Source organism: Labrus mixtus, chromosome 1 (genome assembly GCF_963584025.1).
Source record: "Labrus mixtus chromosome 1, fLabMix1.1, whole genome shotgun sequence".
NCBI classification, from domain to species: domain Eukaryota; kingdom Metazoa; phylum Chordata; class Actinopteri; order Labriformes; family Labridae; genus Labrus; species Labrus mixtus.
Window position 1 is genome coordinate 6,083,919 of NC_083612.1, and position 111,183 is coordinate 6,195,101.

Below are 111,183 nucleotides of genomic sequence, written 5' to 3' on the forward strand. Positions count from 1 at the left end.
GCTGTTCGGCTGTGCTGCGCTCTTAAAACACAGCCTCTTGAGCCGTCCCAGAGCGGAGCCGACTCCCGCTGCACACGTATCTGGTAGAAGTTCTGCGTTAGAATCTCTTTGCGATGAGACCATTTGGCATAGAAAGGGAAAAATGTTTCCCCGATTAACTGCGCAATCGCTCATTTACAGTAAGTTAGTGTAAAGGGGAGCTGATGGCCTGGCAGTTAGGCCGACCCCCATGTGCAGAGGCTAAGGTCCTCCAAGCAGGTGGACTGGGTTCAGGTCTGACCTGCAGCTCATGCTGATCCTCCCTCTCTCTCTCTCCCTCTCTCCCTGGTTTCTTAGTCCATCCACTGTCCTGTCAGATAAAGACATTAGCCCCATGCAGCTGCACTGGTGCAGAGTGGAGTTATGGAGAATTTAACCCTCTGCGTGCCTGTTAGGTGAACTGGATGGTGCAAACTTTGCACAATCCTTTTTAGAATCATTTTTCCCTCACATGGGAGAGAAAATGAAATCGTTCTGAGCCTTATAAACAAACTCCCAATGAGCCAAAAGGTATTTTCAATACGAAATAAAATGTGACATCCCGCTCTCCTTTTCTGGCATTACAGCAAAAACAATCAGAGCTTAGTTTAGATTCTTCATCAGACACTTGCATAATTCCTTTTTTTTTTTTGGTGCCCAGAACCAATTTTTCTTCTGCAAACATCGCCTGACGTGCTCCAGGCTGTCGTGTGTTTTTTTCCCCTCTCCTCCAAAACGAGCGTGAACATGAAAAGAGTTTTGAAAACAGAAATAGGAATGGAAATGAAAAGTCTCTCGTGTGACGTGTTGGAGGAATAACAAACAGCAAGCGAGAGAAACATCATTGAATTTCAGGGACCAAACGCTCCGACGTGGTCTGAAAAGAGCCTCGAGGAGGAGCGCACGGCTCGCTCAGATATCCCCGCTGTATTCTTCTTTATAAAATCAGGTGTTTGACGTCGCTCAGTGGCTGCGACAGGCAACAGGCTGTTTGCTTTGTATGCATGGCGGGGCAGCTGGCCTGGGGGGAACGCGCCTTCCCCTCTACAGCCGGTTATTCTTTAAACACTGATTGGAGTTATGTTTACCATTAACAGGCTGCAGAACGAGAGCAGGAGTGTGGAGGGAACACTGATTAGGATGTGGCCCACACGTGTTGTCACACCGGCTTCAGGGTAAATGGTCATTTAATTTCTCCCGTCTTCTGCAGCCACACATAATTAGCTGCGGCTGCTTTAATCATAATGAATTCATGTTTGATTTCTTCCTCCAGCAAACCTCGGCATATTTGGATTTTTAGTATTCATTTCGCCTCAAGACACATCTAAAGGAATTCAGCTCCACTTTATTAACTCAACTGAATGATTTCCGGTACAGAGGCGGCACGGTGCTGCAGTGGTTAGCGCTGTCCCCTCACAGCGTGGAGGTTCCTGGTTTGAATCCCCGTCTGACAGGAGCCTCTCTGTGTGGAGTCTGCATGTTTTCCCCGTGCATGTGTGGGTTCTCTCCGGCTTCCTCCCACAGTCCAAAGACATGCTCGTTAGGTTAACTGGAGACTCTAAATTGTCTGTAGGTGTGAATGTGAGTGTTGCTGGTCGTCTGTCTCTATATGTCAGCTCTGTGATTGGCTGGTGAACAGTCCAGGGTGTAACCCCGCCTCTCGCCCGATGACAGCTGGGATCAGCTCCAGCACACGGCGACCCCCGAACGGGTAGAAGCAGTATAGATAATGGATGGATGGTTTCAGGTACCACACAAACTAAACAGGACTTCCTGTATGTTACGACCATGCGGCTGTGATGTCATGTTTGCAAAGTCCTCCGTGCAGATCAAAGTGAAGTCCACTAAACGTTGTTGTTTTTGTCCCTTACAGGCTCCCGTTGTCGTTCTAAATGTGTGACAACATTTACAAAAAGGGAGCCTGCAGAGAGAGAGAGAGAGAGAGAGAGAGAGAGAGACCTTTATGTTGCAGAGGAAGATGACACATCACTCTCTACAAACACGCCGCACTGCATTCATAAAAACAGAGATTTCACCTCACAGGACGTCACACACCGAGGGCAGAAGAGCTTCAGCTCCAGAAGCTACAGAAGACGTTATCCGTCTCAGTTGTCCCCTACCCCTTGGAGTTGTAAACTAAAGACAGCTGGTGTTGTTGAATGTGACGCTCACACCGACGAGGAGACGAGCACCGGGTTCTTCTTCTTCTACAGAATGTAATAATAATAATAATAATAATAATAATAATAATAATGATATATTGGTTTTTTATAGCGCTTTTCTAGGAACCCAAAGACGCTTTGACAAAATATAAAACCATAAAAACAGGGGGGGGGGAGTTAGTGGTTGTAGGCAATGTTTTGAGGGATTTCTTGATGGAGGTGAGTGTGGGGGAGTCTCTGATGTTTTTTGGGAGAGAGTTCCAGAGGGTGGGAGCAGCAACAGAGAAAGCCCTGTCCCCCCAGGACCGAAGGTTTGTCCTGCAGGGGGGGGGCAGGAGGTTTGCATCTGCAGACCTGAGAGTGCAGGTGGGAGTGTGTTTTTTGAGTAATATCGTAGAGAAACCCCAGAGAGCTCCGCTGTCCCTGTGAGGGAACTAAAGAACAGACTTCTCCTCATCCTCACCTCTAAATATTCCCCGCCGTTAAAGAGCATTACTGTGTTGTAGTTTGAACGGTTGAAGCATAACAGAAACACACAATCTGGACAGCAACAGGCACAAACCAATGAGAATCTAACCTCTGAATTTGGTCATAAGATCATGTTCTGATACACGTACACACACTCTTTCCTGGTAAGAGACCAGGTGTCCATCCAAGAAACTTCTAGGAAATGGTCTTCATATAGCACACATGTTGTGATTGCCCAGTGTGATGATTGCCCATAACGGGATGATTGGGATGCTATAAAAGAACTGCTCCGAGAGAAATAAACAGATCCTCGATTCACAAGACAAACGCCTCTGTCTGATTGTTCAAGAGCATTTACTCTTCTACATAACGGCGCTGCGAGCACACTAGGAAGAATGACCGGACACCTGCGGCATCCAGGGCCGGAGTGACACTGCGCAGTGGCCACAACAAAAGGTAGGAGCTTTATCTTGCCAAAATGTATATGTGCAGTCTGATTCCATGCCAGGGATGAAGTAATGTCTAAACATTGGCTTTGAATCTGAGGTCCTCTCACACACCCAATCTCTCTCCTCGCTGGGGCAGCTTGACCCCGGAGTCAGAAGGGAGGAGAGGACGCTGTGTGTTTCAGTGACCCTGACACAGCAGCGTTATTGACCGAGACATTTAAAAAAAATACATAAAGCTGTCTGCACGTCTGTAGACTGTCATCAAGGGTGGCGGTGTAAGAGGAAGGATCCTCCTCTAGATATCTGTAAACATCGCCGAGGGGAAGCTCTGCTTGCTGTGTTTACAGATTGACATGTTGTCCCGTGTTCTGAATGAGCCCGAAACTCTCCGTTCATCTTCATATCTCTGTTTCCGGGGCGGCAGTAGCTCAGTCTGTAGGGACTTGGGCGAGGTGCCAGGGCACTTTCAGAGCCCTATACCGAGGCGCCCTTGAGCAAGGCACTGAATCCCCGACCACTCTGGTGCACTCTCTGTGTAGCAGCGCCACATCTCTCCACTAATGCATGTCCTCAGGCCGTGTGTGTGTGTGTGTGTGTGTGTGTGTGTGTGTGTGTGTGTGTGTGTGTGTGTGTGTGTGTGTGAGAATCACAGAGAGTAAACCAGAATTTCAAAAAATTCTCTGAGGTAGTCAGGTGATGTAAACATGAACATGAGTGTGGTGGACGCCGCTTTTCTGGACTCTTCTCACCCCCTTCAGGCCTCCATTACACTGAGAACTATGAATCTGTAAATTGCACAAATACTTAAAACATTGCAGATGTTTTTATACAATTCAGACAGTGTGCAGGATGTGCAGGTTTGCCAGCAGGTTTTTTTATGGATGTATTCCTCTCCTGTCTCGTTTGGTTTTTTAAAAGCTTTTTGATGCGGTCTATCACTAAAATAAAGGAGGGTGTATCTTTTTTTTTTAAACGTGGCATGGAAAAGAATGAGGCCGTATTGGCCGTACTGAACGTTTTAAAACAACCTGAACCGTCCCTCTGTCTTCCTTTCTTACAACCTTTAGTGACTGATGCAGAGTCAGGGAGTGCAGCCCTCTCCTGCACGCACTGCTGGCAAACTTCTGCTCCTTCAACCAAACCGTTGACCCACAGCTGCACACACACACACACACACACACACACACACACACACACACACACACACACACACACACACACACACACACACACACACACACAGCATCCTCTTAAAAAGTGAAGCGCATTTAATTAGAGTAAGAGCTCGAGAGTCGTCAAAAGCTGCATTACTATTATTGCCAGGGCACATTTGTGACAAATGCCTCAGTGGCACATTTTCTCACCACAGCAGGAGGGAACACAAAACGGAAATCAAATAACACTGCCAGCTCATTCTCTTCTGCCCCCCTTTTTTTTCTCGCTCTACAGCCTCACATATGTGAGTTCAAGTATTCTGACTATTCATCTATTCAGCTTCTAAATACAATGTTAGAGGACACTTATCCCGGAATTTATGAGAAAACAGCAGCTCTGCACTCACATCTGCCCTGCTCAACATCGCCATCTAGTGCCGACAGGGTGTAACTCCCTGTGTGAACGCAGCCTGCTGTGATGCCTCAGGGGAATCGATGGAAATACTACAACTGCAACGATCACCCAGACCCGTCTAATTAACACCGAAACCCTGTGATCCCTGCAGGCTCCGGACTTGCAGACTCACTCTGCACTGACACTTCAGCTCTCCGCAGGTTTGAGTTCAGGTACAGCAGCTCACTTTCTGCCGTCCTACCCGCTGTTTGATTACAGTTACAGACGACTTGAATACAAAGCAGAAGAGCTCTGGGACCTGAGGGCTGCTGCACAACAAAGTGGAGACATTAAGACCAAGTCAGCCTGCAGTGAAGACGAGTAAACCCCGAAGTGACTGCGCGTCACAAAGGCATAAAAGAACATTTATGAGACAAACTTTTTAGGTATGGATTCTCATGCTGATGTCCCAAACACAGGCTGTAAGCCAGTGTTTATCCTTCTCATTAAAAAATGCAAAAAATGTTACTTTCATTGAGTAAAACTTTGGTAATAATTTAGTTCCAGTTTGTTCCAGCAACATGCAGCTGCTCTTTAAAGACATGCAGGTTATTTAAGGGTGAACATATCATGGCACTATAAACACGATTGATCCGTCTGCTGCAAACAGATACACAGTCAATGCACATCAACTTCAGCAGGATGTCCTCCAATAAAGCGAAAAATAAACACAGTAGGCTACAGGATACGTGTTCAAAATGATTTAAGGGAAGAAATATATGAAGAAAAATATAATAAATTTACCCACTCAGTTTCCATCAGACAGGTTACAACCAACGCAAACAGATGAGCATTAAAAAAAAATAACTTTTCATATGTTTGTGCAAAATAAGTGATTAAAAATCGGCTTACCTGCAGGGGTTGATGCGTCCTAAATAGGGTTCATTCTTGCAAACTGTGCATGCAAATAAACATGATCTTGGAAGACGAGATCCGAGAAATGACACACGTTAAATCTGTGCATCTAGAAACGCGAGTAAAGTCCTCAGCATCCGCGTCGGTGTAGTTGCCAACTTGCCTTCACTGTGAGCTCTCCGCTGCTGCTGCTCTGCTGCAGCTTCGCCTCAGAGCAGCCAAAGAGTATACAGCGGCAGCAAGAGGAGTCACCCCCACCTCACCGCCGCGGTCGCTTCAGGAAAGATAACGGTGCTTTTTGGGGTTTGAAAGTGTTTCAGTTTGACTTCTAAATTGTTTGAAAACAACCAAAATGACCATGTTACTAATTTTGTATCAATATTCACGTTAGTAAAGCCGGAAAAAGACTAGGCTACTTACACTTCCAAAAAAGTAGCATTATTGTCCCTTTCTTCTAGGCCATGTGTTAAGATTAATTTAAAGTTTCACAGGCATTTAAATTGTTGTATGGTCTAATAATTTTGGTTGGTTGTGTTTTAAATCACAAACATTTTAAGCCGTTTTTTATGGGTTAAATAGGAACCTTTGGCTTGAACTCTGTGTGGTGTTTAGTTTAAACAAAGTGGAAATTGTAGCCTTTTTAAAAATAAAATATATATTTTTTATTTTTCCTGACATTTCACCTTTCTTTCTCGACATTACAACTTTCATCTTGACATATTTAATTTTTGTTTTGATATTTCGACTTTCTTCTGTCAACATTTAAACGTTTTTTCCAAATATTTCTACCTTACATAGAAAGTACCGTATTTCTCTACATTTCCACTTTTTTCTAAAAGTTAAAATAAAATAAAATAATTTAAAACATTTTTTTAAATAAAATTATATATATATATATATATATATATATATATATATATATATATATATATATATATATATATATATATATAATTATTATACAATTTTCCTCCTATTATTATTTGTTTCTCATGACTGGCCCTACTCCTATTCTGTACAAATAAGGGTAAGAATCCTGACGTTTTCTGATCATTAGCATACCACTTGTAAAGGCTGCTGTTTCCCGATTAAGGGCTACGTATAGATTGTATATGGACTTCGTAATTCCAGTAGACCTATTTTTTTATCTTAAATACAATTTTTTGTAAAGTTTTCGTTCTCTAAAATCCAAAATAATAAATGTCATTTAAATCTTCGTAGATTTTCCTGTATTCTGTCTGAGCGTTCCTCCGCGTTTCTTCGCCCACAGCACTTGAACGCATCAGTAGTATTGCGTCATGACGTCAGCGTGCTTGCCAGGCGCGCACTTCCCTGAACTGTAGGGTGAATGTTTACAAGTTTCGCTTCCCGCGTTATGCTAAATAAAAGAGCTGGCTGATTAAATTCGCTCATTCCTGAGTGATGAAGATGATAAAGACGGAGAAGATTCTTCACCTGAAGAGCTGCCGGGGCCGGAAGGTCCGTGTGGTCCGGGAACACTACCTGAGAGAAAAGGTTCCGTGCTACAGCTCTCTGTGTCAGGCGGACTGTGAGAACGGTAACCTCAAAACAAAGACTCACCTGACCACACAAACACACACAGAGCAGACAATAGACTCCTTTACAACAACTCATGACTGAATACACACTGTATGCAATAATATGAAAGCTTTCTCGACAATAGACCAGAATGACTTTGACGATACGAATCCAAACAAACTTCCACTATTAATGAAGACCCGACCGATACCTGATATTTCAGGCCGATACCGATATGAGGGAGAGAAAAATGATACCATACCAATACATTTGAGATCTTTAGAGATAGATAGAAAGCTAAAGACCCAGCTCTTTCATGAATACCTACTAACTTAATGATGCTGGTCTCCATATTATTGATGATGATGATGGTAATGACGATGATTTTTGTTTGATAATGACGACTTATAAGATGGTTTCTATACTGATTAGAGCTCTCAAGAACTGCCCTCAATGTTGTGCTTTGCCTCTGGTCACTTCCTGTCAGCACCTGTGTGTCCAATCGGACTCAAAGCTGATCGTTTGCTCTTACTGACATTGTTCCCTTTTTTCTAGATCCTTGCTTGTGTTGTTCTTACTCTCTGATGTACGTCGCTTTGGATAAAAGAGTCTGCTAAGTGAATTGTAGATGTTCCTTCACTAAACATTATTGATCAAAGCGATACTGCTTATCAACCTGTTACAGTTTGTTCTTAAAGGTAGCCAAGCTTTTATCTTTTATCTAGAGTTTCAGTCACTAACAAAGAGCATTTTTTAACTCTAAGAGTTGTGTATAGAGTCTTGCAACATAATAATAGTAATAATAGTTTGACGTGCAATCAGGAACAGGGAAACCTCCCGTGAAGTTTCCAGATCGAGATGTTTGCTCAGAATAAAGTTAACAGTAAAGTTATTTTCATTGTGCCACAGAGTTTTGACATCTTATTTATAGAACTTTTAAAAACACACGTTGGCAAATTGCTTTGGCACACAGTAAATACATAAATCAAAACACAGAATAACTCCGATGATTTACATTTTTTATTGTGATAAATCACATTTTTAAACACATTTGAAATTCCATTTCAGAATAAACATTGTTAGGCTTTTATTTTGAATTCCTGTACTGTCATAAGCTGAGAGATCTTTACTTGCTGTTTCATTTAAACCCTGCTTTTATTTTGAAATAAAATCTCTCGCTTCATGTCTTATTGTTTACTGTGAGAAGGCAGACTCAGAGGGCAGAACAAACACCTAGCTGTGGGAGTGTCACCCACCTGGGGGAGGGGTTACTGCCCTTTGTGATGTCATGAAGGGAAAATCTCCAAACGGCCTGTTTGAGCACACATTTTCTGAACAGTGGAGCAGGCAGAAGACGGAGAGGATGGACTTTTCTCATCGTTGGGGGGTTTGTAGACAGACTAGAGACACATGTTGAAGTGGATTTTACAGAATATGTGACCTTTAAAGCTGGGCTAGTTGTTGATACATGTTAAAGTATTGTTTAGTAATGAATCCCGCCTGGTGTAAATAACACAAGGTGTCAACACAGCGCTAGTTTTCTCCTTAACAAAGGACATGTGTCGGTGGTAATAAAACTGTCCCCGTGGTCTCTTCCAGGCGGTAAGGTGCTTCCAGGAGACGTGACTCACTACGTGGTTCCTGACGTCGGCGTGGTGCTCGATTATCTGGAGATTTTGGAGTTCAGAGAGCTGCAGGGCATCGTGTTCACGCAGACCACCTGTCAGGCCGTGCAGCACCACAAAGGACGCAGGTACAACAACATGATAACAACGTGCACCAACGACTGCTCCTACGACGGGGCGAGGAGCAGCTGCAGAAGCTGCATGATCCGATTAGTGATCCAGTCTTAATCGCAAACCAATACTGATCCTGTGTGGAAAGAATACATTTGAAAGCTTCCTGCTGCTGCTGAAGGCACAGTGACCGCTCCTGTGGGGGTCCGGACACTCTTTGATTTGAATAACGCCTCTAATGACGGCCTACCTGAAGTGTGTGAAGAGTGTGCAGGGGTCAGCCTCATTATATCAAAGATCTGCTGACGAGGCTGAACGAGAGCCAGCCTGTGACTTTAAATATCTATAACTCACACACACACACACACACACACACACACAGGAGAGCTTTGACAAACTTGATGAACTCTGTAAATAAAGAGTCCCGCACGTCCTCAGGTTTCCTTTTTGATTTCTGCCGACACTGCTGTTCTGAAATGTTGCATCTCTAATACGATGAAGCTTCACTTTTCATTATATTTAAGGAGACGCACGCTGAGACCAAAATGCATCAATAACGACACTTTTTTTTTTTTTTAATCCCACTTTAACGCATATGACGCACACAGAATCCGCTTTATTGGCGAGGTATGTGTGCACATATAAGCGTTCAGTTTTACACCGTGGGTGGGGGGCGTGATGTCTGTCCCAGCTCATCATGCAGAGGGGGAGAGGAAGTCCAGGGTGGCTGTGATCTTGTCCCTCGTCCTCCTCTCGGTCTCCGTTTACAAGCTGGTATCGATAAAAAGAGGATTTTTTTTTACAGTATTTACATTGAAGCAGGGAGCGTAGATTAATGTCGGATGAGGGGAAGGTTCCTCACATGTTGCCATTTTCATCCTCAGCGTCGGCTGTTTTTTGTCACTGCGCTCTCAGTTGGAAAAAGTTTAGTTTTTGTCTCCCTCACCGACCAATCAAAATCAATAATGGGTGGGACTTCTGATATCAGCGTTGTCAACAACTTCAATGGGAAGTAAAAATCCGGTTCATTTTCTCCACAGAGGATCTGATGATAAGCCATGATGTCATAACCATCACGGGTAGACTGACCACGATCTAAGTAAGTGTGAAACGATGGTTTAGGCCACGCGTTCCCCTGGCATTTTTTTCCGCGCAGAAAATTGCAGACTGTGCGCTCGGGAGCGTTTGTGCGCTGAGAAGAAAAGCGCTGCAAGTCCGTCCTGTCTCTATGACAACGGCCGCTGTATGACCGACACTGCTCCGTTACTTTTTACTGCATGTTTTATATTTCAAGCCTTGTTTCTCCTCTGGCTCTGTTCTTACAGTATTCTTCATTATCTTCTGTTGTGCAGGCAGTACAACCGTCTGAGGAACCTGATCAAAGACCCTCGACATGACTGCGTCCTGTTTGCCAACGAATTTCAAGAGTATTCGTACTGTGAGCGGGACAAGGGGGAGAGCCAGGAGAGGTGGCACACCAGGTCAGTGCTCATAACCTACAACTCTTCAATTCTCTTAGCGGACGCTTTTATCCAGCGACCAACATCAGAGAGTAAGTACAACACGAGCGAGGATGTAGAGAGGAAGAGACAACGTCAGAGAGTGTTAGAACAACTTTAAGTCTGATCGGACAAAGAGGTGCTGACAGGAAGTGACCAGAGGTGCTGACAGGAAGTGACCAGAGGTGCTGACAGGAAGTGACCAGAGGCAGAGCACAGGTGCTAACAGGAAGTGACCAGAGGTGCTGACAGGAAGTGACCAGAGGCAGAGCACATTGACAGCTGTTCTAGAGAGTTCTAATCCTCAACGAAACTATCCTAAAATCGTCATTATCAAACAAAACCAATGACATCATCATCATCATCATCAATAGGTCGTAGGTGTTCATAAAGAGCTGGGCCTTTTTCTTAAAGGTGCAGAGGGAGTCTGCAAATTAAATAAGGTTTGTTAGTTCGTTTGACCACCAGGGGGCGACAGAGGAGAAGAGTCTAGTTAGAGACTTAGGACCCTGTTGTGAAGGTTGGATCAGACGCCTTTCATTGGCAGAGCGTAGTGGGCGGGAGGGAGTGTAGACCTGGATGAGAGAGTTTAGGTAAGGAGGAACTGTTTTTTTTTTTTATTCACTCCATTGTGCAGCTTTCACAGGAAAGTTTTAGTGATGTATCAGCGCCTCTGGGTCCTGCAGCAGATTGAAGATGAAAGTTTAAAAATTCACTTTAGTAATGTATCAATCCAGAATCACATTAAACTCTGGATCAACTTGTACACCAGAGGCTGAAGGTGCACAACCATACGGCACTGAAGGCCCCGCCTTATGGCTCGGCTGTCAATCAAACATTTAAAACAGCCCGTCCCCATATGGGTGCAGGGGGTGACGGGACATTCAGTGTTTAGCAGCAATAATGAGCCTCAAACCAAACGGCCTGTTGACAATCCAAAAGAACCGTCTTATTTTTTCTGTTACCGTGATCAGAACCGAGTGCAGCTCTCTATTTATACACAATATTACCTGCTGACGAGAACACCCATTCAAAGCGCACAGATGTTCCTAGCACATACAAATATTTGCGAGCCAGTTTGGAGAGTTGCAGGTTTGTAGTGACTCTGTCTCTCCACCAAAGCAGTGTGCTGCTGTCTGCAGAGAGAGAGGAGGTTTGCATCTCCTGAATCGCTCCCTGGTTGAACATCATCAGGATGTGCAGTGGTCAAGTTACTCTGAGAGCACTACCTCCTACAGCCTGATGCACTGATAGACCGTATACACAAAGGCAGATCTAATGATAACAAACACACACTTTAATTCACTCGTTTGACTCATCATTTTATAAACGAGGTGACCATTCTTTAAAAAGATAAAAAAGCTTTAAAAGTCTCCAGCTGCCAGTCTTTTCCTTTCCCTCAAACACAGGAAGAAGCGAGATTATAACGTGCTGTTAAAGTTCTGCTTGCAGATAATAAAAGATTTGGTCGTAACGTTGCGGCTCTTAATGATCCGGTCCACATTATGTTCACGCTGTCGTTTCAGTGCAGGCTTTTAAAAGGTGTGACATGCTGTAATGAAACGGGCTTATGACACAAACGAGGCGGTAAGCAGAGCTGCAAACGAAGTCTGTATTCTTTAATGTTCAACCTGTGTGTGTGTGTGTGTGTGTGTGTGTGTGTGTGTGTGTGTGTGTGTGTGTGTGTTTTATAGGTGTGTGTACGCTGCAGCAGTGTGGTACCATGACCACCTGGCAGGCATGATGGATGTGGTGATGATCACAGAGGATCAGGAAGCCATCGCTCGGTACAGCAGCCTCAACTGTGGAGTGTACGTCATCTCGACCCAGGTACCCGACACACACCTTTACAAACGTCCCGCCAAAGACGATGGTTTTAGTCGAGTCAGAAAGAAAGAAAGCCTGCTTGGTGGTTTGATGCCCTGCAGGGATTTGATGAGAACAGAGGTGTCCAAATGTAGTCTTTTATTCAGAGTTTAAATTCTGGGTCTAAAGGTACTTTAGACGCCCTCATATCAAATCCTTCATGATAATCTGCTCGTAGTAGAATGCCCTCATGTTTAAGATCTAACATCTCCGGCTCGTACCTCCTGCCTCTTTCTAAACTCCTCTCCACATTTCATCTTTTACATTTTTTGCAGGATTTTTTGCAGAACTTCTGGCCCGACCTGCAGGCAGCTCACGATCTGTACAGCTCGATCTCTCAGGCGCTGCAGGAGAAGGAGAGCGAGAGCTCGCAGAAAGAGTTCAGCGAACATCTGCCCGCTGAGGTCCTGGAGGCCGGAATCAAGTCCGGGCGTTACGTCAAGGTAACGCACGAGTACGCGTAGGTGTGCGTGTGTCAACAGCTTCATATCTGTTCAAATAGAAGAGGAAAGAAGAAGACTAAAAAACAGAAACATCAAGCACATTGGTCAGCTTGTGCGGAGCTTATTTAATGCTGCAAGGAGTGAAGATTCTGTTTCTGGTGCAATGGATTACCTTTGATTAAAGGGGAAATACATCTGTCGAGCCACTAGGGGTCAACGAGGAGAGAATTAGGAGAAGACAAACGGAGAAAAAATAACTCAGAGGAACGTCGAGTTAATATTTTAACCTCCCAAATGGTGGATTTTTTGCAGCCAAAAGTTGAACAAGAGTTTAAATGTAAACGCAGCTCGTTGACTAATTGTTCAGTTTCTTTTAAATGTGAAAGGTTGGAAACAAAGCTCATCACAGCGTCTAAACTTCAAGGTCTCATGTTTTCAAACTTGCAGAAAACTCCTTAAAAACATGTGATATGTTCAGTCTGAGTGTCATGTGTGAACACAAACAGCTGAATGTTTCTCTCTTCACCCGGAGTTTCTCCTCCAGCCTCCTCGTATTTATTCTGCAGAAAGTCAGAGTGAGCTGATGTGAGAACGCAGCAGGATATAATCAGGAGAATTCACCTGGAGCGAGTGGGAGGGGGTGGTGATAGTTTATTCCCTGTGATCGCTGCACGACCATAGACTGTCTGCACACCACCTCTACCATCTCCGTGCTCTAATGAACCTGCTGCATTATGGGCATGGATAGTTACAAGGCGCACATTCTGAAGCGCAGGATGCAAAGAGGTGGAATTAAGTCGCTAAATTGAACATAGATTAGTCTTTGAATAATCACAACAAACATACTTTGAATATAGAAATATTTGGGGATTCATTTATTGTTGAATTGATAAATACTTGCAGCTGTGAATTAAATCTTTCCTTCTTTTTTCAGGGATCTCTGAATGTCAGTAAGCACCGCGCTCAGAACGAAGCTTCGCTCCTGACCGACGGTTTGTCCGATAAGAACAAAGGTACAGAAACTGCAGAAAAGATTATTTTAAAACAAACGCCTCCTGTCCTCTCCGCCTCACCTCTTCTCGTCTCTCTTCCTCTCAGATCTGAGTTGGGGCGTGATGGTGTTCGGTGTGAAGAATCGCAACCGGGCGGTGCACGGCGACGTGGTTGTGGTCGAGTTGTTGCCGAAGAGCGAGTGGAGAGGGAAGGTCACGGCTCTGAGTGAAGGTCAGGGCGAGGAGAAGAGCGCAGAGGAGAACGAGAGTAAACCAATGCCCACAGGTGAGTCCTTCGCAGACTCAGCGTTAAGTGAGGAGTAAACAGCTCGTCAATACAAAGCACCACACTTCAGTTTATACACCTTCAAAATAAAAGCATCACACTTCTGTTTGTCCACCTTCAAAATAAAAGCACCACACTTCAGTTTATACACCTTCAAAATAAAAGCACCACACTTCAGTTAGTCCACCTTTAAAGTAAAAGCACTCCACTTCAGTTAGTCCACCTTCAAAGTAAAAGCACCACATTTCTGTTTGTCCACCTTCAAAGTAAAAGCACCACACTTCTGTTTGTCCACCTTCAAAGTAAAAGCACCACACCTCTGTTTGCCCACCTTCAAAATAAAAGCACCCCATTTCAGTTAGTCCACCTTCAAAATAAAAGCACCACACCTCTGTTTGTCCACCTTCAAAATAAAAGCACCACACTTCTGTTTGTCCACCTTAAAAATAAAAGCACCACACTTGTTTGTCCACTTTCAAAATAAAAGCACCACACTTCAGTTTGTCCACCTTCAAAATAAAAGCACCCCACTTCAGTTAGTCCACCTTCAAAATAAAAGCACCACACTTGCTGTAGTACTGAAACAGGTGTTGACATTGTTTGATTTTTACGAGTATGATATGGAAATTTAAATTCTGCTATTATTGCAGCCCTGAAACATTTATCACCTGCTGCTATATGACTTCAGAACAAACCCTCAATAATAATGCTCTGATTTTAAAAACCTGCAGGTCGCGTTGTGGGGATCCTGCAGAGGAACTGGAGGGACTACGTGGTAACTTTTCCTGCTAGAGACGGGACTCAGTCTCAGAGCAGGAACTCTCAGAGAATCCTGGTTGTACCCTGGGACCATCGAATCCCCAAGATCCGCATCAGTACTCAGCAGGCTGACGCCCTGCAGGTCTGCTCAAACTCACTTAGGCTCATGTCTCACAAAAGTCACTTGTGGTGCTGCATGTTTATTTCAACCTTAAAATCCAAGAAATAAATGATAGAACTTTGGTAAGAGGATACATTTAGCCTGGCGGGTTGGAATGGTACAGAAGCCCTAAGCGGACATGTCGACGTGCATCCATACATTTTGTTTGACTCCGTTTCCCGTCATTTCAAGTATATTTTGGATTTTTTCATGAGAAATTAGCTTCTTTATTTTGTTATCTAAAGATATCAATGCTGGTTTTTGGTAGAGAGAAAATAGAGACAGGACAGTAGATAGAGTCGGAAATCAGGGACAGAGCGACAAGCAGGAAGGAGACACAGAATTTGAACCCAGGCCGCCTGCCGGAGGACCACAGTCTCCGCACATTAACCACTAGGCTACCGGCGTCCTGATAAAGAGTTGATTTCACTTGTTTTCTCAAGGTCTTGTAAAATGAACTTGCTTTTATCCCGGGTTAACGAGATCAATCTGTTGAGATCCTGAGAGAATAACTTAAACGTTCTGGTCATCGTGGTAAAATACCGTTGTCCTCTCCGTGCTTCTGTGAAAGTTAGATTATTTATTTTCTCTAAACTCTAAATAGAGAAAGTGTAGATCCTCAAGTTGTTCGGTTTCATGAGAGCAGAAGATAAAAGAAGCAAAACTCGACCTTTCTCTGTCGTCTTCTGTCAGGATCACAGAGTGGTGGTGAGGATTGACTCGTGGGAAAGCACGTCTCTCTATCCTAACGGCCACACCGTGCGGGTGCTGGGTCGAGCCGGGGAGCTGGAATCGGAGATCCAGACGATCCTCATAGAGAACTGCATCCACGTGCCTCCTTTCTCAGACGCACAGGTAAGAACTCTGATTCCACGATGGTGTAATATTGGTGTCTCAGTCTGGGAAGTCACAGTGTTGCAGAAGCAGGGCATAGCAGAAGTTCCAAATAGACACACAGACATGCACACATTTATTTTTTTGTCCCAATTTTTCCACCTCTTCCATTAAAGTTTCAGCCACCCCCCTAGTGCCCCATCCACCCATCTATTATCTATACTGCTTGGTGTCCTGTGTGGGGGCTGGAGCCGATCCCAGTTGTCATTGGGCGAGAGGCGGGGTTACACCCTGGACTGGTCGCCTGTCAATCACAGGGCTGACATATAGAGACTCCACACAGAGAGGCTCCTGTCAGATGGGGATTCAAACCAGGAACCTCCTCGCTGTGAGGAAACAGCCCTAACCACTGCACCACCGTGCTGCCCCCCTGAGGACCCCACACTGTTCTTCAGGTCTGAAGTGTCTCTGTGGAGTTCATGAGAGTGTAGCGAGGGCTGCTGTTCTTTTTGAAGGCCATTTACCCGATGAGGATATTTGAATAAATAGTTTCAATGAATGGAATTTAGTGAATAGGCTCGTTGAAACTTCATGTGCTTTCCTTTTCTTCTATCCTTAATGATGTTATTCTTTTTAATATTGCAATCCAAGGACTTGATGGAATCAGACATCCTATTTTTTCCTTTCTGCTCAGATTCAGCGTATTTTATTTTCGAAAGCATGTCCTCTGGTGAAGAAGTGTCTCAGCACAGCACACATGCTCTCACCTCAGCCTGGAGCAGGATAAATAATTCATACACTCACTTTGTTCCTAAACCTTAAAGACCTTGTGTTTTCTCTTTGCGTCTTTACATCGGCCCTCAGCTGAGAGAGATGCCGGTGAACTCTCTGGAGAAGCCGTGGAGGATGGATCCAGCCCAGGTGGCGGAGAGGCGTGACCTCAGGGGGACTCACCTGGTGTTCAGCATCGACCCGCGGGGCTGCGAGGACGTGGACGACACGCTGTCCATACGCAGGATCGCCGGAGGGAAGCTGCTGGAGCTCGGCGTCCACATTGCAGATGTCACTCACTTTGTCACAGAGGGCTCACTCACGGACCTGGAAGCCCGGACAAGGTATTGAATTATTTAATTACCAGACCCGCAGATTTTTTTACCTGAGGGGTTAGGAAAGGATTCTATCACAGGTCCATACTCGGGTTGAAGCAGCCTCCATCGGGTCCAAAAATAATGACCTCTGTCTTGCTCTCATCAAGCTTGAGAAGATTCAACGCCATCCAAGCTTTGATGTCTTTGAGACAGCCCACCGGATTAGTGGCTTTGATTTCCAAGGGCTTGTACAGCTGCATGTGTTCGGCGTAGGAATGGAAAAAGATAACTTTTTTTTTTTTTTTTAAATGGACCCCAGGGGAAGCATATTCAGGGAGAATACGATAGGACCAAGTATGGAGCCTTGGGGGACTCCACAGGATGGAAGGATGTACCATCACCAAGGCAGACTGAGAAACCTCTGTCAGCCAGATCAGCCACTCCAAAGCGTTTTCTTTAATTTCAACCCAGAGCTTCTGATGAGCGCTGAAAGCATATGTGAGATCTAAAAGCATAAGAACGGCCAAATCCCCATAATCAGCCATCTTTTTTAGCACAATTCAATATTTTATTCAATAATACGCATAGATGACAGAAATACCCAGATCATTCTTTGCAGTACCTTCTGATATCTGTTAAATAATTCTGTGTGCATTATTTGTATTGGTTTAGAACAGGGCCCCCACAGGTCTGGGGCTTTGTTAGTGGCTTTCATTTTCAAGGGCTAGTACAGCTTTGTGTCCTCAGCGTAGAAATGGGAAAATATTCCATATCTTTTAAGAATGGACCCCAGGGGAAGCATAATGCGGGGAAAATACGATAGGACCAAGTATGGAGCCTTGCGGGACTCCACAGGATGGAAGGACGTACAGTCATCAAGGCAGACTGAGAAACTTCTGTCAGCCTCGTAGGATCTAAGACACTCCAAAGCTGTACCTTTAATACAAACCCAGAGCTTCTGTCGAGAAATTTAAATTTTGAGGTCCAAAGTGTGGAAAGCAGATGTGAGATCTAAAAGCAAAAAAACAGGTGAATCCCCAGAATCGGCAATTTGGTATTTGATTCGATAATATGCATAGATGACAGAAATACCCAGATCATTCATTACATTATCTTTGATATCTGTGGTTTTATTTCTTTCTCAGAGCTACCACCTACTACCTGGCGGACCGCAGGTACGACATGTTACCTGCTGTCCTCAGTGCAGACCTCTGCTCTCTGCTGGGAGGAGTCGACAGGTGAGAATCTACTCATCTCTGTGTTATTTGTGTTTTTAATGTTTAGAGGAAATCAGGAAATCTATAAATGTTTGTGTATGTTTCAGGTATGCCATGAGCGTGCTGTGGGAGCTCGATGCAGAAACCCTCGCCGTCACTAAGGTGTGGTACGGTCGCACAATCATCCGCTCCTCCTACCAGCTCCACTACGAGCTCGCTCAGGCGCTCCTCAACGGAGAGGAGGCCGAGGTACCCGAGCTGACCGAGCTGACGTCTGAGGAGAGGGATGCTAAGCTAGCTCAGCTCACTAAGGCTCTGGAGATGCTAACACATGTAGCCAGACACCTGCGGGCTCAGAGGGACAAAGGGGGCGCTCTCGAGCTGGAAGGGGTGGAGGTATGATGCGTTGGTTTGGTAGATGTTTCCTTTCCTGTCTTTCACTTCTTATCTGATTTTTAAACCATGAAAGTCCTTTGAGTCCACGCGTAATGAATCAAACTCCTCCCCCTCTCAGGTTCGAGCCCAGCTGGACGAGGAGAAGAACATCACGGCGCTAGTCCCTCGGCAGCCCCTGGAGGTCCATGAGACGGTGGCAGAGTGCATGATCTACGCCAACCACTGGGTGGCGCGCAAGATCCAGGAGACGTTCCCCCATCAGGCCCTGCTCAGGTGTCACCCCCAACCACGGGATGATTTCTTCAACCAGCTGCTGGAGAGCGCCTCGGCCGGGGGGTTCACCATCGACACCAGGTGACTGGACGGCGTCCTCTACGGGAGCTGATGGGGAACACGTTGTGTGATGTCACTAATTTTGCATGCGTCCCTTTACGCCTAGTCACACGATCATTAAAAGACAGGCATGACTTGGTTTCCTATTGTGTGATTAAAGGTAGACACATTCCTGAACAGGTGATTCTGTTCCTCCAGGACCAACAAGGCCTTAGCGGACTCTCTGGACCGGGCTGTGGACCCTCAGGACCCGCTAGTGAACAGGCTGCTGAGGATGATGGCCACCACAGCCATGTCCCAGGCTCTGTACTTCTCCACTGGTCTGCTGTCCCAGGACAAGTTCTACCATTACGGTAAAAGACCAAACAACAGTCGCCCCCTGCTGGCCAGTAAAATAATCCAGGTTAAAGGCGTTGTTGCGTTGACTGGCCACGCCCACTTTTTACACAGTCTTAATTTTTTAAAAACGTTTTTTGTTTCTTAGGTTTGGCTCTGGACCGGTACACACACTTCACCTCACCCATCCGTCGCTATGCTGACATCGTGGTGCACCGTCTCCTCAGTGCCGCCATCGCCATGGACACGACGACGGCGGAGCCTGGTAACCCGATGGCAGGTCACAAAGAGCTGGATGAAACCGCTCAGCACATCAACAACAAGAACCGGGTCAGAGCTGTTTAATGATCCAATGCTCTTCTCACTCTGTCTGTGTGAACTACAATATTCTGACCTTTGACCTCTGATTCATCCATCCAGGCAGCCAAGCGGGCTCAGAAACTGTCCACCGAGCTGTTCCAGTGTCTCTTCTTCAAAGAGAGAGACCCTCAGACTGACCCGCACTGTGTGGCCAACGCCGTCATCTACGCCATCCGAGACAACGGCGTGCTGGTGTTTGTCCCAGAGTAAGAAACTGAGTGCTAACATTAGCATGCTAACTGCAGCTTGAGCAGAGGATATTTGTCCTCCGCCTTTGTGTAAACTCGAGGCGAGGGGGGTTGGAGGTGTGTCGCTGTAGGTGGGCGGCGGCTTCAGTATGGAGGAGGTGTGGCCAAACAGAAGTTTGTTTTGGTTTCATGCTGGAGCTCAAGGGCGACATCTACTGGATCGAAAGGTTGAGTTAGTCTCAAAGCTGTGATTGGTTGTCGAGAATGAATGAAATCTGTATCCTCTCTCGCTCAGAGTTTGTGTGAAAGTATTTCTTTCTTTCAGCGATCATCCAACCGGTGAGATTGGATTACAAGTCTTTCTTATCGTTGGTAAAGTATTTCAGTCGAGCAGGCCTGACTCCACCTGTACCTCTCTGCAGGTACGCCGTTAAAGCTCCCGTCTATTTGAAGAACCGGGAGGGTCAGGTGGTCTCTGCAGGAAAGGACGGCGGCTGTGATTGGCAGAGTGGCTCCGTGAGACGATCCTCAGACCACATCAGCACCACCTCCATCGGCGGCACCTCCGCCTTCAGGCTGTTCGACCACATCACAGTGAGTCGCTAAATGATCAGCTCATATTATCGTCTTTTGACTTTAAACGTTTAAATGATCCTTCTAATCCTCTGCTCTCCACAGGTCCGTATCTCTGTCCGCTCCACAAACTTCCACGCAGACAGCTTAAACCTCGAGGTCATCAGCAACAAACCCCACAGCAGCGACGAGCCCGAGAAGCCCCGCCCACAGGGTCGCAGCAACCTGGTGCAGGCGGTGGTGCGTCTGGCCGAGGAGGCTAGCCAGCAGGCGCAGGAGAAGGAGGCGAGGAGGCCCAAACTGTCCAAGGAGGAGAGGGAGTACCGGCAGAGCAAAACCCCCAACCTGTACTCTCTGCTGGAGGAGGTGAGGGAGCTCGCTCTGACGGACCTGGAGACGGCTGCACAGGTGTGTACAACGACTGCTTAGAGCTGCGGGGAACAGGAAGTGACGGACGCTGTAGAAGAGCTGTCTCAGATTCTTCAAGCAGGAGACTCTTTGTGTTTTTGCTGATGTGGATTGTTTCTTTTTTCTATCGTCATGACAGATTTGTAGTTATTTTTTTAAAATATATTTTTGGGGCTTTTTGTGCCTTCATTGTAGAGACAGGACAGTGAGAGAGCAGGGAAAGACGTGAGAAAAGAGCCACAGGTTGGATTTGAACCCGGGCCGTCCGCTTGTAGGACTACAGCCTAAGTGCATGGAGCGCCCCACAGATTTGTAGTTATTTATGAAACTTTTTTGTAATCTGAAACCTTTACAAGCCATTATCTATGCTGCTTTTCTTTGGGGTCAGGGGGGCTGGAGCTGATCCCAGCTGTGATAGGGTGAGAGGCGGGGTTACACCCTGGACTGTTCACCAGCCAATCACAGAGCTGACATATAAAGACAGACAACCAGCCACACTCACATTCACACCTACAGACAATTTAGAGTCAGCAGGTAACCTAACGAGCATGTCTTTGGACTGTGGGAGGAAGACGGAGAACCCGGAGAGAACCCACACATGCACGAGGAGAACATGCAGACTCCACACAGAGAGACTCCTGTCAGACGCGGATTCAAACCAGGAACCTCCTCGCTGTGAGGCGATGGCGCTAACCACTCCTTTCGACCATGGAGGGGGCGCTCCTCTTTACTCCATGTAAAAATGTGTAATAAATTGCAGTCTAAATGTTTCCTTTGATATTAAATGAGAGAACAGATATTTTATGGACATTTTCATGTTTTTTTTTTTTACAGACGTTATGATAGTTCATGTTTCATAGCGGTAATATTAACCCAATGATTTGAAGTCACACCCACGGAAACAGGAACTTTTTATCACCATGATTTTATGTCACTCAAATAATAAGCAAATAAATAACGTGAGGTAGACTCACTCAAATCACTCCACAACATGAGGAAAACACCCTGACAAATTTGGCGAAATTTATTTTTTTTCATTTCAAGCTGATGTTTATAAGATGATTCTTTCTTTTTTGTTTTTAAGAACTTTTTAGGCTTTTCAAGCCTTTATTGTTGAGATAGGACAGTCAGGAATCAGGGAATGTGGAACGACGTGCAGGAAAGGAGCCACAGGTCGGATTCGAACCCGGGCCCCCCATGTATGTAGGATCACAGCCACCGCAGCACCCTGATGATTCTTTTTTAAGGTTTATTTTGGGGTTTCTTGGGCCTTGATTTGAGAGATATGACAGTAGGTAGTCTGTGAGAGAGAGAGTGGGGAACGCCATGCGGGAAAGGAGCCACAGTAGATTTGAACATGGGGCGCACAAACTAACCACCGTCACCTGGAGATGGTGCGTTTTTGAAAGTCCTTGTAAATATAAATCAAATATACACACATACCTTTTTCAAGATTTAAATAAAACATTCAACTAGTTTCTGAGTAAAATATCTGCATTTAGATTTTTACGTCTGCACGATCCTTTTTAGAAGCACGCTCCATAATTGGGCTACATAAAGATATGCATGTGTTATATTACGATGTTGTGTAAAAGAGGTAAACGTGCTCAGGCCCGGTTAGTCCTGGAGCAGTGTGAGTGCAGGCCAGCGGGGGAATGGGGAGGGGGGGGGGCAATCATGCTGGAGAACGGTATGGGACAACTTCGCCTAGTGTGAGTGCGCCCTTACACTTCATGCACAGACGAGATCACTGAGGTGTTGTTGGAAAACAAAATCTTTATTGTCCCTTATTTAGCATTTTATAAAAACCAGAAAAACACACGATGTGATTTAAGGATGGACTCACAGCAGAGGAACACAATTCAGGTTTCAGCACCGATCAGCTGACGGCTTTAACGAGAACAAGACGTAAAGTTTTCGAGATCAAACGAAACAAAGAAATTAAGTTTGAACAAAGTTTGTTTTGCAGAGAACATAGACGATGACTTCAGCTCTTTGAATCTCCGTCCTCCTGCTCGATGTCGTGTTCAGGCCCAGCGCTCGGGCTGCTTTCTTCTCCCTCGCACTGAGCCGATTCTGCAGACGCCTCAGAGTCTCTGTGCGCCGACTCCTTCGGTTGTTGTGTGCTGCTGCTGTCTGGCTCCGGGTGTAAATCCTCCTCCGCCTCTTCCTTCTTTTCCTCCTCCGCCTCTTCCTTCTTTTCCTCCTCCGCCTCTTCCTTCTTTTCCTCCTCCGCCTCAGCTTTACACGCGTGGAGGTCGTTTACAGAGGAGACAGGTGCAGGCTCATCTGACCGTGCTGAAGAGTCAACAGTCTGAGAGTCTGCAGGATCAGACGACATCAGGAGATCAGAAGAGTCACATCAGGAATTCAACGAACAAACACAGACTCACAGCAGATAACTTTAACTTCTTCACATGCAGGACAACTTTTTTTAAATTTCTACACATCATGAAAGGTGTGCAGCATTAAGGCCCCGTGTTCCTGAGTCATAACGACTAATCCAGGAGACTGGCCCAGGTCTAAAGGAGTCTGGACTCGTCTTAATAAACCTCTCACCTGTTTGCTGCCGCGCGAGCTTCCTCTCCAGGGCTCGCTGTCTGTTCAGCTCTATGCGTCTACGCTGCTCCTCGGTGAGGGAGGGGGCAGCTGGGGAGGGAAAGGAGGAGGATGGTGGGGAAGCTGGAGCAGGAGTAGAGTGGAGTGCCCTCTGCAGGTCATCAGGGAAAACTGCACTGTCAAACGGATCTGGATCCGCAAAGACATGCTGTTCAGGAGCCGGCTCGTCTTCACCTGAAACAGAGAAATAAGAGTGTGGGAGTCTGAACCTCTGCTCTCAAACTCATTCAATGTCTGTGTGTTAAGAGCATATCTGCGTCGAGCTGAAGGTTGCACTTGCTGTCCGTGCCTGCTGAGCGCATTTACACATTTTTTAAGAGGACATCTCAGCACTAGTAGGGAAGATCAGATCAAAGCAAACGATATGTCACTTTCCTGAGATCTAGTTTGTAAAGACATGTCCGACAGTTTGGGCACACCAGGGGCCCGTTTCAGAAAGAAGGTTCAACAAACCCTCAGTCTAACTCTGAGCTCTGAGTAGATTTACCCTCATGTGAGAAACTCTGAGTTTTTGGTTCCAGTTCAGCTGACTTTGACTTTTTTTTAAATCAACTCTGAGCCGGTTCACTCTGTTCAGCACGTGCACCACGACGATTAAAAGCCAACATTAATGGAGCCCCGATACTACGATTCACCATGGCAACAGGAGACAAAAAAAAGAAAAAGAGTACTTTAACCCTCTTGAAAATATAGCCACATAAAAGACTTCTGGAACGGGCTTGAGTTACCCCTCTTTCTGAAAAAGAAAACACAGTTTCCCTAAATTCAGGGTTAACAGACTCAGTGTTGCCTGCTTACTGAAACGGGCCCAGGGTGTGTTTCAAACAGCAGCAGAAATGTTTGTTGTGTTCATGAAGCGTCGTTATAGAGCTGCATCTCCTGGACGAGACTAATCTCTCCAACATCCTGTCGTGCCCCGAGGATTTCATGAAGCCACACCCTCTTTTTCTTCGCTGCTCGTCTCCTCCTCAGAAGGAGAAACGTACAAACATACTGTGCATCCAAAAAGTAGATATTTTTTCCCGACTCTCGCTTGGGGCACCTAGCGACTTGCACCGAGGCTTTGTGCATGTGCGCGCTCCTCTCTTGGGTTGCACCCTAACCCCGCGGCGAGCACAGCGCACACTGCATCCTATCTGAAAGACCCTTTAATCTCCAGCTCTCTAAAACTGGAGCCCTGGTATACAAACTACTCTTTCAAACAATTTATCTCTTCAACTATTTACCCATGAAGTCTTGGTGTGTCAGCGGCATGTCCAGTCGTATCCGTTTGAGACAGGTCTGCACCTCCTTCTTGTTGCCGAGCTTCTCTACTCTGTCGATAAAATCGTCAAACTGCAGTTTGGGGTACAGCCTGTGAGCCCAGTTCTCCATCTTGTGCATCAGCAGCCGCAGGTCCTCGGCCTGGACGGACAATACACACAAACACCATCAAACTATGACTACAGCATGAGTATGATGTCATAATGTGGAGCCGGTATGAACGAGTCAACACAGCTGGAAGTCAGCTTCAGCGATAAGATTTTACAGGGTGCTGCAGCTCCCTCAGCACCCCTACTTCCTGCGTCGCTGTGACTCAGTGACACGTCATCTGTTAGGTTTGGTTGTGTAAACGTGTCGGCCGTCATCTCTCACCTCGCGTCCTTTGCCTTTAAACTGAACTTCTTCAAACAGCGTTCGCAGAGCAGGAAGTCCTCTGTCTGAGATCAGCCTGAAACAAAACATTTAAAATGTTTTTAAACTCCTGTTAGGTTAAAGTTCCAATCAGTGAGATGTGTAGTGAGTGAAATTATAAAGTAAAGCCCCCACACGGCCGTTTTGGACGCCCCTCGGTTTGCCAGATATGAGAGCAGTTATCAGGTCAAACCAACAGGTGTTGCGGCGATGGAAGCGGGCAAGAGAAGTGGTTCAGATAGAAGTGATTGTACCCGACCTAAAAAGCCTCTGCATGTTTCTAATAAGCTCCACGAGCAGAAACGTGCTCAAACTAGGATCAATATTGGAGATGCTTTTGAAAAATGGAGAGAGGTTAGAACACAGAAAGGTTTACAGACCCATGCAGAGCTGGATAAACACTGAAGCTTCAGAGTCCACCACATGGTGACCTGAGTGAGCATCGACTCTAGAGAGGAGGGGGGGAGACAGCTCTCTACAATGTTTAGAATTTGGACTGCAGTACCCATTCTAAACACTAGGGGTCAGAGTTACACATTGCTCTAAAAGCACCATTAGAGACGTCTGAGATACCTCTGAGAGTCCAGTTTGGGTTGTGGCCTCTTCACTCCTTTTCTTTTAGCAGCGGGAACATCAGCGAGTTTTGACACGTCCCCGTTCTCGTCCTCTGCGTGAGACAAAAAACAAATGATTGATTACCACCTCTATCATATCATTACTCACTCTCCTACCATGAATCATATCGTATTTATTTTCTAAATTGCCTTGAATAGCTGGAAAGTCTCTTGAGAGCATCCTACAGCAGCTTCTCACCATTTCCAAAAGGGTCTCCGTCCTCTCGCCCCCCCTGGCCCGGAGAGTGTGGAGGAGGAAGAGGAGGGAAAGCTTCATCCTCTAAGCCGTCATAGTCAGGGATGTTGAAGCGGCCGTTTCTCTGTGGGCTGGACATGGTGTGTAACTCCTGGACCAAAAGTCAGATCTGTTACAGCAGTTTGAAATTCCTTTGATTGAAACAAATACGACATTCAAACAAAAAGAAACCCGTCCCTGTTTCACTAATTATCCTCTTGCTGCTTCTACTTCTGCTTTTAATCTTGTTTTATCACTTTACCTTTTTATTGCTGTTATTGTGTCTAATTATATCTTACATATTGGTCCTTTAAAATAACAAAGATTATATCGTTATATGAAAATATTTTACATTTTAACAACCTTACCTGCTCTAAAATGCTCCTTTTCAATTATGTTTAGTTTTTAATTTAGTTTAGTTTGGAGCTGGTGACACTAAGAGACTGGACAAACTCATTAGGAAGGCCTGCTCTGTGATAGGCTGCGAACTGGACTCTTAGGAGGACTCTTAACAAACTGTTATCCATTATGGATAATCCTGATCACCCTCTGCACACCCTACTGGACAAACAGCGGAGCAGCTTCTCCAACAGACTAATTCAACTCCGCTGTCACAAGGACAGATACAAGAAACCTTTCTTACCGAAGGCCTAACTCTGTACAACAGCTCACCTCATGCGAGCAGAGAACTGTCATTATGATAATATCTGTCTCTCCATACTGTAATCTGTTCTGCACATGTTAAATTTACAAATGATCCCTGCACTCAAGTTCACTTCATTTGTCTGTCTACTCGCCGTTATATTGTTTAGTTTCTGCTTATTATATGTCTACACTCATGCACTTTAACTTATGTCAATACTGTCCATTTACTACTCTGTTTTTGCACATTTACATTTAATCTTCCATATTTAATCTACAACCGTTTTTGCACATTTACATTTAATCTTCCATATTTAATCTACAACCATTTTTGCACATTTACATTTAATCTTTCATATTTAATCTTCCTATTTAAGACTAGTAATGTTAAATTAAATCCTGGTTGTATATATTCACATTCTTAGTTTTGATATTTTTAGTACTTATTTACTTTGTATTTAATATTATATTGTGTTTAAATTTGCTAATATTGTGTTTTTTACTCATATTGTGTGTTTGGATAACCTGCTGCTGTAACGCCACAATTTCCCAGTTTGGGATCAATAAAGTAATTCTATTATATTATATTCTATTAATCTGTCGTGCCGCTGCTGTAAATAAAGAATAACACTCACTTTGATGGATTATCTCAGTTATTTAGCCTGTTTTGAGATGTTTTCTGTCAGTTTCTGTTGAAGAATCGGCGCCTGATGTTTAACTCTCTCTCCCGGACAGCTCGTTCAGATATCGGCCGTGAAGAAGCAGATATCGGTCGACCGGAGCGTCATCCACGGGAAGGCGGGAAACTCAACCATAGCCCAAAACACAAACAGTAAATCCTGTCCTTCGTGTTTATATCGCCGTTTATAAAGTTTTAAAGTGGACGTGATGGGCAGCAGAAAACGCTCCTCTATCTAAACGTCGGCTGAACCTGACTTCCGGTCTGAGTAACGTTTGAAGTTGTATTAAAGTGTAAATACTGAAGCGAACTACAAGCTGGTGAGATAAAGTTACTTTAGCTGCTGTCAGCGGGTCATGTCAAGTTAAAACACGATAATAAATTAAAATGAATTGTTTAAATAAGATACCAGTAGCTTATATTCTTTTACCTGTCACGAGCTCTCCCAGCGTAGTAATCACCCGCAAGAGTTGTTGCAAAGTTGGCGAAGTGAACTTCCGGTATGACGCGTTACTTTTTCAAAATAAAATCCAGCACGCTTCCGCTAAACCACGGAGCCACGAAAAAAGTCATGATAGGAACAAGATTAATGTATTTATGTTTGCAAATGAGATAATTATTTGTGCGCACACTATTATATCTTAAGCACGCAAGTATGGAAGCCCATTTCTGCCAGTTAAAAAAATGAAAATGAAAATAATAAAGTCATAATAATGAGATAAAAGTCGAAATTATGAGATAAAAAGTAAAAATTATGAGATAAAAAGTCAAAATAATTAGATAAAAAGTTGAAATTATGAGACTTCATTATTTTCATTTTTATTTTTTTTTACTGGCGGAAATAGGCTTCCATACACAAGACATATACTTATATATTTTTTTATATTTTTGGGGGCTCGAGTTCAGCGTAAGAGGACTAAGCTGCTAATGAACACACTAGTTCGAGCTTAAACATTACTGTTGATGCAAAGAGCAGCCATGTTGGATTTTAATGTGGACGCCTGAAGTTGCTCTTAAGTTTCTGTACAGAATGTAACCATATTTTGTATTTGTTTTTTTACATTTGTACATTTGCAAGAAATGTTTAATAAAAATAAAATAAAATAAAGTTTCCGACTGCAGGGAGGTTTTCCTGATGACGTGTTAGACGAGATCCAAGATCAAAAACGCAACATTAAAACCCGCCTCATCTCAGCCTGTCGTTAGGTCGACCGACATTTCCAGCGTAGAGACCTATTGGTGGGACATCACTCAGGCATCGCACCCGTTATTCATGTCCCATTGCGGTATGTTTCTTCCTTCATATCTTGTCAGACTTGATGTAGACCTTCATAAATCAGTTCAAGTTTCTCTCTCAATAATCAGCACCATATAAATGTTATAAATGTATTTTATTGTGAGTTTATAATCCACAGAGTACAACACTTGATCTCCAGCACTCTTATTTCTTAACTGTACAAACTTTTTTTTTTTTAGAATAAACCATCTTCTCTTTACAGTTACAGGCAGCTTCCCTAAAAAACCACACAAGACCAGTTTTTATAAAATAAATACCAATTAAGGTCATTATTGTTTTAATAATCGTAATAAAGCAAGCATGAAGTGAATGGATATTATCTATTTTGACTCAGAGGTGACGACCTGATTGTTGAAACAGAGCAGCAGGACAGTTAAATGAACACAACGCTGGACGATGATGAAGTTTAACAGCTTTAAAGTCACTCTCTGAGTAGTTTATTCATCTGACAGGGTGTGTGTGCGTGTGTGTATTTGTGCATGCATGTGTGTGTGTCCGCTCAGAGGCGTCCCCGCAGCAGGAACATGAGAAAGACTGCACTGAGGAGGATGCAAAGCGTGCATACTGTAGGAACGACGATCTCTGTCACCATCTCCATGTGGCCGATCAGCGGGTCTGAAACACACACACGAATGTAAGTTAATGTGTTTGAACGTCTCTGTTCGTTTACACTTATTTTCAAGTACTTTCAAGTATCCCGAGTCTCCACAAATATCTATAGAACACCAATATGTCCCGGTTTTAACTGTCTGTGAAGTTTCTTGTTCTAAATCCACTCTGATCCTGTATTTGATCATGCCTATAAACCCCTCTATTTCAGCCCTGCTCAGAACAGGCGGTTTCTGTGTCTGTACCTTTAAATATGTAAATGAGCTGTGTCTGACCACGCCCCCTCTCTGGAAGGGCTTTGGGTGTACTCTGGCTTTCTCACTCCATGTCCTATTGTTTACGGTGAGAAGGCAGATTCAGAGGGCAGAACAAACACCTAGCTGTGGGAGTGTCACCCACCTGGGGGAGGGGCTACTGCCCTTTGTGATGTCATGAAGGGAAAATCTCCAAACGGCCTGTTTGAGCACACATTTTCTGAAAAGTGGAGCAGGCAAAAGACGGAGAAGATGGACTTTTCTCATAATTGGGGGGGTTTGTAGACGGACCAGAGACACATATTAGTGTCAGAGAAACATGGAGAAGTGGATTTTGCATAATATGTGACCTTTAAGAGCCATAAAGTAAATGTGCAAAACATTATTGGATCAATTTATAACCGTATCAATAACTTATGACGAGTCGACTCGACTCTTAAAACTGACATAGGGAGCATGTACAGTGAAAAAAAGCACTGGTGCAAAGACCGAACCCTGAGGGACTCCGCACAGCAGAGGAGCTGAAGTGGACGCATGATAGCTAGTACAGACTTAACTTAAACACAAATCAAATCGGCCAATGATCACTCTTAGAAATTACATGTCAGTGCTGTGCTGGTTCCGAAGCTAACTCTTTCAGATGTTATGACCCTCCAGCAGCAATAGGTATCAAGGGCCGGTATTCTTTTGGTACCTGTGCGTGATCGGTGATGCTCCTATCGGTATATACGTTAACAGTCCCTCTTATTTGCCTCTAACAGGAAGTACGATGTAGGATAAACATCAGAAACTTTAGTACCTAAACTTCATCATGCACTGGCCAAGACTTTTGCATTCCTGCATGTTCCTGATTTCCCTGGGACTGTCTTCTAGCTGGAGGGGCAAAACAAAGAAAAACCCTGTTAGATAACGGCATGTAACGTGTTGCCCTGGAATAACCCCAAATTCGCCCAAACCCCCTTTCCTGTTTGCTGATGTGAAAACACAATTCATTGATTAACTGTTTGAAAGAGACTTTGCATTGGAATGTAGAGACAGGACGTCATAAAACACTTTGGATAACTTTCTAATTTACACCGGTAAAACAGACCACTTGGCTATGTGTGAACGACCTCGGAATTAGCACACTCACCCCAGATTTGGACCGCCGGCATCCTCGATCCGAAATAACTCGACGAGGGCTAAGTGGTACCATTCGGCGGAGTTCTCCCGAACGCAACTCATAGTAAGGATGCGTTCTGATTAAGTAGTGGGTGTGTAGTAGCAAAGCTTGTCGTATCCGAATCAAAGCCTCTAAATCAACTTTTACATCAAACTCATTAAGTCCCCTTTCTTTCTTCTAAATCCTTACCTAGTTAAATTACTCAAACGATATTGCGTTTTACCTCGTTACTCTAACATAAGAACTTCACCATTCCAACTTAGAAACCAATACATAACATTGTCATTATTTACGTTGTCACGTCAGTATCACTGTTGTAATTATATCCTTTGCATATTTACTCCCTTTATATATCTTTTGTGAACACATAAAATGTCAGTACTTTGTCTGTGTATTTTTATGGTTTTAACTGCTTGAGAATTGACTCCGATGATATAAGATAGATTTATAGATTAATTAATTACTACAACTAAGGTTAGTTATCTTATGCTTATACTTTAAGCTGGTGCCCCGAATTAGAATACGCTACAGGCAAAACAAGCTGGAGACAGACTTTTCCTTTGTTTGGCCCCACCTAGCTTAGCTTAGCCTACGCTGGTATGATTTATCGTACCAACCTGCTGCCAGGAGCTGGTTACTGGAGGAGCAAGTCTCGATGGATTTCCTCTTCCAACTCTCCACCTGCAAAGAAATGACAAAGTCTCAACAACTCGATAACATATTACGATCCAAGGAGCGTGCCGTTCATGATGTGACAGTTTTACCTCTCTCTGATTGGGGAAGCCGTTAGAGCTGATGATGCGTTTGTAGAACTGGACAGAGGCCTTCGGGTAGCGTGGTTTATTCTTGTTCCTGAAGTCCACGTAGTAGAGTCCGAACCTCTCGGAGTACCCCTCGTCCCACTCGAAGTTGTCCAGTAGAGACCAGGCTGTGTAACCCTTCACGTTCACGCCGTCTTTCATCGCTGTGAGGAAACAAAGAACGTAAAGTTAAAACACAGAAAAACACTCGCACAGACTCTAATAAAAGTGACAGCGTTTTCACCTTTGAGCATTTCGTTAATGTAATCTTTGAAGTACTGCATCCTCCAGTCGTCACACAGGTCGGTGCAGAGCATTTTCTCTGACACGCCGTTTTCTGTCACGTAAATCATCGGGTTCCCGTACTGAGTCTGTTCAAAAGACATCAAATAACAAACAGGATGAATGGATAGAAACTGAAGAAAGGAGCGCTGCCACACACGTCCTCATAGAAATGAGGAGTCCCACTTTTAAAGGGCCGTCTGTTTTCTTAGCATCTCTTTGTTTGACTTCCTGATGAAGGCTTGATGCTGAAACTCATCGAAAGTGTGTTTTTAAAGTCCACACCATTGGTTCCCAACCTTTTGTACTTTGCAGCACCCCCACCAAAAAAGGGGTTCTTGTAAGCGGAGCCCCCGAAAAGACCCACACGAAAAGTTACACATCACTATCCTATGATTTTATTTGGTATGTGCAAATCCTATTTAGACAACTTCAGAGCAGACAGAGCCTCACAGCCCCATCCTGTAAGAATTCAGACGTTGTAATGGATGAAAGAGCGTGCTTTGGACAGTTTTTTTATAGGGTTGTGATCGAACTCAAATCTTAAACTTCTATATGATAAAACTAAAAATATATTGAGACCTGTTTTGATACCACAACTGTCATAATTTGTACTTTTTTTATTTATTTCATTGCTCAGATTTCATTAGATCAGAAAATTCATATCTGGAGGAAGTAGGTTAGCTCAGCTTAGCATAAAGCCTCAAAGCTAGGGGAAACAGCTAGCCTTCTCTGCAACATAAAAAAGACTGACCTATGGACAAAGCAAAACTAGCTGTTTCCCCCTGCTTCCAGTCTTTATGCTAAGCTAAGCTAATCAACTCCCGACTCTCACTTCCAGACTATAAGAAACACGAGCAGTGTCTATCGCCTCGTCTCACTTTTCCCAAAGAAATTCAAGCACAATACAAATATCCCTGTTTCCAAAGATCAAACTAAAACCTATAACCTCGTCTACAGCAATATATCTGGATTTGATTGTGTTTAATTTGTGTTGTGTGTACCTTGACAAAGTTAAGCAAGCGTCTGAAGCCCCAGGGGACAGAGTAGAGCCACTCAGAGCCGGGATCGGGCCACTGCGGGTCGACCAGCTCGGCGAGGTCACGATCAGCGAAGTAGCTGTCTCCGAGGCTTGATGGGTAATTCTTCAGGGTGACGTAGCGGGTGGTGAAGTGTCCGAGTCCGAGGAAGTCGCAAGTCCCCTTAATGTAACTCTTCTCCTGAGGCGAGAAGACGGGAAGTCGAGACACTCCGAGGCCCTGCTGACCGCTCTTCCTGCCTAAACGTAAAGTTTAATGAAACCAGTGAGTCTGCAGAGTCATGGCACTAACAGCCCAAAACGATGCAAACATTTGACCTGGACGTACCGATGTAATCTTTCATAACCTGGGGGTAGTCTCCGTTGAAGATGGGCGTGGCGAACCATCCCATGTAGAACTGGATGTACCTCTCTGCTGCTTCGATGTCCCTCTGGTTGGTGATGTCCACTGGTTCCCCCCAATCAGCTGTGAGCGAGATCCCCACCAGCCCTGCACACATACAAACACCGATCAAGGTTATTAACCAAAATTTGACATTTGTCACCAAAGAACTACATAAACCAAACGGCACCATGAGCTTCTCTTTGTACCTTTTTGTCTGCTCCTCCACTGCATGTCATATGTGTGCCAAACTTTGGCGTGGGCCTGTTTCAGAGACAGAGACAGATCACCTTAGTGTCTGATTTAAAACAAAAGATGGAAAATCAAGAGTGACACTATGAATCCAAGACTTTACTTTTAACAATATCACTTGTATGCAAGAGTTCAGACCAGCTGCTGACAAAGATTAATTTCCTTGTATTCTAGTCTGAATCAGCCCTCTGCTGGGATTAGGACTCAAAAGTTTTGAACAAAACAAACTGGAGGTTTTCTCCGGATTAAAGCCAGGACTGGATCACCTGAGCCTATCTGGTAACAACCGAATGTCCACATGTAATCCTTTATTTGTGGGTTGCTCCTTTCCCGCAGTGTTACCTTGATGATGTGGTGAGCAGCTTTGTACGCTCCTGTTCCCTTCAGCTTCAGTCCAGGTGCATGTTCTCCTGTTTCATATCCCTCCACAGCGATGGACTGAAGACACAAGACAACGGACAGTCTCTTAAAGAATATCTAAAACGATCCAAACATCTCCTCAGAAAACAGAGGAAGCTCCATCAAGGAGTGGAGCTGCACTTATTTCACACTTGACGTGTCATTCTCCACCAATGTTAAATGGACTTCAGCTTGTTTATTTCTTTTCTAGTCTTCTGACTACTCAAAGCGCTTTTACACCGCAGGTCACACCAACGTTTCGATCCAAAGGAACGCCAACACTTGTAAATGGTTCCAGGTCTACCTGTCTCATAGATTATAGTGTGTAAAGGCTGGAACTATTCAGTCTAAGATTCTGTCATTCACAAAAGGCGTTCCACAGGGGTCAGTTCTGGGCCCTATCTTATTTACAATCTATATTAACAATGCTGTTTCGTCTATCACGGACTGTAACATTCATCTTTATGCACACGATATTGTACTACATTGTTCTGCTGTATCCACACTCAATGGCAGCAGTATTGAAAGGGTCAGAGTATATAAATATCTTGGCGTTTGCCTGGAAGAATCATTTACTTTTAAGCATCATGAGGGAAAGGAGTGGAGTGATGAGGTCGGAGTTGAGTTGCCAAACACAGACTGTGATCTGCTGCTGCTGCGATAAATTTTTTTTAAATACAGACGTGAGTTGTCTGAGTGTACCTTTGTAGCTGTACATACCCAGGGATTATTGAACGTGATCCAGTACTTCACTCTGTTTCCAAACCTGTCAAAGCAAAGGTTCGCAAAGTCGTTGAAGTAGTTGACCATGGTGACATTCTGCCAGCCGCCGTACTTCTCCTGCAACACCTGAGGTGGAAAACTGCGTTAGTGTCCATGCTGAGATTTTAAATCTGTCCCTGTGAATTCAAAAACGAAAAGGTTCTCACCTGAGGTAAATCCCAGTGGTACAAAGTAACGATAGGTGTGATCTTGTTGTCCAGCAGCATGTTAATCAGATCATCGTAGTATTTGATTCCTCTCTCGTTGATTTGTTCACCTGGGAAAATTGCAAGTTAATTATTAATTCATAAGAGTGCTGGTTTCTCTAACAACAATGCAGCAGCCAGTATGTCGTCCGTAACACAAAACTCTTTTATGCATTAAATCTCATATTGATTGAGTTATTTCCTCTTGATTGTCTTCAATAGTAAGCCCAGTAAAAACAAAAATTGTAAAGCTGGACATTTCCCAACAGTCAAAACATGTTCTTAAAGTCAGGTTGATATTTACTTTTCAGTCCGGTTGGTAGAATCCTCGGCCAGGAGATGGAGAAACGATAATGATTCAACTTCATGTCCTTCATTAAGTTGATGTCATCCTTCAAAACAAACAACAGAAAACATTCAGACAATCCACACAGCGATCACAAACCAAACACACACTGCAGCTTGAGTTAGCTTTTTTGGGTCGTACAACTGCACACACTCTCACAGTGAGAGCAGAGCTACGAGCCGATTCCCCAGCACAAACTGACCGACAACATCCAAAATCACCATGGCAACAGGAGGCATGTCTGTGTAATCTGTCTTCCCCCCTCTGAACATGACTTAAAAATCAGACCTTGGCCCTTTACTGCAAGTCATCCCGCCACTCTCTCTCCGCCCAGCATAGAGGCAAAAATGCCCCCAAAAACAATCTTTAAAAGGGGGCTGCTGATGGTCTAGCATTTAGGTCGCTCCCCACGTACGGACGCTTTAGTCGTCCAAGCGAGAGGCCGGGTTTCAAGTCTGACATGCGACTCCTTTCCTGCATGTCATTCCCCACTTTCTCTCCTGATTTCATACTCTATCCACTGTCCTATCTAAACAAAGGCAAAAAGCCCCAAAATGAAGACATTCATTGGCTGTTGATGTTTAGAAAATGAATTTGCGCCGCCCAGGATAGGCTAGCGGCGATGTTGCACGTCCCATGTACAGAGGCTATAGTCCTCGTCGCAGCAGCCGCGTATTGGAATCTGACCCCTGCCCTTTACTGCATGTCGTCCCTGACTCTATCCTCTTTACATTTCCTGTCTCTCCTCAACTATCCTATCCGACTTTGCTCTCTGAGGGAATGATCTTTATCTGTTTGGATCATTTCTGTAAATCTGTTGTGACGTCAGAGAGTTATGACCCTGTTGTCTGCGGGTCACCTTGAATTTGTAGTAGCCCTCACACGACGAGTCCCCCGTGTCATTCAGGAAGATTTTCCCCTTTTTGCGTGCAAAAGCGTCCCAGATGCTCATTCCTTTCCCGTCTATGTTCCAGGCTCCTTCGGTCTGATACGCAGAGCTGCCGGCCCCCCAGGAGAAACCTGCAGACCAACCAGTGACTGTGAGTGCTTTGCAGATCATCATAGTGTCAGTAACTGTTTTATGTTTAATGGTGTGACATCATACCAGTGGGGAAGGTGCCGTAGTAGAAAGACGTCTTCTCATTCTTCGTCCAGTCAAAGTCTTCACTGGCTGTTACACACAGAAGCAGCGAACTCAGGAGGAAACGCTGCAGCAGATTCATCTTCGGAGAGGAGTTCAATGACTTCAGTTACACCTGAAAGACAAGAAGGAAAACTTTACTAATCCCTCCTGGGGGCAACTGGTTTGGAGCATAAATCATAAATGAAGGCAGGCCCGGTTCTAGAACTAAAATACTAAAGGCTCTGACACACCAAGCAGACGGCAAAGAAGTAGAGGCGACCTCGCCTTTTGTTTTGTCCAAAAAGTTGCACTTGAACACACCACAAAGACTAAAGCCGACGGCCAACCACCACGTAGGTTCTGCTCATGAGGAGAGGAAGTAACTCTCCATGCCAGCAGGGGGCGGTAGTACATTGTTGTGATACGAGAAGACCATTTTCACACCTCTGTCGGTCACCACTCGTATTATAAGTAGCCTACTAATGGAGAATAATGTCTGATAAAAAGTTGAAAATGGCGCTGGCGTTGTCAGCTCTTTGTCTTTTAGTGGAAAAAGAAAAGAAGAGGAGGAGGAGACAAATAAGGAGAAACCGCACTAATGGGTGAAAGCATGGATACTACAGCAGCATGCTCAAGGGGCTTTCCTGAACCTGTGTCGAGAACTGGAGAGAAATGAAACCTCAGGACAGCCAATTAGAGAGACTCCTCTCACCGACCGTCAACATCGATTCAACATGTTGGACACACCGCAAAAACTAGGGCGACGATTGCTCACCCAATGACATCAGTCATCTGTTTGCAGAGAGATTTATACTGCTTTCACACTTTCACAAAACTCCTGAAAAACCTCCTGATATGTTCAGTCTGAGCGTCATGTGTGAACACAAACAGCTGAATGTTTCTCTCTTCACCCGGAGTTTCTCCTCCAGCCTCCTCGTATTTATTCTGCAGAAAGTCAGAGTGAGCTGATGTGAGAACGCAGCAGGATATAATCAGGAGAATTCACCTGGAGCGAGTGGGAGGGGGGGGTGACGTTTATTCCCTGTGATCGCTGCACGACCATAGACTGTCTGCACGCCACCTCTACCATCTCTGTGCTCTAATGAACTTGCTGCATTATGTTTCCTGTTCTCCAGGATGTTCTTCTCCACTCTTTAGTTCAGATTGAGATTCTGATGAACTACACGTAGCACTGATAGAAAGACAAATATTCTCATTATAGAGTCGTATAGAGGACTCTGATGCTTCCATGTCGTCTTCGACTCCCCCCCCCCCCCCCCCCCCCCGTCTGACAGGGATAGTCTCCCGCTGTGAGGTGCATGTGTGAACAACCAGATCAGGGGAATATCAGGAGCAGTCCTCCTGAAATTATCTCGATATCTTCAGGGGTGCAGATGTGAAAGCGGTAAACATAACGACGTCGTCATGGCAACAGAGAGAATTAACTTTAAAAAGCACATGTTCAGAAGCAAATCAAATACTTCCAGCCTTCCTGAAGATCTGCCGTTTACAAAATTGAACTCAAATCTCTTTATTTTAAAGCCAATAATTCTGATTTTAACGACACTGTTCACTGAGAGGCTGAGAATCCAGCAGATCCAAGACAAACGAACGAGACGCTCCAGAGAAGACTGATCATAAAAACCACAGAGGACCCACTGAGCAGGAAGTCTCTGTTTCCTCTTCTTTACATTGGACTCAGTGGACACAAACCTGTCAGAAGGTATTATCTCACCCTGAGCTCAACCGTCAATCCAACTTTCAGAACAAGTCACTCGAAGGTGTCCACAGGTTGAGAGTAAAAAAACATCCTACCTCAAACCCCAAACCTCAGGGTCATCTGTTAAACATCCAGTGAGCAATCGCCTGTCATCGAGGATATCAAAGAATCATCTAGTTTCATTTCAGCCAGCTGTACGACACGCTGACGCAAAACGCTATGAGAGACAGAAAGTAGGCCAGTTTGTCCAGCGCCGTCAGGATGAGAGACATTTCAAGCTGCGTTAAGAGGAGTCAAAGCCTGAGCTGCGTCCCTGCCTACATCTGTGTCTTTGCCCCGTGTCCGTCTCAGACTCACATCCACATATAGATGTCTGACCTGCTGCCCGGCCGGCATTTGTCCCCCGCTGGAAACCGCTCCAAAGTGCAAGAAACGTCCCCGAGCTTCTGGACCCGGTTAATGCTCCCCGCTGTCACCGCCAGTGTTCAGAGTCCGAGTCGTGAAAACAAAACCGAGTGAAGCATCCAGGACATTTTCTGCTATTCATCAGGCCCCCACCACCCCCCCGCCCTCGCCCCGTCCCCTGCCTCCACACACACACACACACATGCTGAATACCGCTCCATTGGGAGGCAGTGAAGTGTGAGCGTGAATCTGCTGCGGCTAACAGATCTTTTGGAAAAAGGAGAGATTTTGACACTGTAAGCAAAGTTAATGTTAGTGAGCCTGATGCATGTGCAGCTCTAATGGAACGTATGCACGGCTCTGTCCTGTTTCCACACTCAAAGAAATACTCATTTTTAAACGTGGATTTCACTTATTCTACTTTACACACCTCTTTACTGGAGGGGGGGACATGAATGGATGAAGATGAAGCAATACATGTATTATATGATCCGTTCTTTTTAAACCGTGATGTGTTGAGGAGAAACTCCCAGATTACAGATATCAACTGGATTATTTTATTTGACTTTGCAGGTCCGTACTTTGACTTTCTTCGCCCCCCAGCGCTGATGCTCCAGGGCGTTGATAGTCTCGTAGCACAAGACAAAAACGTCTCTTAAATCTCCAAAAGTAACCACTGTGATGGAATTCTGTATCTTTTTAGATGTACGGACATTATTTCGTTCAAGGCCTGCTCCTGATGTCGTATCTGTGATGTTTGGGGGGTGCTGGTGGCCCAGTGGTTAGCGAGTCCTCCAAGCGGGCGGCCTGCTGACATCACATCCTGGTTTAGACGGGGTTTTATGACCCTGACATTAGTATCGTCTTTTAGATATATAGAGAGCCTCCAGGGTTTGGAGAGACACATGTTCCCATGTGTGCTCTGTTAATTCATATCTCCTCATGAGTATTCATCTTCTATATAAACTTTCTTCAACTTAAGCCACCTGAGTCTCCCTGAATCATTTCTTGTGTGAAGTCAAGTTCTTAAATATTTCCTCAACAACCACGAGTCGTGCAGTTTATCAATCATATATGTTCATGCTGCACAAAATCCAAACTCTAACAGGAAGTGTTTTTCAGACTGACGATCTTTGTATGAACATCTGTGTGTGTGTGTGTGTGTGTGTGTGTGTGTGTGTGTGTGTGTGTGTGTGTGTGTGTGTGTGTGTCCTCTTTCCACTTCTTTAATAGTGACCTCCTGGTCTGGACTGTTTTTGTCCATCTTTATTCAGTATTTTTAAAACATCATTTCTTTGTCATCCCCGAGCTCGTTGCTCGCAGCATAACCGAGCGTGCTCTGGACTCGCCAGGGGTGATGGCGCCGACATCGAAGGGATTATGGGAATTGGTGTTTGATGTCTGGACTCTAGGCAGACGGGGACTACAACTACCATTAGTGATGTACCACTGATTGACACCTCTCTCTCTCTCTCTCTCTCTCTCTCTATCTCTCTCAGTCAGGTGTTCTTGAATGTCGCAGGATGCAGCATTGCTTTCTTCAAACCGATGACTCATGGGTAAATTTATTTTGCAGTGAGTGAGTCGGCTTTCTTTTACACAAACAAACAGCACGAGACGAGAAAGACAAATCCCCGGTTTCCTCCAAGCGGTCCAGTTCAGTTCAGCTCAGTACCGTTTCCACTGTCAGACGTTGGAATGGTACCAAACCGACCTGTATCGTCCTGCTGTTTGCTACCCTTCTGTTGGGATACCAAACGTATCGATCCGACCCTAAGGGGCGGAGCTAGACACACTGCTGTCCGTCGATTGGTCAAAGGAATCGTCGCTTCCCGAGCGACAGCGGTTACACTCCTCAATTTCGAGAGAGTCTTTTGTCAGCCATAGCTCCGCCCACATGGACAACCTCGGAGGGGCAGACCTCTGCTCAACGTCCTCATTGTTTTTGTTTTTTTTAAAGATTTATTTTTGGGCTTTTTGTGCCTTTAATGGAGAGATAGGACAGAGGACAGAGTCGGAAATCAGGGAGAGAGAGAGAGGGAAATGACATGCAGGAAAGGAGTCACAGGCTGGACTTGTACCTGGGCCGCCCGCTTGGAGGACCATGGCCTCCATACATGGGGCGCGCGCACTAACCACTGAGCCACCAGCACCCCGACGTCCTCCATTGTTGCCCTTCGTTTACTGTGTCGCGTTCTTCGTCTTCAGTGATCCTATTGGCTCTGCTATGATGTCATGCTATTAAGAAGCTGACACGGGTATGTCCCTCCAGTTTACACTCCGCTTTCCAGGGAAGGGTACGATCGGCTGCGGAAGCAAGAAAGCTCAGGGTTTACCGTACGACTGCTTGGTGGAAAACGGGGCTTAATTAACAACAGTGCTCAAGTCTCAAACGGTGCATGTGTGAACAACCAGATCAGGAGGATTTCAGGCGCAGTCCTCCTGAAATTCTCTAGAAATCACCAGGAGTGCGTGTGTGAAAACTCCCTCCCAGCATCTAATGACTAATGACCTCTCCTCGGTCCAAAGTTGAAGTGTTACTTTTGTTCCGACTGTGAATCGTCCTGCATCAACCAGCGTTTGGTTTCGGGCTGTTCAAAGAAAACTGAGTTCAACTTGAGTCTCAAAGAACATTTAATAACGTGTGATGTGTGAATAATGTCGACATAACATCTGTTAGAGGTTTAACACAGACGGGTGATAACACAAACATAGTACCTGCACTCACAGCCCCCCCCACACACACACACACACACACACTCAGGATCATGACCTGTGCAGTGAATACAGTGTGCTGGAGCGTCCCTGCACAAAGCATGAATACGACCATTATCACGCCGAGCATTGTTTACGGAGCATTGTTGTCAGAAAATGCTGACCTGTTCAAATCTAAAACTGTTGGCACTGCACTCTCACGTTTACATGTTAGTGTGTGACGCTCTCCGTGCACACACACCTCCACTTCTAGTGCATGTATGTGCTTTGTCTTTGCACTGTGTGTGCGCGCGTTCACACAGAAAACATGTTTGCGTTTAGCATATGAATGGCGTCGCGGGGCCCGGGGCGACTGCTGCAGAAGCTCTGTGAGCTTTCTGGTACCTGCAGGCTCACCTCGCCTCGCTGTATTTAAGGGGCTTTCTTTTAGGATCCCCGAGCTGACATGAACATCTTTACTAAAGTCCCAGGATTAGCCCAACAAACCAGGTACGTAGAGAGCGCCGTGCACCAGCCGGGGGGAGGGAGGCCAGAGTCAGACCACCCCCCTGCCCCCTCCCCCCCCCCCCCGCCCCGGGTCAGAGGTGTCACCTCCCGCTGTGCTCTCTGTGACACCAGTTTCCCAAAATCACCTAAAGAGTGAGAGGAGACAAAAAAAAAAACCTGTCGTAATGAAATGACAAATACACAATCTGTGGATCAAAATATCAGAATGATCTTCAGCAGCTCAGGACTTTAAACACATCATCATTTGTCTCTGAAGTGTCTTAACTTTATGTCTCATTCTCTGCTCTGACCACTGATCGGTGTATTTAAGTCAAAGTGTTCACCACTGATGTTTCTGTCTCTGCAGCAAGCTGGGGTCTGTGCTCCAACGTGCCTTCTACGGGTCCAGTGGGAGGGTGAGTCAAACGAATGTACAGAGTTACTTCAGCATGAAAATGTTCTTCACTGGTGTGTGATTTCTATAAGCGGGGAACTGTGGATCCTCTGAGGGGCGTTCACGTTCTCCTTGGTGGTCTTGGAGTCTCAGATTAGGGGAGGTCATTTCAAAGCCGTCATGTGTTCACGGTCAGGAAAGCTGAAATATTGTGGACGCTTCACAGATGATGTGCAGCGTCAGGACTAACTCAGGTCACTCTGAAATGATAGAAACTGTTCAAACCTTCAACCTCCTAACGAAGTACGAGGGAGCTAATCGATAGGTTGAAGGTTTGCCGTGATCTTCTGTAAAACGTGGCGGCAACTCGGCATCAGCATGAGCTCAGAATTCGATGTCTTTGTGAGGTTTTTCCTGCTTGATGTTGCTTTTATTGTAAATTTTTCCAGTCAGAAAATCGTTTTTTTTCCCTATTATTCTGACACCACGCCTTTTGGACGCATGCACTCCGAAATAGTCTCCAGGAGATCACAAGGCTGGATGTGAAGGAAGAAAAATTGTATAAAAGTATGTCAAAGATGGCGGTCAAAACAACAAAGTCAGAAACTGAAACTCTGTGTAACTGGACGTATTCACAGTGAAACATTTGGTGCTCGCCCCGAAAATCAAGGGAGTTTTGTGCAAGTGTGAAAACACAAATGTATTGCTTCACACTTGCACAAAACTGAAATTTCACGTCTTCTACAGTCTCCCACTGCGAGGAGCATGTGTGAACAACCAGATCAGGAGGATTTCAGGGGCAGTCCTCCTGACCTGAGATTATATATTTTCAGGAGTTTTGTACATGTGTGAAAATGGCTTTAGTTTGCGGGCAGACTCCGCCCCCTTTAAACATGAAATCATAGCGAGCTGTCACATAATGAAGAAATAAACACTCCTCTGTGCTCAATAAGAAGCAGGAGCAGAGAGGGGGTTAGTTTGGATTAGCTTAGAGTATCGTTTTCTGCAAGTGGAAGTTTAAAACACAAGAAAATAAAGAGGCTTTCACGTCATATTTATATAATTTATAAAATATGAGAATAACAGCGAGTTTTCCTGATTCAGCACTAAAATCCCAGCATGCTCTGTCTGTGTGTGTGTGTGTGTGTGTGTGTGTGTAATGTTTCCGGTGGTTTCTGCGCCCTCAGGTGACCCTTTTCGAGCAGAGGAACTTCGCAGGAAGGCGGCTCGACCTGAGCTCTGACTGCACCAGGCTCAGTGACAAGAACTTCCCAGAGAGATGCAACTCCGTGCAGGTGGAGAGTGGAGCGTAAGTGAACAGCACCACCTGCGGGAGAGATCAGGACACTGCATCAACAACACACGCACAGAGGTCACACCAAGCTGTACAGAGAATTAAAGGAGGCCAAGTTTACAGCAAAATAATACACAGTTATTGTTTAGAAAACCTTAATTCAATAGGTAAAGATGAGACTTTCTCTCTCTCTCTCTTTCTATGTTGATCAGCTGTTTTTAAGAGGAGTTAAACCTTAACACATTTCCATGAGCTTTGGTGGACATGGAGCCTTAAAGGTGGAGTCAGTAGCATTTTTCATTGCAGTTTGTTTATATTTACTCTTCTTAGCTGCTATGTCCATGACTCCACGTCCGCCATATTAGCTGGTTTTTAATTGTATCCACTCCTAAACTCACCTGCTGCGCTGTCATTGGCTGGAGGAAACACACCAGCTCCCAAATCAGCTGATGTCCCGAGTCAACCAGAACAAACCAGAACAGTAAAATCCAGTCAGAGGACAGAGTCTCTGCAGACACAGACACCACCACACATGTATGGAGGACCAGATGGGACGATGGAGCAGCTTCACTTTAGGAGAAGTCTGTATTTTATTTTGAAGGAACAAGCTACTGGCTCTACCATTTAACCTCGGAGGGTTAAGGATTTAAAGACAATCACAGGATAGATTCTCATCCTTTAAATACTTTCAGGTCAAACCTGTGGATCTGACAGCAGAGTTTTGTTCATCTTTATCTCCTCCCTGCTGTGTGTGCGTCTGACTTCGACGGTTTCCTCTGTGCTCTGTTGCAGGTGGGTGGGCTACGAGCATGAGAACTTCCGGGGCCGTCAGTACCTGTGGGACATGTCCGAGCGCGGAGAGTACAACTGCTACGACAAGTGGTGCGCTCAGGCCGACCACGTCTCCTCCGTCCGTGCCGTCAAACAGGTGAAACTGGACATCCTTCTCAAAAATACACACATGATGATGATGATGATGAGGTGAATGAAGTTGATCCAGGATTTAAATCTGTCGGTTATGAAGAAGTAATTCAGCACATGTGATGAGTATTAAAACAATAATACTGGTGCCAAGCCAAAGGAACATATATAACATATATACATATAATTTAGAGGCAGGCGAGAAATGACAAGAAAGCATCACTTTAAAGGAGCAGTATGTAACATGTATGGGGAGACAGCTCTCTCCAATGTTTTGAATTTAGATTGCAGTACCCATTTTTAAACTCTAGGTGTCAGAGTCACATATTGCTCCTTTAACTCCTAAAAGCTAAGATCCGTCTTAAGAAAGGATTCTAACTGAAGTCCGGTGACAGCTCGTCAATAAGTTCAAACGGGTCCCAATGTCGTTGCTATAGTGACGGCCTGGGTTCTGACCGCACGCCTCCTCCTGACCAGGCGTAAGATTTACTTCTGGTCTTTGAGAGAAGTGGTGCAACCAGCCCCCAGCAGAGGGTCCAACAACAACACCTTTATGTTCAGAAACACTCGCTCACGCTGTTTCTTTCTGTCGTGTTTTCAGGACAACAATCCGGCCAAAGCCCAGCTGTTCGAGCGAGCCGGATTCTCTGGTAAGAAGATGGAGATCCAGGACGACATCCCCAACCTGATGAGCCGCCACAGCCTCAACAGATTCGCCTCCATCCGCGTGCTGGGCGGAGCGTGAGTCTAACACTACACGATGCAGGCAGAGTAGAAACGTATTCCTTTATTGCATGCTGTAAGAGCGCCTATCTAACCTCCCCCTCCCTGTGTGTGTGTGTGTGTGTGTGTGTGTGTGTGCGCCCAGGTGGGTGGTGTATCAGGAGCCGAACTACAGAGGACCTCACTACATCCTGGAGAAGAAAGACTACAACAACTTCTCAGACTGGGGCAGCCAGAATAACACGGTGGGCTCCATGCGCCGAGTCCGCTTCAACTAACTCACCGACAACAATGAAACACCTGCGATGATCAGAGTCTTCAAGACGTCACACGCATGAAACCTGTCAGCTCTAAACACACACACAACTATTTTAGTAATAAACTGTGAAAAAGACAAAAAAAAAAAAAAAGTCTGAGTTCTTTTTTTGTTTCATGAGTGAAACGTTTTTGGAAAGAGAAGTCGGAGTGTGGCGTGTCGGTTACTGAGGTAGAAGGCGATTAGCTGCTGCTTCAAACAAAAACCACGGCAACCAATTCCAGATCTCACCTTCACTCCGAGGCTCACGTCCTGGAAGTCTCTGGTCTTTTAAGAATCACGTTTATATATATGAAGAGTTCAGCATAACAGGCCTGAACAGAGAAGTGTCTGGACCCCTGTTAAGATTTTGACACAGGTACCTAGTGTTGAAGCTATCTGAATCTGAAGCTTTCATACTCGGCCTTGTCTCAGACTGGGCGGAATACAGATTTTAAATAAAGACTGGTTAAGACCACCACTGATCGTCTGTTTGTCCACGTCGTTACTGAGATTAGAAGGAAAACACCTCTTTTTAAAAGAACAAATAACTTCAATTCATTTGTAGATTTGACTTTTATTCCCCGGTTACGGTCGCAACCTTCCCGGTGTTACGGTGTAAGTGAGAGACACGCCCCCTAAACACAAGATGATGTTTCAGAGATTTTTCTTGCTTTAATGATGAGGGGGGGGGGGGGGGAAATCACTTTGTCCCCCCATTACACGTCCGAAACGTTCAGATTGAAGGCGCTTGAACCAGCAGTGTGAAAAGGGCTATTTACAGTGTTCCAAAAGTTGCACCGTTTATAACCGAGCGCTGCAACAAAAAAAAAAAAAAAAAAAACGACACGGAACCAAACTGCATTTTGTAGTGAAAATTGACAGACAGCAAAAAAAAAAAAAAAAAAAAATGCATTACTCAGTCGTTGCTTGTCAACAGGTAAAGCGGGCAACAGATTGGGTCCCTGGTCCAGTGGGATGGCCCCCACCGAGAGCTGACAACCTGCAAACAACAGCAGTAACTCAAAATGTGCAAATTTTGCAATGACAGTAGGAAACCTCCCTAAGGGGGCCCCATCTGACAGCACTCACTCTGTGCCCTGCCAAGTGTTGCATCAGTTATCGATGTGAAGAAAGAAAGTTTGTCAACAAGTCACCAAGGAAAATAAGGAATTATCACCTCAGAGTGAAAAGTGAAGAGGAGGAGTAAGCATTGGGACTGTGATGAGCGCTGGTTGGAGGGGCCCCCAATGAAGGGCCCCCCAACAGACTCTAGAGTCACCACTGACGTAAGCGGACCCCGCTAAAGCTGAAGGTCAGTCAGCAGTTTATTTTAACCAGAAACACGAGTCAGAGATAAGCTAAGAGAGCTAAAAGATTTTATTCAGTATTAAGAACAGAGATATCAAAAACCAAGAACGGAAAGTTCACAATAAAATCTTTGAGCACAAAACTCGCTAAAAGAACATTTCTGCCAATTTGAGAGAAAACCAAATTTAAAAAAAAAAAAAGAGCCAAATGATCTTCCATGAGGTAGAGCACCGAGCGCAAATAAACGAGAAAGAACACAAACAATCTCTGACTGGAAGCTGTGAAGCGTCTCCGGTTACTTCATTTAAAAAAAAAAAAAAAAAAAAAAAATTAAAAAAGTAAATGAAAAATCCAAGCTGTTCAAGAAACCATGAAGCGCAGATCCAGAATGATAAAAACATTTTATTAAAAAGTAGTGAAGCTTTTCCTCAGGACGGTCGAGCTTGAATAAAGTGCGAGTGAAAATCGTCCTCATTAAGAGGTCAGTTCAGGGTTTGAGCGCAGCGGCCGCCATGTTGGTGACGATGGCCGACTTGAGCTGAGGGAGGAGGCTGATCTTCATCAGTTTGCTGCTCGAGTATTTGTTCTTCACCGCCTGCACGGGAACAAAAGACAGGCTGAGTTTAACATCCAGACTGAACCATAACGTCTGAGTGTTTGTGGTCTAAACCGTCTCACCTGGAACTTCGTCTTCCCGTCGTTCACCGTCACGATGTTCTTGGCAATGTGCTGCATGACGGGCTTCAGGTGAGCCTCGTCATACGTGGAGTAATGCTGCTGCGTGGCCGACTGAGACGACACAGAAACAAACATTAAACAAAGATTACTCTTAAAACGGTTTCTTTAAAGCGTTTAGCTCCACCAGACTCACCCAGGGCACGCCGTCGAGCAGCAGCTGGGCGAGACAAAGGGCGGCGGCCGCCACCTCAGACGGTCTGTAGTGGACCATGTCGTAGTCGATGAGGGTCAGCTCCATCAGGTATTTGGCCAGCGTGTGGCGCTCTACATCAGACTGAGACATAAAGACATGCAGCACATGGATCAAAGCAAAAAATAAATATTTGACTGAAAAATTATTTTGCTTTTTATAAAATAAGTTTACGCTCGGGGAAAAATTTACATCACCAGGGCGATCTCAATCAAAACAAAAGACGACGTTGATCACCTGACTTCAGGTGATCAGGGATGTAATTGGCAAAGGAACAAAAAGCAGGATGAAGAGGAGTTCAATGGCAGTTTGTTTTTCTGTGGGAGATTTGTGCAGAAACTCACGCTGCCCACTTTGGACGCCCTTCTGAGGAAGTGCAGAGGAAGAGGACGACCGAGCTCGAAGTTCAGGCTCCTCAGAACCAGCTGCTCCATCTCCAGAATCTGAGACTTGGTGAAGGCGTTGTCCGTGATGTAGGCGAAATCTCCCACCTCCGGAGCGTACATCTCCTCGTACTTACACGCCACCAGCATGGCGGTCACACCGGCCAGCTGCAGCTTCCTGCGAGAGACCGGCTGGACCTGCAGCACAGGAGGACCAGAGTTTCTACACGGCTCACGTTCAAAGAAACACACAGAAGTGATCATCAGTCAGGTGTTACCTGCAGGAAACGGTCCAGGACGGCCACCGTGAGGTACAGAGTCTCCTGCAGCAGCTGGAACCTGGAGTGAACCTGGACCAGCCAGTCCACCAGCAGAGCACGCATACGTTCAGTGATCTCATAACCCTGCATGTAGTTCGCCCGTACAGCCTGCTCCACCTGAGGACACGGGGAGGAAAGGTGGTCCGAGTTTAAGACACTTCGATAAAGAACTGTAGCTTACTAAAAACACAAATATCATAAGACAGGTGTGTAGGAGAGGAACGAGGGCGAGCGCCGCCCTGCAGGGATTTAAAAATGGATGCAGGTGAGACAGAGCAGCTGATCCGGGGTTAATCACCTCCAGGACTTGCAGATACTTGTAGATATCTTTGACGTATTCCGAGCAGAGCTGGGGCTGGTCTGCGTCCAGCTCGTCCACGTCCTGCACGGTGAGCAGCGCCTCAGAGAACGCCTGACACAGCTCCGCCTCCTCCTTCATGGACACGTCAGCCGACTCCTCTGACACTGAGGGGAGGGGGTCTGCAGGAGCCGGTACCTGGACCAGTGGAGGAACCGCCTGGACCAATGTGGGTTTGACTTTCTGGGCACATGACGGTTTGGCTGATGCTTTGGCTCGTCCCGTTTTCTAAGGAGAAGAAGAAATTGAGTTTATGATTATTGGCTGCAAGGTTTAAGTCATCTTGAGCTAGCTTTGTGAAGTGCTACGGCTGCAGGTAAAAAGGTGTTTCTGCAGCGTCTTGTTCTCCCCTTTAGGAGCAACAAACCTTCAGATACGTGTGGCCAAATAGTGCAGTATAAGACCAGGTGTGCTAATTAGATATATAACATCCAGTTTATGCATCATGAGTTGGCCTGTGTGGTTTTGTGATACCTTCGTGTTGACTGCTGCAGCAGGGACGTTTGTGATCTCTCCCAGAGCGGCTCTCCTCACACCTGCTGTCGTGTTTTTAACCATCTTCACCGGGTTCTCTGCGGCTGGAAGCTGCTGGCAGAGAAAGAAGACACACAGCTGAGACACTCAGAAGAAGCTAAGACCACGCTAACGGGTCTAAAATGTCTTAAAACTTGCGTTAAAAGAGCACATTCACACAAAACCGGAGCAGACTGTAGAGTTAGCTCACAATGCTAACTAGCTAGCTCACCCAAACGCAACAGCATTCACGAGCTAACATGCAGTAAAACAGTGAAAATATAAATAAAGTCAGTGAAACTCACCACGGCACGAACTTCAACAGACGACATGTTTGACGTCGAGCTCAAAATTAGAAATGATTTCAGCCCCGAGAAGCAAAATGTACTGAAAAAGGATTCTGTCGCCGCTGATATCTGAAGGTAAACATTAACAACACGGAGACGAGCAGCAGCTTTCAAATAGCGCTCTGTGACATCTGATTGGATGAGGCCTCCAGACGGACGCTCCTGATTGGCTTACAGCGTGGGGATCAAAGGTTGTGTTTCCGGAATTTTGGAATAGGAAAACAAATATTTAGAATTAAATTAATAATACAATCAAACACGTTATATAATAATTTAATAAAATAATATAAATATATATAAAAAATAAAATATAATACAAATTATTAAATTAAATTAAATATTAATTACATTAAATATTAATTAAATTAAATATTAATTAAATAATAAATAAAAAGAAGACTAATTGGAATTTATTTTGGTCATAATTCATATTTGCTAAACCAGATTTTTTTTCTCTTTTCTTCATTTGATTAATTCTTCCTCTTGTTCTTTATATTTAAAGCCTTTTAAGTTGAGTCAACCCACAAAGATTTTCCACACGTTTGGACCAACATTTAATAATAATCATAATAATAATAATCATACGATTTTATTTGTTAGACACTTTAGTAAAGCTCAAAGTGCTGCAGAGTCAAGAAAACATGCAAACAGTAAGGACATGAGCATAAAAGAGAAGTAAGAGCAGACAGGAGAGTCAAGGAACATGAAGTGAGAAAGGAAGCATTAAGAAGGATGAGTGCTAAAAATCAGCATAAAAACAAGTACATGCAGGTAAAGCTTTTTGTAATATCTCAGCAGGCGGTAGCGCCCTCTGGTGGTCTGGGAGGGCATTTCATATTTAGAGACAGGTATTAAGGTGCTGGAAAAGGTCTCATAACTAAATCTAAATATATCTGTATATCTGTTGTTTAAAATGATATATATTTGGCTATATGTGAGCTAGTACCCATGACATGTAGAATGTATCAATTTTGCATTGAAATAGTGATTATATCTCTTCCCCGGTTGTTAATGTTTTGCTGCTTTTTCTGTAGTTTTCTTACTCTTTTAATTCAAAATTTTATAGAAAAAAACCTATTCTAAGAATTCTAAGAAGGAGTGCTACCTGGACTCAAAAATGATGTGTAGGTGGGGCGCTGATAGCCTGCCGGTTATGGCGTGCCCCCCCCCCCCATGTATGGAGGCAGGAGTCTTCATGCTCAGCGGCCGTGGGTTCTAATCCAACCCCGGCCCTTTTCTGCATGTCGTCCGCTACTCTCTCTTCAGCTGTCCGATCTTATAAAAGGCAAAAAGGCCCCAAAAATATATCTAAAAAAACAAAAAGGTGTGTGTAGGTTTGAAGGGCTCTTTAGAGTGTGAGGCAAGCGGTCATAGAAAAAAAAGAACAACTCAGGGACTCTCTCTTTAGACAATAAGAATGCTTTTATTTTCACAGAATGGTCATGTGGACTCTCTCTCATCATATTACTGCATGTTGCTATCTGTCAATCTCAGCTACTAACCACATATTTTCCTGGGAGCTCCTGAGCTCTCATTTCTCGTTGGTTCCTTTGGATCTTCTGCTGCTATGGGAAAAATGAAATTCTAAAACCGTTCAGTGTGCAGCCAGCCCGAGGAAGAGACCTCAACGCTGTACAGAAGAAAAGACAAATACAGATTGTAAACAGGAAACGATTGCAAATTGATCCAAGTCGCAAAATGAAGGAGCATCTTTTGGAAGAGTGCATTCAAAGAGCTGTGAAGATACTTCAAGGACAAAACCTTACACCGTTTGATTTCTGATTTTCTTCAATTTATTACTTTCCTTTTACACCGTGGATCTTTTTCTGACATGGATTTGGGTTCGTGATTTACTACAAAAATCTAAGTTCATCACAATCTGTTAAAGGCAGAGTCAGCAGCTTGCCCCTTCAAAATAAAATACAGACTTCTCCTAAAGTGAAGCTGCTCCATCGTCCCTTCTGGGCCTCCATACAGAGACTCTGTCCTCTGACTGGATTTTACTGTTCTGCTTTGTTCTGGTTGACTCGGGATGTTTCTGGGCGGAGCTGGTGTGTTTCCTCCAGCCAATGACAGCGCAGCAGGTGAGTTTAGGAGTGGATACAATTCAGTGATTGGACGCCGTTCAAACCGGTGAATATGACGGACGTGGACGTAGCAGCAAAGAAGAAAAAATATAATCAGAGTGAGGAGAAACACCAAGTGGATAAAGCTCGTTCTAAAACGAGGGTGAACCTTGTGTTGTCTTTTACCCGTGGACTAAAGTTGGTCTACTTCCTGTTGGACGCACAGGTGACAAACACCGCCGGTTAGCTTGCGCTAGCGTGCATTAGCTTGCAGTGTAAGTACAAGCAGTAAACGTACACACTACTTCCTGCAGGGGGCGGGGCTTCTGGGAGCGATGAGCCCAGGAGGAGGGGCCATGTTTGAATGTTGTGTTTACAAGCTGCAACAAAAAATGCTACTGACTCCACCTTTAAACTTCGAACCCCTCACCTGATTGGCAGTGTTACAGACTTTCAGTCCAAAAACATGAACGTTGAAATCGCTGCTAGCAGAATGCTAACGGCGCCTCGTTTCCACAATTTCCCAGATTGGGATCAATAAAGTAATTCTATTCTATTAGCATTGGGCTGCTTTGTGAAATCATCAAGCTGCACTTGAGTTGCTGCTTATTTCTGCTGCAAGACACAAAAGAAGAATGAACTCTCTGTTCCCTTTATTTTTTAAATGATGCATGGCCTGTGTGGACTGATGAAGTGTCTTTTTTTTTTTTTTAACCGTCATTCTTAAAAACAATCTCTGGCTGTATTTTTCAGATGAAAACGAGACAAACGATGACCCCGGCGTCTCCGGGCGTGACATCTATTCTGCAGGTTTCTCTGTGGGGCGGATGGCTTGGGATGGTTTTGCACACACTCAGTTTCCATTTTGGTTCATCTGCAGATACTCGTTGTGCAACTTCTCCTGGGCCTCGTAGAGCTTCCGCAGCTTCTTGGCTTGCCCTTTGCTCAGCTCCTTTCCTTCGGCGTCGTGAGTGGGGAAACCCTGCACACGGAAACGAGAGAAAAAAGAGATTCAAACAAAAGACTGCTCGTGCTTTGGTAACTTCTTTCTCTGAAGTCAGACTCACAGCGAATGAAGAACTTACCGTCTCGTCAAACTGGGAATACTTGTCGGCTTCTTTGCGAAACATTTCACACGGGGGGATTTTCATCTTGGCGAGTTTAGCCATCTGAAACGTCGAGAAGAATCCGTGGATTTGTTCATTAGAAGAGGAGAAACACTGGCGGACTCTTTCTTTATGAAACCATGTGAGAGACTCACCTCCTGTTCTTGTTTCTTTCTAGCAGCCTCTTCTTTCTTCTTCTTCTTCTCTTCCTCCATCTGAAGAAGAAGAAGAACGTTCAAACACAATCTTTAAATACGAGGATGTGGGTATGAAGAGCTAGCATGACGAGGGGGGGAGGGGGGGAGGGGGGTTGACTCCGGGACGCTGCACTTTCCGGCCTTCCCAAGGAGTCGTTGGACTAATCGGACGAACACCGGTGATGTCCCGGCTCTTGTTGCTCTTAAGTCTACAGGATTGAGTTGTGAGGGCCAGAAGGGGCGACGTGGTCGGGTAGGCAGTATCAGCGTCGTGGTCACTACCTGGAGCTCTCATCGACAGATTCTCTCTGTTGAAGGCGGTGATGCTGTTTGGGTTTTGGTGGCGACTTACGGTCATGGGGTAGGTTATGTAACTTATCAGTCGGGCATAATCGGGGGGTCTTCAACTCCTAATTTTCAAGCCGTGTCCACACATGCACTGCTGAAATTTCTAAAAAATTCCTCCTGATAAGTTTGTGTTCACACATGCAGCTCAGTCTTTGAATATCAGAAAGTTTTCTGCATGTGTGAACGAGGCTTCAGATTGATGGTTAACAAACTGCTCCAAACAAAAGACCCCGCTGTGCCTCCATGATTTGAGACTCTTTGCTTTCTTGGAGGTATAATGAAAATAAAAACGCAGGTTCCTCTCACCTTCTTCTTCTCCTCTCTCTCCTTCAGTAGAGTCTCCTTGTCCACTAGTTTCACCACAGTGGGCAGACCTGTAACACAGCCAGCAGCAGTCAGCAGACGCTTTCACATTCAAGTATGCTCGCCTGGAAAAGTTTGGTGTTCACAGCGGGGAGTCAAGACAGGACGCGTAAAGAACGGCGCGGAGGAAAAATGGTGGATGAAAAAGCGTCCGGCGGCGCTCTGATGACAGTCAGACGTTTTGTTGTCAGATATCGATGATCTCACGTTACCTTCATGATCTTCCAGTCGGACTCCGAGCTCCGGTAACGTGTCATCACGGACGACGTCACACAGCTGCAGCAGCTCAGTCACTGCATGAGATTAAAACAATTGAATTATTAGAGAAAGAAGAAACAAACTCTGAAGGTAGTTAGTGTTTGATAAAACGTAATGACCAGTGTTTCACCTTCTCCGATTTGACCCTTCTGCAATGTGACTTATTCACGAGTGAATCAGAGTAGAGCGCAACGCTGACCGCCCACTTTTTCGGCGGCTGGTTCAGGAAGTAAATTTCCCCGTTCAAATCCTCCATTGACTTTTCAGAAAATCCTTACTTCAATATTTATTTTTGCGATGACACAAAAACAAAATGTTTTCTTCTAGGAAGGAAGGCGGGAACTACGTATCCCACAATGCATTGCGATTACAATTAGACCCAACGAACAGCTTGTCTTTATTGTTATGTTTATATATAATGTTTTGTTGCTCTCAGGTAGCTCGTGGTCAGTCGGATGGTTATGACATCACAGCCCGGCTCAGTTCAGTACAGAACGTATTTATTGGCGTTTTCCACTGTCAGAAGTTTGAAATGGGACCAAAATAATCAATCTGTACCGTCCTACTTTTTTTTGCTACCCATCTGTTGGGGCGCCAAGTGCACTGATCCGACCTTCAAGGGCGGAGCTAGACACACTGCTGTCTGTTGATTGGCTCGTCGGTAAACATGTTCTTGGTAAACGTCGTCGTCTTGACTACAGTCAACTCAGAGGTCGTTTTCGGGGGTGGGGCAGAGAGAATCAATCCCATTAATCCCCCGCCAGCCTCGATGTCATTTTTTTGTAATAGTTTTGATTGAGAGCCCCCTGGTGGTGGAACTGACATGCTGCGCCTTTAAGGTTTTTTTTTTTGTTGGAAAATGACATAAATCAATTTTTTTTTTTTTAAATCTTACCTTTCTGCTCTCGGGCAATTTTCCGGACGCCCTCTCTGAAATCGGACAGCACGTTGAGGTACGGCATCACCGTGCTCTCCAGCTGACAAACAGAGAGAAGGACGGCGTTTACATCTCAGACGAGTTTCAGAGATCTGCAGATTCATTTCCGGGTCAAACATGAAGCATTAAACAAAGATCTCTTTAACTCACATCGACGTTCTGACCTTGTCCTCCGACCGGGAAACCGATGGACTCGGATTCTTCTATTGCACCAAATACCTAAAGACAAAAAGACAACGACCCAAACTTTAAAAAACGACAGATGGTCTCCGAATGGAGGCGTGGCGTTCGTATCCTTCTTGGAAGAAACATGAAAGAATCTTGAAAGAATCTTGAAACTCAGTTTATTAACCACATGGAGGATGTAACGCAACAAACATGGCAACCACATTACCGAGTGATACTGGCCCGAGAGGGAGCGTCATCAGCCCTGTTTGACTGCAGAATATGATGCGGGTACAAATTTAAATCACGCTTACCTTGAGCATGTTGGTGAGATACACGGCGATGCTTTCCACCAGCATGCGGTTTGGCTTCAGCTTGGCGCTCTTCCTGTTAGCGATGTAGCTGTTGCTCTGACCGACCAGGACTCTCATCTCCTCCATGGCGGTGCGAGTGTCCATGTTGTCGCACAGCGCCTCGTGGACGGCTGACTTCCTGTCGTAGAAACTGGACGACACGAGAACGCACACATGAAGTTTGTTTTACCCGCTTCAAACGTTCAGAGAAGTCCAGAGAGGACGGAGGGTCCCATCGAGGGGTAAAGCTTTCTGGGACCCAGCCACATCGAGGGCCTGACATTAGCGCTTTACTTTCTCCGATTGCATCAAAGCTTCAGAAACTATGAAAGTAGCATTCCTTTGTGATGGTTATCTTGATGAACTAAACTTGTAAGCTTCGTACATTTTCCCCCCATAGAAATAATTTTTGCCAATAATCTTCTGCTTTCTTTCGAGGGAACCAGCGCAATGCTAACTTCCAGGTTAGCCGACCAAAATACGCCATCCCTGCACCACTCTATTGTGGGCGGGGCCTATTGAATTTAACTTTGAGGACTGTGTATAACCATGCCAGGGCCTGCAACACATTTTTTCAGTTAGCTCCAAAAGCGGATCCAAGTCAGGACGAGGAGGCAAATGTTAGCCAAGAGGCTAACGCTAACGCTAACACCACTAATCCACATTCAATTACATCAGAGGGGGGCCCCGGGTCTTTTCAGGGGCCCAGCCATCTCTGTGGGTGGTCCTGTTTATAATATGTTCTTTTCTTTATAGTTTCCTGTTGGGGTTAATGACTGGCAGGTTTAAAAAGTTATTAAGTTGAAGAATGGTTAAAAAAATAGCATCTAGGAAGAATTTAAGACGATATCCTGTTACAGAAAGTGTTTAATGGATCTCCTACATGTCGACCCCCTCACCTGTTGTTCAGATCCACCTCTGCTGCCTCCCACTTCTCAAAGCGACCGGTGATGTCGGTAGGAGTGCGCAGTATGTCTTTGACATTCAGGAAGAACTCCTGTTTCATTCAGACAAAGTAAGAACAGGAAACAGAAGATCAGAGAAATAGAAATCTCTCGGCGCTGAAGTGAAGAGGTAAATCTGTCACGTCGTCACGTACGTTCAAGAACTTCTCGTACTGGACGGCCGACTCCATCGTGTTCGACGAGTAGTCCAGGGTGTCTTTCCAGGAATGCATCAAGAAAGCCAGACGGAGCTGTCGAGCTGCAGGGGGACGAAGAGTGAAGACGGAGCGTTAAATAAACAAGCTGTTTGCACATCTGCACTCCTGAAACTGTGGAGAGGAGGACTGCTGCTGAAATTCTCAGCTCACTCTGAATAAATACTGGCTGGAGGGAAAAGTCAGAGAGAAGAACTTTACAGCAGCAGCTCAGCCTGAAAACACATCACAGAAGAAGGTATAGCAAGAGGAGCTCAGGCTACACTGGGGTGCATATCATCTTTCACTATCCACTTTACCTTAACCCCGGGGGAAACGTCATGAGGTTAAGGAAAGATGTTAGGAGGCGACGTAATAATATGCGATGTTCTGAAAATGGACTACAAAAAGCGCATCTAAAATAACTTTCCCCTGTGTCTTCTTACCGGTGAAATAATCCTAATTAACACGAGGTTGGGACTGAAATAAAAGAAATATAGACTACCAGGCTACAAGTAAGAAAAGTGAAACCATCAGCTTCCTGTCCAATCAGAAATCAACATCAACATATGTATTAATGTATGAAATTAATTGTTACATTTATGCAAGATATACATAATGTTTTAAACATACAAATGTACAACTGCACAAAACATTCTTAACTGAATGAAACATGTTGAATAAAACATCATCTGGATAAAAATGTGTCTTATCTTTTATCCCTTACATGAGCTCATTCATTTTGGTCGGATGTGCGACTCGCTTTAAATGTTGCGGCCGCAAGGAATTGTGGGGCGTCATATCTCATCTCCTTTCGTAAAGGATGGTCCAGTGTATCCTAAAGGAGGTTATAAAGGAAGCACTGACCCACCTTTCCTTAACTTTTAGAGAATTCAAACGGCTCTTATCATGGCCGCCACTTAAATGCTTCCGGGTCATTTCACTCAGTTAGGAACCTTCTTAAGCAAAAATGACAATTCAACCGCACCCGAGGTCTGCTCAACTCACCCTCTTCTGAGTGAGTTTGACCTTTGACCCTCAGGTTGTTGTTTTACAGCTCCTGTGAGGAACACTAAACAGCTCCAGGTCTCATTTGTCCTCAGTGCAGTTTATATCTTAAATAACAATCAGCCCTCAGGTTGCTCTTCTTGCACATTTGCACTCCTCCTCTTTACACTTTAGATATCTTATGATGACTGATTTTACTGCTTTGTCTCATATTGTCTTGTGTTCTGATTCTGTTTTGTTTTGATTTTACGATGGACTCTGTGTGCTCCTGCTGTAAAACACATTCCCCCTGGCGGGACGATAAAAAAACCTGAATCTGAATGTAAAAACGCGACAGCAGCCTCGGACGTTAATTAACGACGTGAAGCTGAAGCAGAGGAGTCACCTGTGTTTTTCGCCAAAGCGTCTTTAATGGTGATGAAGTTCTTCAGAGATTTGGACATCTTGCAGCCAGCGATCGTCAGGTGTCCGGTGTGCAGGAAGTACCGGACCCAGTAATCGTTCTCAAAGAAAGCCTGGACGAGAAAAAACAAAACAAACAATGTGATCCAGGTGAGTATTTCACTCCGTTTCCTGTTTCAATGTTCTCTGCACAAAAAGTTAACGAGTCAGCTGTTTACCTCAGACTGCGCCAGCTCGTTGTCGTGATGGGGGAACCGGAGGTCGAAGCCTCCCCCGTGGATGTCCATGGACTCCCCCAAGATGGATCCGGCCATGGCCGAACATTCGATGTGCCAGCCGGGCCGCCCCTGAAAGAAACGCATCAAGAAACGTTCCTCATTTTCGTTCTGTTTTTTTAAATAAACTTCATCCCTGTGAAGACGTTTTTTTTTTTGTGTCTCGGTGTAACAGCGACGACTCTCACCTTCCCCCACGGAGAGTCCCACGACGGCTCTCCGGGCTTCGACGCCTTCCACAGGGCGAAGTCATTGGGCGACTTTTTCTCACTTAATCTGTCCGCTGAGATGCTCAGATCGCCTGCAGGAAGACGGGACGCAGAGGAAGGGGCGGGTTGTTATTAGTGATGGGGCGTGGCTGTACACTATGTTATCTACTTTAACCGCCTCCAGGGACCCGAGAGTCAGGGATGTTTATTTTGGGGGTCACGGGGTGGACGTTTGGGACCCCTGTTTTAGACAGCGATAAAGCTGTGACACTCGATGTGATGTCACAAATGATGTGTTTTTTAGGCCCCTCAGGTTCCTGGATGTTGTTGTGAATGTGCACACGGGGTCTTTAAGGGAGTAAGAATGAAGTTCTTGAGGCTGAAACGTACGCACCCTCTCCCTCCTGTAACGCTTTCTGATCTCCGACCGCCTCTGGCACCAGTTTGGCGTACGAGTGCGTCGGACTGGAGTCAAACTTTGCGGTGTCGAAGTACACGGAGCCGTTCGATTCGTACCTGGAAACATCAGAAAAACAAAAAGATTATTACCAATAAATACGCAAACAACGTGGAGGTTTAAACACGAGCAGTTTGTTGACTTACCCGTAACCGTTGGAGATGACCTTCTCCACAAAGTCCACGATCTCGGGGACGTATTCACTGACCCGGGTGAGAACGTCTGCGGGGAGAACCTGGAGACCGCAGAGACGATTTATTAAAAACAAACACACACACACACACACACACACACACACACACACACACACACACACACACACACACACACACACACACACACACACACACACACACACACACACACACACACACACACACACACACACACACACACACACACACACACACACACACACACACACACACACACACACACACACACACACACACACACACACACACACACACACACACACACACACACACACACACACACACACACACACACACACACACACACACACACACACACACACACACACACACACACACACACACACACACACACACACACACACACACACACACACACACACACACACACACACACACACACACACACACACACACACACACACACACACACACACACACACACACACACACACACACACACACACACACACACACACACACACACACACACACACACACACACACACACACACACACACACACACACACACACACACACACACACACACACACACACACACACACACACACACACACACACACACACACACACACACACACACACACACACACACACACACACACACACACACACACACACACACACACACACACACGATCATGAGTTTAGTTCATTCTGTCCTTGAACCGAACCGGACTGAACCGGACTGAATGAACCGGACTGAACCGGACTGAATGAACCGGACTGAACCGGACTGAATGAACCGGACTAAATGAACTGGACTGAACCGGACTGAATGAACCAGGCTGAACCGGACTGAATGAACCGGACTGAACTGGACTAAATGAACCGGACTGAACCGGACTAAATGAACCGAACCGGACTGAACCGGACTGAACCGGACTGAATGAACCGGACTGAACCAGACTGAATCCGAATGAACTGGACTAAATGAACTGGACTGAACCGGACTAAATGAACCGGACTGAATGAACCAGACTGACCCGGACTGAATCCGACTGAACTGGACTAAATGAACCGGACTGAATGAACCAGACTGAACCGGACTGAACTGGACCGCTTGGTGGAACTTAGAGATCCTCCTTGGTCTTGTCTCACTCACGTTCAGAGCCTCCATGTCTTTGTGGTACTCGCCCTCCCAGTATTTGGGCAGAATAGAGAAGATTGAATTCTCTGTGACTTGACTTCCAAACTGTTTGTCCAACCAATCAGCGAGCAGGTCCTTGGAGCTCTCCAGCAGTGCCTTAAAGAAACAAACACACACGCCAACGTTCAACAAATCAGGTCATCAGGACGTCTTTGCATTTACATTTGACTTTAATTTATTTTTAAATCCTCACTTAAAGCATGTTGGACCGACGGAGAAGAAATCAATCAGAGAGTTCAGGGTGAAAATATGAAATAACTTTGTAATTATTCCAGGACCAATAAGACGGAGGTAACAACGGGGATGGGCCATGATTTCAAATATTCAAATCATCAATTTATAGAACATCAAAGTTTTCAAGCAACTTTTATCTTACGATCAAAAGAGCACGCCACAAGTCACCTTCAATCTGAATCTGGAGGTCAGGGTTTAAACTGTCTTCCTGTGATGATGAACAGAGGCGAGTTTCCAATCGCGGCAGGTCGCGTGTATTTGCGGTCATGGCGGCGCATGTGTCAGCATTTTAAGCTAGTATTTTGGTCGCACAGGTATAAAGGACGCAGCCAACTTTTTAGATGAAATAATTATTTTACAGTAAGTGGGGGAGAGAAGGTAAGCCGAGAAAAACGTGTTTGGGTACACAAAAATATCTGTGCACATGTGAGCAGCGCTGATAAAAAAAGCCTCGGAAATTTCTTCATCCTTTGAAGAATCTGACTGGACCCTGTAAATAATAACCTGCCCACACGTGAAATAAATCAGCTTGAACTGAGCTCTGACATGTATTCCTGAAGTTATATAAGCATCATCTTTGTTCCCAACGAGAGGGAAGTTACTGTACATACACCAAGTCCTCTCAGTCTCACCTGGGCCAGAGGTTGAACCACCTCGTCTGATGCTTTGCTGTCCATCGCTGCCTGCAGAGGCTGCAGAGCGGCCGTCACAGCGGCGTCCAGCCTCTCCAACATCTGCTTCTTATCTGGGTCCGTGGTCGACGCCAAGCCGGTCTGAAACGGCTGGAAAACAGAAAAAAATACGGACTTGAGCTTGAATATTTATTTTCTCGTCTTCTGACACTCTTACAGTTCACACCGACACAGTCACACGCTGATGGTAGAGGCTGCTGAGTAAAGAGACGGAGGAGTGGGAGGAGCTTGGTGTTCAGTGTATTGCCCAAGGACACATCGGACATGTAGCTTCAGGAGCTGACGTTCTGGTTAAGAGACGATTGACTCTACCCACTGAGCCACAGCCGCCCCATGATAAACACATTCACTCGTGAGAAACCAAAAGATGTGAGAACCATTTCCCATGTTCTTCAGCAGCACCGTATAAAAATCAAGGTCTTAGTGAATCCGGCGCTGACCGGGAGTTAGTTCTCACCCCTCTGGCACTCAGGACGTCCTGCAGGATCTGAGCAGGTTGGGGTTTCTTCTCCTTGTACTGATCCAGGAGGAAGTTCTGCCGCGCTCTCTTGATGATCTGACGGAGAGAAGCACAAACACGAAGCTTACACGAGTCCCAGAGAAACAAACAGAAAGGAGCACATCCTGAAAAGAAATGTGAAAGATTGTTCCTTCAATCAAATATCTGAACTTTCAATTAAACATGATGACGTATTAAACTAAACCTTTCAGAGAGGGGACAAAGGCATGATCAGGTGTCTTGCTCAAGGGCACCTGGTTAGTGCTCAGGAAGTGATGTGGCACCTCTCCAGCTACCAGACAAACCAACCGCACCGGGACTCGAACTAGCGACCCTCAGGTTCCCAGCAAAAGTCCCTACAGACTGAACTTCTGCTCAAAATATATCTGTGTGTCCACCCATGCGTCCCTCTGCTGCATATAAGTGAAAAGTGTGTGTGTCAGCACGCCCCCCCACAACTCCCTGACTTGCAGACAGCAGAGGAGCAGCTACACCAAACACGTGTTGCAGAGATGGAAGCGGGTCAAGAGAAGTGGTTCAGATAGAAGTGATTGTACCCGACCTAAAAAGCCTCTGCATGTTTCTAATAAGCTCCACGAGCAGAAACGTGCTCAAACTAGGATCAATATTGGAGATGCTTTTGAAAAATGGAGAGAGGTTAGAACACAGAAAGGTTTACAGACCGATGCAGAGCTGGATAAACACTGAAGCTTCAGAGTCCACCACATGGTGACCTGAGTGAGCATCGACTCTAGAGAGGAGGGGGGGAGACAGCTCTCTACAATGTTTAGAATTTGGACTGCAGTACCCATTTTAAACACTAGGGGTCAGAGACTCTTTGTTATTAATGAGACTTACTTTGTCATCGATGTCTGTGATGTTCATGCAGTACAGGACGTCGTACTTGAAGTAATCCCGCAGTATCCTCCGCAGAATGTCGAAGGATATGTACGACCTGAAGAGACAGTTTAGAGTTAAATTCTACCGACATGAGAAAGAGAGTAAAGTGGAGTGACAGGAATATAAATGATGCTAGAGGAGTGGATGACGATCTCATCCTGACGACGCCACGTTTACCTGGCGTGTCCCATGTGTGAGGCATCGTAAACCGTCGGCCCGCAGCAGTACCACGTGACCTTGTTCCCGTTCTGAGGAACAAACGGCTCCTGAAACACAAAAGATCACCATGACAACAAGTCGACTGACTAACACGTCAAACACCTGAAAACTGATTAAAAAAAAGTCGACACATTCTTCCTTTAATACATCTGACTTTTTGTGCAACATGAACATCTCGTGTGCATCCTGACAAACATCCTCCACGAGATAATCTCCCCTCCTCTCACCTTGGCTCTGGTCAGGCTGTTGTAGAGCCGGAGTTGGGGCACGTCTGTTCCTGCTGGTGGAGACCAGGGGGGCTGAACCCGCTTCCCTTTCACTGAAATGAACAAAGAAAGAAATCATTGAAACTAGAGAAGCAGAGAGAATCACTCCCATGATTCCCCGCCAGCCTCGACGTCATCTTTTGTTATTGTTTGATTGAAGGCCCCCTGGTGGTGGGATTTACATACTGCGCCTTAAAGTGGGTAATTTGATGATTAACATTTTATACCCTAAAAACAAAGAGGTTATATTCAAATGACAGATGAGAAACACTGAGGGATTAAACTGATTAAAAAGTTTAATCTCACTATACTAATCGTTTTTTTTTACATCACATACAGAGTTCAACAGGGGCCGCCCACTTTTGCAGCGGCTCTGGCTCCAGAAGTAGAGTTTTACAAAATCCTTATATCAAGAGATTGAAGCCTGTTACCAAGACTACCAGCCGCCCCTATACTTGTGACAATAAAACATTTGATTCGGCGCAAAAACTGCGTTAAAAAAAAAAAAAAAAACTGAGAAAAGGTACTGTGTACACATTTTTCATCCAGAGTTAAGGAACTACACATCCCACAATCCATTGCAAATGATACCCTTCTTCTTTAATACACGTGTTGTCGTTTGTGCTGCTGAATATATAAATCACATTCACTGCAGCATAACAACGTTATTAGTACATTTACTGTTAGCCTGTTCATTACAGACGCAGACGGAGCGGGAAAAATTGGCATGGTAACAGAAAGCTCCATCAAAACATGCACAAGACTTCTGAAACATCTTTTGGAGCGAGCTGCATGAGTGAACTTTCCCGGAAGTGTTTCCTGCCAGCCCCCCCCGTAGTGAATTTCCCGCATGAGGTCGAGGTGAGCTGACGTGAGAACGCAGCAGGTAATACTCAGGAGCGTTCACAGCAAGCGAGGGGACGAGCAAATGAGGTCGCGGTGATGATGTTTAAATCCTGTCACCGGTGTGAGAGCGTCTCAGATGTTGCTCACTTGGGAATAAAACTCCTTCATTTTGTTTTCTTTTGGCGTGTCACTTCTAGAAACGTTCAGGAGTGCATGTGTGAAAGGGTTTCAACCTTTAAGACACCTAAACTATGTGGAGGGGTTTTAAATCACCACACTGACCCTTTAATGAAGAAGCCCGTTAAAGCCAGGATGTTAAAGCCACACAGCATGCAAATGTGCGAGTGTGGTTTTGTCCCAGCTGCTGCCTCGATGTTTACACAGCGATAAGTTCAGCGCTCAGCTACACACACCCGGTTACAGCACGCTGCGATCAAAGCTCGAGTGAAATCATTCTGCCAGGAGGCGCTGTGGGTTCATGCATGTGAGTGTTTGCAGAGGGGCGGGTTGGAGCTGCTTTCAGGCCTTCAGACAGCCTCACACGTCTAGCCTGTTCATGCCGTTGTCCGTCTACTCACAGCTGCTGTCAGGGAGGAGGAGGAGCTCCAGCTGCAGGGACGCTATGTGTCTGTACCAGCGCAGAGCGTGGACATGGTGTGGGTCTGGGGGCCTGCGGAGGAGCTTAAAGACTTTCTGGTCGGTTTGGGAGGGGGTGAACCCAGCCAGGTAGCTGCGAGAGATTAGGTAGTCATTCAGGGCCGCCGCCAGCGCGGCCTCCTCATCTATCTGTAGCAAGAAGCCAAACTCAAAGGCTGCGGAAACAACAAGACAACAAGAGGGCAAACAGTCGCAAAGAGTTACCGACAACAACAGCCTGTGAAGACACCAACAGGAGCAGCAGCACACCTTTAACCTGGACTGGACTGAGAGTAACCACGGCGATGACAGGATCAGACTCACAGCACACACACCGACTGAGTTCAACAGAAAGTCAGAGAACCAAACTCACATTAAGGAACCGAAACGGAGTTCAAAAGGAAACAGATAATAAGACACAAAACACCTCGAAACCGACTCAGAGCCACGTTAGACCTCTGATAAAACAAGATACACACACACACAAGGATGTCAACATTTACAATACGACAAGTTTTAAATGATACAATCTGTTTTTTATTAAAGAATTTCAGAACTCGTCTACTTTCTTTTTCAGTGCCTTGCTGAAAAGTTGAAAGATTTTCAAATTGAGCGCTCGGAGCCGCCGCACTAAAAAGGTGGAACACATGATTAATATGAAGATAAACCCTGAGCTAAAGAACTGAATGTTTCTGAATGATTCATGACATTTTCTAAGGCGACTTGCTCGGCCTGTTGCCACCGCGACCCGACCTCGGGTAAGTGGAAGAAGAAGGACGGATGGATGGATGCTGAATAACTGTTCTGCAGAAATGAACTCGACATTAAACTCAAGAAATCTGATGCTTCAGGGAACTTTTCATTTGAATGTGTCTGAACAACAAATACATAAAACAAATGACCTAAAAAGTAGAAAAATGTCCGTCAATCAAATTCCCCTCCCCCCCAAATAACAACTCTTGATCATGCAGGGACAGAAAAGCTGTTCTAAGAATGAAACACTCACTGTGTGAAACCAAAACATCATACTGAAACCTAACTTCTGCCCCCGTGCATAACAGAAAATAAAACTGAGTCAGAATGAAAGTGGCTCCAACAGACTAACAGCAATAAAAGGGTTTATAGAGAGGGAGAAAGTCCAAGACGGTGGCACTGTGCCTCCATCTTGATATTTATTTAAGTCGTTCATGCAGCTTTTAAAGCAAACCGTCGATAACGTGTGAAAACAGCAGACTGAAAGAAAGACGTGCAAGTCAGAGTCACGTAGACCACAAGGTTCTCGGAGACGACATCTATGAACGAAGACCAACAAACACTGAGTGACAAACCTGTTGACACACCTAAGGGTGTCAACAGGTTTGATGCCTCAGTACTTTTTCACTCCACATATTTAAAACAATAGCACCTGTTTTTTTTAATGATTGATAGAATCAGAAAGTAGGGCCTGACCACAGATTGTAAATATTACTGGATGAAGCCTTAGTGACGTCACACGTCTGTTCCTGCAGGGGGCGCTGCAGTCCTATCGATGGCGGTCTCCATGCTGGAAATGCTGTCTCAGTCTAACTTTCAACCTAACGACAGGCTGAGAGCTGGAGCTGAGGCGGGTTTTAAACCTCCTGACAAACCGTTACACCGCGCCCGCCTGTCAATCAGGTCAGCTACACGATATATAACTATGGATAACATGCTAATTTATGCTGTGAAAACTGATTTTTTTTTAATGGGTGTGTATGTGCTTTCCTATGCTTCTGCAGCCAGCCTCTAGTGGACACTCGGTGAACTGCAGGATTTTGCACTTCCGCATTGGCTTCATTTTTAAAGACCGGAGGTTGCCGCTTGGTTTCAGCGCAAGGAAGCTGTCCACTTGTATATACACTCAATGGTTTCCTCATGTTATCTATTTAAATTTAGTATCATATTATTTCAAATCCAGATGTTTTGAGTCTAAAACTGACAACAATACACACTACAGATATTCATGTTTAATAATTTTAAACATAAGAAATATGTTATCATATATTCATATTGACTGATTACATTAAATGTAGGGAAACATTACCATGTTACGCCTTATTACATTATTACATCACAATAAAAATAAGTTATAACCCTTTATTTTTTTTAGCCCAAAGACTTTTATTTTTTAAATGAACGGAAGTACATTAATGTCAAAACACTCCAAACGAAATAGCGTTTTAAAAAATAAACATTTTAAACGCTGCAAATTCGTGTTTACTCCGTAAAATAAATAAAATACTAGTGTTTTATGCCGGATTGAAGACAGTGTCATTTATTTTCTATAAGAGCTGTTGAAGCTTCTTCATTGATCTTCGTGTTTAAATTTACACATCCCGCTGAATTACCTCACAGTTTAAATGTGCAGATTTTTAAAGGGCGTATCATCCTGTTACCGGTTACCTTTAAGATCATATCAATCAAATAAAACGTCTTTAAGGTTAAAAACAAACATTTACCTGGCTCTCCTGAGGTCGACATTACCACAGTGCTGGATGGTTGGATGCTGATGCAACAATAACGTGTCCGGAAGAAGAACCCGGGTGCAAAACATGCATTCAGGTACTGGCTGAGTAATTGGAAAAATGAGTTTTACAATTGAGAAAATGTATCTTGAAGGCTTCGATTAAGCTTGAAAATGATCGGCGGCGTGAAAGGGCCATTTGAAAGAATAATAAAAGAGCTGTTTATTTCAGAGAGCAAAAAACTTTGATTATTAAATTATATTTTTATGAGAAACAAAACTGAGAATGTTTTAATCTCGGAGAATTCCTGAGTTTTGTTTCTAAAAAAATATATATAATCTCCAAATTTCCCTTTTGCGAAGATTCATGACATTTATGATCCAAAACATTGTGAGTCTAGTTTTGTAATTGATTGACTTTATAAGACAAAAAAATGTGATTTTGGTTTCTCGCAATCTTTTGACTTTGTATTCTCAAAAGTTCTGAGTTTGGTTTCTCGTAAATGTACGACTTGATGATCTAAAGAATTATTGTTCTTCCTGAAAATGTACATCTTTTAAAATCAAGACTCAATGGTCAAATAAACTATCGTACAATTTTAACTGGAAGTGTTGGATAACATTTTGTAATCCAACTTGCTGAATTAACAAATTTAAATGAGTTTACCTGAAATTATTTTATTGTGTTCCTGCGATAACGTATACATTTCTCTTGTTTTTCTCGAGATCTTGACTTATTTATCTCAGTATCTCGGAAAAATGTAGTTAAATAAAATGTATACATGTATGTTTGCGTAGGTCATCTGTATTATACAACCTCAAAATAAAATAATATTACTTATTAAGGAAAATAAGGAAAAGTATGGAAGCATTTTTTATTTTAATTTTTATTTATTTTTATTTTTTGGGGCTTTTTGTGCCTTTAATGAAGAGATAGGACAGTGGATAGAGTCGGAAATCAGGGAGAGAGAGAGTGGGGAATGACATGCGGGAAGGAAGCCACAGGCAGGAAGCGAACCCGGGCCGCCCGCTTGAGACGACAGCCTCCATACATTGGGCGCGTGCACTAACCACTGCGCAACCAGCGCCCCATGGAAACATTTTTTATTCTGAAATTTCTGAAATAACCAGGTAATTATCTTGGAAGTACAAATTAAGTTTTTATGGAAAATTTAAAAATGTGCAGTTTTTTTTCGAATACGCTTCATAATTTATTGTCAGGGAATTACATTTAAAAATTATATTTTTTCATACATGGAATTAAATCTCATGTATTTAAAAAAAAAAGAAGAAAAATCGTGATTAAATCGTATTGTGACACATATCGTATCGCGAATTAACGTCAGACACAGGATAATCCGAGCGGCACTTGAATGCAGCGTGAATTCTTACGCAGTAAAAAGGAACCAATGTATGATAACCTGATCACCGGGGACGTAAATAACAGTCGGACCAGAACGAGGAAGTGTTTCCTCTAAAAGTACAGGTGAAAACAAATCTAAAAGTCGTCTCTAACGGCGGTTTTTTCCCGGTAACAGCGGCTAAATGAAGCGGTTATCTGTGACCGTACAGTAAATTGAAGCGGAAATGTCTCACTTCAAAGAGCACATCGACAAACTGAGTCGTTATTTTGATCGCTACACGGAGTACGTGAGGAGAAATCCAGCTGCTACAGCACACCTGGAGAGCACGGTGCGGACCCTCTCCTACCTGATCGCAGGTCAGTGACAGCAGCACTCCTATTAACAATATGGAATTCATTGTTTGAATGACCAGAAAACAATATCAAACTGTAAACATGTTTTATTTACAGTGTACTTAGTGTCATTTTCAAAATATAAATATAAAGAACATTATAAACATTGTCATTTTATAATATAGAAGAGATGAAAACTGGAGCAAAAAACTTTATTAATTAAAGGAGCAGTATATAACTCTGACCCCTAGTGTTTAAAATGGGTACTGCAGTCTAAATTCTAAACATTGTAGAGAGCTGTCTCCCCCCCTCCTCTCTAGAGTTGATGCTCACGCAGGTCACCATGTGGTGGATACTGAAGCTTCAGTGTTTATCCAGCTCTGCATGGGTCTGTAAACCTTTCTGTGTTCTAACTTCTCTCCATTTTTCAAAAGCATCTCCAATATTGATCCTAGTTTGAGCACGTTTCTGCTCGTGGAGCTTATTAGAAACATGCAGAGGCCTTTTAGGTCGGGTACAATCACTTCTATCTGAACCACTTCTCTTGCCCGCTTCCATCGCTGCAACACCTGTTGACCTGATAACTGCTCTCATATCTGGCAAACCGAGGGGCGTCCAAAACGGCCGTGTGGGGGCGTGTCTTAAAAGCGCCTACCTTCTCTGGTCCAAACAAATCCAGAGCATTCAGGACTAGAATCTAAAGTTAGAAGGTTTGGTTTAAATTCGTCCCTACAGGCTTGGGGGGGCCCAAAGCAGTTCCCCGTCCTGCGTGTTGACAGAGAGCTCCTCTGTAGTTTCTTCTGTCCGGTTCGATACTCTCAAACGTTAAATAATGCAGATTGTGTCGTTTGAAAACACATGGTATTAAAAGTTATCCAAGTATCTAAATATAACAACATAAGATGAGTTTCACTTTAACAAACACGACACACTCACTTATGTATACAATGTTTCATTTATTTTTTATTTCACTTTCAGGCCGATTTGCAGATTCCCATGTAATTTCTGAACTAGGTAAGTAAAAGTCACTTTTTGTTTTTTTGCAATAATTTGAATTTGATGCTTAAGTTGCTGATTTTATTTTATTTTTTAAGTTTATGTTTTCAAAAAAAGTCTCTAAAATGTGTTTGTTGTATCTTAAAAAAAAGAGTAAAATCTAAAGTGACATAACTGAAATGAGGACAAACGTGTTGTTTATTACGTTGTGTCTTTTTCAGTGTACTCTGCCTCCAACCTGCTGGTGTTGTTCAATGACGGCATTCTGCGTAAAGGCCTGAGATGTGCCTTCCCTGCGGTGAGTGATTTTCTCATAACATCTGAGAAATTATTGCTAGCTTGATTTTTTTTTTTTATAAAGTCCAGTGTCGGGCTGGAGTTTTTCAGACTGAGTGTCATGTGTGAACACAAACAGCTGAATGTTTCTCTCTTCACCCGGAGTTTCTCCTCCAGCCTCCTCGTATTTATTCTGCAGAAAGTCAGAGTGAGCTGATGTGAGAACGCAGCAGGATGTAATCAGGAGAATTCACCTGGAGCGAGTGGGAGGGGGTGGTGACGTTTATTCCCTGTGATCGCTGCACGACCATAGACTGTCTGCACGCCATGCGATTTATTGTTCAGCACTCGGCAAACACGTCCATGACCAGTGGACTGACACTGGCTTAAAATCTACTTAATGAGTAAACATTGTTAGTATTGTCCAGTTTCATGTCAGTGTTAGGACTGACCCCTCACTGTGTGTGTGTGTGTGTGTGTGTGTGTGTTCAGTCTCTCTCTCAGCAGAGACTCCAAACCTGGCTCTCCGTGTTGGAGTACGTGGAGGTTTTCCTGGAGATGGGCGCCTGCAAGCTGTGGGGGGAAGTCGGCCGCTGGCTGGTGATCACACTCATTCAGATCTTTAAGTAAGAAATCTTTCTCTAGTGACCTGAAGAGGCGTTTGCATCATCAGCGTTTTTTTTATTTTGTTTTTTTTAGAAAACTAGAAACGGCTGTTCTCTCAGAATCCACCGGACTCAACTGACAAAAAAAAGTAATTTTCATTCTGCAGAACTCAGCATCAGCTGATCTCCCGCTGCCTTGATCTGTTTGTATTTTTTGTTATTGTGAGACTTCAGTTTGGATCCAACTCAATGTTTGTAGCTCAAATAAACATACAAGATAGTGTTAGACTCAAGCAGCAACCTCCGTTGTTGAGAAGTGAAGCAGATGCTGAAGTTTAAAATCCTGCAGTTCCTCAAGTGTCCACTAGAGGCTGGCTGCAGAAGCACAGGAAGTCACATACACACCCATTCTAAAAAGTCTGTTTTTACAGCAGAGATTAACATGTTTACAGCCTGGTTCAAAAAAACAAATAGGTCTGATTAGCTCATGTCTCGATCGACACACACTGTGGGACTCCAGCGCCCCCTGCAGGAACAGACGGCTGACGTTGCGTTGTCTGTCTACGGTGTAGATTTGATTGATATAGACAGAAATACCCAGATCATTCATGAGGGTACCTTCTTATATTTGTTGTTGCCGTCACCCGTCTGGTCACTCAGGCTTCAAATATTCATATTTACAGTCTATGGTTAGAGCAGCTGGTGTGTTCTGCTGCAGAGTATAATGAATGTTTTTGTCATGGAGTCTGGTGGCTTTGCAGAGAGTGATGCTTCCTCTAAACAAAAGATCTGTCTCTGAACGGATCCTTCCTGTAATGTTTTCAAACTCTTCAGTTTCTGTCTCGTGTGTTTTGACTCCGAGTGGGACAATACTGTTTTATGCTTTATGTATTGTTTAACATTTCTCGCCAGCTCTCCAGTCTTTGATCAACTTTTTCTTCCACCCTTGACCTCCAGGGCAATTTTCCGCACCGTTCTTCTTCTGTGGTACAAATCCGGCATCCAGACTTCACCTCCCATAATCCCCCTGGACCGAGGAGCCGAGCTTGTCAGTGAAGGTCAGTTCTCCTCTTTCTGTCTGCTATGAATTCCTTTGGGTGAACAGTAAAACGTTCAAGAAAATGTGTGCTCAAACAGCCCGTTTGGAGATTTTCCCTTCATGACATCACAAAGGGCAGTAGCCCCTCCCCCAGGTGGGTGACACTCCCACAGCTAGGTGTTTGTTCTGCCCTCTGAGTCTGCCTTCTTAACGTAAACAATAGGACATGGAGCGAGAAAGCCCGAGTACACCCAAGCCCTTCCAGAGAGGGGGCGTGGTCAGACACAGCTCATTTACATATTTAAAGGTACAGACACAGAAACAGCCTGTTCTGAGCAGGGCTGAAATAGAGGGGTTTATAGACATGATCAAATACAGGATCAGAGTGGATTTAGAACAAGAAACTTCACACACATGTTTTGAGGAGCTCTGAGACTTATTTACACTGAAGAGGAGGAGAATATGTGACCTTTAAAAGTTGTCTTTTAATGGCAAAATAAATCAATCGATGCTGCTCTAAACTACACAAGCTGAGTCTTAGATTAATTTAAAAGTGACTATGTTGTGTTTTCCCTCCTCCTCAGACGACGAGAACAGAGAGCAGCAAAACGACGTCTGCTTCGTGGGTCAGAGATCAGGGCGGGTCGTCCGGCGACTCGGCAGCGGTGAGAGTCGTTCAAATGTTTAAAACGGATAAGCAGTCTGTGTTTGAATCATTAGCTTGACATCATGTTTATTATCAGGGCCACAGCAGGATTAACTGATTGCCCCCCCCCCCCCCCCCCCCTCTAGCTCCGTCCCTGCAGGCTCGGCTGTGGGGAGCACCGAATAAGAGCAGCGGCTCGAACAGAGAGACGCTCGACAGCAGACCGACAGAGCTCAGGCTGCGGGAGACCGTCGCAGAGTGTTTGTTCATCAGTCGGCCGCTCGTACACCGTATCCTTTTTGTTGTCCCCTCCATCAGTTCAAACAGCTCTACACCACACGGGGGGAAACGTCTCTGACGCTACTCTACGTTCTTCAAGAGAAAATATCGTTGAAATGTGTTTCTTTTTTAGTAAACATTGAGACGAAATGTACTAAAAATTTTAGTGATCCGAGTACGATTGACTCCAAAAGTCCAGTTGATTAGTGAGTCCGCTTGAAGAGGTGGTCTCGGGCATGTTTCATCAATCAATAGGAGATGTGAATGCAACCGTGCTCAAACAAGGAAGTGGAACGCTCTATGACGTCATTCTAAGCGGCTCCTGGCGCTTCACAAAGCGTGGTATCCTCTGAGCTGCACCGTAGATGTGGAAATAGGAAGAGGGTCTTGTTGACATCTCAGAAATAACAAAAACATCCACAGATAGCAGGATGGACTCAGCAAGCGGGGGGGGGCGGAGGCTTCAGTATGGAGGAGGTGTGGCCAATCAGCAGTTTGTTTTACTTTCATGTTGGAGCTCAAGGGCGACATCTACTGGATCAAAAAGTCGCACATTCAATGTTTGGTGGCACTGGTGACTCAAAGTGGGCGGCCCAGGTTCGAATCCAGCCTGTGGCTCCTTTCCCGCATGTCATTCCACTCTCTCTCTCCCTGATTTCCAACTCTATCCACTGTCCTATCTCTCCATTGTCTCTATCCGATGGTTTTTCTTTAACCTCCCTCTCATCAGTGCTCTCTCTCGGGCTCTGTGGGAAACACTCGTGGAAGCCGTGGCTCGTCTCAGGAGCCGTGGAACTCTCCAGGTACGGAGCCTCCTCTTCTGCTGTATTAGATCTTAAATATCTTTTTTATAAATGACCATGTTTTCAATGCTGAGTCAGATTATTTATCCTGTAAAGAGGAGAAAATGTACAAAACAGAATCTGAATCTTTTCCCGCCCTCTTGTTTAGTTTTGCGGTGCTCAGTGAGGCAAAATTTCAGAACCGATGGGAGCGAGCCGAGATGAGGAGGAGAACTTTCCTGTTGCTCTACTACCTTCTGCGATCACCTTTCTATGACAAATACTCAGAGTGAGCACTTTGAATCTTTTTTATATTTAAGTTAAAAGCAATGGGATGTCAGGTCCGAGGTGTTCTCAGTCTGGAGGGCGATCGATACCTCGCAGGAAGACGGTTTTTAAACGCCAACAGACTGACGACGCCCCGCTTTATATCACCTGCAGCTTGCACGTTTTAAAGACTTTTGGAAGAATTTCAACACATTCTGAAACTACAGACTTTTAGCTTTCAAAGGAGACCCTATCTGTGCTTGTAGTCCATACGGTTCAGAATAGCCTGAACGTTTCTCACCCCCATGTCTGGATAAATATTTGTAAGGACTTTGTTTCCTCTAAATTGTTTTTGAGCTGTTTCCATGTTTTCTTCATCCGCAGGGAAAAGATCCTCTTCCTGCTCAGACTTCTGGCCGATCATGTTCCAGGAATCGGACTCATCGCGCGTAAGTATCAGATCGTATCTGCTGCATAATGCTCTTTACATGTCAACAAAATAATAACGTTGCAGTGAGTCAGTCTCCATAGAGCCCCGTGTTAAAATGTCCAACTTTACAGCTGCAGTTCCTCCAGTGTCCACTAGAGTCTGTCTCCTGCAGGTACATGATCTCTGCGTCTGTCTCTGTCTCTTCAGGTCCTCTGATGGATTACCTCCCCAGCTGGCAGAAGATCTACTTCTACAACTGGGGATAAAATCTGCTGATTTTAAGTTTTTAAAAAAAAAACTCCACAAGGAGACGGCGAGTAATGAGCCGTCAGCGCAGAGGACAGAGACACTTTAATTCCCTAAAAAAAAAGTAATAAATTAAACTGCGAGGAAATGAAGGAGGACAGACGTCTTGATTGATTTTGTCTGTTTCTGAAGTCAAAGAGATAATCATGAAAATATTTTGTAATCTTCAGTCGACTCTGCACTTTGCGTCAGAATCACGTTGGAGGTCTTCCTGCGCGTCTATAACGCAGAGAACATTTCCTACCTAAAATCTCTGGTGTCTTAACGCCTTATTCCCGTCCTGAGCGCCGCCCTCACTCCGATGTGTTTCCAGGAGAATGTGTGAACAGATTTGTGCAGGAGAGAAATCTCTCTCAGGAGCTGCTGTGGAGAGAGAGAGAGAGAGGCACGCTCAAACAACTCCCTGCAGCTCGTTTCCAGCAGCAGGAAGAGGAAGTTATGATACATCAAGAGCAAGTGGAAGTGACATCACCGAGGCAGATTAAAAACCTGTTCAAAGCTGCATTGTGTGTGTGTTTGAGTCAAAGACGACAACACAGCGGAGGTTTTCCATCTTTATTAACATACTGAATAATTTCCTTTTTTTTGTAACCTACAAATAAATAGTTTCATCCTTTCAGTCCATGTTTGTTTCTTTATTGGAGGTCGTTTGTCCTCGAGGGTTTGTGGGACACACATTAACGGGGAAAATACGACAAACCGGTTTCCAGACGTCTCGACTTCCGAGAACAGATCTATAAATAACTCGTTGAATGAAAAGTCTGCCAGGGAGAGAGGAAGTGATGTGTGGAAGCTCTCACACTGATGTTGTTGTTTTTATCTGCCTGCATGTAATCACAGTTTTTGTTTCCTTCTTCCAACTACGTCCAGCTGCTTTTGGATGAAGCTCCAAATTTATTCTAGAAATGAAAAACAAACTGAAGTGCAGCCGCTCCACAGATGGAGGTCGGTGCTCTTAGAGAAGGACCTCGGGCGTTCTGATTATGATTCAGCGGACTCCTCTCAGGCCGGATCCAAAGAGACTTCTGGAGATTTCATTTGGTCCCGTTAACCTTTGAACTCCCTCAGAGTATTTGGATTCTGCCTCAGAGAAGGAGTCCACTGATGTATAAATCAGGAAGCTGTCTAAATGTTTTTGATACGACCTGTCTTTTCACTAACATGATATTAAAACACGTTTCTAGAGTTTGATTTTTACTTGAGTCGTGTCTGGATTCGGGTTCGGATATTGTGACAACACAGGTATAAACTGCGGAAGCCCTAAGCTAGGGGTGACCATACGTCCCCATCTGACCGGGAGCGTCCTGTTCTCAAGCTCCGAGTCCCCACAAATAACTAAAAACACTCACATGTCCCAAATTTAACCAAAACAACAACAACAAGCACAGGCAGAGAAACATCACTAATGCACCACGAGTAAAAGCTCAACACTGATTGGTCTTCACATGTTTCAATCAAAGGCTTAGCTAGCGTAGCTTATCATGCTAACAGGACCACTGATCTGAGGAGCAACACTTGAGGGGGTCTGCAGTGAAAATAAGTGTCCAGATTTGAAGGTTTGAAAATATGCGTTCTCCTTTTTCTTGTGATGAAAAGTCAATTCATCTCGTTATCTCGCGGTTACGTCGCCCGTTTTCACCGTGATGACGAGTTGATTTGACGACTTCTCGAGGAAGAAGCTGCTGAAGAAAACTCGTCAGCAGCGTCGTTATCCCGATAGAACGAGATAAATACGTCGAGATCTCCGAAAACAACAGAAATGTCCCCTTTGGGCTTCCGTAGTTTGTAGCCTAGCTTTAGAAAACTTTTATTAAAAGATTTACAACCTTTAGTGTCCGAAATATTCACATCTGCTAGAATAACAAAATCCACAAATAAAAACATAAACTAAGGATGCCAGCCTTTCAAAATAAAAGCTTTTAAACTGCAGAGGGGGGGATAAAATAAAAGGTGAGCTCACTGATAGTTCTGTTGTTTCTACAGAGCAGAGGAACCTCGAGGCAGACTTTCGATTCAACGAGAAAGACGTCACAATGAGACGACGCCCGTGGTCGTACGATGGCGATGCATAGTGAAAACAGTCGTGAGCTGGGATTGTGCGTGACCAATCGGACGTCTGAATCCAAACGGACGAACAACTCTCCGTGCTCGCTTCATGTTTATATTTACAAGAACTGATTCGACCACCTCTGAAGTCCTTAATGTACGACTCTCTGACTTCCTGCTGTCTCACTTTGTCCGACACACACACTCGGTTAAATTTTTTTTTACTTGTGTGTTAAGAAGGCGCGATGGTGGTTTCAAACATGGGCCCCATTTTAACACATGTTGTTGTCTGAGGCCCCGTGTCCACCTGGCGTTTTATTCTGAGCACAAGTGTCTTTTATCAATTGTTTTCAATGATTGGAGAGCGTTCACAACACAAAGTGGCCGCCTGGAGAAAAAGTGCAGCGCCTAGCGTCTCATTTCTGAGCGGGGTCGCCTTTTTTGTGCGGCTGCTCCGAGCCAAACTGTTGACATCACCGGCGCTCTTTTCCAAATGTCTGATATTCCCCGTAGTTTGGCCGCCTACAAATCGTGTCTTGTACCAACATCCTCCTCGCTCCATGTCTGATCGGGAAATAAACTCAAATATAAAACATGCAGTAAAAAGTAACAGAGCAGTGTCGGTCATACAGACTGTTGTCATGGAGACAGGACGGACGTGCAACGCTTCATGCAAACACTAAACAGTGCTTTTCTGCACGGAGAGAACTCCAGGGGGACACGGCGCCTAACATCACCATGACAACAGCCTGTGTCTCTGATGTCGTCTGAAGCAAACAAAGTTTTTTTCTGCCTGTTGGTCGTTTAAACTCCAAAAAGGATGTGAGAATAGGGAACACGTTTAAAAACACTTCAACATCCTTTAAACCCTTTATCATAAAAAGCAGCTTGGACGTGAAGAAGGCGACGCCCGTTTACTTAACGCCCCGACAGAGACGCAGAATCTCAGCTCACAACGCTCTGAAATAATCCGGACAGTTTGCCGTCAGTGCGTCGTGTAAAAAAAAACAAAAAAAAAACAGTGGACCTATCAAACACTGAACGCAAACGTTGTGTTTAAATGAAGTCTATAAAAAACTGAAAATATAAACCGCTCCTGTTTTTAATATTACAATAAAACAAAGAAAAGAAAAAAAGAAGCGAGAAGTTTGAGGTTATAAATCAAAAAGCGACACTTTGATTTCTTTACACGAGGAATAAAATATCGTAGAATAACTCGGAAGTCGTATTTTTTTTGAAAACTAAGACCAAAAACACGACAACAGAACTCTGGTTTTTAGAAAAGATTACACCTGATGGTTTCCATTATGAAAATAAAACTCAGATGAGGATGAGAGAATACTGTCTCACTCCTGGAAAGAAATGTCTCTAGAAGAAGAGGAGGAGCGAGGAGGACGATTTGTTTTCCCCATGCAATCCCTTCTGCGTCTCTCTCTCTCTCTCGCCATCTCGTCGCTCTGATCCTCGTGTCAGTCAGGAGGCGGGCCGGCTCGTCACGCTGATCTCACACAGGTCGCTGCGAGTCTGCCGGGGCGGATCAGTACGAGCCGTAACGATCCTGAGGAGACAAGAGAGGTAAAAGAAAGATGAGGGATGTTCCCTAAACCTCACATGGAAGTCAAATTTGGAAACAAAATCCACACAGACATCACGATTCACACTTTCAGGATGTTCAACGTCTCACCTGGATTGTATTCATGACTCCGTTGGCGAGGACCGCCATCTTGCCGGCAACAGTCTTCACTCCTTGTTTGAACTGAGCGATGTCTGGGCCGGAGGGGAGCACGCTGTCGAAGCCCGCAGCCCGTCCTGAGAGGAGGAGAGGTGGAAACAGTCTTTAGCATTAACATGAATATTTATTTAAACATGTAAGGAGCAGTCCTCCTGAAATGATCTACATATGTTCAGGAGTGCAGATGTGGACACGGCTAATGAAGCATTTTCTTAGATTTATCACACACAAACACACGCACGCACGTCACCTTTGGGGTCACTGCCGTCTCCAAACAGGTCAGCTGAACTGATGGAGGTGCTTCCAGACAAGTTCTCCAGCTTCGTCTTTGCGTCATACTGAGAGCAGAAGAAAGAAAAGTCAACTCCTGAACTTTGGTTCTTAATGTTGGCCTAAATAAAAAAAAAAAGATGGTTCTCACCTCTGCACTGCTCTCGCGACCAAAGAACATGTCCGAAGAGATCGCTTTGGCGTTGGCAAACTTCTGCCTGGCCTCGCTGGACTCTGACACCGGAGCCGCCACCTCGGCTTTCCTTCTGCTGGGCAGTCTGATTCAACACCAGAGACAGACGTTAAGAGCTGCACGCACAGACACAGTAAACACTGAAGACTGACGACAGAGTGAGCATGCAGATACCTCTCTCCGATTGGCTGAATACTCGAGATGGTGACCTCCTCTTTGGGGTCGTCTTTCTCCAGAGCCCAGGAGGTGGTGAAGGAGGCGGTCCCTCCCTCAGTGTCCCACCGAGACCCAAAGCTGTCCCCCACTGTGAACGGGTTGTCCTTGTACCTTAAAGATCAAATATAATGGATTCAGAACAAAGTCCACCCAGCTCTCGCTGCATTTCAGAGGATACTGGATGAATATGTCTGTCTATTTTGTTTTTTGGAAGGTGTCGTTCATACTTTGGGGGTCCGGAGGTGAATCCCGGCTCGTCAAACATGTCCAGTTTGGAGCGAGAGGAGGAGGACTTGGCTCCCACAGGCGTCTCCTGCTCGATCACCTGCATCTCTGACATCACTGAGTGAGACACGGCGCTGAAACAGGAAACACTCTTAATGTCTGTGATCTTTACACACCGCGCGGTCAATCACACATTTAGTTTGCGTTATCTTACCTCCTGTTGCCGAAGCCCATCCCCAACCTCTCCGCCTGCTCTCGCTTCTTTCCCTCCAGGTTCTGCATCTTCCTGTCCTCCACCTTCCTGTCGATCTCCAGCTCTTTGTAGGCCAGGCGCATCGAGGCCACGCTGCAGAGAGAGAGAGAGAGAGAGAGAGAGAGAGACGTCAGAGGAGAGGGGACGAGAGATTCATAGTTTATATCTCTCGTTATGGAGAATCTCTGGTTTTAAAATACTAAGAAGAAAACAATCAGATCCTCTATAGGCAGCTATTTGAAGCTTAAACAGTTCAGATCATGTCAGTCTTTCTAATGATTGCACGTTGACCCGCAGAGGTGAATGAAGGAGATGAAGTTCCTTACATGGACTCCTCGGCATGTTTCTTGGCCTCAGCAGCCTGCTCCTCTCTCATCTTCTCGGCCACCTGCGCCTGCTTCTCCACCTCAGAGAAGCTCTTACTGCTCACCTTCTGGGCGCCCAGACCTTTCTTAGCCCCGAGCTGCAGCAACGAGACAGAAGGTCCGCACGTTAGTCTCAGGTTAGAGAGCATCCTCTTCAAACGGGATGACAGAAACCTGCTTCACTTTAAAGTTCTTCTCATCATGAGTATGAAAAGAATACCAGACAGACACAAACACACATCTCAACTCGCATGATGTGGGTGAACCTGGGCTCTTCTAAGCTGAATGAAATCATCAGATTAAAAGGTGTTGAATCAATATGTTTCTCTTCTCACATGTTGTATCTTTATGCTTTTATCTTCAGACTATGTGTCTGCATAGGAGCAAGGGTAACGCCCAGATTGCCCCTCAAGGATGAAGAAAGCCTTTCTGATTCTGAAATATTCAAAATAGCAAACCCAAGAGTGAGACGACATGAAGAGCGATTAACTAAACAAAAGATCAAATGCATCCCTTCAGCCATTTAAATAATGGCATCAAGAGTAAGCCCTGAACTTGTTTCCACAGCCAACCGTACCCTTATTTAGTAAGCCGAGGGTAAGCCAGATGGAGACAGAGTGACATCATAGCAGCCCAACACAGTGTAGCCCGATATTAATGAAGTTAAATGAAAAAGAAAAACGGGACACAGTAAAGTCTCGCAGTCTAGGCCTGTGAAGGCTGTTTCGTCATGAGCCGGGGATCCGGCCTTTTAATAAGGCAGATTTTTCTTACCACTGTAACTTTTGCTGCTTTGCTAAAGTGCTCATGATGGATAGGCCGGGTCTTTGTAATATAGCAATAAGTAAGGTCTTTTACCTGCTTTTTGTAAAGTGTCTCGAGATAACACTTGTTATGAGTTGACGCTATACAAATAAAAATTGATTGATTGATTGATAAAGAAACGGACCCTTTAGGGTCAGCTCGGTACCCCAAGAGAAGGACACCAAAAAAGTAGGACGGTACAGATCCCTTATTTTGGAACCATTCCCAACTTTGGATGCCAATAAATGGGTATTGAACCGAACTGAACTGCTTTGTGGAAATGGGGATAATGACCTAGACATTCATATCATCGAACATTTTGGCGTGATACAACTCCTAAAAGGTTTTACAGCAAAGCCTTGTTAGTTGTTCCTTGACTTGTGATGTACGACCTTCACGACCTTGAAGGTTTCACGTCATTCTGCTATGGAAGGAAGTTTTTCTAGCAGCTAACGTAGCCTGGAGCCTGGAAGAGAGGTGAACAACCAGCTCCAGAGGTGCGAGTGCTCCCCAACAACAGGAGACATATTGTGATGCTTTAAATCCCTGACTTCAGTCCCTACGTTGAGCAGAGTGTCCGACATGTACTGCAGCTCCTTCAACAGGAAGTGAAAGTAGCACTCACCCCTTTCTTAGCAGTCATGGGCTTCTTCTTTCCGATGATGGAGGGCTTCACATCTGCAACACAAGTGAGGGTTATTTTCCATCAGCTAGAGGTTCTCTAACAGAGGAAGCAGACTGAGGAAAGCTCACCTGCAAAAAAGCAAGAAACACACACACCATCTCTGAGAGAGAAGCCGATACAGCCGAGCGACAGTACGGCGAGGAGGCGTGGCTTCTGGTTGTTAATTCTCAAACTGAATATGCTCGATGAAGGACAGATTCAGCCCGAGAACTGCAGCTTTTATTAACCCCTCCGGGAAGTTTGGATACTTCTCAAGAGTCAAAATAGTGATCCCCTTGATCTGCGATGTTGTGCAAACATTAGAGGGTATGGTTATCTGTGTCTTTAATATCTTTGGAATGCTGCATGCTGGGAAACGGTGGATTGCCACAAGTGAAGAAGTTGAGGGTCTCTCAGGGTCTTGTTCAAGGGTAAGATGAACTGTGAGAACGACAGGCGGATCGGTACAGAGTCGGCAGTAAGGTGACGTCTTCTATGTAGGTGAAGAACAATGTCAGCGAAGCCCCGGGGGGGGGACAAAAACCTTTTAACCAGAGATTCATGGAATTACTCCAGCAGCTGTCAAACCCCTGACGTGAGTCAGTCAGAAGTTTCTGCATTGTGAGAAAAAGTACAGACTGGCAGAACAAAAAAGACAGACACTTAAATAATATTAATATTATATTTTCTCTCTGCACAGCCGTCATTGTGAGGAGTACAATTAGAGTGCTTTGACTTCAAGCGTCAGTCAGATGACACCTGAGAATCACCGCCACTGTGACACCGCGTGTCTCTAAATCGCTTGCAGCAAAACACTTAAATCCACACACCGCCTGCAGGAATGTACGACAGATGCAGACAATGGCTGTTCTTTTTGACACAATGCAGCCGTCTCGGTTTGCTTTTGACAACTGAAGGTCGAAGGCTTCACACGCAGCCTCTCAGGAATCACACGCGGGCCGTCTCTTGATGGCGCTTTTTCCTGTGCGTGATAAGCAAGGCGGGGAGGCGGCCGGTGAGGTGTCAGTCAAGCAACACAACCATGCGTCTGAGGCGCAAAACCAGCCACCGCAAACAACAACAAGCAGCAGCAGTAGGTCTGCCCCCATTAATCACCTGTTGCTGTCCGTTCAGCGTCGCGTGATGACAAACGCATGGAGTCCTCTACGGGACAGAACGGACCGGTCACACATCAGAATCCAGAACAGGTTCAACAAAACATTTATGAAGCTCTTTCTCAACAAGGTGTGAGGAGGAAGTAGGTCAACAATACAGTGCTGGTTGGATTAAAGTCACTCATACTGATGATGACACTTTAAGGATTGTGTGAATGATTAAACAGTTCATCAACTGAATCTCCTGTCTTTGTGCGGACAGTGATGGCGAGCAATTAAAAGGATAAACGAGATAAAAGACTGTTGGAGCTCAACCTACTGAGAAATACATCGGACTAAAAACTGAAAGACTCACGAATACAGAGGCTGTGGAACGAGACTGAGACGAGAATGTGCCCTCTGAATGAGCACAAACGTCAAACATGAGCAGGGGATTGTTGACGACAGTTCTTGGGTCATGATATGAGCCGACACACTCACCGAGGGAGGCTTTGGGGGACGTGCCCAGACCGTCGATGCTCGGTCCGTCCTCTGGAGCTACAAAAGGCCAAATAAGAAGTGTTAGCAACACAAGACATAACTTATTCAAATGTTTTACAGCTTATTTTGTACCTCTTCAGCTGATACTTCAATATATTTAAAGGTCACATATCCTCTTCAACCAGTGTGAATAAGTCTCAGAGCTCCTCAAAACATGTGTGTGAAGTTTCTTGTTCTAAATCCACTCTGATCCTGTATTTGATCATGTCTATAAACCCCTCTATTTCAGCCCTGCTCAGAACAGGCTGTTTCTGTGTCTGTATCTTTAAATATGTAAATGAGCTGTGTCTGACCACGCCCCCTCTCTGGAAGGGCTTGGGTGTCTCGGGCTTTCTCGCTGCATGTCCTATTGTTTACGGTGAGAAGGCAGACTCAGAGGGCAGAACAAACACCTAGCTGTGGGAGTGTCACCCACCTGGGGGAGGGGTTACTGCCCTTTGTGATGTCATGAAGGGAAAATCTCCAAACGGCCTGTTTGAGCACACATTTTCTGAAAAGTGAAGCAGGCAGAAGACGGAGAGGATGGACTTTTCTCATCATTGGGGGGTCATCAGAGCCTGTTTTAAAATGCTTAAAACACAGGGCACTTCTTAGCTACAGTCCTCACCCCTCGTGGCTGCTGGTTGCAGGATGAACTCCCAATAGTCCCGACGCTATTTGATGCACGTCATCCCTCACTCTCTCTTCCCACATTTCCTGACCTCTAAAGCTGTCCCATCCAAGAAAGGCAAAAAGCCCCCCCGCCCCCCACCAAAAATGGCTAAACAGTTAACAGGTTTGTTTGACCCACCGTTGTCATCCTGGCTTTTGGCCGTTGTGTCGGTCAGCTGGGAGGTAATGGCGGATCCGTTCAGCGCTGACGACTCAGAGAACGGCGCCATGCTCCAGTCATTAGAAGGCTGAAAATGAAATTGATTCAACGTTAGTACGTATTCATTGTTGCTTGCAAGCCGTGCTTGGAAACAAAGCTATGCAGACCAGTCTGGCTGTGCTCCCTCTTTAGGTCATAATGTTGCATTTGAAGGAAGCGGTGGTGTACTGTCCAGTAAATAAAGCTTGTGGAGAGCACTTCACAACCTTCACTGAGAGCTAGACTACCGTACTGTAGCTAGTAGGAGTGCAAACTCCACAAAGAGGAAACGGTTGGTAATAAAAGAGCTGTACACAGCTGTACAGGAAACTGCACGTTGTGGATTTCAAAGTGAAAATCATCAGACAGGGAGACAACTTGATTCCTAAAACAGACGGCGCCTTATATACCGGTGCGACTTATATAGATTTTACGGTACTTAGTTTTGTCTTCTTGCAGGTATACTCCATGTGGTCTTTCAAGGACAACAAATGGTCGCTCAGTTTGTACTTGTATAAAAATATTTGTTTCTACTGTGAATTATAAAAAACATTATTCCCCATATTTGTTAGTAAACTCTCAAAAATCTGTCCCAAAAAACTATGGTTGAAAGACGGGATGTAAGGCTCACATTGGTACTCTGATGTTTAAGAAAACAAGTACTGCAATTCATTTTTCAGAGTGCGCTATCTATTTATGCTTCTCTTGTTTGATGCCCTGCGTCACAAGGTGCATTTGTGTTTTCAGGAAAAAATTAAAAGGAATCTTTTTCAGTCGTCTCATAATGTGTCTTCAGTCTCATTTTGTAAAATAAATGGTGAGAGAATCGTATCGTGAGTAGAGTGAATCGTTACATTTTTTTACAGAGAAAATAGTTCCCTTCTTTGTGCTGTTTTTATTGGGGGAGGCAGCGGCAGAAAACAAACCTGTGTGTGTTCAGCAAAAAAGTCTGCCTCTTTCTTCTCGGGGGCTGCAGGAGCGCTTCCTGCAGAAGACTCGATCCACAGCTGAAGAGAAAGAAGAGGAAGAGGGGTGTCATCATTTATCGTGAGGATTACGCACCCAGTGGACTGTGGACTAGAGTTCGATCTGAGCGAACACGGCTCACACACTGATAATCACTTTACAGCTCTTATGTCATCGCTCAACGATCCAGCAGCAGACGACATGTTTCTGTATCTTTGATAAATGTTGAGCTAAGCTCAGCTGATGTTACCTCCTGAAGCTCACCGTGTTAGATCATAACGTGTGTGTGTGTGTGTGTGCAGTAAAGAGAGAGACACACACACACACACACCTTAATGTTCCAAAGTCAATAAAGATTTTATAGTTAGACATCTTCGACCTGAGGCGCTGGAGTCCCATCGATGGCGGTCTCCGTGCTGGAAATGCTGTCTCAGCCTAACTTTCAGTCAACCTAACGACAGGCTGAGAGCTGGAGCTGAGGCAGGTTTTAAACCTCCTGACAAACCGTTACACCGCGCCCACCTGTCAATCAGGTCAGCTACACGCCTTATTGTGAATAACTCTTATCCTTCATCAAATCAAAACTGATGAGTCATCACAACATTCACCCCCCGTACAGTGTGTGTCGATCGAGACATGAGATAATCAGACCTATTTGTTTTTTTGAACCAGGCTGTAAACATGTTCATCTCTGCTTTTTAGAATGGGTGTGTATGTGACTTCCTGTGCTTCTGCAGCCAGTCTCTAGTGGACACTCAAGGAACTGCAGGATTTTAAACTTCTGCATCGGCTTAATTTTTCAACACCTGAGATTGCTGCTTGATCTTAACACAAAGAATCAAAGTTGTGTTGAAAAACCCAGCCATTAAGTAATGGGTGATAAGAAAACGAACAAGCCAAGTTTTCTCACTTGACTGAAACTCACATCTGATCCGTATTTGGACAAAGCGGCGTTGGCTTGCTGTCGAATCTTCTCCCTGTACATCTGGGCAGCACGACTGTTGTACTTGGCGTTGGTGTCGTTTGTGGAGCAGCCATGTTGGCGGAAGAATGACGTCTACAGACAGAAGGAGAAAGGAAGTTACTGCATCAAAAAAACAACAACACAGAAATCGATCAGAGAAGACGAGCTGATAACATGAACTTCCAAGACTTCAAAACTGATTTCACTGCAGACAATTTTGCACATCAGAAATTAAATTTGGAGTTTTTCTTGAGTTGTCTCCTCATCTCCATTGTTCCGAGTAAGAGGGTGATAAAACTTCTGCTGAGCTGTCTTGATTTTGTTTTTTTTATACTTGTGTTTAGAAATATGAAAAGCTATTCATTTAGACTTTGTTTGGGTCTTAAAAAGTCTGACATTTGATTTAAAAAAAAGTTTGCAGCACTCCTGCATTAGTGAGGCATCTCCATCCTTCTCAAGAGCTTCAGACGTCATCGTACTTCACTATTAGCACAAACTAAAAAAAACTACATTGTGCATACATGCTGCTAGACTTAAACTACTTCAGGAGTGTTTGCATGAAGCGTTGCAGCGCTGAGAAGAAAAGCTCTACACGTCTGTCCTGTCTCTATAAGGTGTGTAACGGCCGCTGTGTGACCGATGGGGAATATCATACATTTAGAAAAGAGCAGCGGTGACGTCAACAGTGCCTTTCTGAAAAGTTGAAGGATTTTCCACTGCAGAGAGAAAAAGATGCTAGGCCCTGTGCTTTGTCTTATCTACATCTTTCTTTTCTTTGTCATTGTACATCTACAACAAAATCTGGTCTCTGGACGGCCGTCTGCTGCTGCGGACGCTCTCTCCTCATTGATAACTATTGAAAAAAAAGACGCTGGCGCTCAGACAAAAAGGCTAGGTGGCCAACGGGGCCTTAGGCATACTTGCACTGTGACAATAAAGATATCGTATCAGGTCTGACCTCTGTTCTTCTCAGAGTCATCAGTCTGACTTACAGCATTGGCGTTGCCTCCGACCTGCATACATCTGAGCTGGAACCAGTTCCAGTTGGAGTCTAACTCGGTGGACCTGAGAGGAAAGAAAAGAACAAAACAAAGTCAGCGCTGCAGAACGACATGTACACCGTGTTGATACAGATTCTCAGGTAAAGTGCAATCATCCTTTCAGTCACGATCATCGGCTCATTAATCTGTCACTGGAGTATTCACCATGACGACGATGACAGCTCTGATCTTTGTTTAGTAACACTGAGTCTTACCTGATGAAGCTGAGATGAACTCCCAGGGAGCGGTGGATGCCCGAGCAGTCGATGCACAAGAACACGCCGTAAGAGATGCTCGCCCAGCTCGGGTTTTTGGCCGCGCAGTCAAAACATGCCTGCAAGGAACCAGCACAAACAATTATTACACGGGGCGACTTTGATGAAATCTGTAACGAACATCAACTTGTAAGTGTTTGGCAGTAACACCATATGTATACTAGTGTGCTGTGAAGTTGATCAATTGATTAGAAAACTAAACATTGCTCATTTATTTTGAAAAATAACTAAACGTTTCAGCCTTTTCATCTATGATAGGGTTTTGGGGAGTAGCGCAGTACGGTTGCCAGTTCCAGTCCCGGTGTGGACCAAAGTATAGAAATTAGTCTGGTAGCTGGAGAGGTGCCAGTTCACTTCCTGAGCTCTGCTGAGGTACCCTTGAGCAAGGCACTGAACCCTCCTCCACCACCAGCTCAGGAGCTGGGCAGCCCGCTCGCCATGGTCAGCCGGCCCACTCTAACATCTCTCATGTCCATAGAATCCTGTTTGTGCACGCGTGTGTATTTCAGTCTATGTTATTTCCCCTTGCGGAATCAATAAAGTAAAATCTACAATTCACTTAGCAGACGCTTTAATCCAAAGCATCAGAGAGTAAGAACAACACAAGCAAGGATCTAGAAAAAAGGGAACAATGTCAGTAAGAGCAAACGATCAGCTTTGAGTCTGATTGGACACACAGGTGCTGACAGGAAGTGACCAGAGGCAAAGCACAACATTGAGGGCAGTTCTTGAGAGCTCTAATCAGTATAGAAACCATCTTATAAGTCACCGTTATCAAACAAAAACTATCGTCATTACCATCATCATCATTAAACAATTAAACAACAGCATTACCCCTGTTCAAGGCCCCCAAAATTGGATAAGTTCTTGTTTTTAATTACCAAAAATTGCAGACAAACTCCTGCACGCTGTCTTTGCAACGTTTTGTCGCCATGACATTACAAACATATTTGTGCAAATTCGACATTGTGCAGGAGTTTGTCTGCATGTTTTGATGGATTCATCATTCATCCAATCCTCTCCTACCGTCCTGTTTTTGTGAAATAGATGTAGTTTTCAAAAGTTTCTGAATTTTCTGACCCTATAGATCAGGGATGGGCAACTTTGGTCACAGCAAGGGCCACATTCATTTAATTCTCACTGCCAGGGGGCCAAATTGTAGTACACAAAAACGATAACAGTCAATTATGTCTCAAATTTAACTCAACATAATTTAACTCAACGTAATATTATTACGGAAATATTTCTGGTTTTCATGATTTCATGGCAGATTTTGTTTATTTTGATATATAAAAATTGACCTGAGGGCCACATTGAGGGTTGACGAGGGCCGCATGTGGCCCCGGGGGCCGCCAGTTGCCCACCCCTGCTATAGATCATTCAAATAACAGAGATTGTATCGTTTTGACACCCGAGCGAGCCTGGTGTGACTAATCTGGAGAACCAGGAAAATACAGAGTGTAGGTTGTAGGGCTGCGAGGGCCGGAGTAAAATGACACTAAATAGATCATACAGGCTGCACGGTCTATATATAGTACTCATTATTTGAGCAGCGTGCCACAATAGACAGTAATGTTCTCGGACAGGCAAACTGGCGTGGTCAGGGAGGTCTGTGTCTGACTGGAAACGCAAGCTTAATATTGGTTCCGTATTATGTTAGTTCCCTGACATCGGTCGATCCCGCCGCCCCAAGAAAGTCAAGAGGCGGTGAGGTGGATAATAAAATAAGAGCAAAGGGGGCGCTGAAGTGTGACCGGTCGTCTGTCAGCCCTGTGATTGGGCGATCACCCAGTGACAGCAGGGATCGGGGCATCCCTAAATAAAACAGCCTTGAATTAAAGATGAAATACAATTAAAAGACTTGTTGTCTTGTCTTGGTAAGTAAGTCAAGTGGTCAATCTGATTAATTGAAAAGAAGATATGTCAATAGAGCAAAGGTTGTAGTCTTTTAGGGTCCAAAATCTGGATTAATACAAAGAAAAAACAAAACTTCTGATCGTGCCTGACAAAATAAGATGAACCCAAACGTGTTATAAATATAAAACCTGATGTAAATTCATATTAAAGTGAACATATGGCTGATTCAAACACAGATTTAAAATGTTTTTACTTTGAATATCAACGGTCACAGCTTCTTATAATGTACACACACTTCCTTCTATTAATTTAAAAGACAGTTTTATACATATATTTGTCCTCTTTAAACGTTGTGTATCGTTAGCTTAGCTTTAGCCACCTCAGCTCACATCGTATACGTGGCCTTTATGTTTGACTGCTTCAGAGGTGTTACGACGAGGAATGCATCCCTGTCGAAAACCGCAAACACATTAGGATAATTCAAAATATGGCAGACAGAATCACTATAATGCCGAAATTAAAATCTATCATTAAAAGACAACACTGCCGTATTTTGCTTAAGATGTACTCTACAGTCTCTTTAGGATCAACACTGTGTGCAGCTCACATTTACGCAGGCTAATGAAAATGCGTCTCCTAACGAGTCTACAGAGAAATAAGGACACTTTAAAACATTAACTATAAAGTTATCATACTTTGCCATCACATATCTGCCCAAAGAAATAAGATTTAGACAGTTTTTTTAACACTTCCGAGAGGTACAAGAATTTTTTGGCAAGGGTGCATTTCTCGGCATAACACCGGCAGGCTAGCAGCCGTTAGCTCTGTGACCGTTAGCTCGGCCCGGATACGTCGCTGATGAAGCTGACTGACAAACCGCCGGTGTTGACAACATGAACAGAACGTAGATTAGCAAACAAACACCTCGTCGTGTTCGCTCACCTTGTTCGTGGGGATGGATCTCAATCTTTTGAAAATAGTCAGGATTTCAGTCTTATTTGGTTCCGTAGCCATCTTGCCACTGTGACAATTTCCATAAGCTGACGTCAGTACGGATCCCCGACTGCGCCGAATTTAATAAAAGCGAACGCTCTCAATCGACGCTCGTTACGCACACAAACCATGACACAAACGCAAAATAATGATTTACAATCCATTTCTTAATACTATTGGTTCATTAAATTTCTTTTAAGAGGCATTTTGTGCGTTAAAAAATCGTTCTTTATTCAGCATTTTAAATCAAAAAATGGGCATTTAAACTACTAAACATTTCACAAATTACTCCAAGCAGCATATTTACATGACAACATAAAACATTACAACCAATTTGACCAGAAAACAATACACAAACATATACTAACGTGAAATAAACTGGCAACTCTCATTGGTTAGTCCTGTCCTATACCTCTCAAAAAATCAGCTTTAACCTCTTAATAGGATCAGCCCAGCAGCAAGATTAGTCAGAACTAGACTTTACACCTTGAGTATCCCAAGGGCTGCCAAAAAGATCGTTGCACTTAGCTGGTTTTATTCTTGTTTTAAGAATATGTTAGAAAAATGTTAGAATTAAAATTTGCGGTTCCTCCTGTACCTTTAATGTTGCATGTGGTGTACCCCAAGGTTCAGTTTTAGATCCCCTTTTTCTTCTATGTAGGCTATATGCTGCCTCTTGGCAAAATTATTCAGCGTCACAAAGTCTCCTTTCCCTGCTATGCAGACGAGTTGACGCAAATATACCTTCCTTTGAGACCTACAGGACCCAAAAAGCCCCAGTGGAAGAATGGCATCCCGTAGAGAGTTATATGAAGGCTGTGTCAGGTTAAACTGGCGATGTGTAACCACACACGCAGGCATCAGCACAATAACCTGCAAGGAGGACTGAAGGCTGGTGTTGTTAACAATGCTAACGATGCTCAACAAAACCCAGTTGTCATAATTTACAGATGGCCAAATTCAACCCCGCTGCGTTGTTTTTTGGCTCACTTCCCTTATTTGTTCCAGAATGTGTTGTCACCTACAGCGAACTGAACTCTGGTGCACTAGGAAGCAAACCGAGACCCCCGTTTTTAAGCGGACCAGAGTTCGGTTCCTCACCAGGGTTCGTTTGAAGGTTCATACCCCCCAAACCAAATGATCTATCCGAACAGCTTAGGTGTGAACGCACCCTTAGTGACATTAACTGTTGGCTGGCCCAAACGTTTCTTCAACTCAATTACTCAAAATTGAGATAATATGGTGTTCAATTCACAATTCACCCGTCCTATCAAAAGCGGCCTTGGTGCCTTAGCAGCTAATATCACTGCCAGAAACTTGGGAGAAACATTTGACTATAACTTCACATTTGAACCACATTAAAAAAAACAGTTGTACGGTCATGTTTCTGTCAATAATGCAATTATTATGTTTTTTGATTCTCAAATCAACAAAGATAACTGGTGGCATCTTAATGTGGTTTGGTCTGATTGTGATTATTTCCCCGTGCCAGTTCGTCTTGTACCTTGTGTCAGCGACGTTTCCTAATGTTTCTGAAAGCCTTTTGATTCCAACTGTTTTTATATTTTTTGACCTAAAGTTTTCTGATAAAAATAGCGAAGTGAAAAGTGCAGTTTCCCCTCCAAGATGTTGTTAAGTTGACGTCGAAAGATTCTCCTGCGGCCACGTGTATCTACAGTATGTCAAGAATGTTTAATTTCTCCTCTTCACAACAATTGAGACTCGGGTGCTGCAAAAGAAAAAACCTGCCCCTTTACTTCAAAGGTAAACTTAAAGTACAGGGGCCAAGTTCACAAAGCAAGTACAGAGTCTCTCCTAGAGACAAAGGTCCTAGAGCAAATCAGTTTCTAAGAATTCCCCCTTAAAGTACAGGCTAGATCCTCGTAAACAAAGTTATTCACAAAGTGTCTTAGCCCTCCAGAGAGCCTCTGAGGTGTCAAACTGTGAGGAGGACTTTTAACAGGATAAAGAGTTTCTCAAGCTGAAGAGGGAACAGAGAAATGTTCTTCAAACTCAAGAATCTCATTGACTCATAGTCAGACTAAAGAGACAATAATGATTCATGCAGATATTGTAATCCCTCTCTGACTTTGTTCAGTGCAAAGTGAGACATGCTTGTTGAGTTTCTCTACACGTGGGTTACCTCCACAGGTGCATCAATCACTCTTAAGACTCTTAAATGATGATGTAACAATCAGCATGTGAATCAGCTGCTGCACAAGTGAGCAAGTGACTTTAAAAATCTTGTCGGTGTTATACATTCAAAGTACGTCTTATTGTGTATCGAACAGAGATGCGGATGTGGATCATTTGGTAGAGTCGGTAGTCTCTCAACCTGAAGGTCGGGGGTTTGATCTCCAGCTCCTGCAGCAACATGTCCGATGTGTCCTTGAGCAAGACACTTAACCCTAATTTGCTCCCGCTGCTCCACCTGTGTTGGTGCTTGTGTATGACTGGGATTAGTTCCTTCCGATGGTCACTTTGCAAAGCAGCATCTACCTTCAGTGTGTGAATGTGTAGGTCTGACCTGCGGTGTAAAAGCTCTTTGAGTAGTCAGAAGACTAGAAAAGAAATATACAAGCTCAAGTCCATTTACCATTTACAGTGTCATAGATTCTATGATTGGGCCTGATCGATTTCACTGTCAGTCTTTGCTCAACCAATCACAGCTGTTGAATAAATGTGTCATAGCAATGAGCTTGACCATGCCTCCTCGCTAAGTTTCTTTCTCTTCCTCGCTCTGAGAGTCTCTTTCATTACTCCTATTCTCTGATTTTTTTAAGCGAATTTAGGAGCTCTCTAAGAGGATTCTCAGGATGTTTGCCCATGAATTTATCAGCCTACGTTCCAGTTGGTTGAATAAGGAACAAAAGCAAATACCAAAGAAACTCTTTATCTCCGATTATTCATTAGTCATTTGCGTGTACAATAGTTTCCAAAAATATTCTGAAAGGACTCGAGCAGGGATCCGGTTATTCCTGTTTGGCGAGGCTGAAAGAATCCGCCTCTCCAGTCGCAGAGAATGAAACATACTGTGGGAGCTTTTTACACAGACAGAAAGAGTCAGACACGATGGAAGCAGGTGCGATCATCCTGCTGCTGTTCGCTTTGCACGGAACCGCTTCAGCATCCAGCTTCTACGGAGGCAGCATCAGCCTCAGGCCCCCAAAGGAAAAGGCCGGGACGTATCAGGTACACGATGTTTAATCACCTTCCTCCTTAAATTCATCTTTATTTTTTATTTTAAAAAACTGCAAATGGATTCAAACGTTGGATTCTGTGGGCTCATCACAGTCTCAGCAGACGAGTCTGGTTCTGACGTTTCTCGTCTCCTCTGTAACTTTGCTAAACGTTGCCGAGTGCTCAGAGTGGATCAATGTTGGATCATTCTAGACAGAGGTGCTGCTTTTCAACAGGAAAGTCAGGAAACCGCTCAGGGCTGACAAACTGCGCGTAGCAGGGGCTCAAAATATGCAGATTTTGAAATGACAACTGTAAAAAACCTCCCTAGGGGGATGCCATCTGACAGCACTCAATTATGAATATTGCTAGTCTTCTTCTTCTTCGTTGGGTTTTAAAAATGTTGCTAGGCCAGCACCAAATATGTGGATGAGACCTTGAAAAACAACTTCTGCTGTGGTTACATCACGGTGTTTGTTCTTTGAGTTTGTGTTGTTGTTATTCATATCTATATCTTGAAATTGTACTTGAAAAATGTTCTTTTGTTGGTGTCAGATTTTTTATAACATTATGGCTGTGAACGCTAGTTTGAGAGGCTAATGTGAATTTTTTAGACATGTTTTGGGGAGCTCTGAGACCTATTGAAACTGGTTGAAAAAGAGGAGATTTGTCACCTTTAAATTTAGAGTTTCAGTCGTTGGTCATTTATCTGCATCTTTCTTACTGACTTTCCTTCTACAAAATGATCGAGGCTATATTTTTTTTTACAACCGGCTGAGACAAAACAAAGAGAGAAGAATCCAAAAGAAAGAAAATCAAAGAACATTTCTGCTCTTTCTTTACATTTTGAGCTGTGATGCTGACGATGTTTCCATCCCTGTAGGTGACCCTCCATCACAGACAGAATGGCAGAGGGTCATGCAGTGACAAGCCGTCCTTCCAGTGCGACGGTGGAGTGTGCACCAGTCTCGATTCGTCCAAGGTCCTTCTAACAGATCAGGACAGCATGGGACAGGACAGGTGGTGTCAGTCTGAAGCGCACACGACAGCGACCCTCTCCACCAATCACAGCTCCCTCTCTCTGAGGTAAGACCAGCTCACAGGAACCGAAACGTTCAGACAGATTTTACTCTCCTCAGAGATCAGGACTGAAGGTAGTGATGTTGTTTGCTAAGGGACTACAGATGTAAACTAGCTATAAGCTAACTCTGGTACAATGCATCAAATGGCAACCTTAAGCCTTTCATGCATGAGTTATAAAATATAAAAATAAAATCAGGTACCCAGATTTTTTGAATGTTATTATTTTTCTTCAGACAGTATTCTTTTAATCTTTATCATTCTGAAGAATTTACAGAAGTGTCCAAGAGATTAGCAATGCTACAATGCATTTCCATCGTAAGTCTTAAATAAATACTTTTATTCATTTATTTTTTAGTGCATAAACAAAATAACTCCAAACGGCCTGTTTGAGCACACATTTTCTGAAAAGTGGAAGAGGCAAAATATGTAGAGGATGGACTTTTCTCATCATTGGGGGGTTTGTAGACAGACTAGGGACACATATTAGAGTTAGAGAAACATGGTGACGTGGATTTTGCAACATCTGTGACCTTTAAATGATTGTGGGTGTCTCAGCTGTGGGTGCATCCTGAATGTGGTTTGCAAAGAGGTTGAGACAAAGGGTTTTGTGAAGGGTTGGTTTAGCTTTAGTGAAGCAAAGTGATGACTGAAATATCTGCAGCTCCTGCAAAAGTTTGTACTCTGCAGAAATGGGATGTCAGCTCTTAGAAAGAAACTTTGTGGAATAATTTGTTCATGATTATTAACATGTCACATCGACATCCTCTCAGTGACTCTGGCTGCTGCTGGGCGTCAAATGTGGAAGGAAAAACAAACTGGACGTCTTCTGTTGAGTTGGACCTGGGGACTCGATCTGACACACAAGAAGTCAACAGTTGTCCAGTAACCACCACCGTGTCCTCTTTACGGTACACAATCTTTATTTATATCACATGACTGAGCTCTGCAGGTAACGCAGAGTACAAATACCACCTGATACTGATGTTTCTATCAGATAATAACAAATGTCAAATAACAATCATGCACACGCAGCTTTGACTAAAGTTATTTTTTTCCAACATACAAAATTTATATTTTTTGAACAGATGATGCAGATTGAAAGCATAAACAAACTTAAAAACAGAATGAATATGACAACTGGTATGTTGCGCAGTGAGCAGTGATTTAGGCCCTTTTTTTTTTTTACACCTGTTCGGCTCGGTTAAAACAAGCTGGAGTCCTGGGTTTTGTTTGTGCTGGTGTGAAAGCTGTCAATCAAACCCTGGTGTGGACCAAACAACCGTACAGAGACCGCTTGAAAAGGTGGGTCTCAATCCGCTCTTTTCTTGGATGGACTCTGTGCGGTTTGTTTGTAGTCAGAAAAAGAGCCAACCTCGATCCGGCTCATCTCAAAATGTGAGTTTTTTTGCCCTGCAGGTTTCCTCAGAACTGTTTTACGACGGTGCGTCTTCTGGCACATGATCCTGACGGAGACAAAGTGAGATGTCGTTTCACCAAAGGTGCTACAGTTCCCCAAAACTTCACTCTGGATGAGGTGATTTACTCATAATGGTTTACATGCATGATGACATGGAGTGCTTAGAGGAGTTGTAAAGATCCATGACATCAGGACTTAAAATATTCATTTTTTTTTTTCCCGCGCAAGCAGTTATTCAGAATAAGAAAATTCATAAACACATGCCAAGGTTTTGTGTAAATTCTAAGACATTCAACTCTTTTACTTTTTCTGTCCTCTCAGACTACGTGCACACTGATGAGTTCAGGTCAGGTGGGGGTCAACGTCCACGTGTTCGAGCTAATGCTGGAGGACTTTCCCACCAAAAACATCACTCTGACCTACGCCGATGGAACGACTGTTACGCGGGAGGTGTCCAATGTGAACCAACCATCTCTGTGCAAAGTCAAGCTGCAGTTCACTGTGGAGAGTAGGTCACTCAGAAACATCAGATAAAGATTTGATAGCACGACACACCTGGGGCGATTGTCTGACACTGAAGAAAACGTTGTTGGATTTAAATATGACATATTCTCCTCCTCTTCAGTGTAAATAAGTCTCAGAGCTTCTCAAAACATGTGTGTGAAGTTTCTTGTTCTAAATCCACTCTGATCCCATATTTGATCATGTCTATAAACCCCTCTATTTCAGCCCTGCTCAGAACAGGCTGTTTCTATGTCTGTACCTTTAAATATGTAAATGAGCTGTGTCTGGATTTTGATAATATGTGACATTTAAAAAAAGTTAATTCTCCTTTTTTCTTCATCATATGGATTAAACAGAGTTAATGTATTTTACAGAGAGCAGAGAAGGGTTCACTGTCTAAATTATACAATGAATACGATCTGTTTCAAAATGTTGCCAACTTATTTATGCAATTGCGAAAGTCTGCAGGATTTTATACCCAATATTGAGTGTCTAGGACTTCTATATTTGTTGACATGGCATTGATATTGATTTTTACTGGTATCATATCAAAGTCTACAATTCTGATATTGCGACTTCTCCACTATAAACCACTACGGATGTGTAAGTTTATAGAAATTACGTTGTTTTTCTGTCTTAAATGTCTTTTCTGTTAATGTTTCAGTTCTTTCTCCAATTCCAAACTGTGAACTGGGTCATGTTCAGCCCATGTTCCTGTCTGCAACGCCGTCACATGATGACGTGCTTTACGCCACTGTGGGGCAGACGTTCCAGATTTACGCCCAAGCACAGGCAAACCATGCAAGGTAGTTCACGATTTGTTGACCATGCATTTTAATTTGGTTGAAAGAAATATCCTTTAACAAAGACGTACAAGTCAGATTAATGTCCCGTTGACATCCATCCATCCTTCTATCTTCCACTTATCCATGGCTGGGTCGCGGTGCCAGCATGCTAAGCAGGTTGCCCCAGACTTCCCTCTCCCCAGCAACGTTTTCCAGCTCCTCTTGGGTGATCCCAAGGCATTCCCATACCAGACGGGATATATAATCCGTCCAATGAGCTCTGGGTCTACCCCTGGCTCTCCTCCTTGTTGATGACAAAAGGATATTGATGCATACATTTAACATGTTTTCCATTTTCCTGCAGCATCAAGGACTTCCAGGTGAGCGGCCCTCGGAACATAACTAAAGTGGTCAAGGAAGAAAATTTTGGAAAAGCTAGCATGACTCTGAGCTGGACTCCTCTGCAGAGCGACATGTACAGATTAATTCCCGTCTGCTTCACTGCAGAGACAAATGAAACGTGAGTGGATTCATACACACGCGGAACAGAATGGATGATTGTTTTATTGCCATGGCATGCACGCAGAGATGTTTCTTTGGATATTCTGGAGTGACTACAAAGATTATAATTTGTCTATCGCACATCAGAACTGATTTTAAATTATCTTCTTAATTCATTCAAAGCATTAAAGTTAAACTGACATTATGATGATTGTTATTTATATTTTAACGTTTTGTGTTTCAGCCAATCAGAGATGAGGTGTGTTGTTGTCATGGTGACCCAAGCAACCATCATTCAAGGTTTGTCACTAGTTATTTTTTGTCTTGTTCTGTACAGTTGAGACGGTGATAGTTAGTTAGGGTGGTTTCACATTAGGGACCCGGGCCCAGATCCGAGTACGCTTGACCCCCAAAGTCCGGTTCATTTGATCGGTGCGAACACAAACGTACCGTTCTCTTACCGTACTTGTACCGTACTCAGGTATTGTGACCGTGTCTACTTAAAGAGATGGCCTCGGGCACAATTCTTGTGTACTGGAGCACGGTCCACGTCGAGGTGTGAACGCAACCGTGCTCAAACCCTAAAACTTGGAAATAAAGCACAAAATAATTCACACAAGAGAAACAAGCAGGAAGGAAGAAAGAGAACAAATAAAACAGGAAATTAAATCTGAACACTGAAATAAACAAAATACAAAACGTAAAAAGAACAAACCAGTTAACACCTAACAATGCTTTAAACTGGTAATCAAAATACCTGCTGGCCGTGGTAGTAGGCATTTGTTTGATTTGCATCCAGTTAAATATTAAGATTTATTTTTGGGTGTTTTCTGCCTTTATTGTAGAGATAGGACAGTAGATAGAGTTTGAAAAAAGGGAGAGAGAGAGAGTGGGGAATGACATGCGGGAGAGGAGCCACAGGTCGGATTCGAACCTGGGCTGCCCGCTTGGAGGACTACAGCCTCCATACATGGGGCCCACGCACTAACCACTGCGCCACCAGCTACCAAGTTAAATATTATTAAATAATATAAATAATATAGGCAGCTGCAGAACTGCCCTAGGTGGGTTGGCTCAGGTAATATTGTGTCTGCGTGCACTGCTGGTGGCGTCACCGTGCAGACACGCTACACGTCCTCCGAGCCACTCGGAGCCGCCCAGCCCCTCCGCTTACCATACTTGTTGTCTTGGATTTTATGGTAAATCTTGTAAACATAGGATTTCATTTTACAGGAAAGGCCAGCGTTCAGTGCTTGCCCAACAAGATGATGGTGGTCCTGGAGAAAGCCTCCATGCCGGGGATCGATGAGAACTTTCTGGAGCTGAGAGACTCGTCATGTTCGCTTACCTCCAACAGCACCCACATCATGGGCACCATGTCGTTCAGCGCCTGCGGCACTAAAATAGAGGTGTGTACAAACGCATCAAGTCTCCAAGATCAGATTACTTCCTAACTTATGGAATTGTATTTGACGACTAACATGCATACTTCTACTGAGTGGATAATGATCCAAATTGTGTGAACATCAGCCACTTATTGGTTTTTACATCTTTAATTTGTCTTGCATGCAGGACAAAGGAGACTTCATTATCTTCCAGAATGAGATCAACTCCTTCGAGCTTCCCACCGAGGTTATAGTCCGAAGAAAGACGGTCAAGATTGGATTCTCCTGCCAGTTTCCCAAGACCATCAGCATCTCCAGTTACTTCTCTCTCCACAAGTCCGACTACATCTTCACCGAGTCCAGCTTTGGCAGCTTTGGCTACACGTTTGAGATTTTCCGTGATGGAAACTTTTCAAATAAGGTGCCGGCCAAAGCCTACCCAGTGGAGGTGAAGCTGTTGCAGACTATCTACATGGGCATTCAGGCTCAGTCTGAGCTTTCAAACGTTCAAGTGTTTGTCGAGTCGTGCAAAGCAACTCCTGATGACAACCCTGACAACAGCCTGTCCTACAGCCTCATCCAGAACGGGTAAAGTTTTGACTATTTAATTAGAAAATGTGTCAGAAGATAACAATGTTCTTTCCCTCAGAGTGACTTGATAACATGTTTTTACCATCATAGTAAAGATGGAAAACTTGTCTCCACCTCCTCCCATTGATCAAAAGTGAAGACAGTACCCCCTCTGATAGGCGCTGACCGTCAGAAGTTCAATGACTCGTGTTCATCACGTTTCCTCTCGTCTTTTCTACTCTTCTCTGATCAGCATGACAGCATCCATCTACCACCCAGATGAAGGCCACAAACTGAAATGTGACGGGCTAATTAGTTAATAAAGTTGCTCTTCATACTACAAGTGTTGCTGGACCTTTTTGACATCTTCAAAGCCTTTCACTTTTCATGCACCTTGTTAGTTGGCGAAGTTGTGCCAGAAAATCCCGCTTTGCAACACTCATCCACAACGACCGAAACCGTGTTTGAGAAAAAATCTGGTCCCATCTGTCAACATTGAGGAGGCGTGCTTTATGACCTATACCGTAGCCAGTCACTGGGGAGGGCTCCAAATATTTTGGCTTCAATGTCCCGGGAGTGGTCCTTTCATCCTTGTTAGGGCGCGCTCACAGTAGGCAATCTGTACCATGTCCCTTCTCCGTCAAAGTCCAGTTTGTTTGACTAGTGCGAGTGCTCTGATTCGTGCTTAACCACCGTACAATTCCTTGGCCTTGGCATGGTTGGAAGAGGTGTTGCCTCAGCACGGTACAGTTGCTTATGCACAAGCACAGGCACAAATGTGGACAGCCTTCCTTTATCGTGAAAACCAGGAGTGGCTGTATCTGACTTAAATTACACAGAATAAGCCACAAAATCAGTAAAGTAGCTGTGCTGTTCTCCGATGTGCATCCCTTTTTTAGTTTTTCATTCTTTACGTCCACCTGTTTTTGTTAACTTTTCATAATCACGCTTCATGATCATGTGTTGTATTATGTCGTTATGTACAAGAGGTAACCGTGCTCAGGCCGGGTCAGTCCTGGAGCAGTGTGAGTTAAGGCCAGCGGGGGAATGGGGAAGGGGACAATCATGCTTCAGCGCGGTACGGAGGAACTGGTCGTAGTGTGAGTGCGCCCTTATTGTATGGTTTGTGGCATTAAAATGTATTTTTCTTACAGTTGTAACAAGGATGAAACACTCAAAGTCTACCGATCTGATGATCCAACTTCATTCAAATTTGAGGTTCAAGCCTTCAAATTTACGGGGAACTATGATCAGGTAATGATAACAAACACAACATCACACCAGACTTTCAGCAAAATGTTACTCTCAAAGTTGGCACTGAGCTGTTTCTGTGAGAGATGGATGAAAAAAGACACTGTAAGCATGATAAAGTGTAAGACATTTACTTGCTGCCGGTGTTTCATTATCATTGAGGGCTTTATTCAAAAAAAGGATTGCAAGGCTTTTGCACCAACTAAACCTTTGCAACTGAGTCAAAAAGACAATTTGGTTTAATTCCGAAAACACCTGCAAAGGGTTAAATTTCCCCCTGACTGCCCTACAGAGCAAACACCATCCTGTGTGCTCCAGTGTTGTTTGTCTGTATTAAACTGAACCATTAAGCGGCCTATTGGAGGCAAACTTCAATCAATCAATCAATCATTATTTGTATAGCGCCAATTCATAACAAGTGTTATCTCATGACGCTATACCACAATTCCTCGCAGCTAAGGTGGAGGTCGGAGCAGGCTGTGCATGAATGAGGACGGCGTGGTTGTGGTGACGACCCAGTCCGATGGTGGTGGCTGGGCGTCAGGGACGTCGGGTGGTAGTAGTGCCAGATCACCTCGCTGAGAATTGGCCCCTTCATATGCAAAAATGATGCATCATTTAAAAATACAAACTGGGTATAAGCCTGAGCGCTGGAAATGTAGATAAATAAACTAGATTAGAGAAAAAGAAAGAACATAAAATTAAATATATTTGTCTTATTAAGATATGATCTGGTTTCCTCTGATGTAAGTCCTCCTCCCTGCTTCCTGACAGGTGTACATCACCTGCTCCGTCATCCTCTGTGAGATCGGCAGTCCCTTCTCCAGGTGCGCTCAGGGCTGTCTGAAGGAACCGTCCCGCCGACGCAAGAGAGCGCTGGGCAAGGAGACAGTCAGCCACTCCATTACCCAGGGTCCTTTGCGGTTTGTCAGTCAGGCTGTGCCAGAAGTTGCAGTGGATGAAGACGATGTCATGATAATGAACGATGTCATGCCTGATGTGATGATCAAGAGTAACACGCCCGCCGAAGGTTAATATCTATCTGTCTGTCTGTCAATTTCTGTATTGATGTATCTCTATCTTTACATTTAAATCCATTCCATCTATTTCTATCCCTCATTTTTTTGTCTTTTTTATCTAAATATCTCTATATCGCTCTAGCTCTATTTTTTTACCTCTCTCTAGCTCTGTTAAAACTCTCTGTATCACACTGTGTCCCAGCAGCACGCCACACGAGCGACCTTCAGCGACAAAATCTGCTCGATTGTATCGTTTCCTATTTGAGTGTCCTGACAAAAAAAAAACTGACAACCTCTCTCACTGCACCTTCATATTTTATATGGCGAAACCAACCAATCAGATATTAGTATAACATAATATTTGGAAGTAGTATTTTCTGATTGGCTGAGTCGACACGGAAAATACTTTTTATTTTTTAAACTTGTGGTGAAAGGATATTTGGCTTAAGTTGGGCAGGCTGAACATTTGCCATGATTAGAATAGGCCTCGGATCCATCCCTCTTTATATCCGTATTTATTGAACAGTCTCTATAGAGAACAAACCATAAGACGTATTTTTGTAGGCCAACCCGGAAGTAGCTTAGCCATGGGGTCTATCGAGAATTCGCCTATGGGATGTTTTCATTGGATTTTGGATCATTTCAGAAAATAAGCTCTGTGGCAAACACACGTTTCTGATGCGTAGGCGTTTTGTCCAGCAGGATAATCTTCACAAATGAACTCCATTTTAATGATGTTTGAAGCGTTGAAGCGGCCGCCAGAAGTAAAAAGCTAACGTTAAGCTACAGCTAACTACACCACGGCCGGATGATTTTGACGTCACTACCGTTATGCTTCAAACGATCTCCGATAAACTAATCCGTGTACCTTAATAAATAGTTTATTAACCTAATATTCACCTTAACCCAAAGATTAAACCTACAGAAGACATCATGGACTAGTGAGAGGCTTGATGCCGTTTTATGTCCCAGACAACCACTATAGTGTCATTTAGCCACTTTTAGCAACTGCCTTTTTGAGGACGCATAAACATTTCAAAATTCACAAGAGGGGGTATTACCTAACTCAGTTTATGTCATCTAACAAAATGCCAACATCTCTTAAGCTTAAGTTAATCACAGACCTTATTTCAGGCGTCTAACCACAAACCCATTCATAATCCCCGTCGACTTTGAGAGGATAGACCCCATGGTGCTCAAATGCTTACTTACTTCAGGGTTTTCGGACTCATTCCTGTGGCGCCCTATATCAATCTGTATATTTGTGTCTCTATTTTTGTATTTATATATATCTGTCTTCCTGTCTCTAACAATCTAAATTAATTTGCCTCTTCCATCTTTATTTTCTGTCATTTTTAAAATACATCTCCAGATCTACCCCATCAAAGAAACTTTTGCTCTGTTGTCTTTCAGTGTTTCCTCCAACACTTCTTAAAAAAGCTGAACCGGGTGAGGAAGGTCGGAGTATAAGGGAGATCCTGAACACCAACATCAGCACCATATTCTTTGCCACAGCTTTCCTAGTGTCTCTGGTGGTGATGGCTGTGGTCATTCGCCACTTCAGCATCAAGAGAAGAGCAGATGATCGCAAATCTCTTATCAATTCAGGCTGGTAGACATAAACCAAACTAATCTCATATATTACATGTTATATTTTTCCCTCTTTTAAAGACTAGGGCAACTGTTTTTCTAAAGTCTATCTTCTAATGACACATGTCCAATTTCATCACACCTTCATATTAGCCAATAAGGATCTGTTCTTCATGAGGTTTAATCGAAGAAAATTGGGGACAATATCCACTGTCTCACTCTGTGCAGAATTTAAGTACATAATTAAATCTACATAACTACATCAATAGAGCCATGTAAATGTGATTCAGTGATTTGTATGGCAGATTCATCATACATTACAATGGAAACAGTCAAACACAACGTCTGCTTGCTAGATAGCAGCTGCCTGCAAGCTGTCACATTAGCCATGAAGGATGTATTTTTCAAAAGGTTTAATTGAAGGAAATCGTGGACAATATCTACTCCCTCACTCCGTGCAGAATATAAGTATATATATATATATATATATCTACACAACTTTACAGCGGTTGATTAAAGGCACAGCCATTCAGTAGGGGGCGTTCCAAATGTTTTGGATACACTCTTGTTGAAATGTAATGTCGTCCATCTTTTCATAAAGTCTACTGTTTGGACAAGAATGTTGGAAAGTAATGCTTCAATTCTATTAAAGGTCTTTTTTTTCCCTTGAGGCTGGTGAATCTTTATGAAGAGTGTAAGAAGTGTAACGACCTATATGCTTGGATATATTCGTACAGGGGTTACATATTTTCACCATCCTGCCACACCCTTGTTTCCCGTCTGCTGCACTTAAAAAGTAACTCAAAACAAACAGCATTTTTATATGGCACCATGCTGAGAAAAAGCTTTCAGTTTTAATTTAAGTTTGTTGTTATTGGCAAAGAAACAATCAAACCCTACAGTCCACAGAACCAGTTCTGCAGTAGTTTCTGGAATTTGAAAACAATCTTTTGTACTGATGGGAAAACAAAATCATGTCAGTCTGGTTCTGCAGGATTTATTTTATGCCTCTGCTGTTAATCTGTTAACTGTTTATGCACACATTCACAGCAGTTCTTTTCAGGAGTTAAAGGTTTAATTTTTGTTAACTTAGACTTAAAAACTTGGATGTACTTGCATGCAAATTAGAATTTAGGGTTTTGGATTTTCTCTCTCAAAGTGCATTTAAAGGTGTCTCTCTCTTGTCCACAGAGCGCCCTGCTCGCCTGTTTTCAGCACTATGTAACTTTGGCTAACTAGGGCAGCAGTTGAAAAACTTCACGGCGCTAGTTCACACAGCAGCCTTCAGCTACAAAGCAGCCAGTTGGCCCGTCTGTTCTGTTTGATAAAACGGCTGAGGCTAAAGTAGAGGACGGTGACCGATGAAGCTAAGAGGAGAGAATGAGAGAGAGAGAGAGAGTGAGCGAGAAGCAGAGTGTACATCCCTGCAAATATTATTCAGAACAGACTGTTTTTCCAGCAGAGATTAACATGTTTACAGCCTGGTTCATGTTTTGGAATGTTTTGATGACTCATCAGTTTTGATTTGACGAAGGAGTTATTTATAAGGCGTGTAGCTGACCTGATTGAAAGGTGGGCGCGGTGTACTTGTTTGTCAAGAGGCTTAAAAACCGCCTTAGCTCCAGCTCATCTTTTGCCTTTTCTGTGGTAATACTTACCACTGCCACTAGAGGCCGCCACATATCACTGTATCTATCAATGTACACTTGGCTCATTTTACGATGCACAGATCTGTAGAGATGTATAGACTTTTGTAGCACACAATCTCAGTGATAACTGAACTGCTGTTCATTCATTTTTGACAGTCAGTGTCTTGTAAGAGTTTGTAAATATTTTTAGGAGGGTTTAAACAATGTGAACTGCCATGCTGCTTCAACAATAAATATAAAATTGATTAAAAGGACAATGATTTTTTAATTTTATTTTAATTAACCTTTCATTGGGTTATTAAGAATTTGATGCATAACAAAATGTGTTAGATATGAGTCCATATAAAAAGCTGAAAAAAGTTACCTTTAATATTGTGTTACCTGCTTTCCATTATATGGCAATATCTTCCAGTCCATGTTGTGCCCATGTTTTAAGGCATGACATGGGCTTGCCCTGTTCCTGTATTTTTGAGCTTTTAACCCCTGATGAACCAGGATGCCGTCTGAGATCCTCTGGTAGAGCTCTACTGAAAAGAAAAGAAGGATCTTCAACTGATCATAAAAACGGCTCTGTGGATTGTTGGCTCCCCTCTCCCATCCTTCAGAGACAATCACTCGCGCTGTCTCCACGAGCGAGCCTCATCCATCATCTCACCCCTGACATTGTATGTTCATCACCCTTCCCTCAGGCAGACTCAGAACCATACGCACACAGACAAACAGACTAAGGAACAGCTAATTTCCTAAAGCTGTGGACAAACTCCTCAACCCTTAAACAGCAGCCGGAACAGCATGCAGAACCAGTCCCTCGTTTTACTTCTCTACTTATTTTACCCCGTGACTTGTTACATGTATTGAGAAATGCAATACAAATAAAGTATTATTATTATTAATTATCTGAAACCTGAGGGGGAAACAATAAACAATAAACAAGCGGCAGTCAGTGAAACTGCATCAGAGCAGATAAGTAAGTTATTTTGTCTCGTGTAAAAACATGTGCAAGAAACCAAAGACTTTCTGCCCAAAGAATAATCCTCCAGGTAGTGTGGGTCTGTGTGGGAAAGCTTTTTTCTCAACATGGTGCCAGATAAAAAATGCTGTTTGTTTTGAGTTACTTTTTAAGTGCAGCAGACGGGAAACAAGGATGTGGAAGAATGGTGAAAATATACGACCCCTGCCAGAATCAATCAATCAATCAATCCAAGCATTATCATAGTTCTTCTTACAATTGACCAATAGGACGTCTCTTAACAAAGATTTACCAGCCTCAAAGAAAAAAATATCCTTTAATAGAATTTAAGCATTACCTTACAACCATTGCACATGTAGAATAGCTGTGGCTTAGGCCATGGCTAATGGAGATCTGAATAAATGAAATGAAATGTCTGGATGTCCTGTATCTGCAGTAAATAGGTGTATATTTGACTTTACACTTACAAGTCAATAGCTGTGAATACTTTGAATTTTTATTTTATTCCTATATATTCTTTTTTTATTTGGACTCATATGCACGCTATCCCTCTTGTTTTTTTTTTAATGCTGCAGCACTTTAATTTCCCCTCTGGGAATAAGATTAAGATTAACCTTTATTGATCCCCGCAAGGGGAAATTTCAGTTTTTACACTCTGTAATCATGCAACACACATATAGGCTGAAGTATATATACACACATGCACACAAACAGAATCCTATGGACATGCACTAATGGAGAGATGTCAGGGTGACGGGGCTGCCCACAGCGGGCGCTCCTGGGCTGGTGGGGGGCTTTGGTGCCTTGCTCAGGGGCACCTCGGCGGTGCTCAGGAGGTGATCTGGCACCTCTCCAGCTACCAGACCAACTTCCATATTTGGTCCGCACGGGGACTTGAGCCGGCGACCCTCCGGTTCCCAACCCAAGTCCCTCCAGACTGAGCTACTGCCGCCCCCATCAATCAATAAAGGATTATTTTTTCTTATCTTCATCACCCGCACTCTCACTACGGAGCCATGCTGTTACGTCCAGAATGTGGTTTGACCTTCTCTTGATAAAAAAAAACAAGGCCTTCTCTGAAAATAAGTTATCTATTTTGCATCACACGTTGCTCTAAAACCTGTATTTGTGGTTCAGCATTGATGGATTACCAATGAATCAGTTAATCTTGATTTGTAAAGTGCCAATTCATAACAAACTTTATCTCGTGACACTATACACAAAGTGCAGGTAAAATACCGTACTCTTTGTTATATTTTCTACAGGGTGGCAGAAGCTCAGTCTGTAGGGACTTGGGTTTGGGAATTGAAGGGACAGAAGTTCAAGTTCTGGTGCAGACCAAGTCTGGAAATCATCATTTGACATGTTAGGTAGTTTGTAAAATTGCATTTTACACACCTGTTTTGTTTCTTTCTCCTTGATTATATACCCAATCATAATGTATAATGAGTTAATTTAGTATTAAACAATGATAAAGAATTAGAGTCCATGAGACTCCATTGTTTTCAGACCAACATGCTTATTATGACACAAAGTACACACAATGGACTACGAAACAAGACTCCACAGTGGCAGAGTACAATCAGGCAGGTGTTAATTCAGTCTGGTACAAAATAAAACCAGCAAACAAATCCAGTGGAGCAGGAAGAAAAAAAAAGCAGAAATCATGCACAGAGAAACTCACTAGGAAAAACAGGAGGACAAGGTAACACATGGGAAAACACAACACGAGAGAAGACACACGGGTATTAAATAACCAGACAATCAGCGGATAACAAGCAAGGGAAACATGAGCAGCAGGATCTTGAAGACAGAGACAAAGGTTGGTAAAAAAATGAAACAGGAAAAGAAAAAACATATATAACAAGAACAAACAAAACAACTTAAACTGTTGGCGGTAGATGGTGTCACACACAAGTGGCACTTACCCATGACCCCCTTGTGGCATGCTATCGGCTACAGCATATGCACAGAACAAAACCGGCATACTAGGAACAACACCCAACATGCCACAAACAACACCCAACATGCCACAAACAACACCGGCACGGCATGATCACCAACATGCCACAAACAACACAGGAATAACACAGGCATGACCACATGCCACTTTTCGATCAAACTGTCACTGACCTAATGGACATAATGTGCGAGATGCCTTAGTGGATGAGTCCACCAGGGTAGAATCAGAATCAGCTTTATTGACCATGTATGCTTAGAACACAAGGAATTTGTCTTCGGCAACTGTGCTCTCAATGTACAAAAGAATAACATTAAATATAAACATAATATAAGCAAAAAAAGACGAATATATACAAAGCTAAATAAGACAATGGTGCAGTTGTGAGTAGTGCAAAAAATGCTGATTTTAAATGTATGCTATTATGTTACAGATGATTAATTCACTTGAGGCAGAGAACTTACAGTATAAGCAGTATGCATAGATTGATGAGGATAATATTACAGTATTTGAATGATTAAGTCATTGAACATTTTTTTCATGTACATTCACAGTGGTTGATGGTTTAGGGTAACCCAGTACTTCACAGCGACAGGTCTGACACTCTGTGACTGTTTGGTGTTCATCAGAGTGACAGCCTGAGGGTACTGTGGTATGTGGTAGTGGAAAACGTCATTACTTAAAGTGTGGCTGTTGAACTGCATCTGGCATAATGTATTGCTCTTATACTGCCATTGGTGCCAAGAATGGTCTAAAACAGCTTGCTAAACGGAACTTTGTCACTGGCGTCCGTTTTTTCTCTGCCAATATGTGAATATGGTGTATAGAAAGTGATGAGTCATAGTTCTCGCGGTACCTACGTTTCCTGAAGGCAACGTGATTGAGGAAGGTTCTAAGCCTTCTTTGTTATGCTGTCACTCATGATTCTACGCCCCTGCATAAAATCTGCAACTGAAAAAAAAATAAGACCTCAAATCTTGAAATATAGATGAAAGTAAAAAATGAAAATAAATAATTAATTCAAAAGAATTCCAGAATTGAATGAAAATTATATTTAACTTAAAAAAAGTCTTCATATACTTATTTTGATTTTGAATACAATGATGTATTTTTTAAAGTTCAATCTCAAAACTTGAACTTTCAGTTTACATTTTTTTTTTCAAATGATCAAAACTTTTGGCCCTGATTTAGCTCCATACCTAAAAGGCTGGAAAGTCCTGACCATGTGAAATGTGTACATTGTCTGAAATTACAGAAAACCCCAAAATTTTGCGCCAAATAACCACATCAGTGAAAGTCAGATACAGTCACTTAAAACCAAAGTTTCATTGCAGATTTATTCTCTACACTTTCACTGCAAGACAGACAGACAAACAAAGTACCGACGTGCAAATGGATTTACAATCTTGTATAAACTGTGCAAGTTGTGCCACAGGTTTTTGAAGTAAATTAGGTTAGAGGGTGACAGATTCATGAGTGATTACAGGAATGGGGCCAGCTTGTAGTTCTGTATTGAAAGTTCATATTTAAGGGATATCAATGTGTTTTAAACCCTGATTATCAGAAAAATTACTTTGATCAAAAGATAAGTTTCTCTTGTTCTTTGTGACAAAACAGATGCTCATAGAAACTGCTTCTTGAAGTAACTTAGTAATAAAACGGATAAAGTCAGCTTGGAGTGACGGTTGGGGCGATAGATGAACCAAACAATGCCTGCTTTCACCCAGGATACCATAATTTGGGTCCTCTGTGGAAGCCTTTATGACTATTATTTCAATCTACAGCATTATGTTTTTCCTATCCTCAACCACGCATTTTGTGTAAACAAAACAAAACTAATCAGTTCACATTTCCCACATGAAAACAGACGATACTGTGTGCACCTGTTAAACACCAAAAGGTTTTGACAAAGTGCTGGTAATTGAAAACCTGGAATTAGAACAAGTTGATATTCTTTGTAATCTTAGGGCGTTTTCAAATTAGGCACGATTCTTGTGTATTGTGCCCTAGCACGATTGCTTCCCCCATACCCCCTACCCTCTCCCCCACTGGTCTACGTTCACAATAGTAACATTGTTCCGTATCTGATTCCACTTGTGTATGTACACATTATGATACAGCAGGTGGCAGTATACTATATTTGGTTTGCAAATCCACCAAATAGCAGAAAGAAGAAGAAGCAACCATCCCCGATTGGGGATTGAGGATTTTGTATTATTTAAGAGATGACAACAACAACAACCATCGTCCTACTTCCACATCTACCGTGCAGCTCAGAGGATAAACCGGGCCGCGCTGTGTGGAAACAAGGTTTTTTTAAGCGACAGGAGCCTATTAGAATTACGTCATATAGCGGTCCACTTCCTTGTTTGAGCATAGATGGGTTCACATCTCCCACGGACCATAATGACTACACATGATACGTGCCTGAGACCACATCTTCAAGCGGACTTGGGCACAGTACCCAAGTACGGTATGAGTACGTTAAGTTTGTGTTCACACTGATCCAATTAATCATACTTTGTGGTCAAGCATACTCAGATCTGAGCCCGCGTCCCTAGTGTGAAACCAACTTTACTTCAAATCAGAACTTGAGATGTACTCCATAATTGAATATACATTTACAGATCCTGCTTAAAAATGTTAAATCTGAATGCACAGGATCATCACTTTGCCTGTTTGCAAAAAAAAAAAAAGTGTGGAGAGCAGAGAACCTGTTAGGGATCATATAACAATAATTTAGCTTTACTGAATGTCTCAGACAATAACATAACACACAACAGACACTTGCACTTGCAGCGAACAATGAGCCTTTGGATGATGTTTCTCAACACCAGCTACATTTTTCAGCTCAAGTTGTTAGTTTGACTCTAAACCAAGGCAACACAAGGAAAAGGAAATTCTTTATTGCTAATCTTCGGCTACAGCAGAAGCCCCCAAAAAATTTGGTATCACTCCTAAAGGCTATAAAAATGTCACGTTAGCCGATGCGTACTGACATTGCCTAAAACCAAACCAAACACTTGCCAAACTGCGCTGGCTCTCGTGCTCCTACTACACCTGTCAGTAAGCCATCCAATTAAACCTCTCATAAACTTTGACAGTATGATCACTTGGTCTGCTTTTTGGTCCCGTGTTTCTTGATCTTCTAGCACTCCGTTGTTGAGAAGATTTTGTGGTTTAAGATGAGTCACTCACACCCATCAAATTAATTAGTTCAACTTGACTAAGTTCTGTGAAATCTATATTTAGCAATCCAAACAGTGTGGAGTTGTTGTTGCCAACAATTTATTTTGATGTCAAAAAGAAGGTGGGACGGAAAACTACAATAACCTCAAAGTTTGAATTAATTAAATAATCTAGCACAGGGGTGCTGTTCATTTGTTGTTTGATTCGGTAAGTTATTGTAGGTAGTTTGGCTTCATATTCATTTATTTTCACCAAAAGAAATGAAAATGAAGTCCTTCTGTTTTGCTTTGTTGAGTTGAACAGCACTCATAGGCCCTGCTCGGTTTGCTTTCCCATGTTTTGTTGCTCAATTTTACTTCTTGAGTAATAAGAAACTTTAATTTGCCAACACCATCTGGTTTTTATGTTGCTTTTCTTTCCCCCTCATGAGTCGGGTCGTAACAATAAGTGTGTTTGAAAACTCAGTCCTTAAAGGTTCTTTAATCCAGGAGTTGAAGAGGTCAAAAGGCTCCAGCAACACGACCGCCCTAGGAGGTTTGGATCCATATCACCTTTTTCATCCCTGATGAGTTTGCACCCCTGATTATGGAGAGGAGTGCAGCGGAGGGGACGAGCTGGGGGAGAGACGTGCAACCAGAGAAAAGAGGAAATCCCCAGTTTAAAATGAAATGTTTTCGAAAAGAGGGAAATAGAACGACATGTAATAATACTGTAATTCTTTAGAATGCAGATGCTGTGAATGTTCATAAATAGGCAACAATATAGCCTATATTAGTTTAATCATGGTGTTTCATACTTTCATTCCAAACATATTACCATGTGTCGGTGAAATCGCGATCTGTATGCCTTCTTTGATTGTGCCTATGTCTCCTCCTAACTTCAATAACAGCAGGCTGTTGTGTGTAACGCTGTGCTCCTGGATTAGCACGTTCCTT

At 43.9% G+C, this 111,183-nt stretch overlaps 10 protein-coding genes and 2 long non-coding RNA genes across 20 annotated transcripts in view; 6 read left to right on the plus strand and 6 right to left on the minus strand.

Annotated features, from left to right (window-relative positions):
• Window positions 1-5,775, minus strand: part of LOC132976108 (multiple epidermal growth factor-like domains protein 11) — a 117,606-nt gene extending 111,831 nt beyond the window's left edge. For both annotated transcript variants that reach the window (XM_061041043.1, XM_061041034.1), the window contains exon 1: window positions 5,558-5,775. The gene's annotated coding sequence lies outside the window, so the exon portion shown is untranslated. The remainder of the gene's footprint in view (window positions 1-5,557) is intronic.
• Window positions 5,776-6,868: 1,093 nt separating this feature from the next.
• dis3l (DIS3 like exosome 3'-5' exoribonuclease) lies at window positions 6,869-21,375 on the plus strand. The gene is made up of 18 exons (XM_061041054.1): window positions 6,869-7,118; window positions 8,699-8,852; window positions 10,188-10,316; window positions 12,029-12,164; window positions 12,476-12,643; window positions 13,578-13,656; window positions 13,742-13,921; window positions 14,653-14,822; window positions 15,534-15,695; window positions 16,539-16,789; window positions 17,908-18,000; window positions 18,087-18,375; window positions 18,494-18,729; window positions 18,907-19,061; window positions 19,193-19,374; window positions 19,465-19,610; window positions 20,015-20,186; window positions 20,271-21,375. Exons 1-18 carry the CDS (start codon window positions 6,983-6,985, stop codon window positions 20,592-20,594), a joined length of 3,162 nt encoding a protein of 1,053 aa, XP_060897037.1. The 5' UTR covers window positions 6,869-6,982; the 3' UTR covers window positions 20,595-21,375.
• Window positions 21,376-22,329: 954 nt separating this feature from the next.
• tipin (timeless interacting protein) lies at window positions 22,330-27,564 on the minus strand. Of its 2 annotated transcripts, none has more exons than XM_061041067.1 (8): window positions 27,467-27,564; window positions 25,680-25,827; window positions 25,440-25,533; window positions 24,828-24,903; window positions 24,419-24,596; window positions 23,133-23,366; window positions 22,786-22,895; window positions 22,330-22,737 (listed from the first exon to the last, which is right to left on the minus strand). In XM_061041067.1, exons 2-8 carry the CDS (start codon window positions 25,813-25,815, stop codon window positions 22,561-22,563), a joined length of 1,005 nt encoding a protein of 334 aa, XP_060897050.1. In that variant the 5' UTR covers window positions 25,816-25,827; window positions 27,467-27,564; the 3' UTR covers window positions 22,330-22,560. The 2 variants fall into 2 exon arrangements, with proteins under 2 accessions (XP_060897050.1, XP_060897058.1); XM_061041075.1 differs by lacking the exon at window positions 27,467-27,564 and adding an exon at window positions 26,993-27,459.
• An 846-nt stretch (window positions 27,565-28,410) lies between these two features.
• lctla (lactase-like a) lies at window positions 28,411-38,200 on the minus strand. 4 transcript variants are annotated; one of them, XM_061041329.1, is made up of 15 exons: window positions 38,048-38,200; window positions 35,932-36,082; window positions 35,686-35,846; window positions 34,785-34,872; window positions 34,442-34,551; window positions 34,233-34,361; window positions 33,456-33,551; window positions 33,071-33,125; window positions 32,808-32,969; window positions 32,445-32,719; window positions 31,403-31,529; window positions 31,123-31,322; window positions 30,976-31,039; window positions 29,996-30,069; window positions 28,411-28,948 (listed from the first exon to the last, which is right to left on the minus strand). In XM_061041329.1, exons 2-14 carry the CDS (start codon window positions 36,047-36,049, stop codon window positions 29,996-29,998), a joined length of 1,659 nt encoding a protein of 552 aa, XP_060897312.1. In that variant the 5' UTR covers window positions 36,050-36,082; window positions 38,048-38,200; the 3' UTR covers window positions 28,411-28,948. The 4 variants fall into 4 exon arrangements, with proteins under 4 accessions (XP_060897312.1, XP_060897071.1, XP_060897142.1 ...); XM_061041088.1 differs by lacking the exon at window positions 29,996-30,069 and having other exon boundaries at window positions 38,048-38,199; XM_061041159.1 differs by lacking the exon at window positions 29,996-30,069 and having other exon boundaries at window positions 38,027-38,199.
• Window positions 38,201-41,172: 2,972 nt separating this feature from the next.
• Window positions 41,173-45,010, plus strand: crybgx (crystallin beta gamma X). Its single transcript, XM_061041453.1, has 6 exons — window positions 41,173-41,278; window positions 41,643-41,691; window positions 42,857-42,978; window positions 43,756-43,891; window positions 44,486-44,625; window positions 44,753-45,010. The coding sequence occupies exons 1-6, from the start codon at window positions 41,235-41,237 to the stop codon at window positions 44,883-44,885; spliced, it is 624 nt and encodes a 207-aa protein (XP_060897436.1). The 5' UTR covers window positions 41,173-41,234; the 3' UTR covers window positions 44,886-45,010.
• Window positions 45,011-46,595: 1,585 nt separating this feature from the next.
• On the minus strand, window positions 46,596-49,179 carry LOC132977125 (G2/mitotic-specific cyclin-B2-like). 2 transcript variants are annotated; one of them, XM_061041654.1, is made up of 8 exons: window positions 49,021-49,179; window positions 48,677-48,787; window positions 48,143-48,430; window positions 47,803-47,961; window positions 47,486-47,722; window positions 47,085-47,225; window positions 46,892-47,002; window positions 46,596-46,808 (listed from the first exon to the last, which is right to left on the minus strand). In XM_061041654.1, exons 1-8 carry the CDS (start codon window positions 49,045-49,047, stop codon window positions 46,701-46,703), a joined length of 1,182 nt encoding a protein of 393 aa, XP_060897637.1. In that variant the 5' UTR covers window positions 49,048-49,179; the 3' UTR covers window positions 46,596-46,700. The 2 variants fall into 2 exon arrangements, with proteins under 2 accessions (XP_060897637.1, XP_060897560.1); XM_061041577.1 differs by having other exon boundaries at window positions 48,677-48,790; window positions 49,021-49,171.
• A 1,653-nt stretch (window positions 49,180-50,832) lies between these two features.
• Window positions 50,833-66,605, minus strand: cars1 (cysteinyl-tRNA synthetase 1). 2 transcript variants are annotated; one of them, XM_061041768.1, is made up of 23 exons: window positions 66,501-66,605; window positions 63,966-64,199; window positions 62,503-62,594; window positions 62,234-62,322; window positions 62,015-62,111; window positions 61,115-61,213; window positions 60,598-60,747; window positions 59,687-59,827; window positions 58,491-58,579; window positions 58,282-58,403; window positions 57,867-57,979; window positions 57,622-57,750; window positions 57,387-57,516; window positions 55,955-56,058; window positions 55,755-55,852; window positions 54,817-55,006; window positions 54,488-54,556; window positions 54,296-54,377; window positions 53,355-53,435; window positions 53,086-53,153; window positions 52,390-52,449; window positions 52,214-52,297; window positions 50,833-52,110 (listed from the first exon to the last, which is right to left on the minus strand). In XM_061041768.1, the coding sequence occupies exons 1-23, from the start codon at window positions 66,520-66,522 to the stop codon at window positions 51,982-51,984; spliced, it is 2,472 nt and encodes an 823-aa protein (XP_060897751.1). In that variant the 5' UTR covers window positions 66,523-66,605; the 3' UTR covers window positions 50,833-51,981. The 2 variants fall into 2 exon arrangements, with proteins under 2 accessions (XP_060897751.1, XP_060897832.1); XM_061041849.1 differs by lacking the exon at window positions 63,966-64,199 and having other exon boundaries at window positions 66,501-66,602.
• A 1,317-nt stretch (window positions 66,606-67,922) lies between these two features.
• Window positions 67,923-74,446, plus strand: pex16 (peroxisomal biogenesis factor 16). The gene is made up of 11 exons (XM_061042163.1): window positions 67,923-68,225; window positions 69,180-69,215; window positions 69,419-69,495; window positions 69,966-70,099; window positions 71,036-71,136; window positions 71,702-71,782; window positions 71,910-72,053; window positions 72,773-72,845; window positions 72,994-73,113; window positions 73,476-73,540; window positions 73,729-74,446. The coding sequence occupies exons 1-11, from the start codon at window positions 68,093-68,095 to the stop codon at window positions 73,785-73,787; spliced, it is 1,023 nt and encodes a 340-aa protein (XP_060898146.1). The 5' UTR covers window positions 67,923-68,092; the 3' UTR covers window positions 73,788-74,446.
• A 980-nt stretch (window positions 74,447-75,426) lies between these two features.
• Window positions 75,427-75,776, plus strand: LOC132977614 (uncharacterized). Its single transcript, XR_009673842.1, has 2 exons — window positions 75,427-75,522; window positions 75,645-75,776. It is a non-coding gene; the product is annotated as an uncharacterized LOC132977614 (long non-coding RNA).
• A 1,175-nt stretch (window positions 75,777-76,951) lies between these two features.
• On the minus strand, window positions 76,952-89,289 carry arfgap2 (ADP-ribosylation factor GTPase activating protein 2). 2 transcript variants are annotated; one of them, XM_061041955.1, is made up of 17 exons: window positions 89,145-89,289; window positions 86,286-86,404; window positions 86,023-86,095; window positions 84,992-85,123; window positions 84,027-84,107; window positions 83,041-83,149; window positions 82,191-82,247; window positions 81,712-81,759; window positions 80,557-80,609; window positions 79,089-79,225; window positions 78,724-78,855; window positions 78,512-78,643; window positions 78,243-78,395; window positions 78,027-78,153; window positions 77,856-77,943; window positions 77,558-77,682; window positions 76,952-77,431 (listed from the first exon to the last, which is right to left on the minus strand). In XM_061041955.1, the coding sequence occupies exons 1-17, from the start codon at window positions 89,214-89,216 to the stop codon at window positions 77,411-77,413; spliced, it is 1,659 nt and encodes a 552-aa protein (XP_060897938.1). In that variant the 5' UTR covers window positions 89,217-89,289; the 3' UTR covers window positions 76,952-77,410. The 2 variants fall into 2 exon arrangements, with proteins under 2 accessions (XP_060897938.1, XP_060898019.1); XM_061042036.1 differs by lacking the exon at window positions 81,712-81,759.
• LOC132977573 (uncharacterized) lies at window positions 86,030-86,652 on the plus strand. Its single transcript, XR_009673834.1, has 3 exons — window positions 86,030-86,171; window positions 86,270-86,474; window positions 86,604-86,652. It is a non-coding gene; the product is annotated as an uncharacterized LOC132977573 (long non-coding RNA).
• Window positions 89,290-92,230: 2,941 nt separating the features above from the next.
• LOC132977665 (uncharacterized) lies at window positions 92,231-103,150 on the plus strand. The gene is made up of 13 exons (XM_061042464.1): window positions 92,231-92,387; window positions 93,259-93,461; window positions 94,229-94,366; window positions 94,875-94,992; window positions 95,197-95,383; window positions 96,044-96,185; window positions 96,529-96,684; window positions 96,910-96,965; window positions 97,899-98,074; window positions 98,238-98,638; window positions 99,775-99,874; window positions 100,646-100,901; window positions 102,304-103,150. The coding sequence occupies exons 1-13, from the start codon at window positions 92,268-92,270 to the stop codon at window positions 102,504-102,506; spliced, it is 2,256 nt and encodes a 751-aa protein (XP_060898447.1). The 5' UTR covers window positions 92,231-92,267; the 3' UTR covers window positions 102,507-103,150.
• Window positions 103,151-111,183: the final 8,033 nt, after the last annotated feature.

What these genes read in the sequence shown, in the direction of transcription:
- dis3l (XM_061041054.1), top strand. Translation starts at nt 6,983, where the DNA reads ATGAAGATGATAAAGACGGAGAAGATTCTTCACCTGAAGAGCTGCCGG. An exon ending in TGTACGTCATCTCGACCCAG is followed by an intron (nt 12,165 to 12,475) that starts GTACCCGACACA and finishes CATTTTTTGCAG; the next exon opens with GATTTTTTGCAGAACTTCTG. An exon ending in TCGAGCTGGAAGGGGTGGAG is followed by an intron (nt 18,376 to 18,493) that starts GTATGATGCGTT and finishes TCCCCCTCTCAG; the next exon opens with GTTCGAGCCCAGCTGGACGA.
- tipin (XM_061041067.1), bottom strand. Translation starts at nt 25,815, where the DNA reads ATGTCCAGCCCACAGAGAAACGGCCGCTTCAACATCCCTGACTATGAC. An exon ending in CGGAGACCCTTTTGGAAATG is followed by an intron (nt 25,534 to 25,679) that starts GTGAGAAGCTGC and finishes TGTCTCACGCAG; the next exon opens with AGGACGAGAACGGGGACGTG. An exon ending in AGGAGGAAAAGAAGGAAGAG is followed by an intron (nt 22,738 to 22,785) that starts GCGGAGGAGGAA and finishes AAGAAGGAAGAG; the next exon opens with GCGGAGGAGGATTTACACCC.
- lctla (XM_061041088.1), bottom strand. Translation starts at nt 36,049, where the DNA reads ATGAATCTGCTGCAGCGTTTCCTCCTGAGTTCGCTGCTTCTGTGTGTA. An exon ending in CTACGGCACCTTCCCCACTG is followed by an intron (nt 35,847 to 35,931) that starts GTATGATGTCAC and finishes GTTGGTCTGCAG; the next exon opens with GTTTCTCCTGGGGGGCCGGC. An exon ending in GCTTGCTTAACTTTGTCAAG is followed by an intron (nt 31,530 to 32,444) that starts GTACACACAACA and finishes TCTTTTGAACAG; the next exon opens with ACTCAGTACGGGAACCCGAT.
- crybgx (XM_061041453.1), top strand. Translation starts at nt 41,235, where the DNA reads ATGAACATCTTTACTAAAGTCCCAGGATTAGCCCAACAAACCAG. An exon ending in TCTACGGGTCCAGTGGGAGG is followed by an intron (nt 41,692 to 42,856) that starts GTGAGTCAAACG and finishes CTGCGCCCTCAG; the next exon opens with GTGACCCTTTTCGAGCAGAG. An exon ending in ATCCGCGTGCTGGGCGGAGC is followed by an intron (nt 44,626 to 44,752) that starts GTGAGTCTAACA and finishes GTGTGCGCCCAG; the next exon opens with GTGGGTGGTGTATCAGGAGC.
- LOC132977125 (XM_061041577.1), bottom strand. Translation starts at nt 49,047, where the DNA reads ATGTCGTCTGTTGAAGTTCGTGCCGTG. An exon ending in TGCTCGACGGCGTGCCCTGG is followed by an intron (nt 47,003 to 47,084) that starts GTGAGTCTGGTG and finishes GTGTCGTCTCAG; the next exon opens with TCGGCCACGCAGCAGCATTA. An exon ending in ACGGGAAGACGAAGTTCCAG is followed by an intron (nt 46,809 to 46,891) that starts GTGAGACGGTTT and finishes GTTCCCGTGCAG; the next exon opens with GCGGTGAAGAACAAATACTC.
- cars1 (XM_061041768.1), bottom strand. Translation starts at nt 66,522, where the DNA reads ATGTCGACCTCAGGAGAGCCAG. An exon ending in GTCATCTCCAACGGTTACGG is followed by an intron (nt 58,404 to 58,490) that starts GTAAGTCAACAA and finishes TGATGTTTCCAG; the next exon opens with GTACGAATCGAACGGCTCCG. An exon ending in AATTGCCCGAGAGCAGAAAG is followed by an intron (nt 53,436 to 54,295) that starts GTAAGATTTAAA and finishes AATCTCATGCAG; the next exon opens with TGACTGAGCTGCTGCAGCTG.
- pex16 (XM_061042163.1), top strand. Translation starts at nt 68,093, where the DNA reads ATGTCTCACTTCAAAGAGCACATCGACAAACTGAGTCGTTATTTTGAT. An exon ending in CCTCTCCTACCTGATCGCAG is followed by an intron (nt 68,226 to 69,179) that starts GTCAGTGACAGC and finishes TTTCACTTTCAG; the next exon opens with GCCGATTTGCAGATTCCCAT. An exon ending in ACACTCATTCAGATCTTTAA is followed by an intron (nt 70,100 to 71,035) that starts GTAAGAAATCTT and finishes CTTGACCTCCAG; the next exon opens with GGCAATTTTCCGCACCGTTC.
- arfgap2 (XM_061041955.1), bottom strand. Translation starts at nt 89,216, where the DNA reads ATGGCTACGGAACCAAATAAGACTGAAATCCTGACTATTTTCAAAAGA. An exon ending in TTTTTGCTGAACACACACAG is followed by an intron (nt 83,150 to 84,026) that starts GTTTGTTTTCTG and finishes TTTCATTTTCAG; the next exon opens with CCTTCTAATGACTGGAGCAT. An exon ending in TTCACCTCCGGACCCCCAAA is followed by an intron (nt 78,396 to 78,511) that starts GTATGAACGACA and finishes TTGATCTTTAAG; the next exon opens with GTACAAGGACAACCCGTTCA.
- LOC132977665 (XM_061042464.1), top strand. Translation starts at nt 92,268, where the DNA reads ATGGAAGCAGGTGCGATCATCCTGCTGCTGTTCGCTTTGCACGGAACC. An exon ending in AAAAGGCCGGGACGTATCAG is followed by an intron (nt 92,388 to 93,258) that starts GTACACGATGTT and finishes CCATCCCTGTAG; the next exon opens with GTGACCCTCCATCACAGACA. An exon ending in GAGTAACACGCCCGCCGAAG is followed by an intron (nt 100,902 to 102,303) that starts GTTAATATCTAT and finishes GTTGTCTTTCAG; the next exon opens with TGTTTCCTCCAACACTTCTT.